Source organism: Triticum aestivum, chromosome 5A (genome assembly GCF_018294505.1).
Source record: "Triticum aestivum cultivar Chinese Spring chromosome 5A, IWGSC CS RefSeq v2.1, whole genome shotgun sequence".
NCBI lineage: Eukaryota > Viridiplantae > Streptophyta > Magnoliopsida > Poales > Poaceae > Triticum > Triticum aestivum.
In genome coordinates, this window is record NC_057806.1 from 651,793,121 (window position 1) to 651,936,449 (window position 143,329).

The following is a 143,329-nucleotide window of genomic DNA, read 5'->3' on the forward strand; positions in this document are numbered from 1 at the left end:
GGTACGAGTAAAGTGACTTGCCGGTAACGAGATTGAACGAGGTATTGGGATACCGACGATCGAGTCTCGGGCAAGTAACGTACCGATTGACAAAGGGAATTGTATACGGATTGATTGAATCCTCGACATCGTGGTTCATCCGATGAGATCGTCGTGGAGCATGTGGGAGCCAACATGGGTATCCAGATCCCGCTGTTGGTTATTGACCGGAGAGGCATCTCGGTCATGTCTGCATGTCTCCTGAACTCGTAGGGTCTACACACTTAAGGTTCGGTGACGCTAGGGTTGTAGAGATATTAGTATGCAGTAACCCGAAAGTTCTTCGGAGTCCCGGATGAGATCCCGGACATCACGAGGAGTTCCAGAATGGTCCGGAGGTAAAGATTTATATAAAGGAAGTCCGGTTTCGGCCATCGGGAAGGTTTCGGGGGTCGCCGGTATTGTACCGGGACCACCGGAAGGGTCCCGGGGGTCCACCGGGTGGGGCCACCCATCCCGGAGGGCCCCATGGGCTGAATTGGGAGGGGAACCAGCCCCTAGTGGGCTGGTGCGCCCTCCCTTGGGCCTCCCCTGCGCCTAGGGTTGGGAAACCCTAGGGGTGGGGGCGCCCCCCACTTGGCTTGGGGGGGGGGGGAGCCACCCCTTGGCCGCCGCCCCCTTGGAGATCCATCTCCTAGGGCCGGCGCCCCCCCAAGGCCCCTATATAAAGAGGGGGAGGGAGGGCAGCCGCACCCCTTGCTCTTGGCGCCTCCCTCTCCCTCCGTAACGCCTCTCCTCCCGCTTGCGCTTGGCGAAGCCCTGCCAGGATCCTGCTGCATCCACCACCACGCCGTCGTGCTGCTGGATCTTCATCGACCTCTCCTTCCCCGTTGCTGGATCAAGAAGGAGGAGAAGTCTTCCTAACCGTACGTGTGTTGTAAACGGAGGTGTCGTCCGTTCGGCACTAGGTCATCGGTGATTTGGATCACGTCGAGTACGACTCCATCAACCCCGTTCTCTTGAACGCTTCCGCGCGCGATCTACAAGGGTATGTAGATGCACTCCTCTATCCCTCGTTGCTAGATGACTCCATAGATTGATCTTGGTGATGCGTAGAAAATTTTAAAATTCTGCTACGCTCCCCAACAGTGGTATCAGATCTAGGTCTATGCGTAGTTTCTATGCACGAGTAGAACACAAAGCAGTTGTGGGTGTCGATATTGTCAATTATATTGCCACTACTAGTCTTATCTTGATTCGGCGGCATTGTTGGATGAAGCGGCCCGGACTGACCTTACACGTACGCTTATGTGAGACTGGTTCCACCGACTGACATGCACTAGTTGCATAAGGTGGCTGGCGGGTGTGTGTCTCTCCCACTTTAGTCGGATCGGATTCGATGAACAGGGTCCTTATGAAGGGTAAATAGAAATTGGCAATTCACGTTGTGGTTTTGGCGTAGGTAAGAAACGTTCTTGCTAGAAACCTATAGCAGCCACGTAAAAAACTTGCAACAACAATTAGAGGACGTCTAACTTGTTTTTGCAGCAAGTGTTTTGTGATGTGATATGGCCAAAGGATGTGATGAATGATATATGTGATGTATGAGATGATCATGTTCTTGTAATAGGAATCACGACTTGCATGTCGATGAGTATGACAACCGGCAGGAGCCATAGGAGTTGTCTTTATTTATTTATGACCTGCGTGTCAACATAAACGTCATGTAATTACTTTACTTTATTGCTAAAGCGTTAGCCATAGTAGTAGAAGTAATAGATGACGAGACAACTTCAAGAAGACACGATGATGGAGATCATGATGATGGAGATCATGGTGTCATGCCGGTGACAACGATGATCATGGAGCCCCGAAGATGGAGATCAAAAGGAGCAAATGATATTGGCCATATCATGTCACTATTTGATTGCATGTGATGTTTATCATGTTTTACATCTTATTTGCTTAGAACGACGGTAGCTTAAATAAGATGATCCCTCCTAATAATTTCAAGAAAGTGTTCCCCCTAACTGTGCACCGTTGTGAAGGTTCATTGTTTCGAAGCACCACGTGATGATCGGGTGTGATAGATTCTAACGTTCGAATACAACGGGTGTAAGCCAGATTTACACACGCAATACACTTAGGTTGACTTGACGAGCCTAGCATGTATAGACATGGCCTTGGAACACAGAAGACCGAAAGGTCAAGCATGAGTCGTATAGAAGAAACGATCAACATGAAGATGTTCACCAATGTTGACTAGTCCGTCTCACGTGATGATCGGACACGGCCTAGTTGACTCGGATCATATTTCACTTAGATGACTAGAGGGATGTCTATCTGAGTGGGAGTTCATTGAATAATTTGATTAGATGAACTTAATTATCATGAACTTAGTCTAAAATCTTTACAATATGTCTTGTAGATCAAATGGCCCACGTTGTCCTCAACTTCAACGCGTTCCTAGAGAAAACCAAGCTGAAAGACGATGGCAGCAACTATACGGTCTGGGTCCGGAACCTGAGGATCATCCTCATAGCTGCCAAGAAAGATTATGTCCTAGAAGCACCGCTAGGTGACGCACCTGTCCCAGAGAACCAAGACGTTATGAACGCTTGGCAGTCACGTGCTGATGATTACTCCCTCGTTCAGTGCGGCATGCTTTACAGCTTAGAACCGGGGCTCCAAAAGCGTTTTGAGAGACACGGAGCATATGAGATGTTCGAAGAGCTGAAAATGGTTTTTCAAGCTCATGCCCGGGTCGAGAGATATGAAGTCTCCGACAAGTTCTTCAGCTGTAAGATGGAGGAAAATAGTTCTGTCAGTGAGCACATACTCAAAATGTCTGGGTTGCATAACCGCTTGACTCAGCTGGGAGTTAATCTCCCGGATGACGCGGTCATTGACAGAATCCTTCAGTCGCTTCCACCGAGCTACAAGAGCTTTGTGATGAACTTCAATATGCAGGGGATGGAAAAGACCATTCCTGAGGTATATTCAATGCTGAAATCAGCAGAGGTGGAAATCAAAAAGGAACATCAAGTGTTGATGGTGAATAAAACCACTAAGTTCAAGAAAGGCAAGGGTAAAAAGAACTTCAAGAAGGACGGCAAGGGAGTTGCCGCGCCCGGTAAGCAAGCTACCGGAAAGAAGCCAAAGAATGGACCCAAGCCCGAGACTGAGTGTTTTTATTGCAAGGGAAGTGGTCACTGGAAGCGGAACTACCCCAAATACTTAGCGGACAAGAAGGCCGGCAACACTAAAGGTATATGTGATATACATGTAATTGATGTGTACCTTACCAGTACTCGTAGTAGCTCCTGGGTATTTGATACCGGTGCGGTTGCTCACATTTGTAACTCAAAGCAGGAGCTGCGGAATAAACGGAGACTGGCGAAGGACGAGGTGACGATGCGCGTCAGGAATGGTTCCAAGGTCGATGTGATCGCCGTCGGCACGCTGCCTCTACATTTACCTACGGGATTAGTTTTAAACCTCAATAATTGTTATTTAGTGCCAGCTTTGAGCATGAACATTGTATCAGGATCTCGTTTAATTCGAGATGGCTACTCATTTAAATCCGAGAATAATGGTTGTTCTATTTATATGAGAGATATGTTTTATGGTCATGCTCCGTTGGTGAATGGTTTATTCTTAATGAATCTCGAGCGTAATGTTACACATATTCATAGTGTGAATACCAAAAGATGTAAGGTTGATAATGATAGTCCCACATACTTGTGGCACTGCCGCCTTGGTCACATAGGTGTCAAATGCATGAAGAAGCTCCATGCAGATGGACTTTTGGAGTCTCTTGATTACGATTCATTTGACACGTGCGAACCGTGCCTCATGGGTAAAATGACCAAGACTCCATTCTCAGGAACAATGGAGCAAGCAACCAACTTATTGGAAATCATACATACTGATGTGTGTGGTCCAATGAGTGTTGAGGCTCGCGGTGGCTATCGTTATGTTCTCACCCTCACTGATGACTTGAGTAGATATGGGTATGTCTACTTAATGAAACACAAGTCTGAGACCTTTGAAAAGTTCAAGGAATTTCAGAGTGAGGTTGAGAATCAACGTGACAGGAAAATCAAGTTCTTGCGATCAGATCGTGGAGGAGAATACTTGAGTCACGAATTTGGCACACACATAAGAAAATGTGGAATAGTTTTACTACTCACGTCGCCTGGAACACCTCAGCATAATGGTGTGTCCGAACGTCGTAATCGCACTCTATTAGATATGGTGCGATCTATGATGTCTCTTACCGATTTACCGCTGTCATTTTGGGGCTATGCTTTAGAGACTGCTGCATTCACTTTAAACAGGGCTCCGTCGAAATCCGTTGAGACGACACCGTATGAATTATGGTTTGGAAAGAAACCTAAGTTGTCGTTTCTAAAAGTTTGGGGATGCGATGCTTATGTCAAGAAACTTCAACCTGAAAAGCTCGAACCCAAATCGGAAAAATGCGTCTTCATAGGATACCCTAAAGAAACTATTGGGTATACCTTCTACCTTAGATCCGAAGGCAAGATCTTTGTTGCCAAGAATGGGTCCTTTCTAGAGAAAGAGTTTCTCTCGAAAGAAATAAGTGGGAGGAAAGTAGAACTTGATGAATTATTACCTCTTGAACCGGTAAGTGGCGCAGCTCAAGAAAATGTTCCTGAGGTGCCTGCACCGACTAGAGAGGAAGTTGATGATGATGATCATGAAACTTCAGATCAAGTTGCTACTGAACTTCGTAGGTCCACGAGGACACGTTCCGCACCAGAGTGGTACGGCAACCCTGTCTTGGAAATCATGTTGTTAGACAATGGTGAACCTTCGAACTATGAAGAAGCGGTGGCGGGCCCGGATTCCGACAAATGGTTGGAAGCCATGAAATCTGAGATAGGATCCATGTATGAAAATGAAGTATGGACTTTGACTGACTTGCCCGATGATCAGCGATCCATAGAAAATAAATGGATCTTTAAGAAGAAGACAGACGCGGATGGTAATGTGACCATCTATAAAGCTCGGCTTGTCGCTAAGGGTTATCGACAAGTTCAAGGGGTTGACTACGATGAGACTTTCTCACCCATAGCGAAGCTGAAGTCCGTCCGAATCATGTTAGCAATTTCCGCATTCTATGATTATGAGATATGGCAAATGGACGTCAAAATGGCTTTCCTTAATGGTTTCCTTAAGGAAGAATTGTATATGATGCAGCCGGAAGGTTTTGTCGATCCTAAGAATGCTGACAAGGTGTGCAATCTCCAACGCTCGATTTATGGGCTGGTGCAAGCATCTCGGAGTTGGAACATTCATTTTGATGAGATGATCAAAGCGTTTGGGTTTATGCAGACTTATGGAGAAGCCTGCATTTACAAGAAAGTGAGTGGGAGCTCTGTAGCATTTCTCGTATTGTATGTGGATGACATTCTGTTGATGGGAAATGATATAGAATTCTTGGAAAGCATAAAGGCCTACTTGAACAAGTGTTTTTCAATGAAGGATCTTGGAGAAGCTGCTTATATATTAGGCATGAAGATCTACAGAGATAGATCGAGACGCCTCATTGGTCTTTCACAGAGTACGTACCTTGACAAGATATTGAAGAAGTTCAAAATGGATCAATCAAAGAAGGGGTTCTTGCATGTATTGCAAGGTACGAGATTGAGCACGGCTCAATGCCCGACCACGACAGAAGATAGAGAAAAGATGAGTGCCGTTCCCTATGCCTCGGCCATAGGGTCTATCATGTATGCCATGCTGTGTACCAGACCTGATGTAAACCTTGCCGTAAGTTTTGTAGGAAGGTACCAAAGTAATCCCGGCATGGAACACTGGACAGCGGTCAAGAATATCCTGAAGTACCTGAAAAGGACTAAGGATATGTTTCTCTTTTATGGAGGTGATGAAGAGCTCGTCGTAAAGGGTTACGTCGATGCTAGCTTCGACACAGATCTGGATGACTCTAAGTCACAAACCGGATACGTGTATATTTTGAATGGTGGGGCAGTAAGCTGGTGCAGTTACAAGCAGAGCGTTGTGGCGGGATCTACATGTGAAGCGGAGTACATGGCAGCCCGGAGGCAGCACAAGAAGCAGTCTGGGTGAAGGAGTTCATTGCCGACCTAGGAGTCATACCCAATGCGTCGAGCCCGATGACTCTCTTCTGTGACAACACTGGAGCTATTGCCCTTACCAAGGAGCCCAGGTTTCACAGGAAGACCAGGCATATCAAGCGTCGCTTCAACTCCATTCGTGAAAGTGTTCAAAATGGAGACATAGAGATTTGTAAAGTACATACGGACCTGAATGTGGCAGATCCGTTGACTAAACCTCTCCCTAGAGCAAAACATGATCAACACCAGAACTGCATGGGTGTTCGATTCATCACAATGTAACTAGAATATTGACTCTAGTGCAAGTGGGAGACTGTTGGAAATATGCCCTAGAGGCAATAATAAAATGGTTATTATTATATTTCTTTGTTCATGATAATTGTCTATTGTTCATGCTATAATTGTGTTATCCGGAAATCGTAATACACGTGTGAATACATAGACCACAACACGTCCCTAGTGAGCCTCTAGTTGACTAGCTCGTTGATCAAAAGATAGTCATGGTTTCCTGACTATGGACATTGGATGTCATTGATAACGGGATCACATCATTAGGAGAATGATGTGATGGACAAGACCCAATCCTAAGCATAGCTCAAAGATCATGTAGTTCGTTTGCTGTAGCTTTTTCGAATGTCAAGTATCATTTCCTTAGACCATGAGATTGTGCAACTCCCGGATACCGTAGGAGTGCTTTGGGTGTGCCAAACATCACAACGTAACTGGGTGACTATAAAGGTACACTACAGGTATCTCCGAAAGTGTCTGTTGGGTTGGCACGAATCGAGACTGGGATTTGTCACTCCGTATGACGGAGAGGTATCTCTGGGCCACTCGGTAATGCATCATCATAATGAGCTCAATGTGACCAAGTGGTTGATCACAGGATCATGCATTACGGTACGAGTAAAGTGACTTGCCAGTAACGAGATTGAACGAGGTATTGGGATACCGACGATCGAGTCTCGGGCAAGTAACGTACCGATTGACAAAGGGAATTGTATGCGGATTGATTGAATCCTCGACATCGTGGTTCATCCGATGAGATCATCGTGGAGCATGTGGGAGTCAACATGGGTATCCAGATCCCGCTGTTGGTTATTGACCGGAGAGGCGTCTCGGTCATGTCTGCATGTCTCCCGAACCCGTAGGGTCTACACACTTAAGGTTCGGTGACGCTAGGGTTGTAGAGATATTAGTATGCAGTAACCCAAAAGTTGTTCGGAGTCCCGGATGAGATCCCGGATGTCATGAGGAGTTCCGGAATGGTCCGGAGGTAAAGATTTATATATATGAAGTCCGGTTTCGGCCATCGGGAAGGTTTCGGGGGTCGCCGGTATTGTACCGAGACCACCGGAAGGGTCCCGGGGGTCCACCGGGTGGGGCCACCCATCCCGGAGGGCCCCATGGGCTGAATTGGGAGGGGAACCAGCCCCTAGTGGGCTGGTGCACCCCCCTTGGGCCTCCCCTGTGCCTAGGGTTGGGAAACCCTAGGGGTGGGGGCGCCCCCCACTTGGCTTGGGGGGGAAGCCACCCCTTGGCCGCCGCCCCCTTGGAGATCCATCTCCTAGGGCCGGCGCCCCCCAAGGCCCCTATATAAAGAGGGGGAGAGGGAGGGCAGTCGCACCCCTTGCTCTTGGCGCCTCCCTCCCCCTCCGTAACACCTCTCCTCCCGCTTGCGCTTGGCGAAGCCCTGCCGGGATCCTGCTGCATCCACCACCACGTCGTCGTGTTGCTGGATCTTCATCAACCTCTCCTTCCCCATTGTTGGATCAAGAAGGAGGAGACGTCTTCCTAACCGTATGTGTGTTGAACGCGGAGGTGTCGTCCGTTCGGCACTAGGTCATCGGTGATTTGGATCACGTCGAGTACGACTCCATCAACCCCGTTCTCTTGAACGCTTCCGCGCGCGATCTACAAGGGTATGTAGATGCACTCCTCTCTCCCTTGTTGCTAGATGACTCCATAGATTGATCTTGGTGATGTGTAGAAAATTTTAAAATTCTGCTACGTTCCCCAACAGTAACATCGTCTGTCAAAATGTAGACGGAAATAGTTAGTAACCTACTTTCGCAAAGCCGACATTTTGGTGCAAGAACTTGATCATAGTTATTACCACTCCATTCTAGATAAAAAGGGTGCAATGACCGTTGTCGAATGCATGGTCAAGACCGGTGTACTTACTGTCGATGTTCGGCGAAGGGGGGGCCCTCCTAAAACAATTGCAAACTTAGTTGTCAACAAGCATCATATCATAGCAAAGATTCATATTTATCAACAATAACATTCAATATGCATCATCAACATTCATATTTATCCATCATAGCAAAGATTATAAATAAATCTATAACACATATATAATCAAGCATTTTCAAACAATTGTTCCACGGTCATATTTATCCGTCATATCATATTATCATATTAAACCATTCAACCAACATCAATCATATTGTATTCAAAAATTGTAAATAAATCTATAATAAAAGATATAATCAACAATAATGGAATATGCAAATGAATCATTTACCAACATGCATCATATTCAACCATTCTACTATATGCATATGAATCAACATCCATCATATTCAACCACATCAATCATATTTAACCTACCTCAATCATATTCAACCACATCAATCATAATAACCCAACATCAATGAACCATTCAAAAATGAAACTATAAACATGAAATAGGGTTCATCTTCAAACTAGATAGAATTAATGAACTAATTACTACAAAATGAACTAGGGTTCATCTTCAACCACATACATCATATTGAATCAAACTAAAAAACCTAGGATCAACAAAAATTAATAAATACAAGATGAAACAAAGTTCATCTTGTGCCAAATAATGCATCAAAACCAAAACTTTTCGACTAAAACTACTTGGTGGGATTAAGAGAGTTACTTCTCTCGTCGTGGAGCCATCTTGATCCGCAAAAACGATGAAGGTCGGAGGGGGGAGTGGAGGTGATAAGAGAGGGCCAAGTGCTCTCAGTTCTTGCGGCCGCGACCGCGGTAGGGGAGAAGATGGGGGCTCGGTTAGAGCATCTCCAGCCGCGCCCCCAACAGGCCCTCCCCAGGCGTTTTTGCCGCGCCGGCGCCGAAAAAACGGCACAGTCACGCCCCCAGAAGCCCGTTTTTCGCCGGCTCGGGCTGAAACTGGTGTCGGCGGACCCAGGCCGAACCCGGCGCCCTGGGGGCGCCTGGGGTGCCGGCACAAGTGAAAGGGGTGCGTGGGTCTGCCCTGTCGGTGAGGCGAGCGCCTCTTCCCACCGTTTCTTCCCGCCTTTTCCCCACTTCCCTCCCATACTCTTCCTTCCTCCCGCCAATCTCCCTCCCGCTCGCCTGCCAGCCGGTGTTAACACCAGATTTTGGCATGGTCACGAATCCGAGTTCGTATGCAAAAGTTAGAGGCAACCCTTCACGGGCCGGCCCTGAGTGAGAAAGTATTCGGCCTTTGCCGGCTGAATGAAACCTTGACGGGGTAAAACCTTGCCGATGTGAGGGCTTGCCGGCATAGAAAACTTGCCGGCGGAGAAGCTTGCCGGTGTGGAAAGCTTGCCGGCAGAGAAGCTTGCCGGCGTGGAAAGCTTGCCAGCGGAGAAGCTTGCCGAGAAGGAACTCTTGCCGGGGTAGAAACCTTGCCGCGGAGGAACTCTTGCCGGGGTAGAAACCTTGCCGAGCTAGGGAGGAACCCTTGCCGGTGTAAAAACCTTGCCGGGGTGAAACCTTGTCGGTGCGGAAAGCTTACCTGGGTGGAAGGCCTCCCGGGGTGGAGGTTGTGATAGTCAAGCCGACGAGAAGTTGAAGATGGGCTCAGAAGCTAATTCAGATGATCTTGGATGGAGAAATGTCCTACACAGGTTGTCTTTGCCTCGTCGAAACGATCGATTTTGATATAAAAATCATTCAAATCCGAGTTCGTATGCAAAAGTTAGAGCAATCGGAGTGCAGCCCTGTCACGAGGCGAGATGTGGCGCGCCCAACCAGACACATGTCTGACGGGTAGCGCGAGGAAATAGCCTGTGTTGCAAGACCGATCTGACCCTCAAGATGATCTCTGATCAAAAAACATTCAACATGAAAGTTGTTCGTCTCGTCGAAACGGTCAAGATTGCTTTTGGGCTTGTTTTCATCCGAGATCGTTTACCACCGCAAAAAAGACCCGTAAGGTGCAGCCAGTTTAAACCGAACAGTTTTGGAAAGTTCGGATAAAACCAGTCCGAATTTGACTAGGGTTTTGGATATGAATTGATGTAATTTTCTTGTAAGGAAAGCCTAGATAAATCCTTTGCTTGTACGGGAAGTACAGCCGCCTCTTATATATGTTGGGGGTGACGGCCGATTGAAACAACACACAATCGAACAAATCAATATACTACTTTTTCATCTACGTTTTATCTCTCCACCGTTTTTCTCTCTCGTTCTTCGCTATTCTTCGTGTTTGAGAGCTGCGAATTCCGAGGCTCTAGGGGCGAGCGAATCGACCTAGGGCAGCCCATAGCCACCGCACTCCCTAACGGGGTCCCTCCCGGGGGTGTGGGGTTTTCGGGTCTGCAAAAGCGCCCGTCGACTGTCTTGCGTATCGCGCTGTCGGTCGGGTCTCCTTCGATGTGAGCTGCGGTGCATCACCCCCGGCGTCGAGGGTACACGTGACGTGTTCGTGTGTTAACACACTTTTTGGCGACTCCGCCGGGGAACAAAGATCAATCGTCATCATCCACCATGTCTGATATTCCCAAGCCATCTGAGGTAGACGCCGATAACATCATTAAGCCCAGTCTTGATGAGATATCGGCCGATCATCGCCAAGTTTATGAGGAGTACAAGAAGGCGCGCGAGGAGAAGGACTTGCAGGAGTTCCTTGCAAAGTTCAAGAAGGATCGCCAAGGCAACATCACTCCGATTGAAGAAATGAAGTTCCCTCCTCTTCAAGCCGAGCAGGTTAAACCCTCTATGAGTACTGCCTTTTCTCCTGAGCAGTGGGCTAAGATTGAAAGTCGTATTGCTGATGGTAACAATCTAGTCTACCAAACTTTCATAGAAAATACTAATGCTCAGAAGAATACATCTCAATCGTCTAGTGGTAATGATGGTGTAGATGCTAGTGTGCAAAACCCTAATCTGGCTTTACCTATTGCATCGGCGCCTCCCGTGCCGATGGCTTATTATCCTACCCAAACAAATCAGATTGTGACTGCACCCATCAACCCTATTATGAGCATGCCAAGTTCGGTGGCAACGCCGAACCAAACCCTACCTACAGCTACAACCACTCGACCACTACCAAATTATGGGTCGACATACATGCCACAATTCCCACCTGCAGCTAGTAACCCTACTCCTCTTATGCCACTGCCACAAGCTTCATCGTCCACTATGGATGATGGTCTAGCTAATATTAGAGAAGAGATGGCTAAGGTGCTTCGAGAGAATTTTGGAGTTGAGTTACCTCGGAATCGGATTTACCAAAAGCCGTACCCCGAGTACTTTGATGCCATCCAGTGCCCTCCAGGATATAAAATTCTAGATTTTGTTAAGTTTAATGGAGAAGGCACAAAAACCACATGGGAGCATGTTAGTCAATATTTAGCACAATTAGGTGAGGCAGGCTCATTGAATGAATTGAAAGTGCGTTTATTTCCTTTATCATTAACTAGTACCGCATTTTCATGGTTTTCTTCTTTACCGCATGGTTCCATTCGGGTTTGGTCGCAGCTAGAGCAAAAGTTTCATAATCACTTTTATAGCGGCGACAATGAACTCAAGTTGTCACATCTAACATCGGTTAAACAGAAGCATGATGAATCGGTCTCCATTACGTCAAGAGATTCAGAGAAACAAAAAACCGGTGTTTTAGTTTGGTGATAACCGAGAGGGACTTGGCGGACCTAGTGCTGAGTGGTTTGAGAACTCCCATTAGAGAAAAGCTAGAAGGCTATGAGTTCTTAAATATCAACCAAGTCTTACAAAGGGCTTTGGCTCAGGAAAGCCGAAGCAAAGACCTCAAAGAAGTGCATAGATATAAAGTCGGCCGTCCAAAGATGAATATGGTGGAATATGATAGTGATCACTCGGACGATGAGGGTGATGTTTTTTCTACTGAATTTGTTTGGCCATCTAAGGCCAAACCCTTTACTTGCAATGATCTGAAACCGATTCATAGGAATCGTGATGAGGAGATGAAGTTTACTTTTAACATTGCTAAGTGTGATAGAATATTTGACGCTTTGCCGCAGGCTAAGCTTATTAGAATATCTCATACATTACCGCCGTTTGAAGAGCTGAAACGGCACGCTTATTGCAAGTATCATAATTCTTTTTCTCATGCTACTAATGATTGCAATGTTTTTCGACGGCAGATACAATCGGCCATTAATGACGGACGATTGAACTTTTCTGAGATGCAAGTTGATAAACAGCCTTTTCCAATGAATACCATGGATTTGGAGGGAAAGAAGCTACTCATTCGGTCGGAGGTTGCCTAATCTGCTAATAAAGCTAATGTCATTGTTGGTGAGCCCAGGAAGGACAAGGAGGGCGACAAGGTCTTGGGGAGACAGGTTGTGCTTGACAAGCAACCCTGTGGCAAGGATACAATCAAAATCACCATCAAGAATCCTACACTTGGGGGGCAACCGCAAGTGCAAGAAAATACTCGAGTTAAATTTGTCAAACCCAAGAGTCCAGAAGTTGGCAAGTGGAAGAGGAATAAGGCAAAAGTGCAGCACAAGAAAATCAAGCCAACTTTTGACATGTTGTTGTCCAAGTATGCCAATCATGCGGCCGGTTCTAGCTCTAACCGGTCATCAAATTGGAAGCGCTCAAGGTCACCTCCTTGAGAAGAATTTCAGCATCATGCAAGGCCATATGGGTCGTGGGCGCCAGGACCATGGATGCCACCACCCCCCTATGTGCCATACTACGTGGGGGACTTTAATGGAGGATGGAGGCAGCCCCCAATGGCCCCTTATGATTTTCATCTGGGTTGAGCAAAACCAAGGAGGCCCGTTTGTGAGAGACTTTCTTATCCCACACAAGGCCGTTTGAACAATGGTGTCAATCGGCCAGTGCAAGATAATCAAAAAAGGGTCGGCAAGCAAGAGTGGCGTGTTAAATCGCCAAGGGCTGCAATGGTCGAGTCAAGCAAAGGCAAGGAAAAAACCGATACCGACTCACTCATCTTGGGCTCCGAAACATTTGCCATACAACAGCCGATTATGCATAACGATCTGACTGAGCCGATACTTGCTATCGCGCCAAAGTACTCGGCTAATGACCTTGAAGGAAACACCAGCCAAGTAAAGATGAGAGATCCTAAATACACTCAGCCAAAGTGGTGTCCTCCAGGGCTGGAAAAAACACAAAAGAGGAAAGTACAAAGGTTAAGGAGTCAAGAGATGACAAAACAAGAAGCCGAGAAGCAAAGGGATAAGTTGTTCAATGACACTCGGCCCATGGTGCCTACAAAACAAGTGTGGAGGCCTAAGCAAATACAAGATGCAGTTGGTTCTACACCTATCACAGCAGCACCTGCGCCACCAAAGGAGAATGATGCGACAGCTATTACATCGTCTGCAACACTTCTTACTTCTCCTTCACCTGGACAAATTTCAGAATCGGTAGATGCACTTGAAGAAGAGGATGATATGTTGGACTATGAGTCTACGCCGGTTCATGAAGGTATGGATATCAATATGGTATATTACTTACCTGCTGAGTTTCGTGCTGTCAATGAGGAAGGGGAGGTGGCTCAGCTGGATTTTGGCCCTAAAAATGCAATATTCGAGAAGCCAAAAGACCCAGTAACGCATCTAAAACCGTTGTATCTCAGAGGTCATATCAATGGATCACCGTTCACTCGGATGCTTGTTGATGGTGGTGCTGTGGTGAATCTTATGCCGTATTCGGTCTTCAAAAAATTGGGGCTGCATGATGAAGAGTTGATAAAGACCAACATGATGCTCAATGGATTTGAAGGCAAAGAGAAAACTGAAGCCAAAGGTGTGATGTATGTGGAGCTCACGGTGGTAAGTAAAACTTTGGCTACCGCATTCTTTGTCGCTGAGGTGCAAGGTAACTACAATGTCATACTAGGTCGTGATTGGGTTCATGCAAACCAGTGCGTGCCATCCACTATGCACCAGTTTTTGATCCAGTGGGTTGATGATGAAGTGGAAGTCATTCATGCGGATAACTCGGCCTGTGTTGCTTTGGCCGAGGCATCGGTGGATTGGCAACACCCAAATGCTACTTGCTTGACGGGACGTGACTTGTCGAAATTGGATTTTCTCAGCGCAACCAAGAATGGTTTCTTGCCCGTCTCTTTAAAGCCGACTGAATGCAATCGGCTCCAAGGTATGATATGTTTAAATGGATCCTAACTCAGATTGGTTACAAAAGCGACTTGTAGAATATCGGTCCAATGAGAACGATATGTATGAGTCCATAGAAGAGTTAGATGATATGGATAAATTAGGACAAGGTTTTACATCAGCCGATCCATGAGAAGAGATAGATATAGGAGATGGTTCAACTCCTAGACCGACATTTGTAAATGCAAATTTAAGAGCCGATCATAAAGCTAAGTTGATCGAGCTATTGAAAGAATATGTTTGTTGCTTTGCATGGGAATATCATGAGATGCCAGGTTTAAGCCGAGAGCTAGTGGAGCATCGGTTACCTATAAAGGCTGGTTTTAGACCATATAAACAATCCGCCAGAAAGTTTAATCCAAAAACATATGACCAGATCAAGGAAGAGATCGGTCGTTTGCTTAAAGCTAATTCTATTAGACCTTGCAGGTATGCCGAGTGGATTTCTAACATTGTCCCAGTGGAAAAGAAAGGATCCGGCAAGTTGAGGGTGTGCATTGACTTCAGATATCTGAATAGGGCTACACCCAAAGATGAGTATCCCATGCCAATAGCTGATATGCTTATTAATGATGCTTCTGGACATAAAGTTATTAGCTTTCTAGATGGTAATGCCGGATACAATCAAATTTTTATGGCCGGAGAGGACATGTCCAAGACAGCTTTTCGTTGCCCTAGTTTTCTTGGTTTATTCGAGTGGACAGTGATGACATTCGGATTAAAAAATGCTGGCGCCACATATCAAAGGGCTATGAATTTGATTTTTCATGATTTACTCGGTGTCATACTTGAAGTCTATATTGATGATATTGTTGTCAAATCGGACGCTTTTGAATCTCACTTGGCCGATTTGCGTTTAGCTTTTGAAAGAATGAAAAACTATGGACTAAAGATGAATCCTTTGAAGTGTGCATTCGGTGTGTCAGCTGGTAAGTTTTTGGGCTTCATTATCCATGAAGATGGCATAGAGATTGATCTCAAAAAGATAGAGGCCATACAGAAAGTGGAAGCTCCAACATGCAAGAGAGATATGCAAAAGTTACTTGGCAAGGTCAATTACTTGAGGAGATTCATAGCTAATCTGTCAGGGAAGGTTGATGCGTTTACTCCTATCCTTCGGTTAAAGAATGATGTTGATTTCACTTGGGGGGCAAAACAGCAAGAAGCATTTAATATGATCAAGAATTATTTGTGCACTCCTCCGGTGATGAAAGCACCCAAGCATAGGGAACCGTTCAGGCTTTACATTGCAGCAGAAGGAGTTATTGGTGCTGTTTTGACTCAAGAAACCGAAAGAAAAGAGCATGCTATTACATATTTGAGCAGGCGCTTATTGGACGCCGAGACAAGGTATACATTTATTGAAAAATTATGTCTATGCTTATATTATGCTTGCACAAAATTGAGAAATTATTTAGTGCTGAGTGCTTGCATAGTAGCTTGTCAGACCGATGTCATTAAATACATGTTGCATAGGCCAATTCTTAGTGGTAGAATTGGCAAGTGGGCTTATGATTTGATTGAATATGATTTGGCGTATGAATCTCTAAAATCTATGAAAGGCCAAATTGTTGCTAATTTCATTGTTGAACATCGGATTAATGACAAGCATGATATTGATATGAACCTTGTTTCATGGAGATTATACTTTGATGGTTCAGTTTATAGCAATGGCCAAGGTGTTGGTATTGTTTATATATCTCCTCATGGTGCTGTTTTTTAAGCCTCGTGCCGCCTAGAATATTTTTGCACAAACAATCAAGCCGAATATGAAGCATTGTTATTCGGCCTAGAGATGTTACTTGCTATAGGTGTTACACATATTGAGGCTTACGGTGATTCGTTACTAGTAGTGGAGCAAGTATCCAAAGTCTTTCAGTGTTTGGACGAATCACTTAATGTTTATCTTGATAAATGTCTGGATATAATTTCTCCATTGGATTGTTTTAGCATTACTCATATATCTAGGCATGACAATTGGAGAGCAAATGAGTTGGCGCAGCAAACATCCGGCTATCATGTTGATCATGGCATGTTTCATATTTCTCAAAGACCGATGTCTTGTCTTGCCAATTTAGGAGAGGCTGAACTAGAACCCACTGATTCGGCCCTTAACAAAAAATCTAGTGCAGGTGACAATACCGACTGGAGGAAGCCCATTGTTGATTACTTGTGCAATCCGAGTGAGAGGGTGGACAGGTCTGTTCGGCGTATGGCTTTCAAGTATACAGTGAGAGATGACGGTCTTTATCGCCGAACAGTCGATGATGTTCTTCTAAAGTGCTTGGACGAGGACCAAGCGAGAGTTGCTATGTGGGAGGTCCATGAAGGTATTTGTGGCACTCATCAATCGGCTCCCAAGATGAAATGGTTGCTACGATGTGCTGGATTTTATTGGCCGACTATGATTAATGATTGCTTCAGATATTACAAAGGGTGTGAAGCTTGTCAAAAATTTGGTGATATTCAGTTGGCTCCTGCTGCTATGTTACATCCCATTATCAAGCCGTGGCCTTTCAGAGGATGGGGTTTAGACTTTATTGGACAAATTCATCCGTCTTCCTCAAAGGGGCATCGGTTCGTATTAGTGGCAACTGATTATTTCACTAAATGGTCTGAAGCAGTACCTCTCAAGAACATGACACATACGGAGGTGATTAAATTCATAACCAAGCACATTATTCATAGATTCGGTATTCCTAAAGCGTTAACTACAGATCGAGGCTCCTCTTTCATGTCACACAAAGTTAGAGAATTTGCCGAATCTTATAACATAAAATTGCTCAATTCCTCTCCATATTATGCCCAAGCCAATGGACAAGCTGAGTCTAGCAATAAAATTTTAATCAAGCTCATCAAGAAGAAGATTGAGGATAATCCAAGGAGATGGCATGAGTTGTTGTCTGAAGCTTTGTGGGCACATAGGATCTCAAGACATGATGCTACAAAGGTGACTCCATATGAGCTAGTATACGGTCAAGAGGCTGTTTTACCGGTGGAAGTGAATTTGAATGCTTTGAGAATAGCCAAACAAAATGATTTATCGGCAGTGGACTTTTATAACTTGATGATGGACAATATTGATGAGGTTGCCGATAAACGTTTGGCTGCTTTGAAGGCCATAGAGAGGGACAAGTTGAGGGTAGCAAGGGCTTACAATAAGAAGGTTAAGTTGAAGAATTTTCAAGTTGGCGATCTCGTCTGGAAAGTAATTCTCCCGATTGGTTCAAGGGACAGAAAATTCGGAAAGTGGTCTCCAAGTTGGGAAGGTCCTTTTAGAATTGCAAGAATAGTTCCCGGAAACTCTTATTTGGTGGAATCCGTACAAGGAGCACTATTACCTCGAGCTCTCAATGGCAAGTACTTGAAGAAATACCACCCAAGTGTGTGGCAAGAAGCCTAAGTGGGCAATGGCCGATATATGACTATCGCCCTTAGCACAAACATGGCCGATACCTGATTATCGTCCTGAGGAAAATAAATGGTCGATGGAGTGTTGACATCGTCCTTAGAACAAACACAATACAAGTTATTTTTCGGCACACAAGCTTTGCCGAAAAACAGGGGGCATGTGTTGACACCAGATTTTGGCATGGTCACGAATCCGGGTTCGTATGCAAAAGTTAGAGGCAACACTTCACGGGCCGGCCCTGAGTGAGAAAGTATTCGGCCTTTGCCGGCTGAATGAAACCTTGCCGGGGTAAAACCTTGCCGATGTGAGGGCTTGCCGGCGTAGAAGCTTGCCGGCGTGGAAAGCTTGCCGGCGTGGAAAGCTTGCCGGTGGAGAAGCTTGCCGAGGAGGAACTCTTGACGGGGTAGAAACCTTGCCGAGGAGGAACTCTTGCCGGGGTAGAAATCTTGCCGAGCTAGGGAGGAACCCTTGCCGGTGTAAAAACCTTGCCGGGGTGAAACCTTGTCGGTGCGGAAAGCTTACCCGGGTGGAAGGCCTGCCGGGGTGGAGGTTGTGATAGTCAAGCCGATGAGAAGTTGAAGATGGGCTCAGAAGCTAATTCAGATGATCTTGGATGGAGAAATGTCCTACACGGGTTGTCTTTGCCTCGTCGAAACGATCGATTTTGATATAAAAATCGTTCAAATCCGAGTTCGTATGCAAAAGTTAGAGCAATCGAAGTGCAGCCCTGTCACGAGGCGAGATGTGGCGCGCCCCACCAGACACATGTCTGACGGGTAGCGCGAGGAAATAGCCTGTGTTGCGAGACCGATCTGACCCTCAAGATGATCTCTGATAAAAAAACCTTCAACATGAAAGTTGTTCGTCTCGTCGAAACGGTCAAGATTGCTTTTGGGCTTGTTTTCATCCGAGATCGTTTACCACCGCAAAAAAGACCCGTAAGGTGCAGCCAGTTTAAACCGAACAGTTTTGGAAAGTTTGGATAAAAGCAATCTGAATTTGACTAGGGTTTTGGATATGAATTGATGTAATTTTCTTGTAAGGAAAGCCTAGATAAATCCTTTGCTTGTACGGGAAGTCCAGCCGCCTCTTATATATGTTGGGGGTGACGGCCGATTGAAACAACACAATCGAACAAATCAATATACTACTTTTTCATCTACGTTTTATCTCCACCGTTTTTCTCTCTTGTTCTTCGCTATTCTTCGTGTTTGAGAGCTGCGAATTCCGAGGCTCTAGGGGCGAGCGAATCGACCTAGGGCAGCCCATAGCCGCCGCACTCCCTGACGGGGTCCCTCCCGGGGTGTGGGGTTTTCGGGTCTGCAAAAGCGCCCGTCGACTGTCTTGCGTATCGCGCTGTCGGTCGGGTCTCCTTCGACGTGAGCTGTGGTGCATCACCCCCGGCGTCGAGGGTACACGTGACGTGTTCGTGTGTCAACAGTCGGCCGCCATGCCACCGAAGAAGTACGTCGCCCCCCCCCCCCCCCCCCCCGCGCGGCGGCAACCGTGACCGCCTTCGTCGCCCAGCCGAAGCAGAGGAAGTCGAGGGCGCCGCCGACCAAGCCACCGGGCATGTCAAACGCCGAGTGGCGGGCGGAAGTTCAGCGACGGGAGGCTGTCACCGCCGACCGGCGGAACATGGCCATCGCCAAGAAGGTGTGGTACTTGGCGGAGCGCGGCCTCATCCTGAACCAGTTTCCCTCGACAAGGCCACCGACGCCGACGCACACGCCGCCGCTGCCGCCAAGCCCGCGTGATGACGCCTCCACAACGCCCAGCACCACCGAAGCCGCGCCGACACCGCCCAGCGCAGAAGCAGCTCCGACACCGCCAAGCCCGCGCACGCCAACTCCGCCGACGCCCTGGGCAGAGCCCGCCGAGTGATGCGTTGCGCACGCGAACTTCTGCCGCTCTATTTTTGTGTACGCCGAACTGTGGCTTGCGATCGCCCGACTTGTGGCGTCTTTTGTGAGCGGAAACGACCAAGTTTGAATTTTTCCCGTCCTGAGGGCGTGACTGGGAGCTAGATCACCCCCAGGGGCCGAACTAGCGCCGGTTCGCTCCCAGACCGCTCTTTTTTTAGCGCCCTGGGAGGCCGAACGGCTGAAGATGCTCTTATACCCTACCGCCATCAACCCTGACAGTAGGAAAAAGGGTCAGTTCTTGGGTTTTTTTAAAAGCAGGGTCAAAACAGGCTAAACTTTACCAAAACTATCGAAAACTAAGTTTGGGCAATGGATAGAGATGCACGGCGAGGAGTGAGCGGTGCACAGTGTACTAGCAGCTGTTTCGGGCAGAGCAACACGCAGCAGCAGCAGCATCATCATCTAGCCCCCGGACCATTCACCACAAGTTCAAAACCAACACCAACACCAACACCTAGAAATGAAAAAGTCGGGCACCAAGAAGTGCGAGCATTTGAGCCCGGTCCCGTGCAAGCGTGCGTGCGTGGGCGTGGCAGCCCACCGCCCAGTGGGGGCGTCGCAAGGAAACAAACAGGGAGGAAGCCCCAACGGACCAACCACCACGCAGCGGACGGAGTAGTAAAAAGAAAAAGAGGTCCGGTCAAACGCAGCAGGGGGTCCCCCGGGACTGCAGTTGGAACAGCGCCCCACGGAGCCACCCGGAAAGGGACAGCTGTGCCATGCCAACGCCATGGCCCCCAATGGGCTTCCCTTCCCAGCCGTCTATCTATCTACTCCAGCGCCGGCGCCACCTACGTCGCGCGCCGCAGAGGTAGCTGCAGTGCAGTTCGCGGCGACCGAGGCGCACGAATCGCCAAAACAGGGTGGGGATTCTGCAGCGGCGCCGCGGAGGGAGGGCGGGCGCGACGCATGCATGCTCTGGCGCTGCACACACGGCGCGGCGCCATTGGGCGCAGCGGACGAGAAGCCGCTCCGGCCGGGCCGCACTGTGCCGCTCCAGTGCCCGCTCTAGCGCACTCTGCACGGCCAGGCCAGCCAGAGCGAGAGCGAGAGCGAGCCCCACGCTCAGCTACAGGCTACAGCGTAGTACTACTGGCATGGCACAGTGGCGCTGGTATAGTACTACGGGTAGCTTTGCTATTGTGGATGGATGGATGGGTGTGTGGGTGGGGTGGCAAACATGGGTAGCTGGCTTATTAGCTATCGCTAGCGCCACAAGGCCGGGGCACCCACAAAGGCTTTCACTTCACTGTGCGGGATTGAATAGGAAGCGAGGAGAAAAAGGTGATGCCTGCTGCGGTTTACGGCCCATCAATCACAGCTTGCTCCCCTCCCAGAATGGAGGATGGCAACGAACAATCACTGACCCACCGCCTAGCCTACTCACCTCACCTCACCTCACCTAGTCGCCCACCAGTCGCGTCCGGGGAGGGCCCGCCTGTCAATCGCCGCTCGCCCTCGGCCAGAAGGCCCAACGGTTAACGCAACAATGGCGGACTGCTGTAAAACAACAGAGTGCTTCCCCGCGCTTGTGCAAGGGCGCACCGTGCGACCCATGCATGAATTTGCCATCACAAATTTCAAAGTTTTTTCAACCGTTTGGGAAACTTGAACATTGGATACATGAGAATCTAATGAACAGCCATGATCCGCGTGATCCCGATCATGGCGAGGCGGCGAGAGACCAGCCAGTAGTGTCACCACACATGGCCTGGCAATGTCATCTCTCTCCGATTATAGTTTCACAACAAGCGTTACCGACGACGAGGAGCGAACACCTCGACCGCGCGCACCCACCGCCGTCTGGTCACAACGGCCAGCTTCAGTTGTCCGGCGGGCGGGGGAAGTAGAACCGGTGGTGGTCCGGGTACGGCGGCGGCGGGGCGAGGTTCGCGCCGGCGGCGGCGGTAGAAAATCCTGATGATGCTGCAGCGTAAAGCAACGGCGAGTGGGAGGAGCCCGGCGGCATGGCTTGCGCTTGCCACCCCCAGCCGGGGAAGGACGACGGCTGCTCAGGGGGCCTTGCCTCCATGGGCCTCTCCTGCACCTGCACCTGCACCAGCACCAGCAGTGAGATAGAGCGTCAAGTCATGGCCGTGCATGCACCAAAGCTTTGCTTTCATGTGAATGCACAGTGGCTACCAAGAATAAAGCTGCGCCATGTGATCAGGGTACTACAACTAAGCAAGCTGCTGCTGCATCTAAAGCTGTGCCATGGGGGACGGATGGAACTGCAAGAACCGGAGGGCGCACTGCAGTTTTTTTCGAAAGGTGGTGCGAGCTCACAGGGCAAACAGTAGTGCCCACATCTAGTAAGTACTCTGGTACTACCACACAGCATGCTCTGTCTGTCCATGAGACGAGATGCTCAGTCAACAGACACATCACTACACCCAAAATTCTTGCACCTGTAGATGTTTTAGGAGAGCAGGCGTGATTAGTTTTAGGAAAGAAGCATGGAAACCTTAATTTCAGGAACGAACTTGTCGAAAACTGAAAATGTTATTAGCAGTTTCTTCAGAAACATTATTCAGTGGTAGCAACAGTTTCAGTAAGCTGGTGGAGCAGCGCACCAAGCAGAGGAGGAGGAGGAGGAGGAGGTGGTCGTTCTCGTAGTGATGATGATACCTGTACGTTCGGGTAGAAGCCATGACAAGCAGATGGGTACAAACGCTGGTGCTGCTGAGGTGCTACTGCCGTGCCATGTTGATGCACAGGCCACTGGGACGAAGATGAGCTCATTGGCTACAGCGATATCAAAAGGCACAAATATCGTAAGTTTAGGACAGAGTATATGCCATACGACCTGGATCAATAATATCTCATCCACCGACACAACTGGGCCAACAGCAAATTTTCTATTTGAGCAAATCTAACCACTGAATTAGCTAGTGCTAAACATAATTTTGTTTCTTTACCTGAGAAGAGATCATTGTGGTTGACGATTCAGGGGAATCAAAAGTTAACTGAAGGCCGGCGATGATGTTGTCCCTCTTGGGATCGTGCGCGGTGGGTTGCGACATCCGCAGATCCAAGTCAAGAGCATCAGCATCAACAATTGCTAAGAAAACAACAACGATATCGATGAGATAAGACTTGGGTGTGATTGGAGAAATTCGACAGGTGAGACCGATTGTAGTAGTACCCTCATTTTCGGCGTCGGGTGGAGCATCCCCATTGTAGGAGCTGCTCTCAAAGTTAGTCACAGCTTCCCTCCCATTGAAGCGAATCGCCGCCCTGTCGTACGCCCTACCAAATCCAACATGACACTAGAGTGAGTGAGCAAAGATTAAGGAAGTTTTGTGAGCCCAAATGTTAATGATCAGCGCAAATCAAAGTACCTTGCAGCTTCAACTTCGCTGTCAAAGAGGCCCAGATATATGTACCTGCGCGTGTGATGATAATGTGGGTATCAGGTATATGAGATGAGACCACAGCTCAACGGAGATAGGGGTGTGAAGGTGTAGGGTGACAATTCTGGGTCTGGACCATAATGTGCACGGATTGGATTAGACTAATTTTGTCTGGACGACTCGATCATATACTTATGTGGAGCCTAACAGTTGCTCCAAATAGATGTCTGCAATCGAGTGTCGTGTCGGGGGAAGTGGACGTCTCACCAGCACCAACACAGGACGCGCCAACAACTAACAACATGGATTAACTTGATGACCCTACCCTAAACCAGCTAAGATTATGTTTCAAAAGGGGTAATCTAAGATGATTACCTGCGACAGGCTAATTAAACGTCCACAGCATGAACAGCTGCCCTGTCACATCTACTACTAATTAGTGTCAAGTTCATGAGCAGTCTGTGAAATTTCATTTCAACTGAATCTTGTCAATGGCATTTGATAAAAGAAACTACTACTATGATAATGTGGGCGAAGTGAATTAATTTTAGTGCGTGAGCTGTGTGTGTGCCTGCTTACTTCTTGCCGAGCAGCTGGCCCATCCTTGCCTCCCAGCGGCCGCACTTGTGGAGCGTGACGCCGCGGTACTTGGAGCTCCCCCTGGCGAACCCCGTGCTCTGGCGGCGGAGGATGTGCACGAACTCCTCCTTGGTCCAGTTCCTCATCTGGCAAAAAACACCACCACCACCCACCAGATATCAACCATCGGACAAACCACCGATACATATGTATCCGGCGCACTACTTGGTAGTACAGCAATCAACTAGGCTTGGATAAGATTACCTGCTTCAAATCCTCCTCGTAGTCGCTCAGATTGAAGTTGATGTCGGCCTCCAGCCCCCGGAACTTGATCGCCGCGCGATCGTAGGCCCTGCGCCACGCCACACCGTCTCATCTCAGTACACAGTTCGTGGCCAAATCGGGGCAAAAGGAATTCAAACGAGGCCTGGTTAATTAATTAGTTCACCTTGCGGCCGCGTGCGCAGTGTCGAAACCACCTGAAGAAATTATCCAGTGTTAATCACGAGCCCATACAGCTAAGATAATCGAAATTAGACACCGAGGAGATCGGAGCTCGAGCTGGGATTTGTTTGAGCTCACCCAAGTAGACCTGCTTCCCGCAATCCCTGGTGGAATCAGACGGACAAAGGCCAGCGATTGATTAGTGATTTGGGTAATAACTATAGTCATGGAGGAGGAGTAGGGAGACGAGAGGAGGGCTGACCAGATGTGCGACTCCCACCGGCCGGTCCTGCGGTAGAAGGTGACGCCCCTGTACTGCGAGCTGCGCGACCTCGGGCCCCGCCGCGTCTTCTTCGCGGGCGCCATCCGCTGCGCCACGAGGAGCTCCTCGGCGCGCCGCGGCTGCCACACGGGCGCCATCGGCGCAGGCGCCGGGGCCTGCTGCCCCATCGTCACCCCGGGCGCGCCCGCGTGCCCGGGCGGCGACGCGGGGAAGAGCTGCCTCGTGACGAACCCGGGCCCGACCGGCGCCGGCTCGCCGGAGCAGTCGTCATCATCAGGGCTCCCGAGCAGGCCGAACCGGAAGCCGCCGCCACCGGCGTCCGCGGAGTTGAGCACGGAGGAGCTGGACGTGCCCGAGTCCGCCGGCGACTCCACATTGAGATCCAGCACCATCTCCGATCCGAGGCCCGCCGGGACCGAATAAAACGCACTCCTCGCCCGCCCGCCGCCGCTCGGCTCCGAGCGACCGACCTGGACCGATGAGTGGGGTCGCGTCTATGGCATGGGAGCGCGGTGGCCGCGGGCTGCGAGGGCGGGGCGGGGGGAGTAGAAGTAGTGGTGGGGGGAGGGGGGGGGGAGGCGGCCGTGGTGGTGGTGGCCATGGGGCGGGGGATGAGGACTGGAGGACGACGAGGAGAGGGGGCCAGGCCAGTGGGAGAAAGAGAAAGAGAGAAAGCGAGATGGGACGTCGGGGAGGCCAAGGGCATCAGAGGTAAACTATTTTTGTGCAGCGGAGCCTCGCTAATCGCTACGGCCACACACCCCGTGGACCGGGACGCCACGTGTCGTGCCCTCACGCGGATCAGCCGAGGGTTTTTTCGCCCAGCCGCTTCAACATTTTGCTCCACAAGCTAAATGCCTCCTCTCAGAAAGAAGAAAAAAAAACCTTTTTAGGCTGCTAGTTTGGTATAAGCCATGTGTTCTTCCTATTTATGAAATGATTGCAACTCATTTCTATGCCGACAACAAATTTGTATTATATGCTAGAGTTGAATATATAAAATGTTCACCTACTGAGTAATTTAATTGTTGCGAAGAGGAGTATTATAGCCCAATCATTTTATATACAACCAAGTAGCATCTTGTTTGAATCAGGAATGCGACTAGAAAGGTCTTACACCGGAGACGTTGGACGTTCCCGAAGCTAAATATAAACAAATGTCAACTTGCTAAGTAATTTAGTCCCGGAGGGACAGAGTATTATAGTATTACCGTTTTTTATATGCAACAACCAAGTAGCACCTTGTGCGAATCAGGCCTGCAGCTAGAAAGGTCTTACACCTAAGACTCTAGGCCTTTCTAAAGATACAAGTATATATATCACACGGAGCGTACATCACAAAATATGTTTGTAGTGCAACGAAGAGTAAAGTATGGATGTCGACGCACCTTTGTGGCAGATGTCATGACACTATTTTGTTATTACATCGCTAGCCAAACGCTAAGCAACAAAATGTTTTAAAACCCTCTCCAGTACATCGTATGGAGGGGCACCCACAAATGCCGAAATTATTTAATCCAGCTCCATCTAGGACAAACGGTACAACATATTCATGAGATTTGATTTGACCGACATGAACAAACACGGATTCAAAAGCCATTCGCTTAATTAACTCTAGCGAAAGAGGAAAAACCAGTGGCATGGACAAAGAACCACCCACGTGATCCATGGTATGATAGTGTCCACCATTGCGTGTGCACCAGACGATTAGCTTTTGGTTGGAATTGTTAACGGCCGGCACCATCAACTCATGCTGGTTATCTTAGGCACCTAGCGAGAGTAAGATAAGCCCCCGGCCGTACGCCCTGTGCTGCTAGGTTAGATGAGATCCCTCCTCGCAGGACCGCATTACATTGCCCAAGTGCACCGCACGCCCCCCTCCCTCCCTCTAATCAAATCGAACTCTAAATTAATCCGCGCCGGTATACGTACATACGTACCGGCGGCACATGCATGCCGCGCCCGATCTGGGAGGCCTCGTGTGTTGACCCGACCGCGGCCGGCCGGGCGCAAGCGCCAAGGGCCACAGGCGGAGCAGGTACGTGACGGCATGTCGCGCCGTGCCGACGAGAGCACGGGGGGAGCCGGCAGCTGGACCAATCTAGCCTGGCCTAGCCTAGCACGTACCGCGTCCGCCTGCCGGTGTGTACGTACTGCGTGCACCGCTCTCTTTCGTGTGTGTGTATGCGTGCATGTACCGCGTCGGGGGCTTGGGGGTTGCAGGCTAGGTCCGGGTACTGTTTTGCTCGCCGGGGCCCGGGTGTAATGGGATGGGTGCAATTATTCGACGTAGACCCACGCGAGGGCGGGTACGCAGCCACAGGCGTACCTGTCCGGGCCACTGTGCCGTTCCGGTCGACCGGTCACGCCCCCGCTCGCCCCATCGGAAACGTTGTTCCTTTCGACAAATGCATCCCCCACCACCCGAGAGACGCCCACCCGCGCCAAAGTCTGCCATGTATACTCGCTCTGTCTACGTAAGCCGTACGCGCATGTATGTAGCATCCTCGTAACCTTACGCTCGTGGTCACGGGCCGGCCGGGCGGGCGGGCTCGCGTACGGTCGCGGTCACGGCACCGCGTGGGGGCTCGGCACGGCCACGGGAGGACCCGATGGAATGGACGGACGGAGGGAGGACGGCGACACCGCGACAGCGCCGTAAATGGGCTGCACCGGTGCGGTACAGTACGTTGACCGGTTGAGAGCGAGCCCGTGAGGGTGAGGCGACCCGGTGATCGGGACGTGGGGCGGGGGTACGTGCCGGCCCGAACGCCCCCTCCGGCCTGTGTCTGTGTGCGCGCCTTGAGCTGAGCTGCGGGCGGGCGGGTCGGAGCCTCGGAGGGGGAGGTGGAGCGCACCGTTCTTTTTCTTCATTTTGTTTTTGTCGCGATGGCTTCGCTTGTTGCGTACTGGAGCACATGGTTCTGTTCTAGTATCGAAACTGCTGTAAAGACGATACTGCGTGCACGACAAGGAGACGACGGCCAAATCCAGCCGTCTGCTTCACTTTACTGTTGTGCATGGATGAGTTGATCTGCGTTATCGTTCAGGAATCGTCCACACACCATCGTGTGTATAGCAGCGCTGTTCTAGTATTGCTTTCGCTTGATTTGACGGGTTGAGAAAAGATGGAACGAGAAAAGGAGATGGTTTTTACTACGAAAACGGAGCCTTGCTACACCCGCGCGCGCTTCATCTTGGTCAAGACTTGCTCGTGTTTAGTAGTAGTATGAGCTTTTGAAGAAAGTACTATCAAGCTTTTGAAAGAAAAATAGTGTCTTATAGTTATGTGTCGGTCATGCTATGGCGTGATAGTTGTGCAAGATTTCATAAGAAATATGATTGTTCATAGAATATGACGAGATGTAACTACCATGATTTATTTTTCATATAAAGATAACATCTGTATTCAACTCAAACCATGTGTCTTGGATCATCTACAACCGGGTTTCTCAAATGCCCCTATACACCCGGGCGAATGGCACGGTCAGTGATCAATCACAAAATCGCGACCTAGCCAGACTCCTCGAACGCCTGGACTGACTGGCACCTCGTATGTACAACCCATATTTAGGGCGGATATAGGCAGGCTCGGGCGCGTCCGCCATGTCGGATCCGGCAGACAACACCCATCACAAATTTCATCAAATCCTCACCCCCCACCACCTTCAACCTAGCCGAACCAATCCGTTTCATCTCCTCTCTTCTCCCTCGTCTGCGTCGGCCCTCCCTAGCTGTGTCGTCACCCTAACTTTGTCGCCCTTCCAACGCTTGAGCGCCACCACAATCGCCATAAAACTCCTCCATGTCAGTCTTGCCGCCCGAGACGCTGCTGCGTACATCCAACTCTTCTCAGACTACACCTTGCCCTTTATGTGTTCAACAAACTGTCTAGTTTTTTATTCTTTTGTAGGCAAAACGATGGATTCAGAGGGTTTATCAAATGAGGAGTATCAACACAAGGAGCTTGAATTAATTCAAAATGGGCTCTTCGATTCATTGGATTTGGACGACAAAAATATTGAGATGATGATGATCATCACCATCCAGGAGAAAATGAAGAGGAAAGTGGAGCAAATTCTGAACTTCAAGGGTTCGGTCAAAGGGAGGAGAGCTGCAAACCGGATAGGGTTGTTGGCGCACCACTTCTCTATGAGGACTACTCCCAGCCCGGATCGGCATCCCATAATAGATTTTTTTTCGTCCACACTTCGGTATGTGCAAACCCTTGTCTTGCACATGGTGGAGGGAGTGAAGGCACATGATCCCTACTTCATATTTTTTAATAATTTTTCAACAAATCCCGAAAGTGTAACCCTAATTCAGAAATTGTAGGTCTATGCCCCCGTCATTCACGTGATGACAGTCAGCCCTGGCTCGCCTTCATAGCATTCACGTAATTCAGGCTCAAGAAGGATTGTTGTGGAAAACTCTCGTTCTTTCCTTTGCAGAAATGCTCGACTGCACCGAGCATGCATTAGGTACCGCCGCCGATGCTGTCGGTGAGGTGGTCCAGATGGGGGAAGAGCACAAGCCTTGATGCCACTGCGAGATTTTCTCGCGTCATGGTGAAGGTGTTTGGGGTGGGGTATTTGAGAGAACCAATTGTGCAAGATATATAAAGGTTTATGACTATTGAAGCGGCAAGAGGTTTTCAAGATATTTTCAGTTCAGTTGATTGCATGCATTGGCAATGAAAGAACTGCCTCAAAGATTTGTCCGGGATGTACCTAGGTCACATCAAAGAGGCTACCATCATACTAGAGGCAGTGACATCAAGAGACTTGTGGATTTCACATTCTTTCCTTGGCACGTTTAGTTCTCATGACGACATCAATGTGCTCGAGCAATCTCCACTTATTCAAGAGACTTTCTGATGGGCAAGCGTTGTCGTGCAACTACACCGTCAACATGCACAACTACAACATGGGATACTCCTTTGTCGATGATATCAATCGTTGGTGGGTGCGTTTGTGAAGACCATATCCGATCGCCATGACAACAAACAAAGCCACTTTCAACAATGCAGGAAGCAACTAGGAAGGATGTGGAGTGGATTTTTTGAGTGCTCCAAGCTCGTTGGTGTATTGTCCGTTGAACTGCAATGATGTGGCAATCAGAGACTTTCTGGCATCTGATGACATGTTGTGTCATTTTGCACAATAGGATTAGAGAGGACAAGTGTGAAAGGGCAGTCCGAACCCATGATTTCGAGAAGTCTGGAGTACAAGTTCTCATATCCTGATTTTTTTTGGAGATGCATTAGAATCTTCGAGGTCAACAGTTGCATGTGCAACTACTAAATGATCTTGTTGACCATATGTGGACCCACAGTGGAAAATGTTTAATGTTTGAATTGTGCACTTCAAATAAATTTATGTTCCAACAATATTTTTGCTACGAACAAATGTTATTTATATGTGATATTCATTTGTACGATCGACGTGCATATATTTGAGGTTTTGATACGAATAATGTGATTGTTCGGCAGGACTTTTGAGGGGCCGTTCCACGCTGCCAGAGGTCACGCCCGGGTGCGTCTGCGACATTTAGGAGGTCGGATTTGCCAAGTTCAGATGTAGATGCTCTTACAAGTATATACCAAAAGTAAAAGCGAGACAGGAAAAACAGAAACGAAATGATCTCACAATTCTCATGTTGGGCATTCACATGTCACAATGTTAACATAAGAAGCATCACCCTTGGAGCCAAAGCATGATGAGTTCAAACTAGATAAGACTTGGATACGGCAAGTACACAAATATATTATTGACGACACACTTGAACGATACGCAAAATATGAAATTTCGGAGAGGGGCTGGATTTTAGACATAATGAAGAGGAAGTTCATGTTTTCAGGCCGCCTTGATCCTCCCTACCCTCACTCGCCATCCATGCACGACACAGAAGACTTAATTTGCTATCAGCTCAAAAAAAAATATTTACCCCCATCCCAGAGCTTATGCGTTTTCATGTTTTCTCCGCAAAATAACCCAACCATTAAGCCATCATGCAATCATATTTACAGGAAGACAAGGATCATTGATCTTGTTGTTAACAAATACAACACTATTTTTCAATCTCCGGTTCGTTCACTCACAACACAGCTGGAACACCGATCATCATTAGATGTTTTTCGGTGTTCCCATAGAAAAATGAGCCACACATCAAGCATATCATGTATATTATCAGGCACATCCATTAAATTTAAAGCACATTTCAGTATATTCCATAGCATTTTAGAAAAATAGAACATTGAAGAAACAAGGGATTGACTGATTCATCTCTACCACAAAAAGGACAAGCTTTATTTTATATTCAGCCTCTTTTATATCAATTTTTTCTTATTCATAACACTATTTCGAAGAACCATCCACATAAAGAGCTTAATTCTTGAAGGCATTTGCCTCTTCCATAAAATCTATGAGGGGATTTAACCCCCTCCCCTCTCTAGCAACTTTGTATAATCATAGCAAATGCTATAAAGTCTGGGATAGTTGGATTACAAAGGTTTATCTCTAATCTGTCAATCCTCCAAGAACCTCACATTTTTAGCATTCCCCACACTAAACCTGCAGACAGAGAAAAAGTGATCTCTGTGTTTAAGCAAGCAACACACAAAACTGGGAATTACCCTGTTTAGGTTTGTACCAGCTATACATTGATTTTTATGTACTTATTTTCAGTATAATTTTTTTCACCACAATTTGCAGAACAGAGCATGGTTCATTAGCACAAGGTTCTGAATACGTGGTCCACCGAGATCTTTTGACATACAAACATCTGACAATTTGACTAAGTGTTATTACTTCTTATCAGCTTCTGTCTAATGGCATTCTCTTGTCAAACGTTGGCATGTCCTGTTGAAAACCAAGACTATCTTTGCTAAGCTGTGTTTATTTATTTTTATCAACCAAGCCGTGTTTGACCCGTTTTATTTGTCTTTGCATGTGAGCTGGTTCACCATTTTGCTGAAGGCGTGTGCAAGCAACGCCATAGTTGTCTGATTTTCCCCACAGTTTCCATGTACAACATGATATTGTAGTTCATTGACCTGTACTATGCCAAAACAAATATTCAGAAATACAACATGGTATCGTAGCAAGCTTCTTCAACCCATTGTTCCCTTGTTTTTTCAAAAGTTAGTCAGAGAAGAATGTACAACAGGCCTGCTTGTTTCAGTTTCGGTGCTTGCGGGTTTGTTGAGTTGAAAAGATCTTGGTGGCAGTAAAGGTAGTCCACTAAGCATATCTGTTACACAAAGACTTCTTGCCTATTTTTGTTTACTGAAAATGAACTGGTCTCTGTGAAACGCCTTGTTCCAAAAGTCCAATAAGAACACAAAACGTAGGACATCAGTAAATCAAAATTAAGGAAGCAGAAAAAGCAAAAATAGTTCCGTCGCCGGGACTTGAACCCGGGTCTCTCGGGTGAGAGCCGAGTATCCTAACCACCTAGACTACGACGGAGATGTGTTCCAAACTTTAAACAGTGTCTCTAATCAAATAAAGCTCTGACGGACTAAAGCACATTTAGTGAACATGTGCCATTTCCCGTTATTTTAACTAACCGATTAACGTGATGTAGAAAAAAGAAGACCGATTAATAACATGATCAAAGGAACAAGATGTAAAGTTGGACACCTTAGTCTTGGTGTCCCTCAACACTGCACCAATGGGAGATCGGTCCTTAGCTTTTGAGAGTTGAGGTTTATATAGGATTAAAATAGAAGAATTAAGCAAGCACAGCCTCACCAATGTCTTTCGTCAGAGGCAACCGCTGAGAGCACAACAAGTAGTCTCGACAACATGGACACCGCGTCACGTTGGACGGGGAAACATCAAGGTGTAGGGCATGTGGTTCTAGGGCCTTGCCATGTCATATTTTGCCACGTAATTCTTTGTTAAATTTGTCCAAGGTTAATTCAATAAAATGGAACCTACAAGTTAGGCCTTGGCAAAAAATACACCTCTTGGTCAAACCTGTCTAACCTTAGATGTGACAAACTAAGAGTAACTCCAACGAATCCCGTATCCGTAAAATAACTATCATTTCAAGCAAGTTTGAGCCAACAAATATCTCCAATAGATCCAGTAAACGTGGAATAAAAATATAGAATCCTATAAAATTGACCCAAGTTCCCTTTGGTTTAGGAGAAGTTTTGATTCATGTGAACTTTTGGCGTCAAGGTAACCATCTGAAACTTCCCGCCGCATCACCACCCTGCCAGAACTCCGCCACCACTCCTGCCGCTAGCTTGTGGCGCCACCAGCACCCATGTTGTCGTCGGCCGCCACGCCAGGGCGCCGCCCCGTGTCACCACACTGCCTCTCGCCGACGGCCACCACATTGCCTCACGCCGCCGTCGCTGGAGGCCGCCACACATGTCACTGGCTGGCAGGCCCTATGTCATTATCTAGTTTCCCTAATGAAAAAATAAACACAAATTTTGAGGGAGAAGTTTACGAGATCCAACAAACTAACTTTGATGAACTGTTGGAGTTCCTCTAAGGCAACTTAGTCATAAGCCAAATAACCTCGTAGTTTTTGGACGTCAAAGATGTGGACTGATCACCCATCTGGCGACGACCCATGCCACCCGCCATCTACCTTGACTCTGCCACCTTTGCCAAAGCCTCTACGCTCACCACCCTCTCCGCACCGCACATCAACAACCTCATCATTGGCCACCTAATTTATTATTTAATAAGTTTTAAATGTATTGTCAAAATAAATGGTTTAACAATTGAGACATTTTTTATATGAAAAATAAAAATGTTATGAAATAAATGTCCGTATATTAAAACTAATAATCATCTCATATTTATTTATTTAAACCACATATAGAAAAATATTGCTATTTTTATTAAGTCCATGCATTTGAAAATAGTTGTTCATGTGTGTTAGTATATATGTTTCTTTGAAGGATTTGCAGGCTCTCTTTGGTGTTTTCTTCTCCGAGACGGTGATTTGCTAGAGAGAGATCGGTCGCCAGCGTCTTCTGATCAACATTAATGACTTTCAACCACTGCTTTTACAACCTCTTGGGTTTAGACAAGCTTACCCCGACGAGAGGCGGTCCAGAGGCGGCAACGATAGTTGCTAATGATGCATGAGGATGAAGAATTCGACACTCTAAGAATTTAGATGTATTTTTTCTATAAGGTTGTGTATGAAAAGACATGTGAAACTTAATAGATGACCTTAGGCATTTTCTACAAAAAAATATAAAAGTGTTTACATATTTTCCGTATAAACAAAATAAAACAACGAAAAAGAACAAAACCAAAGAGAGAGAAAATAAACATAGGACAAAAAGTGTGAAAACGAATCAGAAAATGGTCCTTGTTGCCAGGCCACCCATTTGGGAGTTGGGAGAAAGGCATAGCTTTCATAATTGTCATTATCAGCGGCAAATAGGATTCCCATGGAAAATTGGATGATTCATATCTGACGTTGAACCCGTTAAAATGTCAACAATCCGGGTGGGGTGCACACATTTTGGGTTTTGGCTGGTTCTTTTTTTTGCTTGTTCTTGTATTTATTGTATTTTTTGTCAATTTCCTAAAATTTATTTTTTCACCCGTTTTTCTATCTACGTTTATAGTTTTTCCTTTTACACTTTGAACCCTTTATCCATGAGTGTACGAACATATATTCATATGTGTATTAATAATTTTTTTAAAATACATGATTGTCTAACACATGAATATAGTTTATGTGTACATAAAGGTTATTTAATTATTTCACATGTATGACCTATATGCGTACATACATGGACCTATTCTTTATTTTATTATTTTAAATTCATTTTATAAAACCTGTTAATCGAAATGTTTGTTTTTACCCTCACAAAATAATGCTTCTTTCATTTTTTAATAAAAGTCGAGCATGGGGCCATGGGATGGGATGATTAATAAATGTTTATTTTTTGCCATGGCCGGGCCATACAAGGTCCTTCAGTCGTTTCCTCGACTAAAATAAAAAACAGGAGGTCTCGAAAATGGGGAAGATGTAACACAAAAAATGTTGTGGATTGTTTGAGTTGGGCTGAAACCAGGGCTCGTCTGGGCTTTTTCGCTTAGCCCACACAACACTGTCGCGCAGCAGGCACACAGACGGCACAGCGGCGCGAACGCGGCGGCGGCGACCAGGTATCTCTCTCCACTTCGAAGCTAGACTATTATCACGAGGGAGCTGATGGATTATACTTCATGGTTGATGGTTGGTCTTAGTTCTCTTGATTTGTCTACTCCCCCCGCCATAAGCTGTTAGGTCTCGATCCAGCGACATCGATTGGTAGTTTCTCCCCAGTGATCCCGTGTCCGGGGGTTGTTGCCTGTTGAGTAGTGTTTATTTTGACCATAGTAGGCTAATGGAGTCTCAACATATTTGGAGATATTTCCTGGAGACCTAGACCTAACCCTAGCGGCGATGAACACAGTATGTTCTGCCATATTATTACTGACCGCGCAGCCTCATGAATCGTCGGTCATGTGTTCTAGGCATGCCGTGGCATATGTTCGTGGTCCCGACAGAATAATGATAATAATCTTTTAATATTTCAATTTTGGGTCAGGATCATGTTGGTGTTGGTTACAAACTACTCTCTCCGTTTCTAAATATAAGTTTTTTTAGACATTTCAAATGAAATACAACATACGGATGTATGTAAAAATATTTTAGAGTGTAGATTCACTCATTTTGCTTCGTATGTAGTCACTTGTTGGAATCTCTAAAAAGACTTATATTTGGGAACGGAGGGAGTATTTTCTAGTAAAAGAATATCTTACTATGTAATGTAATGCCGGCTCAATCAATTTGATATTTTCGGTCAGAATTATCCCTAATGCTGCTGAACTATGTGGGATTTGTTTTTCCTGTGTAGCTTCATGAATCGCCCATCACATTCGCACCTCTTAGGCTTTGTCGTGGTTCTACCAAAATAATCATAGCTTTGTCGAATATCTTCAAGTCTGCCTTACTATTATGCTGGATGATGGTTTAAATTAGAACTTGCAGTCTCTCAGTGGGGGTTGCTCTGAATGCATTGTTCTATATTTCTATCAGATCCTTTTATCAAGTCATCCTAAGAAAGTCTATGATTAAATTTCCTTGGGGCAATTGTTTAATTCATGGGATGAACGCACATGGTGCCTTGCTTCTCTTTTCAGGGAAAAGACCAACGGAGGATGACTATGCAGCACCGTATCTTCCTATGGACATCATGTACAAGATCCCTGCACACATATCTGATCCAGCCTCCCTTGCCCGCCTCGCTTTGTCCTGCAAGTTCTGGCGCGATTTCATCAAGGACCCGACTTTTCTTGATCACCTTAGGAGGCGGCACCGCGACCATGGCTTCACCCCATCTCTCCCTCTCGGCTTCTTCTACCAGGACAATGACAGGACTTCCCCAGACCTCTTGAAGTATCAAATCGACAAAAGCCGCTGTTTGGCACCGAGCTTCGTGCGGATATCTGAATTGTCACAATTTGTTGGCAGCAAATCTGCTCGCAATGCTATCAAGCCACTACCCCTTGAGACCTTCATCCCAGGTCTTGGTGCAAGCCTCAACTTCTATAAGCCCATTGCATCACAGGACAACTTCCTGGTCCTCCGCCGCCTGTCGAAAGACGCCAATGGTCACATGAATGATGAGTTATGTGTCTGCAATCCTCTCACTGGTGAAATCTTTGAGATTCCTAGCCACTTATATGTACCTCCTGACCATTATGTCTTGTTTGTCACCAAAGATGCCGACATTGATGGACGCATATCCCACTCCTTTCAACTGACTGGCATTTTGTGGATGAAAAAGGCAAAGCGTTTCATCAGTGTGTGCTGCAGCTCGAAGACTGGAAGATGGACGATGTCTTATGAATTTCCTGAGCTAATGCCTGGCCATTACTTGGTGTCATCCTCAGCCGCTGTTTCTGGCAGTGTCATCCATTGGCTCTGTGGTACTTTGGAACAAATGTCGCTCACCCACGTTGCCACACTGCATATTGAAAATATGGGGCTGTCATACCTGGAGCTCCCACCCGAAGCAAATCACATCAAGATACCAGTGCTCGCGAATTCAGCAGATAGGGGGATTCTATTGCTCTTCGTGCAAGGCCTTCAGATGTCACTCTGGAAACACAACAGTGTTCTTGGCAGTGGCAGCAGCAGCTGGGTGCTTTCTGAAAGGATTGACTTGAGAAGTTCCTTGCCTCAGCAGGTGGCCGGGATCAGGGCAAAGGTCAGGTTGGAGATGTTTCGAGGCAAGAGTGGGGCGGTGGTGCTCAGGGTTGTTGGAGAAGGCCTCTTTCTGTTCAGCCTCGGCGATAGGTCGATGAGGAAGATTGACAGTGCATGTGTGACCAAGAAGTACTTCCTCTGCCCATATGAAATTGATTGGTTGTCCTGCCTCGCGATCACAAACCTCGTCGTTGATGGCTCGTTGTTGCTGGATGTAGAAAGTAAAAAGGCTCAAGAGAGATGGAGGACATTAATGGCAATGGATTTGGGGACGAACGGAGCAACTTAATGGCTAGGAACAGCGTCAGTCCGGTTTGTTTGTGGCACAACAACCATGAATTCTACATATTGTTGGATGTGTTTTCTTTTCTATGATCATCAGCGGTGACTATCAGTTTGTTACTTCAGTCTAATGGCATTCCCAGTCAAACCTTTGGCATGTCCTGTTGAAATCCAAGGTTATCTTTCCTAAGCTGTTTTTTAAGGGAAGCTGTGTTTATCTATTTTTATCAGCTATAAGTTTTGTTTGACCCATGCGTTTGTCTTTGCATCCGAGCTGGTTGGCCTTTTTTGCTCATGAAGGGATGTGCAAGTGACGCCAGGGTAGCATGGTTGTCAGTTTTGCCCCCCACAGTTTTCCATGTACAATAGGACATTGCAATTCATTTACCTGTACCATGCCAAAACAAATATTCAGGATTTCAACATGGTATCATAAGAAGCTTCTTCAGCCCATTGTTTTTCTTCAAAAGTTTCAGGGTTAGTGTTGGGTAAGTCAGAGAAGCATTTTCAGTCAACAGGCCAGCTTGTTTCACATCAACTGAATGTCCCCTAGACTGTCTGATCTACTGCGTGCTTGCAGGTTTAGTTCAAAGGATCTGTGGGCAGGAAGGTTAGGGGTAGTCCACAAATCATGATCGGAACAACTTAAAGCTATGTGTTTGTAGCATATCTGTTACACGAAGACTACTTGTCTATTTTGTTTACTGAAAATGAACTGATCTCTGTGAAACGCCTTGTTCCCAAAAGGCAATAAGAACACTATACATAGGACATCATCATCATCATCATCAAAAGTTAAATTACAGAAGAATAAAAAACGTTCCGTCGCCGGGACTTGAACCCGGGTCTCTCGGGTGAGAGCCGAGTATCCTAACCACCTAGACTACAACGGATTTGTGAATTTTTGATGTAGATGCTGATAATTAATTAAATTCAGTTCTGACGTACTAAAGTACATTCAGTGTTCACTTGAGATAGCTTACCAGGTTGGCCACTTGGTGCCGTTGTCGGTTGCTTAATCACTCAAAACCCCACAAAAGTGTAGTACTCCCTCCTAAGTCCTAATATTCATCTTAAGCAAGTTGAGGCCATTTCCCCGTTCATCATCCTTTGTTTTAGGTAAATGTCAAAATGTTAAAAATATGATGCCTGTTTTTTAGCGTTTGCCAGCGGGCATCCAGATTTGCCACATGAAAACATATAAATTTGTCATGTTATTGTGTAAGATTTGCCATGTTCTAAAGTGATAATAGTCATATAGTGTAAAAAGTTGTCAGAAAAAATACCATGTTGCGGCGAGTAATTGCCATGTGCTCGATCGGGATCCAACGTATCTAAGGGCGTCAGAATTTTAAAGCTAAAAATCTGAAGTCAGATGTATATTGGAATTCTTGTTTTAAGAGTAGTACTGGTATTCAACATGTATCCTTTGTTAAAAAAATAGAAGTTCTGTTGTCAAGAAAGAACTTAGAATTTTTTATACCCTTCTCGTGAAAGAAAAAATTCTTATATCTGCAAGTTACACCGTGATGCCACCATTTATACCATTCTTTTAACAAGACTCCTCTGCAAGTTGCACCGCAACTCAAGTGGGACTGTGGTAGCGACCGAGGGTGCTTGCAAGAACCTTCTGATTTTGCACCAAAAGAACCAAACCCAACCCAACCCAATCGGAAAGGCCAAACCCTTCCCATTTTCTCTCCACCGCATGCAAAGTATGGTGTCGGTGGATCTACACTCCTATATCGTTGGCGGCCACGACGCTCACTTTCTACCTCGACTTCGCCGCCTCCGCCAAAGCCTATACACGGTCATCACCCTCTCCGCGTTGCACATTAGCGACCTTCTCCTTGGCCACCTAATTTTTTCATTTAATAAGTCTTAAATGTATTGTCAAAGAAACAATTCAACAACAGAGAAAAAATTGCATATGAAAATAAAACTATCTCTGTACCCAGAAATAATTTTTCATATATTAAAAGTAATATTCATCTCATATTTTAAAACTTTTACCCACACATGGAAAAAATATCCATATATTTTTTAAAAAGTGCATACATCTCAAAATAGTTGTTCATGTGTGTTAGAATATATGTGCATGGTCTTTAAAAAGTGTTTATGCATTTTCCCCATAAAAACAAAATAGACAATAAATAAAAAACAATAACAAAAAATTAAAAAAATGAGAAAAAGAATCAGAAAATCCCCTGATCTTATTTGGCTTGGCCACCCACTTGGGACTTGGGACATAGGACATAGCTCCCCTTGTCACATGAGGGGCAAATAGGATTCCCCGGGAAACTTGGGTGATTCCTATCTCAGGCTCAACCTGTCAAATGTCGACAAAGGCATAGCCACCCTCACTTGTCACTGCAAGCGGTAAATAGGGTTCCTGGGGAAATCTGGATGATCCCTATCTAACAGTCGACCCATCAAAAATATCGATGTGTGGGGCGCTCCCATCATGGACTTCCCATTTTGGGCTTCATAATTTTATTTAACTTTGTTTCTTCCATTATTATGAAATTTTCCTATTTCCCTTTTCAACCTTTTCTTGATTTATGTTTTTATTTTCCCCTTTTACACTTTAAACTTTCTCCATAAATGTATGAATATATATTGCTTTCACTGTTAATTGTTTTTGTCTATGAATCTTTTAAAAAATGCATGAACTTTTTAACACATGAATATAAATTTTGTATACATAAATATTTCTTGACAATTTTATTTCATACATATGGACTATATGTGTATGTACATGGACCTTTAATTTATTTTCCCCAACACTATTTCCTTTTCTAAATACATTTTCTAAAACCTATTAATCAAAATGCGTATTTCTACCCCCACAAAAATGATTCTTGCTGAAATATTTTTATAAAAATAGAGGAAGTAAATGTGGCATATCATGTCCGGTCCATCCAAAGGTCCTTCAGTCGTTTGCTCGACTGAAACAGGAGGTGTCGAAAATGAGAAGATGATCAAGTAAAAAAGGAAAGTAAATGGGAAGATAATTCCCATAAAAACGAATATGTTTTTTTAGACAAAGGAATATGTGTCACAATATATGGGTTCTTTGACTTGGGCCTTTTGTTGAAACCAAAGCTCACCTGGGCTTTTTCGCTCAGCCCACACAACACTGGGCTGTCAACCGAGCCGAACACGTCAGGCCTTCTGTATTAACAGCGTCACGTTGAGACTCCCCTGTTGATCGCCCCCTTTCTCTCGTCCTCTCCCCGGACACTGACGCACGCCGGCGCAAACGCGGCGGCGGCAGCGGCGGCGGCGACAGCGGCCAGGTACCTCTCTTACTCCTAGGTAGGTCCCTCCACTTCGAAGCTAGACTCTTAGTTCTCTGTCTGCTCCCCCGCCTCCGCCATAAGCTATCTGCTCCCGGCCCAGCGGAATCAATATTTAGCTTCTTAACTGAGATCCCGTGGTTGCGGGTTGTTTCGTAGTATGTTTATTTTGACCGTAGTAGATTGATGGAGTCTCAAACAGTTGGGGATATTTCCTGGAGACCTAACCCTAGTTGTGGCCGCGTAGGCTAACAAACCATGGATCATTTGTTCGTGTGCTAGATTAATATTTCATTCAAGTTTACCTTCAGCACTATGTTGGTTTCGAGTTGGTTAGGAACTCTTTTCTAGTAAAAAAATGTTACTCCCTTTTGTAAACTAATATAAAGTAGAGACCTAAAAGATCTTATATTAGTTTACTATGTAATGTAATGCCATCTCAGTTAGTTTAATATTTTTGTTAAAAGATTATCCCTAATGCCGCTGAACAATGTGGGATGTTGGTTTTTACCGTGTAGCTTCATGAACCATAGTCTGCCTTACTATTATGCTGGAGAATGGTCTAAATTGGACCTGCAGTCTTTTCGTGGGGTTGCTCTGAATGTATTGCTTCGATATTTCTGCCAGATCCTTCTGTTAAGTTTATCGTAAAAATGTTTATGACATAATTTTCCTGGGGCAATTGTCTAAGTCATGAGATAAACACACATGGTGCTTTGCTTTTCTTTGCAGGGAAAACCAATGGACGACGACTATGCAGCACCACATCTTCCAACGGACATCATGTACAAGATCCCAACACACATCTCTGATCCAGCCTCCCTTGCCCGCCTTGCTTCATCCTGCAAGTTCTGGCGTGATCTCATCAAGGAACCCGGCCTTCCTTGATGGCCTTAGGAGGCAGCACCGCGACCACGGCTTCACCCCATCCCTCCTTCTCGGCTTCTTCCTCCAGGACAAGAAAAGGTCTTCCCCAGACCTCTGGAAGCATCACATTGACAAAACCCGCTGTTTGGCACCAAGCTTCGTGCCGATTTCTGAATTGTCACAATTTGTTGGCAGCAAATCTGCTCGCAATGCTATCGAGCCACTATCCCTTGAGACCTTCATTCCAGGTCTTGGAGCAAGCCTCAACTTCCATAGGCCCTTTGCATCCCATTCCCAGGACAATATCCTGGTTCTTTGCCGCCAATCAGAAGTCGACAATGGTCAGGACACGAAGGCTGTGCTATGTGTCTGCAATCCTCTCACTGGTGAAACCTTTGAGATTCCTCGCCACATATATTATGTACCTCCTAACCATTATGTCTTGTTTGTCACCAATGATGTCGACAGTTATGCCATTTTTTGGCTAAGAAAGGCAAAGTGTTTCGTCTCTGTGTGCTATAGCTCAAAGACTGGAACATGGACAAGGACCGAAGAAGAACCTGAGCTAATGCCTGGGCTTTACTTGGTGTCATCCTCAGCCGCTGCTTCTGGTGATGTCATCCATTGGCTCTGTGGTACTTTGGAACAAATGTCGCTCACCCACGTTGCCACATTGCATATTGAAAATATGGGGCTGTCATACCTGGAGCTCCCACCCGAAGCAAAGCACATCAAGATACCAGTGTTGGCGAATTCAGCAGATGGGGGAATTCTCCTGCTCTTCATGCAAGGCCTTGAGATGTCACTCTGGAAACACATCAATGTACTTGGCAGTGACAGCAACAGTTGGGTTCTTTCTGAAAGGATTGACATGAGAAGTTCCTTGCCTCAGCGGGTGGCTACGCTGGGTAGCCAGGCAAAGGTCAGGTTGGAGATGTTTGGAGGCAAGAGTGGGGTGGTGGTGCTCAGGGTTGTTGGAGAAGGCCTCTTTCTGTTCAGCTTATCAGTGATGAGTCGACGAGGGAGATTGACAGTGCGCGTGTGACCAAGGAGTACTTCCTCTGCCCATTTGAAATTGATTGGTTGTCCTGCCTCGCAATCACAAACCTCGTCGTCGATGGCTCGTTGTCGCTGGACGTCGAAAGGAAAAAGGCTCAAGACAGATGGAGGACATTAATGCGAATGAATTTGGCGACGGACGGAGCATCTTAATGGCTACAAATTAAAGAGCGTGAATCTGGTTTTTTGGTGGGTTGGCAACCATGATTTCTTATAACGTTGAACATGCTTCCTTTTGTATGATCATCCTAATGATTACCATCAATTTGTTACTTCAGTTTGATGGCATTGACTGTGAAAGCTTTTCGCTCTTGCGTCCTAGTGAAACCCAAGACTTTCTTATCTGTTCATTATTACGTATTTTATTACTAATCAAATAGGCGCTGTTTAACCCATGTTCTTTGCATCTGAGCTGGTTGACCGTTCTGCTGAAGGGATGTGCAACTGACGCCATCGTAGCATGGTTGTCTTGTCTTACCTTTTCCACATTTCTCCCAGATCAGGGAAGCTTTTGCTCAAGACACCAGTCCGTTGTACAATGCCAAAAATATATTCAGAATCACAACATGCATTTGTGGCGGTCTTCTTCAACCCGTTGTTCTTCTTCAAAAGGTTCAGGGTTCTGCTTCGTTAGTCAAAGAAACATGTACAGTTGGTCAGCTTGTTGCAGCTCCACTGAATGTTCCCAAAGAGGCACTGAAGAACACAGAACATTTAATCTCCTAGGACATTAGATAGAAGTCTTCATCATGCTTGCAACTAGTCAGAAATTTGTTAAGATAAAACTGAAACTGTTTTATAAAGATAAACAGGCAGAATGATGAATGTGAATGAATCATTAAAATCTGGGAAGAAGTGTTGAACATGTGAATGAATCATTAAAAATCTAAGGAACACGAAAAAGGAATTCCGTCGCCGGGACTTGAACCCGGGTCTCTCGGGTGAGAGCCGAGTATCCTAACCACCTAGACTACGACGGATTTTTGGTGGTTCAACTAATTTTCATTTGTAATATTTTGCTAATGGAGCGGAAAATTTATGGCCCCGTGCTTGCATAGTTACCGGGTTCAGAGAAACTTATGGCTTCGTCCCTCAGGCAGGATCAAATTTCTACCCGATATTTCTCAAGAGAAAACTCCGATCGAATCAAAAACTGATCCGTTGGGGTACATTCAGCGCTCCCACGTGACTAGGCTCATGATGCCATTGTGAAGGAAGAATAAATGATGTCTTACGGTGTGAGTGCGTCAGGGTCAGGCACTATCCACGCTGCCAAAACTTCATGTATGAAAGGGAGGAGAGATAAAAGCAAGAGAAAGTGACTACAATCACCGTGTACACAAATGGGTTTGACTCGTTCTTAAACAAAATATGATGCGCTCTATTCAACAAGAAACATCAGTGTAAGGAGTAGGTCCCAGATACAACCTGGAATGAGATAATGGAAAATCTAGATCATGGAGTGTTCGCTCGACCTGACAGGAGCGTGTATCGTTAACCGTTACATTAACCCAACAATTAACACGAGGTATGATGTAACCTTAGTCTTGATGTCACTCACTTTTGGCACTTGAGCTTTTGGATGACACTTGAGTAGTCGAAGCAAGCACAACCTCACCAAAGGCTTCGCCACGAGCAACATTGAGAGCACAACAAGTAGCCCTCGACAATATTGACACTGCACGCCTTGGAGAGGGAAATTCTAAGGTGTAGTTTTTCAGGCATGAAAGGATGTGTCATATGGTTGAGGCAATGCACACAGGAAATACCCTCCTGATTGCGCAGGAAAAACGGTCACACGACAAAAACCTTCGACACACACTGTCTTTTTCTTTTTATATCGTTGTTTGAGGCTCGTCAGGTTTGCCGCTTGGTGCCATTGTTTGTTGCTTAATTGCTCCAAAACCCACAAAAGTTACCTATCTTAAGCAAGTTGCGACCAAGTTCTTGGTTGCCATACTTTGTTTTAAGAATACTAGTGCTCGACATGTACCCATTGTTAAGCGAGTAAATAGCATAAAACTACTAGTTTACAGGCTAAGGTTTCAAAAAACTACCAGTTTTTAATTTTTCTCAGAAAGCTACCAAACGCGCAGTCCGCTGTTTCAAAAAACCCAAACCCGCGGTGACTAGCGATTCAACCGTTTTTCTGACGGCCTGGGCCCATCTGTCAGCCCACGTGGCCACGCGCGCTCACGGCGCGGCAGTTGACGACCGTTAGCCGACCGGCCCGGTCGGAACTGGGGTAAATATACCCGCTCGGTCGGTCGGGATCACACGCTCGCTCACTCTCTCATGCTCGCTCACTCCCCTGCTCCCAGTCCCCTGCTCCAGTACGAGCTCGCCGCCGCGCGCCGTCTTCGAGGCCGGTGGCCGTCGATCTCCTTGCCGCAATGCCTTCTTGGAACGACGAGGAAACCAGCTCGGAGGAGGAGTGCGAGGTTGTCAGCATGGACACTGGACTTATGGTAAGTTCTTTGCCACCTAGGGTTAGGGTTAGGGTTAGGTGCTAGTAGCTTAGGCTTCAGCCATGGATGTTGCTTAGTGTAGTGTTGTTGTTGTGTGTGTGATACTGTTCTTGATTAGTGAGGGTGGGGTTTGATTGTAGGATTGAGGTAACCTAGGGTTCATTTCTGTACAGTGTTAGGGTTCATGCTGATTTGGGGATTTAATGAACAGTGCAAGTTGATTCTGGTATTGAGTGCAGATTGAAACCAGTGTTTGTTGGTTATTATGGTTGTAGGAGGAACCAGCCACCACTGTGGAGCCCCTTTTCTGTGGCCAACTTGAGCTTGCTCATCCCAAGTGCATTCTGCACCAACTGAGGCCTATTAAGCGTGTTGCTTTTGAAGGGCCTGTAACAGGGAGGCGTTTCTATGGCTGCCCAGTCCAGGTTAGATGCCAATTAAGTTTTCTGCTATGGATGTTCAGTGATGTTTGATATGATGCAGCAGTTTGTTTGATATGACAGACACATATGTATTTTTGTCACTTTGGAAACTTAATCATGGCATTGTAATAACTTATCATATCTCATTTATGTTATTAATAGTTAGAAAATCTTAAGTTTATCAAGTTAATCATGGAATTGAAATAAGGTACTAGTCCTTTTGTAATAACTTATCACATTTACAAATGTAGGAAAATGGTGTGAATTGTGGTGTTGTAGAGTGGGTTGATGGGCCTTGGCCAACTATTCTTCAGAGATGTTTGTGCAAGCTATAGGAGATGTTCCATGAGCAGAACTTTGGAAGGGTACATGACAAGGAAAAGTTTGAGAAGGAGTTGGCCAGGCTTAAGAGTGAGCATGAAAGGGAGTTGGCCAAGCTTAGGACTGAAAATGACAAGCTTTGCATTGAGTACACCAAGCTTGTTGATGATGTATCCAAAATGTTTGATTGGCAGGATGGTAGGGTGGACAAGCAGGTGTACCAGAAACAAGTGGAGGAGGAAGAGCTTGAGAAGAAGAAGAAGGAGCTAGAGGAGAAAGCCATGTTGGAGGTGCAGATGGAAAATCTCAAACTTGCAAAAGAGCAGAGGTGCATTTTGCAGAGCCAAGCTGATATCATCAGGAACACCAGGAAGGCTATGAAGGATGTTGAAGTTGACAGAGATGTTCTTAAGAAGGAGAAGGCAAAGCTTGAGCTTGTTGTTGCTGAGCTGCTGAAAGAAGGGTATGGCAGCAAGAAGAAGTTAGAGCAAATCAAGGCCATCCTTGAGTCTTGAACTTGCTGTGATATGTTGGTGAAGTAAGTACATCCAAAGGCCTTTATATAAGGATGTGGCTTGGCATGACTTCAAGTGATTATGGGTGTACATTTTGGGGGAATGTGAAGTTTAACCTAGTGTAAGAACCTTATTTGCTATGTTGTTAAGTTGTAATGGATCACCTATGGTATTAAGTGTTGTAATGGATCACCTATGCTATTAATTAGTGGAAATGGATCTCTTATGCTACTAATTAAGTTGTGGATCTTTTATGCTATTAAGTGTTTAACTTGATCTTATATCTTTTATATGTTATTTGTTAGCGTACATATATTATTTCTGTGGGTAATTGGGCTTAGTGGCCACCTACTCTCTGACCAAATGCAACCCTAGGCCTACTAAACCCAACCCCCATCCATCTCTCAATATAAACCCCTCCCCACCCCCACCCTTTCCCAGTGACTCCACCAGCCGCCACCCAAAAGAAACCCTACAGATGGATCCTGACATGGGAGATGCCACAGAGGAAGAGGGGGAGGCTGTGGAGGTTAGGACAATAGCAACTGCACAGAGGAGGAGGAGGAGGCGCAGGCAGAGGGCCCTAGAGGCGGCCCAGGATGAGCAGCAAGAGGAGTTCAACCGCCGACTCTCCAACAAGGTACTGGAGAAGTGCAATGATGAAGAACTAGAGCTGGTTTTCACTGGAGGCAGGGGAAGATCATTCATGGAGATCATTAGGTGGGCAAGGATTAGGGCAGTCATGGCTCCTCATCCAGCAACTAGGGCCAAGTGGGTCCGTTTCTTTGAGCGCTATGACTGATCTAGCTATCTACCTTTCTATCTGTAAGTCAATTTAAGAGAGAGTTTTGGTAGTTTTTGTGAGATTTGGATGTAATCTATGAGACTATCTATCTATGTAATCTATGAGACTATCTATCTATCTAGAGATCTATCTATGTAACATGTGGATGTTTCTGAATAAATGTATGCATTTGGTCAGTGCTCTCAGTACCATATAATGCACTTGGTCAGATAGATATCTTTCTATCTATGAGACTATCTTTCTATCTATGTTTCTATCTGTAAGGTGTATATCAAGTGTTGAATCCACATATAGATAAAAGTTGCAGATGAAATGAAGTTGCAAACAAGTGCAGAATCCACATACAGTACCATATTACAAACCAAATCAAACAGTGCAGTATCAAGTACTTAGTGAGGCAATGTTATTACAAACCAAATCAAACAGTATTAAGCACTTGGAGTTCAACAACTTCAGCTAGTTACCACTTGCATAAAACTAATCTTTCAGCCTATTAGATGGATTCCTGACCCTCTTTGACCCATTCTGCACAACACTTGTACCAGATTGTCTAGGAGCAATGAAAGATCCAGTGCCAGCTCTATTGGCAGCAGCTGACCTGGTGTTCTTTGCTGGAGAAGACCTTGATGACCTAGTGTTCTTTGCTGGAGAAGACCTTGATCCATTGCCAGAAATAGTTGTGTTCTTCTTCTTGGGAGGTGGTACTACTGTTGCAGAAGAGGTGTTGGTCCTACTCTTCTTGAGAGGTGGTGGTGCTGCTGTTGTAGCTGGTGCTGCCCTCTTCCTTGACCTAGAAGCTGTCTGTGTTGACTCAGTTGTTGTTGGAGGAGGAGTTGGTGCAGGTGCAGAGGCAGCAGGTACCCTTGGTGGCCTTTGTGCAGTTGCAGCCATTGAAGAACCAGCCTCAGAGTAGTTTGCTCTATTTTCCTACACAACAATATTAGTTAGAACTATTTTTCTACAAATGAAATGAATGTAACAATGCAATGAATGTAACAATGGAATGAATGGACATACCTGGTGCTTGTTCAGCCTCATCTGGAACTTAGGTTTCAAAGGGACACCACAATTGTTGATCCTGTGCCCTTGCTTCTTGCAGTTGCTGCATGTCACTGTACCAATCCTAGAAGTATCCTTTTTAGCTGGCACCTCAAACAGGCCTTTCCTCCTGGTAGTTAGTTTTTTACCTTTCTTTTCTCTAAACACAAGGGGAGAAATATTATCACCAGGTGTATGAGGCCAATGGTCAGGACCTGGCACAGGGAATATTATGTGCTTATATGTTTCACAATACATGGGTTTCTTGAAAAAAGCAGAAACATAGTCTTCATGGTGTATCTTCACTTTCTGCATTGCAGCAATGGCATGACTGTAGGGGATAGCTGTCATGTCCCACCTCCTACAGTCACAGGTCTCATTGTTCAAATTAACACAATATGTGTTTTCAGAGCTACCTGTGACCTGCCATATCCCTAGCCCTGCCATGTATGCTTCACAATATTTAGCCCACTTCTTCCCCTCTTCTAAAATCTCTGAATAAGTAGGTGTGATTTCCCATCTGCATGTCTCTATCTTCTCTCTGATCTTCTGAAACTTAATCATCAGCTTTGTTCTTATGCCCTCTAACATAGTCCTGATTGGCTTGTTCCTAACATCCAATATCATTCTATTGAAAACCTCACTAAGGTTGTTTACTACCAGGTCTGTTTTGCATACAGTGTCCATTTTATACCTAGCCCAGGTATGCTGTGGTATCTGTGACAACCACTGCCAAGCTTCTAAACTTTCTTTTTTCAAATTCTCCATGCCTAAATCATGTCCATGTTTGGTAAAGGAATAGGCAGCCTAATCTAAATGTTTCTTAAGTTCCTCTCCTCTGAAACCAGCAGATTGGAAATTGGCATAAATATGTCTAAGACAAAACCTTTGTGGAGAGTCAGGGAATACATCATCTATTGCATTCAACAATCCCTGTTCAATGTAAGGTAATCTTAAGTGTTACTCATCTACTGAATAACATTTTACTCATGGCAAATGTAAAGGCAAATGTAAAGACTAGGTTCAGAACAATACCTTCTGCCTGTCAGACATAATTGTGTATTTGCCAAACTTATTGTCAGTTCCAATGACTGTTCTCAACTGTGTGAGAAACCATGTCCAACTGTCTGTCTCTTCCTTATCAACAACACCAAAAGCTATTGGGAAGATGTTATTGTTGCCATCCCTCCCTATAGCTGCCAATATCCGCTGACCAGTGCTTAGCTTGATGACGCAACCATCCAGACCTGCTAACATGATAACATGAGTGCCTAAGTACATCAATGTTTAAAAAGCATATAAATTTCTGAATACTTACCTATAAATGGCCTGCATCCATTCAGAAAACCCTCCTTGCATGCAAACAAGCAGTAAAACATATAGTGAAACCTTGGGGTAGGAGTTGGGTTAAGTGGGTCCTCATGTGTTGTTACTATGCACCTACTGCCAGGGTTAGTATCTAGCACACACTGCAGGTAGTCCCTTATTCTGTGACACTGGAGTTTGTGATCTCCTTGCACAACCTCAACTGCTTGCTTCCTTGCCCTATATGCCAAGCTTTTAGGCACATGCACACCAAACTTCTTCTTTGTGTATGACATAATTGTGTCAACACCAGCTCCAGGGTTGGATCTGACTGTATCCTCACAAACCTTAGCAACCCAATTGACTGTCACCTTTGTGTTCTCTCCACTTGCTCCACAAGTGTGATCCAGGTTCATCTTCTTGATACTGAAAGTTGCCTCATGAGCTATCTTGGAGGCAACTATGTAAAACTCACAACCATGTTTTCTGTCAGAGCACCAAGCAATAACCCTAGTTAGTTCATTTCTGTGATACTCAAAATTCCTAAGAGTCCTCACATGAAAATTTCTAAGTGCTTCTCTGAACTCAACTACATTTTCAAAGCACAAATGCATTGCAAACTGCTCATGTGCATCAGGCCTTGATGGATCATACCATATCCTCTCCTTCTTCTGCTTCTTCCTACTCTTCCTTCCAGATGGCAGCCTTGGTGCATCATCTTCATCACTTATGCCAAAATCACCTGGAAAACAGTACTCATCAGTTTCAGGGACATAATCTTCAAACTTGATGTGCTCAGGCTCACTGTGAGACTTGCTAGTTGGGCCAGGTTTTCTAACCGGCTTAAGCTTTTTGGCTGCTTTTGTAGTTACAGCAGGATCCTCTACTACTTCATCTTCAAAAACAACTGGTTCTTCCTCCCAAAACTCAGAAGGTTCTGAGTTAGCTGCACAAAAGTGCTCTGCAGTATCAGTGCCAGCCTCATCTTCACCCCTACACCAAGCTTTGTAAGAAATTTTCTCCCCTCTGTAATCATCCCTAAAGAACTCAAAATCTGAAGATGATTTGTCATCTTCAACTTCATCTTCTTCCTCTGGTACATCTTCTTCTTCTTCATCTGCTTCTTCTTCTACATCTTCTTCTTCCACAACTGTTTTCCCTTTGTTAAAATTGCTGCTTTGTTGTGTGTTCATGTAGGGCTCATCAGAGGTTAAAGCTGGCAAACTAGCATTAGAGGCAGGGTACAGAACACCTTCTTGTGAAACTCTGTAAACAACAGGATCACCAACATGATCAATGGGGATCTGTTCCTCATCTGCTGGGCTTGGATCAGTAGCTTTTCTGACACTGATGTTCAATACCTTATTATCAACAAATAAGTCAAGCATTTCTTCTAATGCCTCCTCACTATCCAGGGCCTCCACACCCTCCAGCCCCTTTCCCTCTTCCTTTACATATGTCAGAAATGCATCCATGCCATAGCCCTCCAACTCAACCAATGCTAATATGGTCAGATAACTGATATATGAGGAAACTGAATACTTTTTCTCCATATTATCTATTTCTTGGAAATGTAACCTCAAGTCTCAAATCTCCTCATCTAAGCTGTAGGATTAAATTGACAAACAACCGTTTTTTAAGTCACTGAACATTACTGAACTTTCTTCTAATTACAGTGAATGCACTGACCAAATGAACTAACCAAATGCACTTTCTTCTACACTGGCTTAACCAATAAAATATAGTAGCATGCCAAGAACAAACAATTACTACTCCCTCCGTCACGGTTTAGAAGGCACAGTTAGATTTACGTGTGTTTCCAAAATAGACAAGATTTAAGGCGCCAATACAATTACTCCTACTAGTACTGTATGCATGCGAGATGCGACCGTGTGAATCTTACGCTGCTCACGTCGGGGTGTAATTGATGCATGCATGGTATGAACGAGTGTGTAAAAGCTAGTTCTGCATGCAAGGGAAAAATACCCGCTGGAATCGGTCTCCACCAATGCATGCGTGAGGGCTGCTCATTTAGTGGCCATGGGTTACTGCGCATTGACTTTTCAAGCAATTAGGCGCTGTGCTATTAACTACGCTAATATTTTTCAGTCGCATGCAAAGGAAACTAGAGTCAATCGTGAAACGCCTTGATCCCAGAGATTTCTGATGTATGCCTTCTAAATCGTGACGGAGGGAGTATCTCTAGTTCTAATTTGAACTAAAGCACCCAAAAATTTTAACTAAAGGACCCAGACCAGAAACATTGACCAGTGTTTACCTCACTCCACCAAAGGACGACGCCCAATGGTGGCCGCCTGCTGGATCAGCGTGGATGCGCTTCGCCACTGCCCTGGCCGCGCGGACTTCCGGATCTGAGCTCGCCGGATCCACAGGAGCCGCGGGCGGTGATGGCTGCTGCGACCGCTGCGTCGGGAAGCTCGAGCTGCCTAGCCATTTGTCCACCTCTGACTGTCCACCGCCCTCCTGGCCGGTGCCGCCTTGGCTCAATAGCTCGCCGACGACGACATTTGGCTGCGCCGCCGCCATCGCCCACCTAGGTCACTGCGGGGGAGAGGAGGGGGAGTGAGAGAGTGTGTGGCCCGACCGCCTACTTTGGTTCCGACCGGACCGCGTCGGCTAACGACCGTTAACTGCCGCGCCGTGAGCGCGCATGGCCACGTGGGCTGACAGATGGGCCCAATCCGTCAGAAAAACGGTTAAATCGCTAGTCACCGTGGGTTTGGGTTTTTTAAAACAGCGGACCGCGCGTTTGGTAGTTTTTTAAGAAAAATTAAAAACTGGTAGTTTTTAAAAATCCTAACCTGTAAACTAGTAGTTTTATGCTATTTACTCTTGTTAAGCAACTTACAGTTTCTCACCCGCAAGTTGCACCATCATGATATCATTAACTATTCCATTCTTAGTTTTGACAAGCTCCTCTGCAAGTTGCGCCGCATCTCTCAAATGTGATCGTGGGAGTGACTGAGGAGTTTTTTATCGGAAGCGAGGGAAAAAGCCTTCCGATTTCGCTGCAAAAGCACCAAGGATTTCGCTGCGTTGACCAGGAAAGGCCAAACCCTCCCTATTTCTCTCCATCGCAAAAACCTTCTGATTTCATGTTGGTGGATCCGCACTCCTATACCGACGACACCCACCTAGTGATCATACATGCCATGACCGTATTCGACCTCCACTTCGCCACCTTCACCAACATCTTCATGCTCATCCTCTCTACGCCGCACACCAGCGACCGCCTCCTCGACCACCCATTTTTGTTATTTAATAAGACATATTGTGAAAAGAAAATTTTAAAATGGAGAAACTTTGCATATGAAAAATAAAATTGTTTATTTTCTTGGAAATAAATATTCATCTCATATGAAAAAATGTTCATGCATGAGAAAAACATTTACATTCATTCATTTGAGAATAGTTGTTCATACATGAACATTTTTTATTACAGACATATGATTTCTATTGTACATACGTGAATTTTTCTTTATCTTCTATACATGATATGTTTTTTGAGAATACGTGAATTATTTTGTACAGCACAGTTTTTTATAATCTGCTAATCAATATACCTTTTTGTTAATAAAAAATCGAGGACATAAATGGGCCGTGGCGTGGCCGTAAATGGGAGCATGAATCACACAATATGGCCTGTTTGAGTTGGGCAAAGCCTTTCTTGGCTTTTTGCTCAGCCCATACAACACTCTCAGCGGCCTTTTGTATTGACCGAGCGGTACACGTGGACGTGGTGCCTGTTCACGGCGGAGTCACCTTTCTCTCGTCCTCTCCCCGCACACGACGGCACACCAGTAGACAGGCAGCTCAGCTCGTGGCGAGAAGGCGGCGGCGGCGGCGGCGGCGGCGGCCAGGTATCTCTCTTACTCCTGGGTAGGTCTCTCCACTTCGAAGCTTGACGGCTGTTCTTAGAGTCTAGTTCGTCTTAGTTCCATCTGTCTGCTCCCCCCGCCTCCGCCATACACTGTCAGCTCCCGACCCAGCAAAATCGATCGATTGCTAGTCCCACCCCAGGGATCCCGTGCGCGGGGGTTGCTGCGTAGAGTTCTATTTTGACCGTGGTAGGCTAATGGAGGCTCAAACAGTTGGGGATATTTTCTGGAGGCCTAACCCTAACGTCGATGAACAGAACAGTGTGTGCTAATTCAAACAGTTGTATATTTTTATTTTTCGTCAGAAACTATCCCTAATGCTGCTGAAAAAAGTGGGGTATGTGTTTCTACCTTGTAGCTTCACGAATCGCCCGCCGTCGCATCTTTTATCATGGTTCTACCAAAATAACCTTAGCTCTGTTGGATATTTTCAAGTTTAAACTGAACTTGCAGTCTTCTTGTGGGGGTTTGTTGAAATGCATCGTTTCGATATTGCAATCAGATTCTTCTGTTAAGTCGTCCTAAGAAAAATTGTGATATTTTCCCCGGGGCATTTTTTTTAAGTCTTGACATGAACACGCACATGGGGCATCACTTTTCTTTGCAGGGAAAGACCAATGGAGGACGACGATGCAGCACCGCATCTTCCTATGGACATCTTATACAAGATCCCGACACACATCTCTGATCCAGCCTCCCTTGCCCGCCTCGCTTCGTCCTGCAAGTTCTGGCGCAATCTCATCAAGGACCCGGCCTTCCTTGAGCGCCTTAGGAGGCGGCACCGCGACCACGGTTTCACCCCGTCCCTCCTTCTTGGCTTCTTTTACCAGGACAAGAAAAGGTCTTCCTCTGACCTCTGGAAGTATTACATTGACAAAACCCGCTGTTTGGCACCAAGCTTCATGCGGATGTCTGAATTGTCGCACTTTGTTGGCAACAAATCTGCTCGCAATGCTATTAAGCCACTATCCCTTGAGACCTTTATTCCAGGTCTTGGTGCAAGCCTTAACTTCTATAAGCCCATTGCATCCCAGGACAACTTCCTGGTCCTCCGCCGCCAATCAGAAGTTGCCACGCCCAACGGTCAGGCCCTGAATGATTTATTATGTGTCTGCAATCCTCTCACTGGCGAAACCTTTGAGATTCCTAGCCACAGATATGTACCTCCTGACCATTATGCCTTGTTTGTCACCAATGATGTCAACATTTATGGATGCATGTCCCAGTCCTTCCAACTGACCGGCATTTGGATAAAAAAGGGAGATCGTTTCATCTGTGAGTGCTACAGCTCGAAGACTGGAACATGGACGAGATCTCAAGGAGTTCCTCATCTAATGCATGGCCTTTACTTGGTATCATCCTCAGCCACTGCTTCTGGTGGTGTCATCCATTGGCTCTGTGGTAGCTGGAAACAAATGTCGCTCACTCACATTGCCACGCTGCACATTGGCAATATGGAATTGTCATACCTGGAGCTCCCACCCGAAGCAAAGCGCAACAAGGCTCCAGTGTTGGGGAGTTCAGCAGATGGGGGGATTCTGTTGCTCATCGTGCAAGGGCTTCAGATGTTACTTTGGAAGCACAGCAATGCACTTGGCACTGACTCGAGCAGCTGGGTGCTTTCTGAAAGAATTGACATGCGAAGTTCCTTGCCGCAGCGGGTGGCCACATTGGGGATCAGGGCAAAGGTCAGGTTGGAGATGTTCCGAGGCAAAAGTGGGACGGTGGTGCTCTGGATCGATGAGGAAGGCCTCTTTGTGTTCAGCCTCAGCGATAGGTCGATGAGGAGGATCGACAGTGCGCATGTGACCAAGAAGTACTTCCTCTGCCCATATGAGATAGATTGGCTGTCCTGCCTCGCGATCACGAACCTTGTCGTCGATGGCTCGCTGTCTTTGGATGCAGAAAGGCAGAAGACCCAAGGCAGATGGAGGACATTAATGGGTAGGAATTTGGCGACAAACGGAGCATCTTAATTGCCATTAACCTGGTTTGTTGATGGTATGACAACCATTAATTATAATATCATTGAACGTGTTTCCTTATGTATGATCATCATAATGATGGCTATTAGTTTGTTACATCAGTCTTTTTTTTTGCGAGGAAAGAGTGAATATATTAGCTAGCAATAGAGATACAATCGGTGTTCATAGCTATGGCAATTTCCTGAGGGAAATTTCTTAGCCAAACTGCAGTTTTCACCTGCTCTCTACCTAGCTGTGCTAAGCCATGGCTCACAGAGTTGGCTTTGCGACTGATTTTGACGATCGAGACATCTCTTTCCTGAAGAAGTTCACGAATATTCTGGACACGCGACACACAGCGCGACAGTTTGTTACATCAATCTAATGGCATTCACCGTGAAAACTTTTGCTCTTGTGTCCTAGTGAAACGCAAGACTTCATACACTGTTTTTTTAATTGAGCTAAGCGCTGTTTTTCTAGTGAACTAAGCTGTGGTTAGCCCATGTTCTGTCTTTGCATTTGAGCTGGTTGGCCATTTTGTTGAAGGGGTGTGCAGGTAACGCCATGGCAGCATTGCTCAATGGCTGTCTGATTTTGCTGGTACCATGAATTACTATATTCAGAATCGCACCATATGGTATCGTGACAATCTTCTTCAACCTGTTGCTTTTCTTCAAAAATTTCAGTGTGCTGCTGGAGTGGGTTAGTCAAAGGAACATGTACAATAGGCCACCTCGTATCAGGTCAACTGAGTTTTCCCTTGAGTGTCTAATCTCCGGACTGTCTTATTTTACCGAATGCTTGTGGATGTTTTAAAGAACCGACTTGGTTGTAGAGTTTAGGGTTAGTCCACTAATCAAGCCTGGAACAACTTAAAGCTAACACTCGTTCTTTATTGTGGTATTGCCTATTCTGTTACCTACTTGTGTACTGAATTTTGTGAAACGTTAGACAGAAGTAATCTGTCCTTCATACTGTTAGGTTTTGTAGAAGCGTCTCAACCCCCGTAATATGGGAGCCCGCATATATATATTGATATGGCGAGGCCAGCTCTCGCAGGAGGCATACATCGAGGTAGTTGAAACCACCAGAGAGATACATGGAGATAGAGAGGATTACATCAAGAGATAAACATGAAAATAAAACAAAGAGATCTCCTCTAACTATCCCAACCGACGGTGGCCCATATCCATACGTGACAATGTTTAACACGCCCCCTTAATCACAACTGTCTCAAGTTGAGATTACGCCTGAATTCTTCAAAGCTTCTGGTTGGTAAGGCCTTTGTGAAACCATCTGCAAGCTGGTCTTTGGAAGGAATAAACCGAACATCAAGTTGTTTATTGGCAACTCGTTCTCTCACAAAATGAAAGTCTATCTCAATGTGCTTGGTTCTGGCATGAAAAACTGGGTTAGCAGACAAATAAGTGGCACCAAGATTGTCACACCACAAACAGGGAGGTTGAACTTGAGGTACTCCAAGTTCTTTAAGCATAGATTGAATCCAAATGACCTCTGCTGTGGCATTTGCTAATGCTTTATATTCTGCTTCTGTACTTGACCTGGACACAGTTTCTGGCACACCATGAAATTAGGTTAGGACCATAAAATATAGCAAAACCTCCTGTAGACCTCCTGTCATCCAAACAACCAACCCAGTCTGCATCTGAGAAGGCACTCACAAGTGTGGAAGATGACTGCTGAAACGTAAGACTTGTGGCTAAAGTATTCTTTATGTACCTCAAAATTCTTTTGGCTGCTGTCCAGTGAGCTGTGGTAGGTGCATGGAGAAACTGACACACCTTGTTAACTGCAAAAGAGATATTTGGTCTGGTAAGAGTTAAGTACTGAAGACCACCCACCAAGCTTTTGTACCCAGTAATGTCCTCTTGAGTCAAAGGTTCTCCTTCTGTTAAAGACAAAGTTTCTGAACTAGACAAGGGTGTCGGTGAGGATTTGCAATTTGCCATGCCAATTCTGCTCAACAACTCTGTTGCATATTTTGCTTGTGACAAGTGAATGCCATTATTAATTTTGTTTACCTCAATACCCAGAAAGAAATGCAAGTCTCCCAAATCCTTGAGGGCAAATTCTGACCCTAGGTCTCTGAGTAAAGCTGACACTGCTCCATTTGAAGAACGGGTGACAATAATATCATCAACATATATGAGGACAAATATGAAGGTTTGATGCTTATGGTAGATGAACAAGGAGGTGTCAGACTTTGATGGAATAAAACCAAGTGCTTGCAGTTTCATACTTAACCGTGAGTACCATGCTCTAGGTGCTTGTTTTAATCCATATATAGCCTTATCAAGCTTACACACATGAAAAGGTGCATCTTTATCTTCAAACCCAGGAGGTTGTTTCATGTACACTTCCTCTTCCAGAACACCATGGAGAAACGCGTTCTGTACGTCTAGCCGTCGAAGACTCCATCCCCTAGACACAACAATTGACAGTACAAGACGTATCGTTGCAGCTTTAACGACTGGACTAAACGTGTCCTCGTAGTCTATGCCATACCTTTGCTTGAAGCCCTTTGCCACAAGTCTTGCTTTATAACGATCTACTGTGCCATCAGATTTCTTCTTGATTCGATACACCCATTTACAGTCAATCACGTTCCTGCCTTGCCGAGGGGGAACAAGATGCCATGTCTTGTTTTTCATCAAGGCCTTGAACTCTTCTTCCATTGCTTGTTCCCACCTGGGATCATCAAGAGCTGCTTTCAAACTATTAGGTTCACCAGCAGTACATAACATGCCAAATTTGGAGAAGTTTTTGTAATTCATACGAGTAGTAACTCCCCTTTGTAATCTGGTGCGCTGTGCCACAGGAGAGACCACAAGTTGTTGCTGCACAGGCGATCCAGGAGGTGGAGATCCTCCTGCGTCAGCGTCAGATGCTGGTGATCCCAATCCCGAGGGAGATCCTGTCGCTGGCACAGGCGACCGCGGGCTGGGAGACCGATCCGCCCTGGCGCTGGGGCCGGGCGAGTCTGCGGTTGGTCCCCTCCACGTGCCCTCCTCCGGTTGGCGCTGGATGGTGGGTTGCATGCACCCACCCGTGACGCTGCCGCTGTCCACTACGGGGTGCACGGGCACCGAGGCAGAATCAGGCGCTGCAGCGTCGGATCCCGAAGCGGATCTGTCTGCCGCCTGCAGGGGCGATCCCGAGGCGGATCCACCTCGTTTTTCGGTGTCTCCTGCTGGGGGGCACATAAAATGATGCCCGCTTGGATCCAAATTTTCTCCTGATGACGAATCTGCGGCAATAAACTCAGGCAAAACATGATGAGTAGTCAAAGGTTGATCAGTACTATTGTGTTCACCCCCGTGATCAACGCCGGAGAGGGAAGGTGGAAGTAGAAGTATTTCTTGTTTAAGAAGGGCACCAGCATTTGGATGAAGGGATGCAAAGGGGAATTTTGTTTCATCGAAAACAACATCGCGGGAGATGTAAACACGTTCCGTGGCCACATCTAGACATTTGACTCCCTTGTGTTGGGCACTATAGCCAAGAAAAACACACTGTTTTGATCTAAAGCTAAGTTTGTGAGTGTTATAAGGACGAAGATTAGGCCAACACGCACACCCAAAAACACGGAGAGAAGTATAATCTGGCTTGGTGTGAAAGAGGCGCTCAGTTGGGGTTTCATTGTTGATAACTCGACTAGGGAGTAGATTTATAAGGTGAACTGCAGTGAGGAAGGCCTCATCCCAAAACTTCAAGGGCATGGAGGCACACTACACCACAACACTACATCCCCAAGAGACAAGTTGGTCGGGAAAACAACGGCCATCGACAGACAGTCGGTCGGGAAAGACTATTGCCGACCGACCTTGTCTGTTGGGGAAAGTCGAGACGGGAAAGCCTTTTCCCAACCAACATATCTTTCCCGACCGACTGTTTGACGGCTATCAGAAGCATTACCGACCGACTTTCTGTTGGCCCTGCCATGAACCTTTCCCAACCGACTGTCTGATGGTAAACTTTCCCGACCGATTGTTTGATGGTAATTTCTTTGCCGACCGACTTTATGTTGACATTGCCATGAACCTTTCCCGACCGATAGTCCGACGGTAGTATATTTGCCAACCGACTTTCTGTCAGCCCTACCAAAAATCTTTCCCGACCAACAATAGGACGTTGTTTTCTTTTGCCGCCAACTGATCGATAGCATTTTTTTAGCCAAGCAAGATATATTTAATACCCACCCATTATTTGGCTTGCGCCTTGCCAAAAAATATCAGTCAAGTTGCACATCTCATTACAACACAATATCAATCATGTTAAAGTAACTTGCATGTACTCCGAAAATATTAAACCAGAACAAAAGAAGAATATTCTTATAGATAAAGGTAACTAACAGAAAGGAGGAAACATTTATGTTTCTGTCACTGAGGCACCTGATAGGTTTACAAAATGATATATGCATGTCCAGGTGATTCATCGTTTGCTCCATTACACAAAATACCCAGTTGACAAGACACCATATAGGTTTACAAAATTATACCTAAAAGACACATTATTTTTACTCCATTACACAAAATGTCTAGCTGATGCAAACTGCCATATTCATGGTTCCCTCCTCGTAATCTTGTATGTCATTCCTACAAAGGATAAAAAAGTCACCGGTGAATTCATGCGTTCATAGAGATAATGGCAAAAATAATAATTGTATAAAGCATCAATGGCAAAAACAAACTGTGGGATTTTAGTATTATAAAAACACGGCATGTTCAGAATAATGCCACAACATGTTCTAATTTGAATCTGTGATGTGTTAGGCATAATAAAACATCAATGCCACACTGACCCACCATGTAGCCTGTATCAATCTCCACAAGCCGCAGACCAGGAAGTATATTACATGGTGTATCATCTGGACACAAGGCAACAATTTAGAATGTCCAGACGCCCAATTATTGGGAGCAACACATCCACGGACGGACACACGAAAGCCATTCTTGTAGAAAAGACTGCATAGTTTTCTTTCTTTTTCTTCTCTGGGGTGGAAAAGACCACACTTTGCTTCACTTGATGGCAATAAATTAGGCAAAATGATTACTACCTAATACACAGCTAGGAGTTTCAATGATGAGTGCAGCATGGCCTAGGAAAAGTATTGTGAAAAACCCACGTACATCAGAAGGTTATACATACTTCCCCTATGTTAGAAATGAATTTCAAGGACTCCATTTGGTGTACACAATTACACATACATATAGAAGAATCTACTCGCAATCATTTCTAAATGCAGTACTAAGCACATGAGGACCTGCAAATTACTAATCAAAAAGCATATGAACTTAGACTGAACCTGACTATTATATTCATAACAGTGTCAGAGAAAAGCATCTGTACTTCAGTGCCACAAATTAGATTAGATTTAGCCATTACTTTCAGAGAAGCATATGTAATCTACATACAAATCTTCAGAAGGTATAAGAGCCAGAACCTAGGAAACCATCAGATTACGCATAAGAGAAATAAACTATCTCGTGTGCTGTTTAAGATTTGGTTATTACATTTCTGCTGGCGTGTGTTAACTATTGATGACCATCCTCTGATCCCACTGCACTAAGCACTAGCAATTCAAGCTGCGATTGGGTGCCCGTGGTGCCACATCCAAGCCCGCAAAAATTGTTGTCGTGGACACCCACAGGTAAGGTGCCAAAATGATGTGGAAGACCATGTGCTTCTGATAGTTCAACTTCTTATGATCCAAACTGACAGAGGAACATGTGGACAGTGTTAGAGAAGATATATTCACTTCTCTGGTTAATTTTGATGTTTTCATATTATGCGAGAAAAGGCAATATGGTTGTGCACAAACTACTGTGTTATCTGTATGAAGTTCATTCACGGTCAAATCTTTGTACCAACTTATAGGAACACTTATGCAAGATGAGTTGTGGCAATAGCGGGACGGACGCGGGCGAATTAACAATTACCTTTTTAGAACTAACTTGCTTATGCAATATGCACGGTAGGATCACCATTAAGCACCTGACTTGCTACTGCTCAGGATTCCTATACAGTACACAAATACTGTTGGGATCAAGGAGGTATGCACATACATTAATTTTCAAATAGATACCAGCGCTTTAAATGGAATATCTTGAAGCTTTCCTTCCCCACTAAAAAACAAAGAGAAAATTATCACAAAAATGTTCACTTATGATAACCAAGAGAAACCATCTGTGCGTAAGTGTTTTATAAGAAGCAACAATATAGTAGTGGCAAGCCAGGATATAGGTTCCATTCATTTCAACCATCATTATTAAAATTCAGAACTTGCGGTCAAAAACTATTTATTGTTGCTGGATTAAGATTCAGAAAACTAGCATACCATTTTGACATTGTAAATAGCATAGAAGACAATGCTCTTATTTAAAACATCCTCTGTTCTTTTGGTAAGTTTAACTTCTATTATAATAGAAGAAATCTCCATATATAATTTGTTCAGATATCCAAAGTCGAAACCTAAACAGTCAAAAACCAGCATGTAACCTGTTAGTAGTAACTTTTGCATGCTGTAAAATTGATAATGCAGGTTCCAACAGAAGCAACAAAATTCTATAATGACATATCAACATGTTTTTTATGACATTCAGACAAAATTCTTTTGCAGAAACAATGCAAACCAACTTCAAACTGAATGAAAAAGAGTGTCATCGGCATCCAGGTCAAGGACAACAAACATGTATGTTGGATAATATTAGATTAGTCATCCTCTCCCAGATATTACAAAGTTTAGAGGTGTACCAGCTTTTTTCCCAGACATTGTACTAGAATCCACGTCTGTCTGTGTTGCTGAATCAATCTGCGGATGCAAAAGGGATAGGTAAAGAATGATTGTTTGCCAATAATCAAACAATTATGATCTAGTAAGAGAAACTAATTTAATGAGGGTCTAGGAAAGACGAGTAGTTCTACTGCAAACTGACAAATAGGGATCTGAGGGAATTAAGATAAACCTACAGTTGCACATCAAAATTCGAAGCAAATGGGAAGGACTCACTGGTTAGAGGTAGGGGCCGAACGGCAGCCTCTGGGAGAAAGGCGAAGCAGTGTGCAGAGCGCCACCACCGGGAGGAACGCGTAGTCGCCAAGAGTGAACAACCACCAGGAAGAACGAGCCTCTGCCCGGTGCGCGAGGGCAGGGGCGGCGGTCTGGCTGCAGCAAAACAACATGGCAGTGTGGGCCGTCGCGTGCGGCGGGCGGGGGATGAACAGAACAGTGCGGTAGCCACCGGTGGCCGGCGCGTGGGACTGACGAGATGGCGGATCTACGCCATGTGGGCTGCTAGCGCTCTGTGCGGAGGAGATGCGCGAGAGGGGCGAGCCCTCCATCTCCATGGCTAGATGCGCACAGATAGAAGTCCGCGTACCATGTCCTCTACTTCGGGGTGGAGCTCGCATGCAAATCGACGGGGCGGCGAGGCCTTCCTCCACATCTGGGCGGCGAGGCCTTCTTCCACATCGGGGCGGAGCTCGATCTGAGGGAGAGGATGGGAGCCGCCGCTGCTCAGATCAGAAGAGAAAGAGATAAGGGAGAGAGGGCCGAGAGATAGGGGATAGATTAGGGCTTCTTTGGATCACAGGATTAGAAAACAAATGAATTCAAAAAACACAGGAATTTAACGGGATTGTAGGTGCAAAACAGAGGATTACAAAATAGAGGAAAACTACAAAAATGGTCATTTGGATGGAACACAGGAAAAACACAGGAAAAGTGCCTCGATCCTACGCGAATCAGTGTAAAAAAGAGGTTATAGTGGATGTTGAAATTCCTATAGGATTGAGGTGTAGGAATGCATCCATAGGAATTTTGGAGGTGTGGTTCCTTTGATCCAAAGGGCTTCTTTAGGAAAAAATCCAATGGATTGGAATCCTTCAATATTCTTATGAAAATCCTTCAATCCAAAGAGGCCCTTAGGTTTTTCTTTTTTAGGTGTGGGGGAGATGGGTTGTGGCCTGTGGCCTGTGGGGGCGAGGGGTCGAAAAATTTGGATTGCTTCGCGCGCTAAGTGTTTCCCAGGCGCGCGCACGCACAAATGTTTTGGCGGCCCAGTTGGCGACCCACGGTCGGATAGTAGTGTAACTTTTACCGACCAACAGTTTGATGCTATATGTTTCAGCATTCCCGACCGATAGTTGATTGGGACACGTGAGTATTACCGACCAACAGTTTGATAGAAGTTTTTCCAACCAACAGTCGGTCGGCGAAATTGACTTTTGCCAACACATGTCAGTAGGGAATGCAGTGTCGTGGTGTAGTGGCAGCAGCAAGGAGTGAAAACCCCACATCAACAATGTGTCTGTGTTTACATTCTGCGGAGCCATTTTGCTGGTGAGCATGAGGACAGGAAACATGATGAGAAATTCCTATTTTCTGAAAAAAGGAGTTGAGTTTTTCATACTCACCACCCCAGTCTGATTGCATGGCAATAATTTTGCTATCAAATTTTCTCTCAACCAGGGATTGGAAGTTGTGAAAAACTTGGAAAACATCGGAGCGTTTCTTAAGCAAATAGATCCACGTGTACTTGCTATAATCATCAATGAAGCTCACGTAATATGTGTGTCTACCAACAGAGGAGGGGGCTGGGCCCCATACATCAGAGAAAATAAGTTGCAAGGGTTTTTGTGGACACACTGGTAGAAATAGAATAGGGCAATTGATGACTTTTTGCCCTCTGACAAGCATCACAAATAGTTTCACGATCATGCTCACCAACAAAAGGTAGCTTATATTTACTAAGAATTTGATAAACAATAGAAAAAGATGGGTGGCCTAAACGATTGTGCCATCGTTTTGAAGAGACTTTGAAGGCTCCATGAGCTTGCTTATTGAACTTGGAAAACTTGGGAATCAACGGATAGAGGCCGTGCACACATCTACCGCGATAGAGGACCCTCCTCGTGACCTGGTCCTTGATCAAAAAGAAAAATGGGTGAAATTCAATAAAAACTCCATTATCAAGTGTGATACGATGAACGGAAAGGAGATTTTTTGATGCACTTGGAACATGTAAGACATCTTTGAGATGAATATCACAATGTGGGGTTTTAACAATAGACTGACCAACATGACTTATCATCATACCTGCAGCGTTTTCTGCTGTGTTGATTTGCTCCTTGCCGTGATATCTTTCATGCATGGTCAGCTTCTCAAGATCAGAGGTAATGTTCTCGTTGGCGCCGGAGTCAAGGTACCAGTTGGAGTCAACTCCGTAGGAGGTATCTGCTGCCGTCGCAACTCGTTTCCTCTGGGAGTTATCCTCTGCATAACGCCATTTGCACTCTTTTGCGATGTGGTTAGTTTTTTTTTGCAAATCTGACACTTGTTCATACCCGGCAAAGTGGCGACCTTGGTTGTTGTTGTAGTAGTGACGCGGCTGGCCGTTGTTGTTGTAGAAGCCGCCGCCGCCACCATGGTTGTTGTTGCAGTTGTTGTAGTTGCCGCCACCGCCGCCGCGGTAGCCATTGCCACCGCTGTTTCCATGGTCGCCGCCGCCGCAGTAGCCACCATTGTTGCCGCCGTTGTTGAAGCCGCCGTTGCTGCTGCCATTGTTGCCACCACTCTTGGGGAAACCACGGTTTCCCTTGGGAGGGCCACCGCGTCCGCGAGCGGCGGCGTTTGCGGAGGACTTGAAGGCGCCCCATCCAGATCCGTGGAACATCTCCACTCTCTGATCGAAGTTCGACACCATGCCGAACAGATCGTCGGCGGAGAGAGGCTCAGTGCGAACATCAAGAGCGGATATGAGGGGTTGATAGTCCATGTCAAGGCCAGCAATGAGAAAGGAAATTAGCTCTCCTTCGAGAAGAGGCTTTCCAGCCATGGCAAGTTCATCTGCGAGTGCACGCATCTGACCAAAGTACGCAACAGCGGATTGAGAACCCTTCTGGGCATTGGAGAGGGCGGCGCGGCAGTTGTTGGCTCGCGACCTGGACTGGGCAGCAAACATGTTTGCGACAGCAGTCCAGATGGCGTGGGATTTTTCTAAGGAGGCGACTTGCACCAGAACTTCTTTCGAGAGATTGCGAAGGAGATAGGCTACAAGCTGTTGATCCTGGATCAACCAGGCGGAGTAGGCTGGGTTTGGAACGATCTGATCTTTGCCTTCAGCGTTCTTTGAGGTGATGGTGGCTGGTGGTTCTGGGATTGTTTGATCTAGGTATCCTAGGAGGCCCGCTCCTATAATCTGAGATCGGGTTTGAGCTCGCCACAGAACATAGTTCGTGCGAGTCAGGGGTTCTGAGATAGTGTTGTTTAGGCCAACGGAGGAGAGAGTTGAGCTGGAGGAAGACATGGCGAGACGAGGTTTGATGCGTTGGTGGAGATCGATGATGGAGGCTAGACGAGAGGGAAGAGGGAGGCTCTGATTACCATGTTAGGTTTTGTAGAAGCGTCTCAACCCTCGTAATATGGGAGCCCGCGTATATATATTGATATGGCGAGGCCAGCTCTCGCAGGAGGCATACATCGAGGTAGTTGAAACCACCAGAGAGATACATGGAGATAGAGAGGATTACATCAAGAGATAAACATGAAAATAAAACAAAGAGATCTCCTCTAACTACCCCAACCGATGGTGGCCCATATCCATACGTGACAATGTTTAACACATACCTGCAACGAGATTTGAGTTGTGATCCTAGACAAACCCTGGAAAGGACTTGGAAGACTCAGAACTGTCCTTGGGTAAAATGTATGCTGCGGAATTGTATTTTGTGTGTGTTTCTGATCCTGAAAGGGAATGAAATTAATGCTTTTTTTTTGCCGGGAAACTAATACATTGTTTCCACAGTTCCTTTTGAAGAACCTATAGAGAATGTAGGAGAGCTTCAACTGTCAAAATCAGGCCAAAGGTTTAAAACAAAGCCACGGTTTTGGAAGAGAACTGGCGAAAGCTACCATACTTTCTGACAAAGGAGTGTATGGATCAATGAAATGCTAAAAAATAAGTAGTAAAAGAATGCAAAACATTTCCGTCGCCGGGACTTGAACCCGGGTCTCTCGGGTGAGAGCCGAGTATCCTAACCACCTAGACTACGACGGATTGTGATTGTCTAAGACAAATGCTTCTTATAATGTATTGTTGTATTCCGTCGCAAGGACCAAACTAGACGCACGTAGCCGAGGAGATGCACGTTTAACTTACCCTGGTTGGTTTCTTGTACTAACAAGAATGTACCCCTCCATTTGCACGAGATAGTTCAACATGAAAAAAGTTAATTATCCTACTGAGATCCACTAGGCTAGCTCTGCAGGAAATCAAACATGTTCAGGTGGGGCGTCGCGTTTAATATGTGCAATGGGAGGAGGGTTATATTTTGGCATGACCCTTGGGTCACACTCATCTCAAGATTCATTTCCTTGGACTTTTTATTTCCTTGGACCTTACTCATCCTTAAGGGTAATGATTTGAATTCGCAATGTTGGATGTCTAGTTAAGAGATCATCTGGTAGCGAGGATACAAATTATTTGGGAAATTTATACAGATACTCTGTGATATCTCTCTGATAAGCCAGATGATGATTGTGCGCGTGCAATAAGAATGGGGAGTACTCCACAAGTTCCATGTATAGTGCCTTAACCCTTCATTTGGCTAAACTCTGAAAAAAAAGTCCACTTTTGAAGTTAAGTGTTTTTGTGTGGCAAGCATTGCATGATTGCTACGGGCCCACAAAATTTGACCAGCCAGGGCCCCTCATATAGCTTGTGCCCTTTATGTACTGCGATGGAATCCTAGCAAGTTCCTAGAGTGGATTAGATGCAATGAGAGAGAGGGTTACTTATTATATTTGGAAAAGGATGACGGCGACTTGGTAGGCACTTTGGAATACACTAGTAAGCGTGCACGTGCAACGCACGTAAGTTTAGAAATTTATTCGACATCTTGATTGTCTAAATCAAATTTTTGTTCATAATAGTCACAATAGCATGTTATGTTTAACAAGAATTGGTCTAAATGAAACTTCATTACAATCCAAAGTCCAAACAGGCTCATCGCAAGCAATGTGTCCGCACCATCCAATCCCATCTTGCAATTGTCGTCCTGGTGGTTCGGATTTTTGGACATCTTTGTCTCTTTCCTGCGTCAGATGGTTTTATCTACCTAAATATAATCACACACCATGAAGGCAAGCTCGAATTGATGGTGGGTTGAGTCGTCTCAACAACACTCATCCAATCGACCAGGCTCGATCCTCTACAAGGAGGGCATACCAAATCATCTCCTTTTTATCAACATGGATAGAATGTTCAAAACAATGCTATCATAATCAATATGAGCAAATTATAAGGACATGCTATTGTTCTACGCGAGGCAACTTCAGCAGCCAGTGTCTTATCATCTACCATGAAGATTGGGAACTTCGTCGTTCCAAGGTATCCTTCAATATTTCAAAAAACTTCAGGAAATTACAAGTGATTTTCCAAAACCCTGAATCTCCTCCAGATTCCTCGGATTTTCCTGCTAAAATCAATGTGGTAGGAAAGATATGATCCATGTAAGCGTTGCTGCAAAATCAGACAGAGTTATTCAACACACGAACAAACACGACCATTCAGGAAAACATGTGCCATTTGATACATACAAGGAACACATGATAAGAGAAGAGACCCACCAGTTTACATAACTGTAACTGGGGTACGTCTTTAGTATCTCCAGCATTGACTTTGTGCTTAACGGAATTTGGTGCACAAATATCTCTCTCAGATGATTCTGGTCTCTCGTATGCCAGAAGCAAAGCAGTGGACATCTGTTAGTCAATAATTAAAACATGCGAGTAGTTTGCTGCTGGTATGGACAACACATGTTGCAACTGTGGGCCCAAAAGAATAGAATGAAATATTTTAACAATATTTAGCTAGTTCTTCTCTGCATATACCCAATCTGTCTCTCCCTGAACAGTCTTAAAACCACTATATTAGAGTTGCCAACATAAATTGTAAAGGTTGCAAGAGGGATGCAACAGTGTGTTCACTGTTCAATACTCACCGCGTGTAAAAAAATTCTTGCTTGTTAGCATAAACATTGACACTGTCACCCCACAACAGAGAACATTAAGGTTTCAAAACAGCAGAGAACATTTGAACAAAAGAAAGTTACCGTATAGCAAATCTCAACCCATCTTACATGGCATCTTGTTAACCCCAACATTTCATGATCCAAAGGGGAGAATTAAGGTGGGATTTTGTCTCTGATGAACCAGATTTCTAGACATTGTCAAGATCAAGATTCCGTCGCATGGTTTCATAACAATCAACATGTACATGGATCACTGATTAAATTCTAGCCACTGCAAATCAACACTAACAAATCTACAACATCCATGCACCATATAAGAGATCCAAATCTTGATGATAGCGGAATGCATAAAGCAAGCGAATACAAAAAAGATACCGGAACCTTATTAAGTGATCCTAATTCCATGTGAAGTTGCCTAGGAAAAATAGCAGTGAAGGATCAAGGTGGACAAAAAATAGCAGTAATATAATACTCCTTCAAGTCAGTGGCAATTCTACATGTAATCTGTGGGGTCAATTGACCCCACAGCTTATTCCGGCTGGCTTCGCCACTGAAGGTAAATAAAAAAATGAAATCCTAGTGAGTACAAGTATTTTGAATAACAAAGAATATTAAGATCTAACCATATACGTGGAATGCACGTTTCTAATATTCAAAGTATATATGAATATATGTAAATAAAAGTTTTGCTAAGGTCATAATTTGCCATACTTCACAAACATTTTACCAAGTAAATCATTTGTGACCATCCCCCTTGTGCTTCAATTTTTTTTGGACCTTCCTATCTCTACTTACATCATGGATAACATACAGCAAAAGTTAATTGAAATTCAATAGACTTCTATCAGATGACATGAGTGAAGATCAGTGCAGGTTTATGGCATTGAGCATCATCTACTAACCCTTCGACAAGCTGCAAGCGCGACAACATCGCTATCTCCTTGGAGCCCACCATCTCTCCACGTTCCTGCATGTGAAGAATTAATTAGTACCACTGGGTACATTACTTATTTAGCAATTACTAAAAATTCAGAAAATATGCAGAATATACATTTTTGTTAACCTAGCTATCTGCAGTCCAAGACAGAGCGTGACCATAATCCACACTACAACACATGAATTACTATATAGCTACCTTATGGGGCGTATATGCCTAATCCTCATATCTTCTTGTTTGCCAAAGAGTTCACCATTTGTACATAGTATTGAATGGAGAAGATTGAACATGCTCTCATGCAACTGGGCAATGGTGTGGAGCTCCATAACCGGCGGCGATGGCGGCTACAGTTGTTCTTATGGCATGTGCATCCCGACAGAGAAGTTCCAGGAACTAATTTGCTTACTCCCGTTCAGGATCTGTAATGAACATATTATTACACAAATTAATACCAACATAGTGAACAAAACAGAGAATCAAATTCTAAATGTCGTCTCACATGCTAATAATTCTACATACATGGAGTGAAGCGTGTATATGGAATTAAACAAGCTAGCATACAGACATGCTAATAGCATCAGTTTTGGGTTAACCACATAGTACTACACTGCCATATACAAAATCTGAAGAGGAAGGTACCTTCCATACGCTACCTGCACGGGAGAATCTTGTGGCGAACTGTCCGCTACCTGAACGGGAGAATCTTGTGGCGGGGGAGTTCCCGACAACGGCATGGAGGTCGGTGTGGTGAGAGCCGGACGACGGCGTGCAGTGGGTGGGGGAAAACTCCAGCAAGATATTCGATGTGTTTTCCTCGCAAACATTTCCAAGGTACCTCTTCTCTCCCGATAGAAAATAGATAAAGCAACTACCGGATAGAACTTAAATAAAGAATCTGATTTGTAGTCCATATTTCATCCACTCACCGCAATATTGTGGTGTGAAAGATTCTTGAGGAACTTCTCTTCTTCTCTTATATGCGCCCAATCGTAGAAACAAGAGCAATAAATCACCTCAGATGAAGGAAAATCTCAACAACTAAATTAGTTGGGGAAGTGCTACTCACTTGGGCTTTTTCCCAGGTGGCGTTGGTGCTCCCGACCAAAGCTGCAACCAAAAACAAACAAAGGGGAGAGTTAGTGTAACAAATGAATCGAAATCTCCAAACAGTACAAGCCAGATAAACAAATCGCAACCACCCAGCACCTGATTTACTGTGAGGAGCTTGCTGGTGTCCAGATTCATCCCGATCGAGGTAGACCTGGCCGAAGGCACTGGAGCCTCTCGTCTTGCCCTTCCGCCATCGGATCGACGGGATCTCCCCTGCTCGTCCGTTCCCATCGGCAGCGTCGACGGCTGCATGCCCCTTGGAGATGAGATCGAGCAGCCCCATACCACTTGACTTGCAGAGGCAGGAGCTGATCCGGACGCTGATCCTGGTGGAATGCTGATGCGGAGTTGATGAATCGGCGCACCGAGTCGAGTGGATCGTGGAGCCCGGCGCCGCCTGCGGCGCCAACGGGTCCCATTGCATGGGCCCTGGTATACTTTTCGTCCCTCAACTCCTGGCAGAGTCTAGATTTGGTTCCTCAACTTCAAAACCGGACAACTTGCATTCTGAATTACTAAAACCGGAGAGATACATGGAGATAGAGAGGATTACATCAAGAGATAAACATGAAAATAAAACAAAGAGATCTCCTCTAACTATCCCAACCGACGGTGGCCCATATCCATACGTGACAATGTTTAACACATACCTGCAACGAGATTTGAGTTGTGATCCTAGACAAACCCTGGAAAGGACTTGGAAGACTCAGAACTGTCCTTGGGTAAAATGTATGCTGCGGAATTGTATTTTGTGTGTGTTTCTGATCCTGAAAGGGAATGAAATTAATGCTTTTTTTTTGCCGGGAAACTAATACATTGTTTCCACAGTTCCTTTTGAAGAACCTATAGAGAATGTAGGAGAGCTTCAACTGTCAAAATCAGGCCAAAGGTTTAAAACAAAGCCACGGTTTTGGAAGAGAACTGGCGAAAGCTACCATACTTTCTGACAAAGGAGTGTATGGATCAATGAAATGCTAAAAAATAAGTAGTAAAAGAATGCAAAACATTTCCGTCGCCGGGACTTGAACCCGGGTCTCTCGGGTGAGAGCCGAGTATCCTAACCACCTAGACTACGACGGATTGTGATTGTCTAAGACAAATGCTTCTTATAATGTATTGTTGTATTCCGTCGCAAGGACCAAACTAGACGCACGTAGCCGAGGAGATGCACGTTTAACTTACCCTGGTTGGTTTCTTGTACTAACAAGAATGTACCCCTCCATTTGCACGAGATAGTTCAACATGAAAAAAGTTAATTATCCTACTGAGATCCACTAGGCTAGCTCTGCAGGAAATCAAACATGTTCAGGTGGGGCGTCGCGTTTAATATGTGCAATGGGAGGAGGGTTATATTTTGGCATGACCCTTGGGTCACACTCATCTCAAGATTCATTTCCTTGGACTTTTTATTTCCTTGGACCTTACTCATCCTTAAGGGTAATGATTTGAATTCGCAATGTTGGATGTCTAGTTAAGAGATCATCTGGTAGCGAGGATACAAATTATTTGGGAAATTTATACAGATACTCTGTGATATCTCTCTGATAAGCCAGATGATGATTGTGCGCGTGCAATAAGAATGGGGAGTACTCCACAAGTTCCATGTATAGTGCCTTAACCCTTCATTTGGCTAAACTCTGAAAAAAAGTCCACTTTTGAAGTTAAGTGTTTTTGTGTGGCAAGCATTGCATGATTGCTACGGGCCCACAAAATTTGACCAGCCAGGGCCCCTCATATAGCTTGTGCCCTTTATGTACTGCGATGGAATCCTAGCAAGTTCCTAGAGTGGATTAGATGCAATGAGAGAGAGGGTTACTTATTATATTTGGAAAAGGATGACGACGACTTGGTAGGCACTTTGGAATACACTAGTAAGCGTGCACGTGCAACGCACGTAAGTTTAGAAATTTATTTGACATCTTGATTGTCTAAATCAAATTTTTGTTCATAATAGTCACAATAGCATGTTATGTTTAACAATAATTGGTCTAAATGAAACTTCATAACAATCCAAAGTCCAAACAGGCTCATCGCAAGCAATGTGTCCGCACCATCCAATCCCATCTTGCAATTGTCGTCCTGGTGGTTCGGATTTTTGGACATGTTTGTCTCTTTCCTGCGTCGGATGGTTTTATCTACCTAAATATAATCACACACCATGAAGGCAAGCTCGAATTGATGGTGGGTTGAGTCGTCTCAACAACACTCATCCAATCGACCAGGCTCGATCCTCTACAAGGAGGGCATACCAAATCATCTCCTTTTTATCAACATGGATAGAATGTTCAAAACAATGCTATCATAATCAATATGAGCAAATTATAAGGACATGCTATTGTTCTACGCGAGGCAACTTCAGCAGCCAGTGTCTTATAATCTACCATGAAGATTGGGAACTTCGTCGTTCCAAGGTATCCTTCAATATTTCAAAAAACTTCAGGAAATTACAAGTGATTTTCCAAAACCCCGAATCTCCTCCAGATTCCTCGGATTTTCCTGCTAAAATCAATGTGGTAGGAAAGATATGATCCATGTAAGCGTTGCTGCAAAATCAGACAGAGTTATTCAACACACGAACAAACACGACCATTCAGGAAAACATGTGCCATTTGATACATACAAGGAACACATGATAAGAGAAGAGACCCACCAGTTTACATAACTATAACTGGGGTACGTCTTTAGTATCTCCAGCATTGACTTTGTGCTTAACGGAATTTGGTGCACAAATATCTCTCTCAGATGATTCTGGTCTCTCGTATGCCAGAAGCAAAGCAGTGGACATCTGTTAGTCAATAATTAAAACTTGCGAGTAGTTTGCTGCTGGTATGGACAACACATGTTGCAACTGTGGGCCCAAAAGAATAGAATGAAATATTTTAACAATATTTAGCTAGTTCTTCTCTGCATATACCCAATCTGTCTCTCCCTGAACAGTCTTAAAACCACTATATTAGAGTTGCCAACATAAATTGTAAAGGTTGCAAGAGGGATGCAACAGTGTGTTCACTGTTCAATACTCACCGCGTGTAAAAAAATTCTTGCTTGTTAGCATAAACATTGACACTGTCACCCCACAACAGAGAACATTAAGGTTTCAAAACAACATAGAACATTTGAACAAAAGAAAGTTACCGTATAGCAAATCTCAACCCATCTTACATGGCATCTTGTTAACCCCAACATTTCATGATCCAAAGGGGAGAATTAAGGTGGGATTTTGTCTCTGATGAACCAGATTTCTAGACATTGTCAAGATCAAGATTCCGTCGCATGGTTTCATAACAATCAACATGTACATGGATCACTGATTAAATTCTAGCCACTGCAAATCAACACTAACAAATCTACAACATCCATGCACCATATAAGAGATCCAAATCTTGATGATAGCGGAATGCATAAAGCAAGCGAATACAAAAAAGATACCGGAACCTTATTAAGTGATCCTAATTCCATGTGAAGTTGCCTAGGAAAAATAGCAGTGAAGGATCAAGGTGGACAAAAAATAGCAGTAATATAATACTCCTTCAAGTCAGTGGCAATTCTACATGTAATCTGTGGGGTTAATTGACCCCACAGCTTATTCCGGCTGGCTTCGCCACTGAAGGTAAATAAAAAAATGAAATCCTAGTGAGTACAAGTATTTTGAATAATAAAGAATATTAAGATCTAACCATATACGTGGAATGCACGTTTCTAATATTCAAAGTATATATGAATATATGTAAATAAAAGTTTTGCTAAGGTCATAATTTGCCATACTTCACAAACATTTTACCAAGTAAATCATTTGTGACCATCCCCCTTGTGCTTCAATTTTTTTTGGACCTTCCTATCTCTACTTACATCATGGATAACATACAGCAAAAGTTAATTGAAATTCAATAGACTTCTATCAGATGACATGAGTGAAGATCAGTGCAGGTTTATGGCATTGAGCATCATCTACTAACCCTTCGACAAGCTGCAAGCGCGACAACATCGCTATCTCCTTGGAGCCCACCATCTCTCCACGTTCCTGCATGTGAAGAATTAATTAGTACCACTGGGTACATTACTTATTTAGCAATTACTAAAAATTCAGAAAATATGCAGAATATACATTTTTGTTAACCTAGCTATCTGCAGTCCAAGACAGAGCGTGACCATAATCCACACTACAACACATGAATTACTATATAGCTACCTTATGGGGCGTATATGCCTAATCCTCATATCTTCTTGTTTGCCAAAGAGTTCACCATTTGTACATAGTATTGAATGGAGAAGATTGAACATGCTCTCATGCAACTGGGCAATGGTGTGGAGCTCCATAACCGGCGGCGATGGCGGCTACAGTTGTTCTTATGGCATGTGCATCCCGACAGAGAAGTTCCAGGAACTAATTTGCTTACTCCCGTTCAGGATCTGTAATGAACATATTATTACACAAATTAATACCAACATAGTGAACAAAACAGAGAATCAAATTCTAAATGTCGTCTCACATGCTAATAATTCTACATACATGGAGTGAAGCGTGTATATGGTATTAAACAAGCTAGCATACAGACATGCTAATAGCATCAGTTTTGGGTTAACCACATAGTACTACACTGCCATATACAAAATCTGAAGAGGAAGGTACCTTCCATACGCTACCTGCACGGGAGAATCTTGTGGCGAACTGTCCGCTACCTGAACGGGAGAATCTTGTGGCGGGGGAGTTCCCGACAACGGCATGGAGGTCGGTGTGGTGAGAGCCGGACGACGGCGTGCAGTGGGTGGGGGAAAAACTCCAGCAAGATATTCGATGTGTTTTCCTCGCAAACATTTCCAAGGTACCTCTTCTCTCCCGATAGAAAATAGATAAAGCAACTACCGGATAGAACTTAAATAAAGAATCTGATTTGTAGTCCATATTTCATCCACTCACCGCAATATTGTGGTGTGAAAGATTCTTGAGGAACTTCTCTTCTTCTCTTATATGCGCCCAATCGTAGAAACAAGAGCAATAAATCACCTCAGATGAAGGAAAATCTCAACAACTAAATTAGTTGGGGAAGTGCTACTCACTTGGGCTTTTTCCCAGGTGGCGTTGGTGCTCCCGACCAAAGCTGCAACCAAAAACAAACAAAGGGGAGAGTTAGTGTAACAAATGAATCGAAATCTCCAAACAGTACAAGCCAGATAAACAAATCGCAACCACCCAGCACCTGATTTACTGTGAGGAGCTTGCTGGTGTCCAGATTCATCCCGATCGAGGTAGACCTGGCCGAAGGCACTGGAGCCTCTCGTCTTGCCCTTCCGCCATCGGATCGACGGGATCTCCCCTGCTCGTCCGTTCCCATCGGCAGCGTCGACGGCTGCATGCCCCTTGGAGATGAGATCGAGCAGCCCCATACCACTTGACTTGCAGAGGCAGGAGCTGATCCGGACGCTGATCCTGGTGGAATGCTGATGCGGAGTTGATGAATCGGCGCACCGAGTCGAGTGGATCGTGGAGCCCGGCGCCGCCTGCGGCGCCAACGGGTCCCATTGCATGGGCCCTGGTATACTTTTCGTCTCTCAACTCCTGGCAGAGTCTAGATTTGGTTCCTCAACTTCAAAACCGGACAACTTGCATTCTGAATTACTAAAACCGGACAAGATTCGTCCCTGGACACGGTTTTGACCGGTTTTGGTGCTGACTTTTGCCGGTTTTGACTCAAATTCACGTACTTTCTTCAAATCCGTTTATTTTATTCAGGTATGCATACCATTTTCAAGTTCAAGTGCTTTTTTTTAAATCCGCGTAATTTCTATAAAAGTTCAAGAATTTGAAAAAGTACATGGATTTAAAGCAGTACACGAACATGAAAAAAGTACGTGGATTTGAGAAAAATACGCAAACATTTTTTTTTTTGCAAATTTGGAAAATTATGTGAAGTTGAAAAAGTACGTGGATTTGAAAATAGTGCGGATTTAAAAAAGGTATGTGAATTTGTAATTTTTACGTGAATGTGGAAAAGTACAGATATTTGAAAAAAGTACATGAATTTTAAAAGATTCACAGATTTGAAAGATATACACGTATTTAAGTAGCCCCGTTCAAAACCTTGATGAGCCAGCACCAAAACCGCTCAAAACCGAGACCAGGGACGAATTTTGTCCGGTTTCAGCAGTTGGGGGTGCAAGTTGTCTGGTTTTAAAGATGAGGGACCTAATCTAGACTCCGTCAAAAATTGAGGGACGAAAAGTATACTTTTCTCATGTTTTTAAAAATCTATTTACTCCAGAAGTTGATTTTTTATCAAATTGATTTTTATTTAGTTCCCCCACCCAAATAGAGTATCATTGGCCTAACGGTTTAAGCATGAGAGTGCAATGTACGATTCACACACACAACAATTTTTTAAATCGACAAACCATGAAAATATGTGACTGAATATATTTTTTTGGGGGATTTTATGACATTCCAAAAATAATTTTTCATGCGCGGAGCACGTGCTCCTGGGAGCCCAAATGGATTTCCTATATTTTCTATAGCTTCATACTCATCAGACATATACTGTATTACTCAATAAAGAATATCCAAAATCTTAATAATTTGAATTAAAATTTAACTTCCAATGGGTTCTTTATATTATTCACAACCTAAAGCACTCCTTGACTGACTTGATAAAAAAATGACACCCGTCGGACACACACACGCACACGCCGTGGCCACACACACCACTGAGGCACTGACACACTCTCTCATCTTGCTCCCGGACAAGCAGCGCCTCCGCCCTCCCCACTGCATCCCGCCGCCGGCACAGGGACCCTCCCTTGCAGCGCGCTGCTTCGGCAGGGACTGCCCCTCTGCCTCCCCAGTCCCCATCGCTGCTGAGACGGCCGCCCTTCTCTTGCCTCTCCACCTCCGTCGGCGGAGGCGCAGACTTCCTCTCCACCAGATCCTCGGTCGTGGACTCGACATGAGAGCTGGAGGGCTCCCCTACGCCTACCTCCTCCTGCCGCGGGACAAGACGCAGAATCGGAGCGAGCGCCGAGGAGCGCCGGCTAGGACGCCTTGCTCCGATGGGTTGGGCGTGTCGCGAGCCTCACCGTGGCCAAGTACCACATGCTCCAGAGTTTGATGGTCGATGCCCTCCCCACCTGGCCACCTCACGCGTGACTGGTATTTCGTCATCCCGCCTCTGCTCGATTCGGCTCCGTCCGATGGCGCTGCTTGCGCCTTGACGCCGCCGCCGTAGCCACAGCCCCACGCCTCGCACGATGGCCGCCAGAAGCCTATGCCTTGGCCGCTTTAGCTATTGTGCGTAAGCGTGATCTAATAATCAGAAATGTTTTTATGTAATCCATTGCTCATGCAATTCTATAGTCTGTGAAAACTGCTCTTTTACACTGGTACAATTGCAGTCTTAAGTTGGAACTTATTTGTAGTTTATTCAGTAACTACATAATATCTCTATATAATGCCATACCAATAAGGCATATTTGATTAGTCTTGCTTGGTCTGAACATTCTTAAATGTAATTCAGGATGCTCTAGCTAATCTTTTTTCTCATTTCTGACAAGATGCATTGTTGTTTATCTGAACAGCAGTTTCGTGGCATGAAAAAGAACATATATATAACAATGCATTCCATGGGGCTGCAGTACTGGAAAATTTCCTGATCGTTGAGGCAATCAACATGCATTTGCATAGCTTCTGTAACTCAAATGAATGCTATGTAAATAATATTTTTTTCGTCTAACTATTATCAAAATGCATGCAGGTTTAGCTCTGACAGAATCAAGTCAATCAACTATGGGACAGGTACAGTATGCAGTTAGGTTCAAGTGTTTTAGCTACAGTGCAGATACATCTTCCTTGCTTAGTCTAATTGTGATTGTCAAATGTTCCTTGATTGCTAGATTTTTGTGTACACTTCTTGTGCATATGTGAAGGGAAGCAAGCTTGGATTCACTGGATGATGTATACACACCAAGTGCACCTCGCTTTCATAATAGCAAGCAACCTCATATTGAGGTATGTTCTCTTCGCTTGCAGCCTTTTTAAGAGTTTGGTTTTTCCAGTTAGTCTCTTCTGATGGTGATGCTTGATAAGTGGTCTTTATCAGCGTGTTATCTCAGAAAATCGCTTTCTCCGGTGGTTGATAATTTTAGCTCTATATGCTTGTGTTGCAAACAGCACAAGCAACTGGACAACCATTTGTTTCATAAACTCAAACCATTGAACTTAAAAACATCACCTTCCGCAGCTGGTGTGTATCGTAGTTGAGTGACAGCAGATTGCCCAGTGGGCTTCTCCGCAGTGTGAAAATCTGTCAGAAAGAATTGATCATAGATATGATTATACTTGTGACTGCTACATCATAAAGAACAGAAAAAATGGACATACCAGGTGATATGGCCACGGGTGTCTTAGATGGAGTGCGCTTTCAATTTAGAAAGGAGATGTAGCTTTGTTATTATCCCTTGCCTCGTGTCTTCTTTTTAATATCTCATCCCTGTTTAGTGCATACCTCTCCTTTCCCTTTGTTTCTTTAATTCTTTTGGATCTGCTGTTTGACCTGTCTCCAAGAAAATCTTCAGGATCTATAAGGTCCAAGTAGGTAAGAGTTGGTGATATATTTATTTACCCTGGGTAAATAGCAAATCAAGTAAATAAGAAAGTCTTGTACATCTCATTTTGGAAATTTCAGAAATGATCAAGAGGTGAAGTCCACTTTGATTTTTACCTTGTGCAGACTTAGGTTTGTTGTAGGTCCTTGTAGTCATGGTTTTCTTTAAAAAAAATCATACATCATCGAACCATGCTGAACTCACGTGTACAGAGTATGCTGTCAACATCTTACATAGCATCTTCTATAAATCGTACACAAAATTTCGGAATCTGAACTACACAACTTTGAAACAAACTGAAAAGTTATCAGCATCTGCACTAAACATTGGTAAGTTAGCTTTAGGAGAAACATACTCAAAGAATATCTGAGTCGGCCGTTATTCATCTTGACAGTAAGGCACGATAGTCATTAAATTCGTATTACGATTCTTCGTGCCAACACTACAACCTACAACAGTAAATCATATATATAACTATGTCCGAAACTTGACATCATACAATGTGGAAGAAGGAATTAAATTGCCACAAATATATACATACCTTACTGTTTAACTGCGTTTACTCGATTGCTGAGTCTGATGAATTGCTGCATAAATAGCCCAAATGATTGCCTGGCCATATGTAATGTTGGTAAACATACAATGTAAGTACCAGAATTCGATCAGAATAAAACTTCGGCAAACCAACATTTAGTTATTTAAACAAAAGTTCACCTTATTGAGTACAGAAGTGGCACTTGGATTAAGCATTTGAAAAACATTAATGCATGGTACCCAATACCAATTGGCAGGCCAACATATAAGAAGAAATTTTGCTTAATTGTATTTCAGATATATAGAGAAGCATGTACTGATTTTTATTTGCACAAAATGATTAGTCGTAGATTGTCATAGAGATTTTGTAGTCATTTCATTCAAATGGCTTAAAACTAACATAAAAATGTGGCAATCCATTGGCACAAATAGACTTCATACAGTACTCTCAAGTCTACAATACAATACCAATTGGCAAGCCAACATTCAGAGAAGCATCTAATGAACTTAGGTTGTAGAAATTCAGAGAAGCATGTTCTGGATTTAGCAAGTAGAAATTCAGAGAAGCATGAGTGGAGGAGCCGATTCTACCGTTTCGTGTATGCTGTCTACCTTTTCCTATTATCAGTTGGGATGTCACTTTTTCTGTCTTCCATGCTCAGGGTCTTTTGATATAGAACTTGTTGACTATCTGACTTCCATGCTACAAAAGATAGGCATCTCCTAAATTATGTTTGCTAATTCTTTCATTTAGGCAAGTTGGATGTCAGTCCTTCCAATTATGTGCTTATATAATAACAGAACATATTAGAGAATAGAGATATGTTCAGTGACATGCATTCTGTTTCATGCAAAGCACATAAACTCTATATTATAGGCCATTGCATTTTGTTTACTCGGTATATTAAGAAATAGGAGTACAATTGTAGTCATGTTTTTTTATGTTACTCTTTGTATTTATGAATTTTGACCCAAATCTGCCACGAGGTGAAATTTGACTGATGTCCATCATTTTGGTCAATATTATTTTGTTCTCTCAAGCGCAGATTCTTCTAATTACTGTACTCCTAATAATTGAATATGTGGGGAGAGTCAGTGTTCCATGAAACCAGATTGCTACAGAGTTGAGCCACCTAGGTTTGTTTCCCGTCAGCTAACTTCCTACACCAAGCCGGCGGCTTGATGTTGAGGTAAAGTCTTGAAGAAAATTCTGATCGAAGTTTGTACCTGATCAAAGTTTGCTGGCTTGGTGGCGAGGGCGTCAACATGGCGACGGCGGCAGCCCGCGCTCGCATCCGTTGGTCAGCAGAGGAGAGCAGCAGGCGGCCACGGCGCCCTGCGCTCACGTCCGTGGGCCAGCAGAGGTGAAGCCGACGGTGGCGCCGGAGACTCTCGCTCGCATCCATGGGGCAGCGTAGGAGAGGCAAGTGGCGACGGCGGTCTGTGCTCGCGTCATTGGGGCAGTAGAGGAGCGGACGGCGGCGACTGAGTCCCGTGTTTGCGTCTGTGGGGTAGCAGAAGAGGAGCGGACAAGGGACAACGGCAGCGTCGATCCGCGCTCACGTCCATAGGGCAGCAGACAACAGAGGAGGAGCGGCGGGCGGTGGCGGCGATCTGCGCACGCGTCTGTGGGATAGCAGAGAGACGACGTGTTGTGAGGGCAGAGAGAAAATTACGGGATAGAAACCCCCTATCCCTGTTAATTGAGGACCAACCGGTGCGCCGGGCAGTCTGCTTGGCAGAACATTTAATCTGGGACGTTCATGTGCGTAGCAGACCCTTGATGTAATATGGACTGTTAGATGCTATTTAGTTGGATTGATCTAACGCCTCTGATAATCCTGTGTACACTTTGTGGTGTGTCTTTAGGGGAATTCATGTTTGCTCTTTTAATAGTAGTATAGATATAGATACACGTAACACTTAGACATCTGGATGATTTTTTTCTTTTGGCTTGTTCACATCATATGATCTTCATTCTTCAACGGTGGAGGCTTCTATGGCCGCAGAGGACACATGGGCTATTTGATCTCGCAATTTGAGATTGTCATGCCGTCTTCAAACATCTACCCATGAATGCTTAGTTATCGAGTTGCTCACTTAGCGCCTCTGTTTCATTGTTCTTCTTGTTTCGTAAAAAAAATCTTTTGGGGAGTTATGAGGTTTTTAGCCGCCTATGGTCGTGACTGAGGGATGGTTGGTTTGTGTTAGCCTTTTAAGTTGATTAGATAGATAATTGCTTGTGCATTGCAACTGATATAAACTAGTAGAACGCCCGTGTGTTGCTACAGGATACAATGCATACAAATGAATCAAACAATTTGTTTCTCGTACACCCGAACGTGTTCGGATCAAATGGAGCCTAGCAGGCTCTCCAAAATCCAATCGTCTGAACGGTACGGGCTCTCCCATATCCAGACCATATATGGAGGAAAAATGAGGTTGTCCGAACTATTCATCATGTTATCTCCAACATGTGGGATCAACAAAAAAACCTCACTCCACGACGCACCCTTTCCTTTTCTTTGCCAAACCCTCCTCTCCCCGCTTGGTTTCCCATCATAGAGGGACATTTTTTGCCGGAGCCCTCTCCTTTAAAACTGGATGACGTCCGCCTCACCTTCGTCATGACGTCCTCTCTCCTTCACACCGTATTTCTCCTTGGACCGCTAAGGAGGAGTCTCCCATCGATTGCCCTCCTCTCCGCCCTGATCCCCTCCCCCATGTTTGTGCCGATCCACCACCTCTAGCAAGGGGTAAGAGCTGTGCGCCGCCCGTGACACCCCCCCCCCCCCAATCCGAGCCAAAAGGGTAGATCCAATGTCCCCCGAGCCATTGCCACATTGTAACATACAGTTGAATGCCGTGTATTCCACAAAAATATTATGTTCGTTGTTGGGCACACCTCATCTTGGTCATGTCGCTCTCTCTCTCCTTCACACCATACTTATCCTCGGATCGCCAAGGAGGAGTCCCCCACCAACCGCCTCGCTCCCCCTGATCCCCTCCTCTAGTGTTCGCGCTGATCCGCCACCCTCCCCGCTCTCCACTTTGATCCCCTTCCCTCGCGGGAAATGTTGTTGTCCAGACAATTCGTCATGTTATCTCCAACATGTGGTCCCAACACAAAACCCCGCCCCATGACACACCCTTTCCTTTTCCTACCGGACCCTCCCTGAGGGAGTCCTGGATTAGGGGGTGTCCGGATAGCCAGACTATAACCTTTGGTCGGACTCTCAGACTATGAAGATACAAGATTGAAGACTTCGTCCCGTGTCCGGATGGGACTTTCCTTGGCGTGGAAGGCAAGCTTGGCAATACGGACATGTAGATCTCCTCTCATTGTAACCGAGTCTGTGTAACCCTAGCCCTCTTTGGTGTCTATATAAACCGGAGGGTTTTAGTCCATAGGACGAACAACAATCATACCATAGGCTAGCTTCTAGGGTTTAGCCTCTTTGATCTTGTGGTAGATCTACTCTTGTACTACCCATATCATCAATATTAATCAAGAAGGAGTAGGGTTTTACCTCCATCGAGAGGGCCCGAACCTGGGTAAAAACATTGTGTCCCTTGTCTCCTGTTACCATCCGCCTAGACACACAGTTCGGGACCCCCTACCCGAGATCCGCCGGTTTTGACACCGACATTGGTGCTTTCATTGAGAGTTCCTCTGTGTCATCACCTTTAGGCCCGATGGCTCCTCCGATCATCAACAACGATGCGGTCCAGGGTGAGACCTTTCTCCCCGGACAGATCTTCGTGTTCGGCGACTTTGCACTGCGGGCTAATTCGCTTGGCCATCTGGAGCAGATTGAAAGCTACATCCCTAGGCATCAGGTCAGATTTGGAAGTTTGAACTACACGGCCGACATCCGCGGAGACTTGATCTTCGACGGATTCGAGCCACAGCCGGGCACGCCACACTGTCACGATGGGTATGACCTAGCTCTGCTGCCGAACAGTACCCTAGAGGCCGCGCCCGCATCAGCTTCGACCCTTAGCTCGGAGCCAACTGCGCCGATCGAGGACGGGTGGCTAGACACCGCCTCGGGGGCTGCAGTCTCAACGGCGATCGAGCCGAACACCAGCCTCATCCTCTGCGAAACCCGTGACTCCAAGGTGCCGGACTCTTTCCCGGACTCCGAACCTTCCGCGCCCCTGCCAATCGAATCCGATTGGGCGCCGATCATGGAATTCACCGCCGCGGATATCTTTCAGCACTCGCCCTTCATCGACATTCTGAATTCACTAAGGTCTCTCTCTTTGTCAGGAGAGCCCTGGCCGGACTATGGCCAACAGGATTGGGATGCGGACGACGAAGAAATTCGACGCCCACCCACCACCCACTTCGTAGCCACTGTCGACGATTTAACCGACATGCTTGACTTCGACTCCGAAGACATCGACGGCATGGACAACGATGTAGGAGGCAAACAGGAACCAGCGTCCACAGGGCACTGGACAGCCACCCCATCCTACGATGTATACATGGTGGACACACCCAAAGGAAACGACGAGGACGAACAGGAGATGCAACGAAGGGTCGTTCCTCCGAAAAGCAGTCAAAGCGGCGGTGTAATCGCCGCTCCAAGCCCCGCCTCGACAGAGACAGCGGTCATACAGACCCAGCCACAGAGCAGTGTGAGCCGGCGAACGATGAACATGGCATCGAGCAACCGTCCGAACAAGGCAACTTGGATAAACAAACCGCACAACCCGTCCCCGGCGAAGATAACAGTCCGGACGACCTCACGCCGGACAAGTTCCTGGAGCAGAAGAACCTCCACAAAAGGCTCGTCGCCACTGCGCGTAGCCTGAAAAAGCAGAAGCGGAAGCTCAAAACTGCGGAAGATGCACTCAGAATCAGGTGGAGCAAAGTACTCAACACCACAGACAAATACGGCGACAGTCGCCACACAAAAAGCTACCCGAAGCGAAAGCTCCTGCCTGAATTTGATGAGGAGGCCTTAGAACCTCCGCAGTCAACAAATAAGGAAGCCACCCGGTCGGATAAACGACCCCATGGTCAATATAGAGCGGCAAGAGGCGCCGCACACAAGCCAGCACGCGACCCACTCAAGGATTCGCATCAAAAAGATGGCCCAGCCAGATCTATCTATGGGCCAAGAAAGCAAGCTTTAGTAAGCAATGCAACACAACAAACATCCGAACACTACGACACACCCAAATACAGGGGTGCCACACACCCCCTATGTTTCACCGATGAGGTGCTGGACCATGAATTTCCAGCGGGATTCAAGCCCGTAAACATAGAGGCGTATGATGGAACGACAGACCCTGGAGTCTGGATTGAGGACTATATCCTCCATATCCATATGGCCAGAGGAGATGACCTCCACGCCATAAAATACTTACCCCTCAAGCTCAAAGGGCCAGCCCGGCATTGGCTTAAAGGCCTTCCCGAAAACACCATTGGAAGTTGGGAAGAGCTCGAGGATGCTTTTCGGGCAAATTTTTGAAGGGACCTATGTCCGGCCTCCGGATGCAGACGATTTAAGTCATATAACTCAACAACCCGGAGAGTCAGCCCGGAAACTCTGGAACAGATTTCTTACTAAAAAGAACCAGATAGTCGACTGTCCGGACGCTGAAGCCTTAGTAGCTTTCAAACACAGCGTTCGAGACGAATGGCTTGCCAGACACCTCGGCCAAGAAAAGCCAAGAACAATGGCCGCATTAACAAGCCTCATGACCCGCTTTTGCGCGGGAGAGGACAGCTGGTTGGCAAGATGCAGCACCAACGACCCAAGTACATCCGAAGTCAAGGACGGAAACGGGAAACCGCGTTGCAGCAAGGACCAGTGCTGGAATAAGGGAAACAGCCCGAAGAGCATGACAGTCAACACCGGATTCAAAAGCTCTCGGCAGGGTCAGAAAAAGCTGCCCCTCAAGGATAAGAGGGACAAGCTATCTAGCCTAAACAAAATCTTGGATAAAATATGTCAAATCCACAGCACTCCCGGGAAGCCTGCAAACCATACCCACAAAGAATGTTGGGTCTTCAAGCAATCCGACAAACTCAACGCCGAACACAAGGGGCTCGATACACCAAGTGAGGACGATGACGAACCCCACAAGCAGAGCACCGGGAAACAAAAGAATTTCCCATAAGAAGTCAAAACAGTAAACTTACTTCACGTGGCAAAAGGGAAAAACAAAGTGGCGCCTATAGAGATACGCGCCATGCGGCCTATCACAAAGGAGTCTCGCCACTGGTTGTTAAAACCGATCACCTTCGACCATCAGGATTACTCCGGAAGTATCCGGAACGCAGGTTGGACCGCCTTGGTATTAGATCCGATAATCGATAGATTCCACTTTACACAAGTCCTGATGGACAGCGGCAGTGGTCTAAACCTTCTATATCAGGACACAGTCCGCAAAATGGGGATGGACCCAACAAAAATTCGCCATAGCAACACTTCCTTTAAAGGAGTAACGCCAGGCCCGGATGCCCATTGCACGGGTTCTCTCCTGCTAGAAGTAATGTTCGGTCCCCCCGATAACTTGCGCCTCGAAAAGCTAACCTTCCACATCGCCCCATTTTCAAGTGGCTATCAAGCACTACTGGGACGCGAAGCTTTCGCCGGCTTTAACGCAATACCGCATTATGCATCTCTCACGCTCAAGATGCCCGGCCCACGAGACATCATCTCACTAAAGGGAAACAATGAATGTTCCTCGCGCGTAGAAGACTATACGGCTGCCTTGACAGCCACACATTAAAACAACTTCACCAACAAAAGCATCTAACAGGTCATTAAGACCACGGACACGGCTAGGCGAGTCCGGAGCAAACTTATAATTGCTAAAGGTTTTTGTAGCCGTACACCCCTATACAAGGGGCTCTACATATGTAAAATAAGAGACAATAAGGCTCAATTTTCCCCATCTTGAATTATACTTTGTTTACTTAGTAGAACATATATTTCGCACGGCTATTCTTCTTTCAACTAAGTTCCTCTCTTTTACAGATGAACACCGTGCTACACCCATCCAGGACACAGTGCAACGGAGACACAGGTGCAGACATGCAGCAGGGACCCGTCCCAAGGATTCTCTTTAGATTAAGACCCTGCGTAAACCTTTTTCACTGTCTCTCGTTGGTGCACATCCCCCGGATTCACAGTATAACCGAGGAGGAGGCTGGCGTCTTGGCATGTGGCCACGTCAGAATTTCGCACGTACCTAGACACCAAGGGCTTATTATCATGGGCACTGCTCAGCCCGTTTTTATAAAGACCGAATACCTTAGGGAGTGTTCGGCGTCGCGATTTTGGCCTTATATGCATCAGCTCCGAACCATGTCTTTGGTCAAATGTTGGGTTTGCCCGGCTCTTGTGTTTTGCTGCCTTACGTTTCACTCTATCGGCTAAGGCGGCACCAGGAGAACTACTGCGATTGTGCCCCGGTTCAGCCAGGCGAGCACCTTAGTAGAGAAAGCTGAAAACTGACTGTCATGATATAGCGTGAGATTGGTCAACCACTCGATGACCTATCGGAGTCTTCGGGATTCCTCCGCATTAACGAAGGGCTGTTTCCCGGCCAGGCACACACGCGCCCCGAGTTTGGGCGAGCGCGGCGCCACCAGGGGCTATATAGTAGCCCCCCTGTCAAACTCCTATGGCTAAGTGAAAGTGATAAAGCATTATAGTCCGATTGCCTAGTTCGCTGCGCGATCACCTCCTTCATGGACCAAGACGTTGGATCAAGTGTGAGAATGCGCCTTCTGCGAACACCCCCGCATTATATGCGTGGGGGTTGAAGCCGACGACTGCCATCTTTCAGATTATATACACATATACCTCAACGGCCGCACATGAGGCATTATAATATTTGTAGGCACAAGTATAAAAAGCTTCTACAATTCATCAAAATATTGTTTTACAATAATACACGTTATTCGAACATAATATCCTTCGAGCACTGCGTCTCTATCAAACGAGCGCCTTGCAGAACTTCCTGAAAATAGTGCTCAGCAGGTATTCGGCCTCCGTCCGAATCTTGGGATGCAACAGCGGCGGCCTCCATCTCCGCCCAGTATGTCTTGACACGGGCAAGGGCCATCCACGCACCCTCTATGCATGCTGACCTCTTCATCGCATTGATATGCGGCACTGCACCAAGGATTTGCTGCACCAAGCTAAAATAACTGTTTGGCTTTGGCCTTTCCGGCCACAGATGATTAACGACATCCTTCATGGCGAGTCCGGACAACCTATTCAGTTCGGCCCATTCGGCCAAACGATCGGTCAACGGAAGCGGACGCTCCGGATTGTTGAAGTATGACCAGAAGAGCTTCTCCATTTCGCTATCTTTCTGATCTCAGAAATGTTCGGCCGCATCAGCGGCACTCGCAGCTAAATCCAGATATGCGTCCGTCGAACTCCACATCCGGTCCAACGGAGCGTATTTCGAATCTCTGAACTTCATCCGCAGCATAAAGGGCTTTCCAGCCGCGATATCTCCGGCCTGACGCAGCTCCTCCTTCATCGCTCTCATCGCAGAACGAGCATCCTTGGCCACCGTAGTGGCCTTCTCCAGGCCTGTCCGCTCCGCTCGATCTTCTTTTTCAAGAAGCTTGCAGCGGTCAGCAGTGTTCTTTAACTTCACAGCCATTTCGGCCATTTCCTTCTTGCTTCGGCAGTGAGCAGCCTGTTCGGCTTTCAGCTCTTCAATTGCCTTTACGGCAGCCGCATCACTTCTCCTGGCTTGCTCCTTGGCTGGGCAAGTTCCGCTCGAAGGTTCTCCATGGCAGCGGCCCCATCTGTAAGATATTGGCATCAAGCTCCTCTTACCAGGTGTCTCCGGAGAAATTACATACCTTGTGCCTCGTCAAGCCGCTTGTTGACAAGCGCGATGTCGTCATCTGCCACGTCAAGTTGCCGCGTTAGCTCGGCAAATTCATCAGTCCGGCTGGCCACCGGACACTTCGCCACCTACATAGGAAGGCGACAAAATTACACCTGGGACTATGATCCTCTGTGTCCTGTCGTCTTCGACAACACACAGAGTCTCAGGGGCTACTATCTACACAGGGCACATCTTATATGCGGAACTGTCAAAAGGTACATCACCTCGCGTACCTCAAAACCTGTCAGTAAACTCCTGACGGCCTCGTGCAACCCGCTTTCAGTGGATGAGATCCTTTCAATTACCGTACCCATCAACATACGGTGTTCCTCTGAGATAGACGCTCGCCCTAACAGATCCTTCAGTTCATTCGACCGAGCACCAGGCGGTGTCGGACTCGTTCGATGGCCTTTTTCAAAGACCGGACACGGATGGCCTTGGGGGGCCATATGACTACCTTCCGGCCCTGGCGGATTCAGAGAAACCCTCCGCGACGATACCTCAGGATCGCCCGCCTCGTAAGGCGGTATGGCAGGGGGAGGCGTTCCGCTCTCCATCATCTCCGGAAGAAGATCCCCCGAAGATGAGCTCTGCTGAAAAGGGCTGAGATCCGAACTACAAGGTAAAATTTCGGTTATTTTCCTCAGAAATAAAACAAGGATTTCTCTCATTTTAAACCTCCCCTCTCTACTTACGGCTCGATGGAGGGCTGATCCCCTTGAGGGCATAGTACGGCCGAGGTATCCCCCGGTACAGGACCCTCTGGCGAAGATTTCTTCCCCCGCTTTGAGACCATGGACTCCGGGTCTTCAGAGGCAGTCCTCTTCCTCCCCTCAGTAGAGGAATTTTCGATTCCTCCTTTCCAGACAGCCTCCTTCGGGGAGGCAGTAGCTTCTTTGTCCCCCCCTTCGCTTTCTTCCGAAGCCACGATCTCCAGCATCCTGGTTAACATAGGATCCCGCAAGGTCTCGGGAAGGGGGGGCGGACACCTGATTAACTTCGCCTTCGCTACGCACTCCTGTTTCAAAGACAACTCTTTTAAGGGTGATGTTGTGATAAATGAACGGATGGTGTGTCCGGGCACAGGGCTACTTACTTGAGTATCCGGACGATTGCAGCTCAGACCTGCGTCCTCCATAGAATCCGGACACACTACTTGTGGTCCAAAGAACAATTTGTACATCTCCACGGGCGTCATGCCAAGAAAATGTTGGAGAACTCGTGGTCCCTCCGGGTTGAACTCCCACAGGCGGAGGGGGCGACGTTTGCAGGGCAGAACTCGGCGAATTAACATAACCCGCGTCACCACGACCAGACTGATGTCTCTTTCTAGGAGATCTCGGATGCGGCCATGCAACAGGGGCACGTCCTTTGCCGACCCCCAGTCCAGCCCCTTATTGACCCACGACGCCAGTCGTGGCAGGGGACCCGAGCGGAAAGCAGGCGGCGCCACCCACTTGGCGCTCCTGGGAGCTGTGATATAAAACCACTTTTGTTGCCATAAGCTGAACTCCTATTGAAGAGAGCCCTCGGGCCATGGAGCGTCAGCATTCTTGCTTATAACAGCACCTCCGCACTCCGCTTGCCGTCCCTCGATCATCTTCGGCTCTACTTTAAAGGTCTTAAGCCACAGTCCGAAGTGAGGAGTAATACGGAGGAAGGCTTCGCACACGACAATGAACGATGAGATGTGGAGGATGGACTCCAGAGCTAAGTCGTGAAATTCCAGCCCATAATAAAACATGAGCCCCCTCACGAAGGGATCCGTCGCGAAGCCTAGCCCTCGGAGGAAGTGAGACACGAACACCACACTCTCACCAGGCTTGGGAGTAGGAATAACCTGCCCGTGAGCAGGCAGCCTATGCGAGATTTCGCCGGTCAAAAACCTAGCCTCTCTCAGCTTTAGCACGTCTTCCTCCGTGACGGAGGAAGGCGTCCATCGGCCTCGAAGGTCGGAGCCGGACATCATCAAAGGTCCGAAGCGCCTGAAATCTGGGGCCTTGGGTGTTGGAACTCGAGGCGAAGGGCGAATTCGATTGAGATCAAAAGAAAGGAGTAAGGCCTTGGTCTCTTTATAAGAGGTTGAATACCAAGAGCCCTCCCCATGACCGTTTGGGACTCGCCTTGGATCGAGGAGACACACCAACGGGCACGATTGGGTTACCCACGTTCGTATTGATGAGAATCCCATAAATAAAGGGGACACGATCTCTGCTTCGACAAGACGTGCCAAGGAAACCGCCTCGCAAAACGCGCTGAGGTGGGACAGTAAAAACGGTTCAAATAAAGGCTTGGCTATGGTGTGATGACATGCTACGGAATACGTCAGCAGATTATATTTGTGTAAATATTATTCTCTCTACGACAGTATGTGGAACTTATTTTGCAGAGTCGGACACTATCCTTGTGTTCAAAATCTTCTATGAAGTATTCGGAGGAGGAACCCGCCTTGCAATGCCGAAGACAATCTACGCGCCGGACTCGTCGTCATTGAAGCCTGGTTCAGGGGCTACTGAGGGAGTCCTGGATTAGGGGGTGTCCGGATAGCCGGACTATAACCTTTGGTCGGACTCTCGGACTATGAAGATACAAGATTGAAGACTTCGTCCCGTGTCCGGATGAGACTTTCCTTGGCGTGGAAGGCAAGCTTGGCAATACGGATATGTAGATCTCCTCCCGTTGTAACCGACTCTGTGTAACCCTAGCCCTCTCCGGTGTCTATATAAACCGGAGGGTTTTAGTCCATAGGACGAACAACAATCATACCATAGGCTAGCTTCTAGGGTTTAGCCTCTTTGATCTCATGGTAGATCTACTCTTGTACTACCCATATCATCAATATTAATCAAGCAGGAGTAGGGTTTTACCTCCATCGAGAGGGCCCAAACCTGGGTAAAAACATTGTGTCCCTTGTCTCCTGTTACCATCTGCCTAGACGCACAGTTCGGGACCCCCTACCCGAGATCCGCCGGTTTTGACACCGACACTCCCCTTCCCGCTCAGTTTCCCGCCGTAGAGGGACATTTCTCGCTGGAGCCCTCTCCTTTATAACCGGATGATGCCCACCACACCTTCGCTATGGCACCCTCTCTCCTTCACACCGTACTTCTCCACGGACCACCAAGGAGGAGTCCTCCACCAACCGCCCCGCTCTCCGCCCTGATCCCCTACCCCGTGTTCATGCTTATCTGCCACCCCCATCAGGGGGTAAGAGGCGTGCACCGCCCGTGACGCCGCCCCCTCGAGTCAAGAAGGCAGACCCAATGTTTGTTGAGCCATTTCCACATTGTAACATAGAGTTGAATGTCGTGCATTCCAAAAAATATGATGTCCATTGTTGGGAACACCTCGTCTTTGCAATGGCGCCCTCTCTCCTTCACACCATACTTCTCCACGGACCGCCGAGGAGGGGTCCCCCACCAACCACCCCACTCTCTGCCCTGATCCCCTCCCCCCGTGTTTGTGTCGGTCACCACCGCCCCACTCTCCACTTTGATCCCCTCCCATTGCAGGAAATGTGGTTGTCCAGACTATCCATCATGTTATCTCCAACACGTGGGCCCAACCCAAAAACCTCATCCCATGATGCACCCTTTCCTTTTCCCGCTCGGTTTCCCGCCATAGCTGGACATTTCTCGCTAGAGCCATCTCCTTTAAAGCCGGATGATGCCCACCTCACCCTCACCATGGTGCCCTCTCTCCTTCACACCGTACTTCTCCACGGACCGCCAAGGAGGAGTCCCCCGCCAACCCCCCCACTCTCCGCCTTGATCTGTCCCCCCGTGTTCGTGCCGGTCTGCCACCCCCCATCAAGGGGTAGAAAGCGTGCGTCGCCCGTGATACACCCTAGTAAAGAAGGCAGATCCAATGTCTCCTGAGCCATTGCCATGTTGTAACATACTGTTGGATGTCGTACATTCCACAAAAATATGATGTCCATTGTTGGGCACGCATGGCACTGTGTCCAAGCAATGCATTTAGCCTTCGATCACAACTAAAAAATTGTCTAACTTGATGAAAAAAATATGAATTGCTCGCTCATGCAATTTGCTGCAAATCCATCTATAATGAAATGCAATTTGTCGCATTTTCTAAAGTAGGAAAACTATTCAGCTCAGATAGCCATAATTGAGAAGAACAACACCAACCCCCATCCAGATCCAGATCCACATCTGTCGCATAATATAAGTAGGAGGCCCACATATTTCCACATAATTTAACGGGACAAGTGGGCATCCCACATAATCTCACATCAATGATAGATTCAGTTAAAACCGTTGTACCAAAACATAATAATGACACTTCAAGTATCCTACCACTGATGCTAGTTAATTTCTCATGCATTGCAACGAGGGCATATATATTTTAATAATTCAACATTAACTGTATCTTGCATACATATTCAAAATCTTCTTGTACACCAGACTACCTTGGCGACTTCTTTTTTACCGGTAGATCACTCTCCTTTTATTACTTTTTTTTCTCCCAACAAAATATGTTTCTCAGAGTGATATGTGAATGGATATATCGACAACCATAATAAAATATAAAGAGCTAAAAACTCTTTAATCAAATAATTTAAGAATGTATCCATGATGCATTTGACATTGATTCCTTTCCATAAATGTGCCTTGTGTTATGAAACATTGATTTTTCTCCATAGAGTTGGTCTTTAAAGATTGATTAAGGATCACCGTGGATGAAAACTGTCCACAACAACATTACTAAATTTGGTAGATAAAAATCGGATTAGATAGATCATTGGGCTAAAACCAGTTTAAATAAATTGGTGGGGTAGAAAAAATCGGTGAGGGAGGTTTAACTATAAGTGCATCTAGTGCCCCTTAGTGATTTTGGTGTATTGAAGACATATAGGTTAAGGGACTAATGTGTTTGTGAGTGTACACATGTTCTATAAGTCTATGAGGAGTTTGATATCTACGATGAAAGTCGACTCCTAAGAATGAATGTCTTTCGTTGAAGACTTTGGTTTTCTTGAAGACTTTGAAAGTGAGGAAATTGGTGTGACCTTGAGGACTTCAATAATGATGCGAGGATTATGAAGCGTGAAGACTTTTGTTTTTGTAGTTTCATTTTCTCTTTCTTGAGTCATAGGAAACACCGTACTGTTAAAGGGGGTTGAGGTAAAACTAAGGAAAAGTTCTCAAGTGATGCTCATCTCAAAATCCTACACATACCCAATCCTTTCGAGTGAAGCCATTGAAAATCTCATACAGTTCAGTCAATTTCTTCAGTGACAGAGATGAAGATCTTATGTTCTTTGAGGAATTTGTTCTGACCGAGGAGTTAGGAATTCACTAGCGCGGATTTCCTACAAGTGATGAACATGATAGCCCTGAGGAATTTGAGAGCTCAAATTTCCGCCCGTTGCTGTGCTATGCGCCAGCTGTCCAAAATATCCTACCCACCTAACGGTCATATTATTGAAGGGCATTTATGTCTTATCATGTCGGGCCGCTCCCTAGGCTATAAATAGCCGCCCCCTACAACCACTAGCTGGTTGGCTGCTCCGAAAGAAACTGACACTTGTCATTGAGAGCATCCCATCCTCCGAGGACATTGAGTGAAAATCATTAGTGAGGAAAACCCAAACCCAAACACCTACAGACCCAAAGTGACCGAGCATCACTGAAGAGATTGTTCCTGTGTGGAACTGACGCTTGTTACCTTTGAGGACTATGTATCCTCCAGACGGTTAGGCGTCGTGGTCTAGAGCATCCAAGAAGAATTGTGGATCGTCGAGTGACCGAGTCTGTGAAGGTTTCGAAGTCACCTGAAGACTTACTGATACGTCTCCAATGTATCTATAATTTTTCATTGCTCCATGCTATATTATCTACTGTTTTAGACGTTATTGGGCTTTATTTTCCACTTTTATATTATTTTTGGGACTAACCTATTAACCGGAGGCCCAGCCCAGAATTGCTGTTTTTTGCCTGTTTTAGGGTTTCGAAGAAAAGGAATATCAAACGGAGTCCAAACGGAATGAAACCTTCGGACACATGATTTTCTCATCAGATAAGATCCAGGAGACTTGGACCCTCCGTCAAGAAAGCCACGAGGCGGCCACGAGGGTGGAGGGCGTGCTCCCCTTCCTCGTGGGCCCCTCAAACTCCACCGACGTACTCCTTCCTCCTATATATATCCACGTACCCCCAAACGATCGGGGACGGAGCCAAAAACCAAATTCCACCGCCGCAACTTTCTGTATCCACGAGATCCCATCTTGGGGCCTGTTCCGGAGCTCCGCCGGAGGGGGCATCGATCACGGAGGGCTTCTACATCATCATCCAAGCCCCTCCGATGAATTGTGAGTAGTTTAGTTCAGACCTACGGATCCATAGCTAGTAGCTAGATGGCTTCTTCTTTCTTTTTGGATCTCAATACAATGTTCTCCCCCTCTCTCGTGGAGATCTATTCGATGTAATCTTCTTTTTGCGGTGTGTTTGTTGAGACCGATGAATTGTGGGTTTATGATCAAGTCTATCTATGAATAATATTTGAATCTTCTCTGAATTCTTTTATGTATGATTGGTTATCTTTGCAAGTCTCTTCGAATTATCAGTTTGGTTTGGCCTACTAGATTGGTTGTTCTTGCCATGGGAGAAGTGCTTATCTTTGGGTTCGATCTTGCGGTGTCCTTTCCCAGTGACAGAAGGGGCAGCAAGGCACGTATTGTATCGTTGCCATCGAGGATAACAATATGGGGTTTTTATCATATTGCATGAAACTATCCCTCTACATCATGTCATCTTGCTTAAGGCGTTACTCTGTTTTTAACTTAATACTCTAGATGCATGCTGGATAGCGGTCGATGAGTGGAGTAATAGTAGTAGATGCAGAATCGTTTCGGTCTACTTGTCTCGGACGTGATGCCTATATACATGATCATACCAAGATATTCTCATAACTATGCTCAATTCTGTCAATTGCTCAACAGTAATTTGTTCACCCACCGTAGAATACTTGTGCTTTTGAGAGAAGCCACTAGTGAAATCTATGGCCCCCGGGTCTCTTTCTCATTATATCAATCTCCATCACTTTATTAGTGCTTTCCTTTTACTTTTTACTTTGCATCTCTATACCAAAAATACCAAAAATAATATCTATCATCTCTATCAGATCTCACTTTCGTAAGTGACCGTGAAGGGATTGATAACCGGTTCATAATGTAACAGTCATAACATAGGGTGACACAGAACTAGCTCCAGTTCGTCAATGTAATGTAGGCATGTATTCCGAATATAGTCATACGTGCTTATGGAAAAGAACTTGCATGGCATCTTTTGTCCTACCCTCCCGTGGCAGCGGGGTCCTAATGGAAACTAAGGGATATTAAGGCCTCCTTTTAATAGAGAACCGAAACAAAGCATTAGCACATAGTGAATACATGAACTCCTCAAACTATGGTCATCACCGGTAAGTATCCCGATTATTGTCACTTCGGGGTTAACGGATCATAACACATAATAGGTGACTATAGACTTGCAAGATAGGATCTAGAACTCTCATATATTGATGAAAACATAATAAGTTTAGATCTGAAATCATGGCACTTGGGCCCTAGTGACAAGCATTAAGCATAGCAAAGTCATAGAAACATCAATCTCAGAACATAGTGGATACTAGGGATCAAACCCTAACAAAACTAACTCGATTACATGGTGAATCTCATCCAACCCATCACCGTCCAGCAAGACTATGATGGAATTACTCACGCACGGCGGTGAGCATCATGAAATTGGTGATGGAGGATGGTTGATGATGACGACGACGATGAATCCCCCTCTCCGGAGCCCCGAACGGACTCCAGATCAGCCCCCCGAGAGGTTTTAGGGCTTGGCGGCGGCTCCATATCATAAAATGCGATGATTTCTTCTCTCCTCTTTTTTTTCTCCCCGAAAGCAGTTATATAGAATTGGAGTTGGAGTCGGGAGGTCTCCAGGGGGCCCACGAGGTAGGGGGCGCGCCCTAGGGGGGGCGCCCCCACCCTCGTGGCAAGGGTGTGGTCCCCCTGGTCTTCATCTTTGGCGAGGATTTTTTATTATTTATTGTAAGATATTCCGTGGAGTTTCAGGTCATTCCGAGGACTTTTGTTTTCTGCACATAAAACAACATCATGGCAATTCTGCTGAAAATAGTGTTAGTCCGGGTTAGTTCCATTCAAATCATACAAGTTAGAGTACAAAACAAGGGCAAAAGTGTTTGGAAAAGTACATACGACGGAGACATATCAACTCCCCCAAGCTTAAACCCTTGCTTGTCCTCAAGCAATTCAGTTGACAAACTGAAAGAAATAAAGAAAAACTTTTACAAACTCTGTTTGCTCTTGTTGTTGTAAATATGTCAAGCTAGCATTCAAGTTTTCAGCAAAGATTATAACTAACCATATTTGCAATAATTCTCAGGTCTCATGTTTACTCATATCAATAGCATAATCAACTAGCAAGCCATAATAATAAATCTCGGATGACAACACTTTCTCAAAACAATCATAATATGATATAACAAGATGGTATCTCGCTAGCCCTTTGTGAGACCGCAAAACATAAATGCAGAGCACCTTTAAAGATCAAGGACTGACTAGACATTGTAATTCATGGTAAAAGGGATCCAATCATCGTCACACCCAATATAAATTAACAGTAATGAATGCAAATGACAGCGGTGCTCTCCAACTGGTGCTTTTTAATAAGAGGGTGATGACTCAACATAAAAGTAAATAGATAGGCCCTTCGCAGAGGGAAGGAGGGATTTGTAGAGGTGCCAGAGCTCGGTTTTGAAATAGAGGTGAATAACATTTTGAGCGGTATACTTTCATTGTCAACATAACAACCAAGAGATGGCGATATCTTCCATGCTACACACATTATGGGCGGTTCCCAAACAGAATGGTAAAGTTTATACTCCCCCTCCACCAACAAACATCAATCTATGGCTTGCTCGAAACAACGAGTGCCTCCAACATACATCAGGTCCCAGGGGGAGTTTTGTTTGCAATTATTTTGATTTAGTTTGCATGAAGCATGGGACTGGGAATCCCGGTGACCAGCCATTTATCTCGTGAGTGAGGAGCGGAATCCACTCCTCATGAGAATAACCCGCCTAGCATGGAAGATACAGACATCCCTAGTTGATACATGAGCTATTCGAGCATACAAAACAGGATGATTATTTGAAGGTTACAGTTTGGCACATACAAATTTACTTGGAACGACAGGTAGATACCGATATAGGAAGGTATAGTGGACTCATGTGGAATAACTTTGGGGTTTAAGGAGTTTGGATACACAAGCAGTATTCCCGCTTAGTATAGGTGAAGGCTAGCAAAAGACTGGGAAGCGACCAACTAGAGAGCGACAACAGCCATGTACATGCATTAAAATTAATAAACATTGGATGCAAGCATGAGTAGGATATAATCCACCATGAACATAAATGTCGTGAAGGCTATGTTGATTTGTTTCAACTACATGCATGAACATGTGCCAAGTCAAGTCACTTAAATCATTCAGAGAAGGATACCACCCTATCATACCACATCATAACCATTTTAATAGCATGTTGGCACGCAAGGTAAACCATTATAACTCATAGCTAATCAAGCATGGCACAAGCAACTATGATCTCTAATTGTCATTGCAAACATGTTTATTCATAACAAGCTGAATCAAGAACAATGAACTCATCATATTTACAAAAACAAAAGAGATCGAGTTCGTACCAGCTTTTCTCATCTGAGTCAGTCCATCATATATCATCATAGTTGCCTTTCACTTGCACGACCGAACGATGTGAATAATAATAAGAGTGCACGTGTATTGGACTAAGCTAGAATCTGCGAGCATTCAATAAACAGGAGAAGACAAAGCAATATGGGCTGTTTTGTCAGATAAACAATAATGCATATAAGAGCCACTTCAATAATTTAATCATGGTCTTCTCTTACTGACCGCCAAAGAAAAGAAAAGAAATAAAACTATTTACACGGGAAAGCTCCCAACAAGCAAAAGAAGAACAGGAAATATTTTTGGGTTTTCTTTTTAATTACTACTACAAGCATGGAAAGTAAATTAATTAAAAGCTACAACTATTTTTTTTTGGTTTTTTCTTAAGGTTTATTAAACACACAAGAAGAAAGCATAAAAGGAAATAAACTAGCATGGATGATACAATGAAAAAGTATGAGCACCGACATCTAGCAATGAGTGTGCGTGAACATAAATGTAATGTCGGTGAGAAATACGTACTCCCCCAAGCTTAGGCTTTTGGCCTAAGTTGGTTTATGGTCACGGCTGGCCTGGCTGATATCCATAATAATAGTTGTTGGGGTCGTACTGTGATGAAGAAGAAGAAGGCTCTGATTGCCACTGGCTGGCAATCATCCGGATCCCACTGATAGTTAGACTGTCGTGAAGGATCAAATTGGGGTTTCAGTTCTAGCTCCTCGGCTGGTGCAGGGTTCCGGTAGGCGTGGATAGCCGTCAACAGAACAAGGTACTTGCCTACAGTCAAATCAAATAAAGAAGGAGCAGGCAAGGTGATAGTCTCAGGATGATGTTTATTAAAGAACAATTGATATTTAAGCTCTCCTGCCCTATTCTTAACAATAAAATCATGTGCCACCATACTTTTATAATCTAAATAAACACGAGGCGACACTTTTTCTTCCTTCTCAGCATGCCTAATAGGTATGTTAAAATGTGCAGCTAGGTGTGTAGCATAGATGCCTCCAAAGATGGGGCCCTTTGTACAGTTCAGACTTAACCGTTTAGCAATAATACTGCCCATACTAAAAGTGTTATCACTATATAAACTGTGGAGCAGAATAATTATATCAGGGATACTGAGGTTTCCACAGTTTCTGCGTCCAATTAAGCAACGGCTAGCAAATAATGCAAAGTAACGTAAAACAGGAAAATGTATGCTAGTGATTCGTGCATCGGAAACCTTCATAGTTTCTCCTACAGTGATAGTATCAATAAACCCCTCCACATCATCATGATGTGGTTCTTTTGTCTTGCCCCAAAAGGGACTAAACAAATCCAACAGAAATCATAAAGTGGCATCTCCTTATGCTCATCATATAAATGAAACTCCATCGTAGGTGGTGAGTTCCTAGAATGAAAATGAAAGTTTTGCACAAAGGTATTTGTGAGTAAGAGATATTGATCGCATTGGTCGTGGAGGAAAGCGGTGAGTCCTGCATTATGAGCCAATTCATGATAATCTTCATAAATCCCAGCTGCTCTCATGAAATCCTCGGAAGGCCATTCACACGTCCGAACCTCCGCGGTGCGCAACAAATTATACTTAGGCTTCGGTGCCTTTTCCTTCGAGCTTTGGATCGATGAGCCCCTCAATAATCTCCTCATCATTTTCTGAAAAAATCTGAAATTTTTAGTAACTTCAAAATAAAAGTAAACCAAACTCAGTAATATTGATAGCAACCACTCCTACAAGTGCCTAGGGCCTATATCATGCATCAAAACTACTTTTGACCATATAAATTTGACATGCAAGCTCAAGAACAGGGTCACCTAAGCAACAAAAATTTGCAATGAATAAAGCACTAGAACAAAAACTAATTGGACCAATGGAGGAGTTACATACCAAGGAACAATCTCCCCAAGCAGTTTTGTGAGAGGTGCTTTGAGCAAGGAGATCGAAAATGGCAGCAAAACAAGCTTGGACTCGGGTTTGAGCTGGTTTTTCGCATTTGGGGGAGGAAGATGAAGTGTGTGGCTGAAAGGATAAGTGGAGGAGGGCCACCGTGGGCCCACGAGGCAGGGGGGCGCGCCCTAGGACGGTGGGCGCGCCCTCCACCCTCGTGGCAAGGTGGTTGGCCCCTGGCGTGTTCTTTGTTCCATAAATCCTCAAATATTCTATAAAAAATCATATTTAATTTTCAGGGCATTTGGAGAACTTTTATTTTCGAGGTATTTTTATATTGCACGGATAATCAGATAACAGACATAAAATTATTTATTTTTACTTTATTTCAACTAAATAACAGAAAGTATAGAGAGGATACAGAAGGTTGTGCTTCTAGTTTCATCCATCTCATGCTCATCAAAAGGAATCCACTAACAAGGTTGATCAAGTCTTGTTAACAAACTCATTCCGATTATCATGAAACTGGAGAAATTTTGAATAACACTAGGTTACCTCAACGGGGATATGCACATCCCCAATAATTAGTATATAATATTTCTTCTTGACGGTAGGAAGAGGAAATTCAAAGCCTCCAAATATAATCGATGGAGTTTTTCCGATAGAATTGATACTATGAACTTGAGGTTGTTTCCTCAGAAAGTGTACCGTATGCTCATTACCGTTAACATTAAAAGTGACATTGCCTTTGTTGCAATCAATAACAGCCCCTGCAGTATTAAGAAAAGGTCTTCCAAGAATAATAGACATACTATCGTCCTCGAGAATATCAAGAATAACAAAGTCCGTTAAAATAGTAACGTTTGCAACCACAACAGGCACATCCTGACAAATACCGACAGGTATAGCAGTTGATTTATCAGCCATTTTCAAAGATATTTCAGTAGGTGTCAACTTATTCAAATCAAATCTACGATATAAAGAGAGAGGCATAACACTAACACCGGCTCCAAGATCACATAAAGCAGTTTTAACATAGTTTCCTTTAATGGAGCATGGTATAGTAGGTACTCCTGGATTTCCAAGTTTCTTTGGTATTACACCCTTAAAAGTATACTTAGCAAGCATGGTGGAAATTTCAGCCTCCGGTATCTTTCTTTTATTTGTAATAATATCTTTCATGTACTTAGCATAAGGATTTGTTTTGAGTATATCAGTTAATCGCATACGTAAAAAGATAGGTCTAATCATTTCAGCAAAGCGCTCAAAATCCTCATCATCCTTTTTCTTGGATGGTTTGGGAGGAAAAGGCATGGGTTTCTGAACCCAAGGTTCTCTTTCTTTACCATGTTTCCTAGCAACAAAATCTTTCTTATCATAACGTTGATTCTTTGATTGTGGGTTATCAAGATCAACAACAGGTTCAATTTCTACATCATTATCATTACTAGGTTGAGCATTATTATGAACATCATCATTAACATTTTCATTAGGTTCATGTTCATTGCCAGATTGTGTTTCAACATCAGACATAGAGATATCATTTGGATTATCAGGTGGTACAACAATAGGTTCTCTAGAACTTTGCACAGTTCTATCATTTTTTCTTTTCTTCTTTTTAGAAGAACTAGGTGCATCAATATTATTTCTCTGAGAATCTTGCTCAATTCTCTTAGGGTGTCCTTCAGGATACAAAGGTTCCTGAGTCATTCTACCAGTTGTAGTAGCCACTTTAACAGCATAATTATTTTTCTTACTATTCATCTCATTGAGCAATTCCTTTTGAGCTTTAAGTACTTGTTCTACTTGAGTGGTAACCATAGAAGCATATTTGCTAACAATTTTAAGTTCACCTCTAATATTAGCCATATAATCACCCAAGTATTTAATCATATCAGCATTTTGTTTTAATTGTCTACCAAAATAAGCATTGAAGTCTTCTTGTTTAAACATAAAATTATCAAACTCATCCAAGCATTGACTAGCAATCTTAGCAGGAGGGATTTCAGCTTTATCATATCTATAGAGAGAATTTACCTTTACTACCTGTGTCGGGTTATCGGGGTCTGGAGGTTCTTCAATAAATAAAGGATTAAGATCATATGTTTCTTCGACATGTGGTAAATTAAGACCATGTATTTCTTTAATAGGAGGTAAATTCTTGACATCTTTAGCTTTAATACCTTTTTTCTTTCATAGATTTCTTTGCCTCTTGCATATCTTTGGGACTGAGAAATAGAATACCTCTCTTCTTCGGAGTTGGTTTAGGAATAGGATCATTAATTGGAGCAGGAGCTGGCTCAGGAGGTGCCCAATTATTTTCATTTGTCAACATATTATTCAATAAGATTTCAGCTTCATCCGGTGTTCTTTCTCTGAAAAGAGAACCAGCACAACTATCTAGGTAATCTCTAGAAGCATCGGTTAGTCCATTGTAAAAGATATCAAGTATTTCATTTTTCTTAAGAGGATGATCAGGCAAAGCATTAAGTAACTTGAGAAACCTCCCCCAAGCTTGTGGGAGACTCTCTTCTTTAATTTGCACAAAGTTGTATATTTCCTTTAAAGCAGCTTGTTTCTTATGAGCAGGGAAATATTTAGCAGAGAGGTAGTAAATCATATCCTGGGGACTACGCACAGAACCAGGATAAAGAGAATTAAACCATATCTTAGCCTCACCCTTTAATGAGAACGAAACTATTTTAAGGATATAAAAGTAGCGAGATCTCTCATCATTAGTGAACAGGGTGGCTATATCATTTAATTTAGTAAGATGTGCTACAATAGTTTCAGATTCATAGCCATGAAAAGGATCAGATTCAACCAAAGTAATTATATCAGGATCAACAGAGAATTCATAATCCTTATCAGTAACACATATAGGTGAAGTAGCAAAAGCAGGGTCAGGTCTCATCCTAGCATTTAGAGATTGCTTATTCCATTTAGCTAATAACCTTTTGAGTTCATATCTATCTTCGCAAGCTAAAATAGCTAAAGAAGCATCTTGACCAAATAAATAACCCTCAGGAATAACACGTGATTCTTCATCATCACTTTCATCTTCATAATCAGATTCAATATTTTCAATCTCTCTAGCCCTAGCAAGTAGTTCCTCGAGAAAATCACTAAGTGGAATAGTAGTATCAGGCATAGAAGTAGTTTCATCATAAGTATCATGTATAGCAGAAGTAGCATCATTAATAACATTCCACATATCAGAACGAATAGCACAAGCAGGTTTAGGTGTCGCAAGCTTACTCATAACAGAAGGTGAATCAAGTGCAGAGCTAGATGGCAGTTCCTTACCTCCCCTTGTAGTTGAGGGATAAATTGTTGTGTTAGTGTTTCAAATTCTTCATAATGTCCAGCAGATATAAATCCCAAGTGACTCAAAGAATAGAGCTATGCTCCCCGGCAACAGCGCCAGAAATTAGTCTTGATAACCCACAAGTATAGGGGATCGCAACAACTTTCAAGGGTAGAGTATTCAACCCAAATTTATTGATTCGACACAAGGGGAACCAAAGAATATTCTCAAGTATTAGCAGCTGAGTTGTCAATTCAACCACACCTGGAAACTTAGTATCTGCAGCAAAGTGTTTAGTAGCAAAGTAATATGATAGTGATAGTAACGGTAACAAAAGAGTAACGGAAGCAAAGTAATGTTTTTGGTATTTTGTAGTAATTGTAACAGTAGCAACGGGAAAGTAAATAAGCGTAAACCAGTATATGGAAAGCTCGTAGGCATCGGATCAATGATGGATAATTATGCCGGATGCGGTTCATCATGTAACATTCATAACATACGGTGACACAGAACTAGCTCCAGTTCGCCAATGTAATGTAGGCATGTATTCCGAATATAGTCATATGTGCTTATGGAAAAGAACTTGCATGGCATCTTCTGTCCTACCCTCCCATGGCAGCGGGGTCCTAATGGAAACTAAGGGATATTAAGGCCTCCTTTTAATACAGAACCAGAACAAAGCATTAGCACATAGTGAATACATGAACTCCTCAAACTACGGTCATCACCGGTAAGTATCCCGATTATTGTCACTTCGGGGTTAACGGATCATAACACATAATAGGTGACTATAGACTTGCAATATAGGATCTAGAACTCTCATATATTGATGACAACATAATAAGTTCAGATCTGAAATCATGGCACTCGGGCCCTAGTGACAAGCATTAAGCATAGCAAAGTCATAGCAACATCAATCTCAGAACATAGTGGATACTAGGGATCAAACCCTAACAAAACTAACTCGATTACATGGTGAATCTCATCCAACCCATCACCGTCCAGCAAGCCTACGATGGAATTACTCACGCACGGCGGTGAGCATCATGAAATAGGTGATGGAGGATGGTTGATGATGACGATGACGACGAATCGCCCTCTCCGGAGCCCCGAACGAACTCCAGATCAGCCCTCCCGAGAGGTTTTAGGGCTTGGCGGCGGCTCCGTATCGTAAAACGTGATGATTTCTTCTCTCCTCTTTTTTTCTCCCCGAAAGCAGTTATATAGAGTTGGAGTTGGAGTCGGGAGGTCTCCAGGGGACCACGAGGTAGGGGGCGCGCCCTAGGGGGGCGGCCCCCACCCTCATGGCAAGGGTGTGGGCCCCCTGGTCTTCATCTTTGGAAAGGATTTTTTATTATTTATTGTAAGATATTTCGTGGAGTTTCAGGTCATTCCGAGAACTTTTGTTTTCTGCACATAAAACAACATCATGACAATTTTGCTGAAAACAACGTCAGTCCGGGTTAGTTCCATTCAAATCATACAAGTTAGAGTCCAAAACAAGGGCAAAAGTGTTTGGAAATGTAGATACGACGGAGACGTATCAACTTGAAATTAGTCTTGATAACCCACAAGTATAGGGGATCGCAACAGCTTCCGAGGGTAGAGTATTCAACCCAAATTTATTGATTCGACACAAGGGGAGCCAAAGAATATTCTCAAGTGTTAGCAGCTAAGTTGTCAATTCAACCACACCTGGAAACTTAGTATCTGCAACAAAGTGTTTAGTAGCAAAGTAATATGATAGTGATAGTAACGGTAACAAAAGAGTAACGAAAGCAAAGCAATGTTTTTGGTATTTTGTAGTGATTGTAACAATAGCAACGGGAAAGTAAATAGGCGTAAACCAGTATATGGAAAGCTCATAGGCATCGGATCAATGATGGATAATTATGCCGGATGCGGTTCATCATGTAACAGTCATAACATAGGGTGACACAGAACTAGCTCCAGCTCGTCAATGTAATGTAGGCATGTATTCCGAATATAGTCATACGTGCTTATGGAAAAGAACTTGCATGACATCTTTTGTCCTACCCTCCCGTGGCAGCGGGGTCCTAATGGAAACTAAGGGATATTAAGGCCTCCTTTTAATAGAGAACCAGAACAAAGCATTAGCATATAGTGAATACATGAACTCCTCAAACTATGGTCATCACCGTTTAGTATCCCGATTATTGTCACTTCGGGGTTAACGGATCATAACACATAAATGGTGACTATAGACTTGCAAGATAGGATCTAGAACTCTCATATATTGATGAAAACATAATAGGTTCATATCTGAAATCATGGCACTGACAAGCATTAAGCATAGCAAAGTCATAGCAACATCAATCTCAGAACATAGTGGATACTAGGGATCAAACCCCAACAAAACTAACTCAATTACATGATGAATATCATCCAACCCATCACCGTCCAGCAAGCCTACGATGGAATTACTCACGCACGGCGGTGAGCATCATGAAATTGGTCATGGAGGATGGTTGATGATGACGACGGCGACGAATCCCCCTCTCTGGAGCCCCGAACGGACTCCAGATCAGCCCTCCCGAGAGGTTTTAGGGATTGGCGGCGGCTTCGTATCGTAAAACGCGATGATTTCTTATCCCTTATTTTTTTCTCCCCGAAAGCAGTTATATAGAGTTGGAGTTGGAGTCGGGAGGTCTCCAGGGGGCCCACAAGGTAGGGGGCGTGCCCTGGGGGGGGCGCCCCCCACCCTCGTGAGAAGGGTGTGGGCCCCCCTGGTCTTCATCTTTGGTGAGGATTTTTTATTATTTATTGTAAGATATTCCGTGGAGTTTTAGGTCATTCCGAGAACTTTTGTTTTCAGCACATAAAACAACATCATGGCAATTCTGCTGAAAACAGCGTCAGTCCGGGTTAGTTCCATTCAAAACATACAAGTTAGAGTCCAAAACAAGGGCAAAAGTGTTTGGAAAAGTACATACGACAGAGACGTATCAACTCCCCCAAGCTTAAACCCTTGCTTGTCCTCAAGCAATTCAGTTGACAAATTGAAAGAAATAAAGAAAAACTTTTACAAACTCTGTTTGCTCTTATTGTTGTAAATATGTCAAGCTAGCATTCATGTTTTCAGCAAAGATTATAACTTACCATATTTGCAATAATTCTCAGGTCTCATGTTTACTCATATCAATAGCATAATCAACTAGCAAGCCATAATAATAAATCTCGGATGACAACACTTTCTCAAAAAAATCATAATATGATATAACAAGATGGTATCTCGCTAGCCCTTTCTGAGACCGCAAAACATAAATGCAGAGCACCTTTAAAGATCAAGGACTGACTAGACATTGTAATTCATGGTAAAAGAGATCCAATCATAGTCACACCCATTATAAATTAACAGTAATGAATGCAAATGACAGCGGTGCTCTCCAACTCGTGCTTTTTAATAAGAGGGTGATGATTCAACATAAAAGTAAATAGATAGGCCCTTCGCAGAGGGAAGCAGGGATTTGTAGAGGTGCCAGAGCTCGGTTTTGAAATAGAGGTGAATAACATTTTGAGCGGTATACTTTCATTGTCAACATAACAACCAAGAGATGGCGATATCTTCCATGCTACACACATTATAGGCGGTTCCCAAACAGAATGGTAAAGTTTATACTCCCCCTCCACCAACAAACATCAATCCATGGCTTACTCGAAACAACAAGTGCCTCCAACATACATCAGGTCCCAGGGGGAATTTTGTTTGCAATTCTTTTGATTTAGTTTGCATGAAGCATGGGACTGGGCATCCCGGTGACCAGCCATTTATCTCGTGAGTGAGGAGCGGAGTCCACTCCTCTTGAGAATAACCCGCCTAGCATGGAAGATACAGACATCCCTAGCTGATACATGATCTATTCGAGCATACAAAACATTATGATTATTTGAAGGTTTAGAGTTTGGCACATAAAAATTTACTTGGAACGGCAGGTAGATACCGCATATAGGAAGGTATAGTGGACTCATGTGGAATAACTTCGGGGTTTAAGGAGTTTGGATGCACAAGCAATATTCCCGCTTAGTACAGGTGAAGGCTAGCAAAAGACTGGGAAGCGGCCAACTAGAGAGCGACAACAGCCATGTACATGCATTAAAATTAATAAACATTGGATGCAAGCATGAGTAGGATATAATCCACCATGAACATAAATATTGTGAAGGCTATGTTGATTTGTTTCAGCTACATGCGTGAACATGTGCCAAGTCAAGTCACTTAAATCATTCAGAGGAGGATACCACCCTATCATACCACATCATAACCATTTTAATAGCATGTTGGCACGCAAGGTAAACCATTATAACTCATAGCTAATCAAGCATGACACAAGCAACTATGATCTCTAATTGTCATTGCAAACATGTTTATTCATAACAAGCTGAATCAAGAACGATGAACTCATCATATTTACAAAAACAAAAGAGGTCGAGTTCATACCAGCTTTTCTCATCTCAGTCAGTCCATCATATATCATCATAATTGCCTTTCACTTGCACGACCGAACGATGTGAACAATAATAAGAGTGCACGTGCATTGGACTAAGCTGGAATCTGCGAGCATTCAATAAACAGGAGAAGACAAAGCAATATGGGCTCTTTTGTCAGATAAACAATAATGCATATAAGAGCCACTTCAACAATTTAATCATGGTATTCTCCTACTGACCCCAAAGAAAAGAAAAGAAATAAAACTATTTACACGGGAAAGCTCCCAACAAGCAAAAGAAGAACATGAAATATTTTTGGGTTTTCTTTTTAATTACTACTACAAGCATGGAAAGTAAATTAATTAAAAGCTAGAACTATTTTTTTAGTTTTTCTTAAGGTTTATTAGACACACAAGAAGAAAGCATAAAAGGAAATAACTAGCATGGATGATACAATGAAAAAGTATGAGCACCGACATCTAGCAATGAGTGTGTGTGAACATAAATGTAATGTCGGTGAGAAATACGTACTCCCCCAAGCTTAGGCTTTTGGCCTAAGTTGGTCTATGGCCACGGCTGGCCTGGCTGATATCCATAATAATAGTTGTTGGGGTCGTACTGTGATGAAGAAGAAGAAGAAGGCTCTGGTAGTTAGACTGTCATGAAGGATCAAATTGGGGTTTCGGTTCTGGCTCCTCGGCTGGTGCAGGGTTCTGGTAGGCGTGGATAGCCGTCAACGGAACAAGGTACTTGCCTACAGTCAAATCAAACAAAGAAGGAGCAGGCAAGGTGATAGTCTCAGGATGATGTTTATTAAAGAATAATTGATATTTAAGCTCTCCTGCCCTATTCTTAACAATAAAATCATGTGCCACCATACTTTTATAATCTAAATAAACACGAGGCAACACTTTTTCTTCCTTCTCACCATGCCTAATAGGTATGTCAAAATGTGCAGCTAGGCGTGTAGCATAGATGCCTCCAAAGATGGGGCCCTTTGTACAGTTCAGACTTAACCGTTTAGCAATAATACTGCCCATACTAAAAGTGTTATCACTGTATAAACCGTGGAGCAGAATAATTATATCAGGGATACTAAGGTTTCCACAGTTTTCCGCGTACAATTAAGCAACGGCTAGCAAATAATGCAAAGTAACATAAAACAGGAAAATGTATGCTAGTGATTCGTGCATCTGAAACCTTCCTAGTTTCTCCTACAGTGATAGTATCAATAAACCCCTCCACATCATCATGATGTGGTTCTTCTGTCTTGCCCCCAAAAGGGACTAAACAAATCCGACAGAAATCATAAAGTGACATCTCCTTATGCTCATCATATAAATGAAACTCCACCGTAGGTGGTGAGTTCCTGGAATGAAAATGAAAGTTTTGCACAAAGGTATTTGTGAGTAAGAGATATTGATCGCATTGGTCGTGGAGGAAAGCGGTGAGTCCTGTATTATGAGCCAATTCATGAAAATCTTCATAAATCCCGGCTGCTCTCAAGAAATCCTCGGAAGGCCATTCACACGCCCGAACCTCCGTGGTGCGAGGCAAATTATACTTAGGCTTCGGTGCCTTTTCCTTCGAGCTTTGGCTCGATGAGCCCCTCAATAATCTCCTCATCATTTTCTGAAAAATTCTGAAATTTTTAGTAACTTCAAAATAAAAGTAAACCAAACTCAATAATATTGATAGCAACCACTCCTACAAGTGCCTAGGGCCTATATCATGCATCAAAACTACTTTTGACCATATAAATTTGACATGCAAGCTCAAGAACAGGGTCACCTAAGCAGCAAAAATTTGCAATGAATAAATCACTAGAACAAAAACTAATTGGACCAATGGAGGAGTTACATACCAAGGAACAATCTCCCCAAGCAGTTTTGTGAGAGGTGCTTTGAGCAAGGAGATCGAAAATGGCAGCAAAGAGAGCTGGAACTCGTGCTTTGAGTTGGTTTTTCATGTTTGGGGGAGGAAGAAGAAGAGGTGGGTGCAGGAATAAGTGGAGGAGGGCTACCATGGGCCCATGAGGCAGGGGGCGCCCTAGGGATGGCGCCCTCCACCCTCATGGCAAGGTGGTTGGCCCCCATGGTGTGTTCTTTGTTCCACAAATCCTCAAATGTTCTAGAAAAAATCATATTTAATTTTCAGGGCGTTGTGGAGAACTTTTATTTTCGAGGTATTTTTATATTGCATGGATAAGTAGATAATAGACAGAGAAATATTTATTTTTCACTTTATTTCAACTAAATAACAGAAAGTATAGAGAGGGTACAGAAGGTTGTGCTTCTTAGTTTCATCCATCTCATGCTCGTCAAAAGGAATCCACTAACAAGGTTGATCAAGTCTTGTTAACAAACTCATTCCGATTATCATGAAACCGGAGAAATTTTGAATAACACTAGGTTACCTCAACGAGGATATGCACATCCCCAATAATAAGTATATAATATTTCTTCTTGGCAGTAGGAAGAGGAAATTCAAAGCCTCCAAATATAATTGATGGAATTTTTCCGATAGAATTGATACTATGAACTTGAGGTTATTTCCTCGGAAAGTATACCGTATGCTCATTACCATTAACATGAAAAGTGACATTGCCTTTGTTGCAATCAATAACAGCCCCTACAGTATTAACAAAAGGTCTTCCAAGAATAATAGACATACTATCGTCCTCGAGAATATCAAGAATAACAAAGTCCGTTAAAATAGTAACATTTGCAACCACAACAGGCACATCCTGACAAATACCGAAAGGTATAGCAGTTGATTTATCAGCCATTTGCAAAGATATTTCAGTAGGTGTCAACTTATTCAAATGAAGTCTACGATATAAACAGAGAGGCATAACACTAACACCGGCTCCAAGATCACATAAAGCAGTTTTAACATAGTTTCCTTTAATGGAGCATGGTATAGTAGGTACTCCTGGATCTCCAAGTTTCTTTGGTATTCCACCCTTAAAAGTATAATTAGAAAGCATGATGGAAATTTCAGCTTCTGCTATCTTTCTTTTATTTGTAATAATATCTTTCATGTACTTAGCATAAGTATTTGTTTTGAGTATATCAGTTAATCGCATATGTAAAAAGATAGGTCTAATCATTTCAGCAAAGCGCTTAAAATCCTCATCATCCTTTTTCTTGGATGGTTTGGGAGGAAAAGGCATGGGTTTCTGAACCCAAGGTTCTCTTTCTTTACCATGTTTCCTAGCAACAAAATCTTTCTTATCATAACGTTGATTCTTTGATTGTGGGTTATCAAGATCAACAACAGGTTCAATTTCTACATCATTATCATTACTAGGTTGAGCATTATTATGAACATCATCATTAACATTTTCATTAGGTTCATGTTCATTGCCAGATTGTGTTTCAGCATCAGACATAGAGATATCATTTGGATTATCAGGTGGTAAAGCAATATGTTCTCTAGAACTTTGCACAGTTCTATCATTTTTCCTTTTCTTCTTTTTAGAAGAACTAGGTGCATCAATATTATTTCTCTGAGAATCTTGCTCAATTCTCTTAGGGTGGCCTTCAGGATACAAAGGTTCTTGAGTCATTCTACCAGTTCTAGTAGCCACTTTAACAGCATAATTATTTTTCTTACTATTCATCTCATTGAGCAATTCCTTTTGAGCTTTAAGTACTTGTTCTACTTGAGTGGTAACCATAGAAGCATGTTTGCTAACAAGTTTAAGTTCACCTCTAATATTAGCCATATAATCACCCAAGTATTTAATCATATCAGCATCTTGTTTTAATTGTCTACCAAAATAAGCATTGAAGTCTTCTTATTTAAACATAAAATTATCAAACTCATCCAAGCATTGACTAGCAATCTTAGCAGGAGGGATTGAAGGAAATATGCCCTAGAGGCAATAATAAAGTTATTATTTATTTCCTTATAATCATGATAAATGTTTATTATTCATGCTAGAATTGTATTAACCGGAAACATAATACATGCGTGAATACATAGACAAACAAAGTGTCACTAGTATGCCTCTACTTGACTAGCTCGTTAATCAAAGATGGTTATGTTTCCTAACCATGAACAATGAGTTGTTATTTGATTAACGGGATCACATCATTGAGAGAATGATCTAATTGACATGACTCATTCCATTAGCTTAGCACCCGATCATTTAGTATGTTGCTATTGCTTTCTTCATGACTTATACATGTTCCTATAACTATGAGATTATGCAACTCCCGTTTACCGGAGGAATACTTTGGGTACTACCAAACGTCACAACGTAACTGGGTGATTATAAAGGTGCTCTATAGGTGTCTCCAAAGGTACATGTTGGGTTGGCGTATTTCGAGATTAGGATTTGTCACTCCGATTGTCGGAGAGGTATCTCTGGGCCCTCTCGGTAATGCACATCACTTAAGCCTTGCAAGCATTGCAACTAATGAGTTAGTTGCGAGATGATGTATTATTGGTTATTGACCGGAGACGTGTCTCGGTCATGTCCCGCTATTGCAAAATTAAGTAGAATATGTAGGGGCCAATATGGGCATCCAGGTCCCGCTATTGGTTATTGACCGGAGACGTGTCTCGGTCATGTCTACATTGTTCTCGAACCGTAGGGTCCGCATGCTTAAGGTTTCGATGACAGTTATATTATGAGTTTATGAGTTTTGATGTACCGAAGGAGTTCGGAGTCCCGGATGAGATCGGGGACATGACGAGGAGTCTCAAAATGGTCGAGACGTAAAGATCGATATATTGGACGACTATATTTGGATACCGGAAGTGTTCCGGGTGAAATCGAGATTTTACCGGAGTACCGGGAGGTTACCGGAACCCCCCGGGAGCTATATGGGCCATGATGGGCCTTAGTGGAAAAGAGAAGAGGCAGCCCTACATGGGCTGCGCGCCCCTCCCCTCCCTTGGTCCGAATAGGACAAGGAGAGGGGGCCGGCCCCTCTCTCTCTTTCCCCCCTCCGCGAATCCTATTCCAACTAGGATTGGGGAGGGGGAATCCTACTCCCAGAGGGAGTAGGACTCTCCTGGCGCGCCCTCCTTGGCCGGCCAGCCTCCCCCCTCTAGTCCTTTATATACGGAGGCAGGAGCACCCCAGAGACACACAAGTTGATCCACGTGATCTATTCCTTAGCCGTGTGCGGCGCCCCCAGCCACCATAGTCCTCGATAATATTGTAGCGGTGCTTAGGCGAAGCCCTGCAGCAGTAGTACGTCAAGATCGTCACCACGCCGTCGTGCTGACGAAACTCTTCCCCGACACTTTGTTGGATCGGAGTCCGGGGATCGTCATCGAGCTGTACGTGTGCTAGAACTCGGAGGTGCCGTAGTTTCGGTGCTTGATCGGTCGGATCGTGAAGACGTACGACTACATCAACCAAACGCTTTCGTTGTCGATCTACTAGGTATGTAGATCATACTCCCCCTCTCGTTGCTATGCATCACCATGATCTTGCATGTGCGTGGGAATTTTTTTGAAATTACTACGAAACCCAACAGGGATTTCAACTTTATCATATCTATAGAGAGAATTTACCTTTACTACCTGTGTCGGGTTATCGGGGTCTGGAGGTTCTTCAATAAATAAAGGATTAAGATCATATGTTTCTTCGACAGGCGGTAAATTAAGACCATGTATTTCTTCAATAGGAGGTAAATTCTTGACATCTTCAGCTTTAATACCTTTTTCTTTCATAGATTTCTTTGCCTCTTGCATATCTTCGGGGCTGAGAAATAGAATACCTCTCTTCTTCGGAGTTGGTTTAGGAATAGGATCATTAATTGGAGCAGGAGCTGGCTCAGGAGGTGCCCAATTATTTTCATTTGTCAACATATTATTCAATAAGATTTTAGCTTCATCCAGTGTTCTTTCCCTGAAAAGAGAACCAACACAACTATCCAGGTAATCTCTGGAAGCATTAGTTAGTCCATTGTAAAAGATATCAAGTATTTCATTTTTCTTAAAAGGTTGATCAGGCAAAGCATTAATCTCTTCTTTAATTTGCACAAAGTTGTATATTTCCTTTAAAGCAGCTTGTTTCTTATGAGCAGGGAAATATTTAGCAGAGAAGTAGTAAATCATATCCTGGGGACTAGACACACAGCGAGGATCAAGAGAATTAAACCATATCTTAGCCTCACCCTTTAATGAGAACGGAAATATTTTAAGGATATAAAAGTAGAGAGATCTCTCATCATTAGTGAACAGGATGGCTATATCATTTAATTTAGTAAGATGTGCTACAACAGTTTCAGATTCATAGCCATGAAAAGGATCAGATTCAACCAAAGTAATTATATCAGGATCAACAAAGAATTTATAATCCTTATCAGCAACACAGATAGGTGAAGTAGCAAAAGCAGGGTCAGGTCTCATCCTAGCATTTAGAGATTTCTTATTCCATTTAGCTAATAACCTTTTGAGTTCATTTCTATCTTTGCAAGCTAAAATAGCTAAAGAAGCATCTTGATCAAATAAATAACCCTCAGGAACAACAAGTGATTCTTCATCATCACTTTCATCTTCATAATCAGATTCAATATTTTCAATCTCTCTAGCCCTAGCAAGTCGTTCCTCGAGAAAATCACTAAGTGGAATAGTACTATCAGGCATAGAAGTAGTTTCATCATAAGTATCATGTATAGCAGAAGTAGCATCATCAATAACATGCGACATATCAGAACGAATAGTAGAAGCAGGTTTAGGTGTCGCAAGCTTACTCTTAACAAAAGGTGAATCAAGTGCAGAGCTAGATGGCAGTTCCTTACCTCCCCTCGTAGTTGAGGGATAAATTGTTGTCTTAGCATCCTTCAAGTTCTTCATAATGTCCAGCAGATATAAATCCCAAGTGACTCAAAGAATAGAGCTATGCTCCCCGGCAACGGCGCCAGAAATTAGTCTTGATAACCCACAAGTATAGGGGATCACAACAGCTTTCGAGGGTAGAGTATTCAATCCAAATTTATTGATTCGACACAAGGGGAGCCAAAGAATATTCTCAGGTATTAGCAGCTGAGTTGTCAATTCAACCACACCTGGAAACTTAGTATCTGCAGCAAAGTGTTTAGTAGCAAAGTAATATGATAGTGATAGTAACGGTAACAAAAGAGTAACGAAAGCAAAGTAATGTTTTTGGTATTTTGTAGTGATTGTAACAATAGCAACGGGAAAGTAAATAAGCGTAAACCAGTATATGGAAAGCTCATAGGCATCGGATCAATCCTGGATAATTATGCGAGATGCGGTTCATCATGTAACAATCATAACATAGGGTGACACAGAACTAGCTCCAGTTCATCAATGTAATGTAGGCATGTTCTCCTAATATAGTCATACATGCTTATGGAAAAGAACTTGCATGACATCTTTTGTCCTACCCTCCCGTGGCAGCGGGGTCCTAATGGAAACTAAGGGATATTAAGGCCTCCTTTTAATAGAGGGCCGGAACAAAGCATTAGCACATAGTGACTACATGAACTCCTCAAACTACGGTCATCACCGGTAAGTATCCTGATTATTGTCACTTCGGGGTTAACGGATCATAACACATAATAGGTGACTATAGACTTGCAAGATAGGATCTAGAACTCTCATATATTGATGAAAACATAATAGGTTCAGATCTGAAATCATGGCACTCGGGCCCTAGTGACAAGCATTAAGCATAACAAAGTCATAGCAACATCAATCTCAGAACATAGTGGATACTAGGGATCAAACCCTAACAAAACTAACTCAATTACATGATGAATCTCATCCAACCCATCACCGTCCAGCAAGCCTACGATGGAATTACTCACGCACGGCAGTGAGCATCATGAAATTGGTGATGAAGGATGGTTGATGATGACGACGACGACCCCTCTCCGGAGCCCCGAACGGACTCCAGATCAGCCCTCCCGAGAGGTTTTAGGGCTTGGCGGCGGCTCCGTATCGTAAAACGCGATGATTTCTTCTCCCTTATTTTTTTCTCCCCGAAAGCAGTTATATAGAGTTGGAGTTGGAGTCGGGAGGTCTCCAAGGGGCCCATGAGGGAGGGGGGTGCACCCTAGGTGGGGGGGGGGGCGCCCCCCACCCTCATGAGAAGGGTGTGGGCCCCCTGGTCTTCATCTTTGGCGAGGATTTTTTATTATTTATTGTAAGATATTCCATGGAGTTTCTGGTCATTCCGAGAACTTTTGTTTTCTGCAGATAAAACAACATCATGGCAATTCTGCTGAAAACAGCGTCAGTCCGGGTTAGTTCCATTCAAATCATACAAGTTAGAGTCCAAAACAAGGGCAAAAGTGTTTGGAAAAGTAGATACAACGGAGACGTATCAGTTACCACGAGTGATTGGGCGAGGTCTGTGTGACCTTAGCTCAATAAGAATACGGTGAGGACTATGTGTCCTCAGGTTTAAATACCTAGCCGCTCCAACCAGACATACGACTGTCACAATAGTTGGAACTAGTCTACCAAATCATCGTCTTCACCAAGATATTAGTTGTATTTCCCCAACCCTTTCATTTCCTCATTCATGTGTTGATGAACTTGATCGTTACTGTTTGAAGACTTTGGCTGAAGACTTTCTCAATTTTCTCAATCCTGATTCTTCAGTCACTTTGTCTTCAGCCTGCTTATCCTATTTACATGCTACTTGTGCTCTGTGTATGTTTCATTTCATCATGATGACTATGCTACTGCTTTGTTATGCATGCATATGAGTACTTATTCCGCTGCTTGTAGTTCGTTACTTAGGAAATTTCTCATGTGAATTTCCTCAGTGATGAATTTGTAAAAACCGCCTATTCACCTCCCTAGTCGATATAACGCACTTTCAATTGGTATCAGAGCAAGGTACTCCCTTGTTCTGTGTGATTTTGGTTTAACCACCTGGAGTTTTAGTTATGTCGACTACAGGCATGATCAAGGTCTCGACTGGGTGTCCTACCTTCGATGGGACGGACTACCCCTACGGGAAGAATAAGATGCGCATGCATCTTGAGACAATTGACAACAATCTCTGGTAAGTTGTGGAAAATGGCGTTCCCTCCATCACTCCTTCCGCGAACACTGCTGATGTGAGGAGATTTAAGTAACTCGACTCTCAAGCGAAGAATATCGTATGTGGCCATCTGAGCAAATGACAGTATGGTAGAGTGAGTGCTTTGGAGACAACAAAGCTTACCTGGGATCGACTGTCCAAGGTCAAGGAAGGAGTCTCAACTCAACGTGGCTCCTGAATTAACGTTCTTCGCAATCTCTTCAACCGCTTCAAAAGACTTGACAATGATAATGGTCAGCAAACCTTCGATCGTCTCACTGACATCTCAAATGAGCTTCAAGCACTTGGTACCACTGACATCACCAACCATGAGGTGGTGAAGAAATTGCTGAGATCGCTTGATTCCTCATTCGACACACTTGCACTGATGATTCAAGAACGTGGAGAGTACAAGTCACCTGATCCTGCTGATATCCTCGAGAGGCTAAATACTCATGAGTTCCAACTTGCTGAGAAGAGAGATCTCTACGGACCTAGCTATGGAAGATCACGCACACTAAAGGCCAAGGTAGTCTCCAAATCTGAAGAAGAGGATTCTGGTAGCAACCTTGGTGATCCTGAAGAACTGAGCCAGGAGCTAGCAATGTCCATGAGGAAATTCTAGAAGTTCTCAAGACATGGTCGCTTTACAAAATCTTTAAGAGGTGATGACATGAGATCAGATTCCTCATCCCGCGATTACAAGAAGAGGACTTGCCACAAATGCAAGAAACCTGGCCACTACATTACTGATTGTCTTTAGTGGGCGAAGGAATCAAAGAAGAAGAAGTACAAGGATAATAGTTCTGATGACTCGAAGAATAAATCTTCAAAGTCCTCATCGTCCAAATCTTCAAAGTCTTCATTTCAGAAGAAGAGCAGTTCTAAAAAGGCTCGGACATTTATTGGCAAGGAAATGGACCCTGAAGTTGAATCTGAGGAAAGTGAGGAAGTGGAGGAATCCGAGGAGTCAGACTCTGGTGTGGCGAGCCTAGCCCTTGCTACTGCTTTCGTCAGCAAGTCCATCTTCAACTCTAAGGAAACTGACTTCCCCAACACTGCTGACACTGGCAACGATGACTACGCTCCCACCTATTGCTTCATGGCAAAAGGTGCCAAGGTACTCAAATATCCCTCCTCTGAATTAAGTGAGGATGAATCTGATGAAAATCTCAAACCTAGCTATTACAAACTTGCTAAGATTGTCGTAAAACAGCAAAAGGCTTTTGAAAAGGTTCAAATTTGCTAGACAAAAGCAATGACCTGTTGGGTGAAGAAATGGATCGAACTCGAACTTTGACTGAAAATCTTCAGAGACTTCAGTCTAAGTTTGATAACCTTCAGAGTCATCATAACACTCTCTTGGCTGATCATGAGAAGCTTTCTTATGAATTTCTTCAAAGAAAGCAAGATCTTGAAAAAGCTAAGGGTGAGCTATGAAGATCTTTAGAAGGAAAATGATTCATTGCTTGCTCAACAGATCAGTTCCGCTCAGGATGAATTCATTCCACCATGTTTGAAATGCATTGAACGTGAATATGCTAATTTTCATCTGAAAGTTCAAATGCTTCTATTGCTGCAAATTCTTCAACTGTTCTTGTGTTCACAAATTCCTCATCTGAGGATACCACAAGTATCACTGAAATGCACGGTTGAAGGAATTGTATGTCACATGCATGTACAAAAGCCTCAAAGGGCATCAGGTTCTTTGTGATGTGCTTAAAAAGAAGATCCTGAACAGAAACCCTAGGAAAGAGGGTATTGCCTTTGAGAGGAGACTCAATGCTGATGGGACCTACTTGAAACCTAAGAAGTATCCCAAAACCTCATGGGTTGCTACGAAAGGACCTCCCGTAGATCCATCCACTTTATCCGGCTTTACATGTGAATCTTCATATTCTTCTGATGAGTCATTTGACTCCAACTATAAACTGTTCAAAAATCAGAATGGTGAAGTATTTGCTAGATATGTTGGAACTAACTGTAGGAACAGTCCTCCTATGAAGAAAATCTAGGTTCCCAAAAGGTGCCTTGAAAGTCTTCAGGTGAATGTCAACATGACACCACCTGTGAAGAATAGGAACCCCAGATCAAATTCTTCATACGGACCAAAGTCTTCATATGGATCCAAGTCCTTATATGGACCAAATTCCTCACGTGGATCAAATTCCTCAAATGGGTCAAAATCCTCATATGAACATCATCGTGCTAACACTTCTGTTTCATAGTGAAAATCTAAGAGCTATGAATATGTGCATTATTCTTCAAATCATTATGTTCATAAGTCCTCGAAGAATTTTTCTGCTTATTCATATGCTTACTCTAACCCCTCTTCTGCGAAACAAAGTGGACTGGCTTCTATGCCACCTTTATCTTATGGAGCTCGCAGAATGATGAACTCTTTGCCAACCCTTCAGATGTGGGTGGTGAAGAAAAAGAACTAATCTCTTATGCAGGGTCAAGTATCCAGACGAACTTGAACGTCTGAAGAATTTGCTGGAGACCTAAATATGCTTGATAGGATGCAGGCTAATCATGAAGAAATGAATACTCATTTCTCACGTCCTTATGCTGCTATATCTGTTGTGCTGCTTGATGAAATTCAATCTGATGAATTTTCTGTCATATTCTTCACGAATGAAGTATATGAGTTCGTAAGATGCACTAATTCTGTCGGATTTCGGGCTCTGTAGACCCTCGATAGATTTGAACTCTGGGGTGCGTGCGAAGAATTCAACCTCCCTAGTCTGCCCATTCACCAATCTCACTTGTGTTTGTATGGTGGAGGGGGAGTAAACTTTACCTTTTCGCTTGGGAACCGCCACTAATCTATTTAGCACGGAAGCTATTGAAAACTCTTGGTTGTGATATTGACAGGAAATACATACCTCTCAAAATTATATTATCCCCGATTTAAGCTTAGAGCTCTGGCACCTAAGCAAATCTCTACTTCCCTCTACGAAGGGCCTATCTATTTACTTTTATGTTATTTACTTTTATTATTGAGTCATCACCTTCTCACTTAAAGCACCAATCCAAAAAGTACTATTTTCATTCTTATGCATTGAGTATAGTTAATGTTGTGTGCATCATGACTGGATTTCTTCTACCCTTAATTACAATGTTTAGTTGCTGCTTGAACTTTGGAGGTGCTATACATTTATGTTTTGCGGTCTCAGAAAGGGCTAGCAAGATAGCATGTTATCATATTATATCATGATTGTTTTGACAAACTGTTGGCATTTGGGATATGTTATTATTACTAGATACTTGATTATGCCATTGATATGAGAGAATATAATTTCTAAGTGTTATCATTTACATGGTTAGTTCATGATCTTTGCTGAAAACTTGGGTACTATTTAAGCTTATATATGGATACAAGAATAAAAGAGTTTGTAAATGTTTTTCTTTATCACTTTTAGTTTGTCAACTGAATTGCTTGAGGACAAGCAATGAGTTAATCTTGGGGGAGTTGGTATGTCTCCATCATATCTACTTTTCCAAATACTTTTGCTCTTGTTTTGAACTCTAATTTGCATGATTTGAATGAAACTAACATGGACTAACGTTGTTTTCAGCAGAACTACCATGCTGTTGTTTTTGTGCAGAAATAAAATTCTCGAAATTGGACAATTTTTTTGGAGATTTTTGATGGAAAATATAAAAAATACTGGAGCGAAGACCCACCAGAGGGCGCCCACCTATTGCCCACAAGGCACCAGGGCGAGGCCACCCCCTGGCCGCGCCCTGGTACCTTTTGCAGCCCATGAGGCTCCACTGACCCTAATCTCAATCCTATAAATTCCTTTTCCGCAAGAAAAAATTGAAGAAGTTTCATCACATTTTACGATACGGAGCCTCCGCCACCTCTTGTTCTTCACCGAGAGGGTTGATCTGGAGTCCATTGGGGGCTCCAGAGAGGGGGATTCATCACCAACTCATCTTCATCGCTAATTCCATGATGCTCACTGCCAGGAGTGAGTAATTCCTTCGTAGGCTTGCTGGATGGTGATGGGATTGGATGAGATTTATCATGTAATCGAGTCAATTTGTTAGGGCTTGATCCCTAGTATCCACTATGTTCTGAGATTGATATTGATATGCCTTTGCTATGCTTAATGCTTGTCACTAGGACCCGAGTGCCATGATTTCAGATCTGAACCCTCTATGTTTTCATGAATATAATTGAGTTCTTGATCGCACCTGCTAGTCATATGCACTTATATTGTTCTGATCTGTAGACTCCATAGTGAAAATTAAGTAGGATACTCTCCGGGGATGACTGTAATTTGAGGAGTTCATGTATTCACCATGTGTTAATGCTTTGTTCCAGTTCTCTATTAAAAGGATGCCTTAATATCCCTTATTTTCCTTATGGACCCCGTTGCCACGGGAGGGTAGGACAAAAGATGCCATGCAAGTTCTTATTATAAGCACATATGACTATATACGGAATACATGCCTACACTATATTGATGAATTGGAGCTATGTGTATCGCTCTAGGCTGTGACTGTTACATGATGAATGTTATCCAACATAATTATCCATCACTGATCCAATGCCTATGCTTTTCGCATATTGATCTTTGCTAAGTTACTGCTGTTGTTGTTACAATCACTATAAAACTGCTACTTTTACTGTTACCGTTACTATTGCTACTATTACCACTGCTATCAAACTATCATACTACCGCGCTACTGATCACTCTGCTGCAGATATTTAGTTCTTTAGGTGTGGTTGAATTGACAACTCAACTGCTAATACTTGCAAATATTCTTTGGCTCCCCTTATGTCGAATCCATAAAATTGGGTTGAATACTCTACCCTCAAAAACTGTTGCAATCCCCTATACTTGTGGGTTATCACAAGGCCATGTGATGATGCTCTTGGCCAGGCGGGTGGTAGTGAGTGTAGGAACACACGATACACTGCGCTAGCGCTAAATAAAAATTTTCTACTGCGCACCCAAGATCATGATCCTAGAAATAGATCAGAAGATTGGGTTTACCACTAGATGCGCAGACACCGCAGCGGAAGTAGAGTTGGTGATGCATATAGTCGATCTCCTGGGCCGTCTCCTCCTCGCGTTGCTGAAATCCCACGAACAGCAAAGACGTATGAACGGTGATCTCCCACGAACGACGCCTCACGGTTCCCTCGAACGGTTCGTCCAAGCACCGCATATGCGATGCCTCCAAGGTATACACACGTACGGGGAGCAGCGCCGAGCGACAGACTACTAGGTCTGGGGTCACAAGGCATGGGGGTGGGCAGTGGCGGCAGTGTCTCTTGCGGGGTGGGAAAAGATCAACCCTAAGTGGTGTGCCCACTTCCCTTTATATAGACCACCGAGGTGGGGTCAACCCTTGAGCCCACTAGGAGTATGCTTCCATTTTCCATTTGGATCCTATCCGAATGGGCTGCAGCCCCTTAAGTGTGCGACCCTATAGGTTCACATACACATGGACATGACCAGAGTCGATAGTGGGTAGCAGCTCCTAGCAGAATGTACCAACTCCCAAGTGTGCGTAAAGTCGTTTGACGAACCTCGACAATGTGTCGTATGCAACATTCCTTTTGCCTCATGATATTTGTTGTCGAGCTCAAGGCGAGTACTTGTCACCCTTGTGGTAGCTCAACCTCTCTTCTCGAAACCGTGATACAGATTCTTGAATTGGGTTAACACTTAACCCAAGTCGCAGGGCCATGCTTTTTGAATCTAATCACTCCAGAGGGCCCAGAGATTATCTCTCCATATAGGAGGGGCAAATCCCATCTTGGTCAGCCATGTCTCGCGGCATGTCTCACGACTCACCCAAAAGCTACCTTTATAACTACCCAATTATGGAGTAGCGTTTGATAGACCCTAAGTGAGTCAATCCTCATCCCGAGAACATGCGAGGACCTCAGGTCTACGGCATGGCATAGACATTGTACTTGAGACTAACAGATGACAATATCTTGCTGCGTCTCAAAGTGGGTCTGTCCGACTCGGTGATCTCCATCACTGAGTCCATACTATCGGTTTAGCATCTCCATGCACATGTCTTGTGAAACATAGTCATCAACCGAGTCGTATACTAGTCAAGGTATGTGTCCGCATAACCTTATGAACTAGGGACCATTAGAACGATCATCATACAATACATAGTTCCACAAACAAGTCACATACTTATTGATACATATCATTGATGATGTTCAAGGACAATACAAAAGACTCATGAATACATGGGGAAATATCATCATCACATGATTGCCTCTAGGGCATATCTCCAACAGCGAGGTCTCCATCGGTCTCATTCCCCTCCCTCCTCCATTATGGTAGAATACGCTCGGTGCCCATGACCATATCGGTAGTGGAGGTGGTATTGGTGATGGTGACATGGTTTTCATCTCAGATCTAAATTTACAACCACAACCACACGGTAGTGTCAGATATTCCCAGATGCTTAGAAAATGTACCATTTAGGGTTTAGGATTTTTATAGTTTAAATTTATATTCGGATTTTAGGGTTTCCACATACAGATGTACTTGAAATTATACTAAAAGAGTGATGCATCTACAATTATATTTCATTCAACTAATAATCTTGCAATCTACATTACTTGTATAACCCTAATTTTAGTGTGTCGATGCAAGTATAGTTTTACACCAATCTACACATATGATTTATTTTTTAACCTATACTTCTATTTTATGAACAAGCCGATAGAATATTACCTTTCTTTAGGATGATCTTAATATGATTCCTCTTAATTTATGTTTTAACTATAATATTCATTTTTAATTTAATTATTTATTCAAACCACATACATACAAAATAACCTCAAGCTTTTGTGCTAACACAATGTACATTTTTCAATTTAACAAAGTTGAGCACATTACATAACCAGTTCAAATAAGTAATAAATTGCTTGAAATGTCTGATAGTTAACATATGACCACAATTTATAATTTACTTCATATATAACTCTGGCGCCCTACACATCTACCTCCAGCATTAGGAAGTACATGATTAACCTGTATTCCCTTTCACCACATTCACTTCAATGATAGATCTAATTGGAATTCGAAATCTTTGAAGAAACTCCTTCCAGCCAGATGTCAAACCAAGACAACCATCATCAGTAGAAATGGAGTATCCACCTTCCACTTTAACATCACCTCTGCGATTGATAAGTGTAACTTCACCTTCTCTTGGCAAGCATAGTTCTTCAGTAATAGAATTGTTAAGTGTCTGCAAATGAAAATTTAAGAATGATACATGGTGCATAGTTGGGGACACGTTATATGAACTAGCTATGTACTTAGTTAATATACTTGGTACTATTCCAGAAGAATGTGTCACTTACAAGCATGCAATTGATGTCAGTGCTACTCATCTCCATTTTGAAAGAACGGACAAGCCCTTTCATGTAAGTTGGTTGAACTTCATTTGTTACTACAAATTGCAACAAAAACTCACTAAATAAAGAACAACTAGCAGTACACATGCATAATTGATATAAGCTAAAAATATTACCAAGAACCTTCTTTCCGTCACGCCATACAAGCTTATCTTGGTAAACAAATGCAACCATAGTCATCAACTCTTCTTTGAAGTGGAAACAAAGTCGATCACCGTCATCAATATCATGAGTAATCAAAAATTCTTGCCACCCACTTCCACACAGAAACGTCATTGCAGAAGCTTTTACAAGTTTAACTTTGTAATTTCTTTGATACATATCTTCAATATTTATCTTATCTTCACCCATCTTGTTAACCTTTTCACAGAGATTGCAAGGTATTGTCTAGGACACATTTGTAAAAAATAATTCAGAAAAATAAAGACATGTCGCATTCAAAATACATGGAAGTGTTGTTATCTATCTTACATACCAGAAATTCTCTATGTGAAGATACTATTGGAAGGCTGAAAAATTGTTTGTCTCTCTTCATTGGCATGCATGGACCTCGTGGTTTCCCATAAGCATAACACGCATCAGAAAGAAAGTGCCCAATTTGATGGGCAGTAACATGGTACTGCTTTCCAAACAAAAATTAATGAGCTTAAATATTTTATCAATTAAAACCTAAAGCAAATGAGAAAGTGTACAACCTCATATTTTGGCGTCACATTTTTGAATCCCGGTGGATTGTTTAAAGGAGGAACATCTGTATTGTCCTTCATGGATTATGAACACAAAATGATATTGTAATTGGCAGGATACTTTTACATGTAAATTGCATTCAAAAACATCGATTGAGAATATTGGCTAGATTTTGTAGTACTAGTAGTCTTATATTACAAAGCACACAACTTACCCGACTTCCAAAATTTAGCGTTGCTTCCGTCCTCTTCTTATTTTTGTGCCCATGAGTTATATTATACTACAAAATATGGATTTTTTAGGTTAAGCGTCACCAATTTTCCAATCAAAGGTCCTAGTATAAATAACACTTCCATCATGCATGCCCATGCTATTTGAATGTGATATCCAACAATCAGGAATATCTAATTTAAATTGATTACAATTCATTCATAATATACATTCATATCATATGTAAAATACTTAGAGCCTAAGTAACATATTGAACCATTATTTCTTAGAATTCTTCATATAATTGGGCACAATATTCCCAAAGCTCAATTTAATTGCAATCACTTGAGAAGAAAAATAATAATAAATTCATCTCCTTATCTTAAATATGTTACTTAACTTTGTGAAATTATTTTTAATGTTAACATATAGTATAAAAATATATTTTATTTACACAACTTATATATAATGCTTCCAAATAGAAGTGTACCTTGCTCTTGGTAATCCATTTTTGCTGAATGGAACTACTTTGGATGGTTGGACTCCTCACTACATTGTTTCTGTTCATGTGCTCATCTTTCCTTCCATCATGTCGATTCAGCTGACACAAAAAGTTTATGACTATCCACAAAATGAACATGAAAAATAAAATATACAATTAAACTTGTAATTGGTGAACACATATTTAGTACAATATAAAAAACATTAAATATAATATCGTTTTTGTATGTAATAAGCACATAATAAGTATTGAAGAAAATTAGATTTAAAATTGAACATTCTTATATATAAATTTGAAGGATGGATTTCAATATATTCACTAGATTCAAACCTAGAAAAACACTTCACAAATATTCTTTCTAAGTTTTCTAATTACATGTGAACTATGAGTTAATCTTTGTTTCTTTATCTTTATATCTCCCGTGACTTCGATTGAATCTCATGTGTAGTGATGAACCAAGCATTGCGGGGCAAAAAAATTCAGCCTATTATCATCTTCATTAAACATGTTCGAAGAAAAACTAGTAAATGAGTCACGTTACAACATAGCAACAACTGACTATAGCTAGCAATAATTCCTTTGACGATAGATATAAGTGTCAATTTTATTAGAATCTTTAGGGTAATAGATTAGACAAGAGAAGAATTCTTCTAAATTTTAATGTTACTTGATTGCTTATATTTATCACAAATACTAGTGCACATAACATGGAAGGTTATACAGATAGATAATTTGCAATTTATAAATAGAAATAAACAATTGTTTCATATTCAAAATCAAGCAATATACATAAATAGTTCTTACAATTATACATGTACCTTTCTTTTGCACGAACTACTAGGTACATCAGAAGTACTCTTAAATCTTGCACTCCTCAAGTCATACCTCCAATGAACATTCTCATGTCTCATTCTATCAATATGATCAACCGCCTAAATAATTGAACAAACAATAACATATATTAAGAAACACAATCTAGAGGACTTAATCAATTTCATCTTTAGTATAGAAAAAAACAATAGCACAATACATCATAGGACAATGTGTTGCATTGTACAACATATATGCAATTGATACTCATACATTAATGATATTTCATTGTTTGTGCATGTAATAAGGCAACGGGTACACAACACAACTAATATTCAGATGTTTACCTTCATATTGTCCGAGTTGGTCACTACATCACAACCATTTTTCAGATTTGAAGATCTCACATCATGTCGTCCATCCATGTGCTGCAAGTATAAATATTAAATAAGCAAGACAACAAAATTAACAAGATTATATGCAAATTAGATTTTGTATAGAAATGAAAGCCATTAATAGAACAGATAGTTCCACGCAACTTCCTTCATACAGGCAAACAATTTCGTGAACATTAATTCTAAATGCAAATACCAATGAAACTAATGACAAGTATTACTTATGACTCATTTGTATATTGGACATAGTAGACCAAAGTCAGCTTCAGACACTAACCATGTTACTTAATTTCCAAAAGTTATCAGAAATGCTACCATATCTTAGAAAAGATTCAATGTAAGAATGAATTTGAACTGGTCAAATTTAATAAAAGTGGGGTTCATGTTTAGAACATAGTAACAAATTTGTAGAGCTTTGAACTAGATATGTACCTCACTTCTGCTAGAACTGCTTCGCAAATAACCACAGATCTTGATGCTTGAACTCCTCAAGTCATAGCGTCGATTCAACTTCTCATTATTACTTGCATCCTTGCAATCCATCTCCTAGAAGTATCATCACCCAAGAAAAAATATTTAGAACAAAAATGTAGCACCTTCAGTCAGATATGCTACTTGTAGAGAAAACCAGAAAAGACAATAAAACAGAGAGTTAAACATTCTATGTAAAAGGAATGCTAGCATAATAACTAATCAAATCCAGTGCGAAGATGAATATATGAAAAAGAAATTTCAACATTTCAATACTTATCGTCCGTAATTTGAAAAATCAAATACAAATCCAAGATTTGGTAGGAAGAAAACCAAGCGGCAAGACGAACGAGGAAGAAGAAGTGGTGGTTGAGTGAGAGGTAGTGGCTATGCTCACAGAAGCGACACCATCCTCTTGGGTCCCATAAAACTATTGCTGTAAAAAAAACCTTCCCCAATCGTCCCATTTTTCTTCTCATTTTGCCACCACGTCATCATCTAGAAATGAGTAGTATCTACACTTTTCATCCACTACCTACCACCGAAGGTTGCATATTCGTGCGCATAATATAATGCAAAACTACTTCCAAGATCAAGAGCAGCCGCAACGATTCATCCATAGTTTAAGATTTTAGTTGTTTTCACCGCTCGATGACACCAGTTAAGTTTTCTATCTTTGATTAGTATCTTATTCTATACTTACGCATGTTCACATTTCACAGTTTCAGCTTGATCCATGATAAAGTATAGATCCATTTGCTACTATGGTCATAACCTATTGAAAATCCTCATGTTCTGCATATTCAACCACCACATATATAGATCCACTGTAGAGAAATTAGTACTTGATACTCAAACTATTGTGCATGTTATTTTGTGTTATAGTCAGCCCTTACCTTTATCACAAATTTTTAACTAACATTACAATCTTCAAATAAAGACATTTATCACAATTTTTATTTATACAGAGCTAATTAAATAGTAGGAGTGAGAATCTATCAATTTTAATAGATGTTCTCAAGTTTTTAGCTACATTTGATGATTTTCAAATAAACAATATTTGCAAACTTTATATAATAATTATCTATAAAATACAAAATATAAATCCTATGTTTATCACTTGCAAACGATTCTGACAATTTCAAATCCATTCTAATTTAGCATAAACATGTCAATGCCATGTCATGAAAGTAGTAGTAGCTTCAATGAAGACCATATACTTATGAAGGTCATAACAAGGAAACTAAAGAAGACAATGTGTCTGACCTAAAGCAAGACATTGAAGATAGCAGATTCAAATGCAAAAAGGTGATTAAAATCGATTTAAGAAATTACATTTTGAATTTAAATAGTCGTACTGATATGCACAAACTAATATTGTTGCACAGTTGAACTTGTATGACATGTGTTTTTTCTAATGAGAGGCGCAACAAAAAACTGCAATCAACTGAGCACACACCAAAATAATTAATGTTAGGTCTTGTTGACAAAACAAATAGGTTTGTGCGATAAAACAACTACCAAGGAGAGTTTCATTGGTAATGTTACTAAATTATAAACATATCTTCAATTTTATGTGATTTCATCTCATCGGAAACTTGACATGGTTATGTATACATGTCCTGGGCCTTGATTATGATGCTTCAAAGTTCAATCTTGTGTTATGAAAGGAACTTTGGCAATAGCATAATACTAATTAAGTTTTATATTATTCATGGATATGGTCTTGCTGAGGATATCCTATAAGAAGTCTAAGTTGTCCTATCTATGGAATTAGAGGAGGTCACGTATAGAAGTATTATGAGGGCATATCTTGTTGCCTATCAGCTCCTTGCCGGAAATACCACACCCAAAGGGTCAAAACTATGTTGTTAAGATGCAACATGTTGAGGCATGCTACACAACTGCATTGCTTGTTAAACAACCTCATATAACTTCGTTGGACAATGTATCAAAACTCAACATATGAAGAACATTTGAGTGCAGGTGTGAAACCATTCCATCTTGAGTGGGTTACCATTGAGGTACTGACTTGGGCAGCCTGCATCACTAGTAGGCAGTTAACAGTGGTGTACGATGGTCACACCACTAGTAACCACTTACTAGTCGCATGATACTAGTGGTGTGCTGTTTACATGCCACTAATGACAATTTTGGCATACTACTAGTAGGCTTTTCTCTACTAGTGGTTGTGTTGCGAGAATAATCATATTTACGCACGGGTCCATGTGACCTTTTTCTATAATTAGAAAGAAAATCATGTTTTCATCATTTAAATTTGTGAAAAACATGGAAAAAAGCATGCCAACGTGAATTTTGATATATAAATAGGATTGTCTAAGAGTTGTAAAAATTAGAAGATGAAATATGGAAGATAAGTTGCATAACATGTAATGTATCTTATTTTTTGGTACTTTAATCACATCTAAAAAAATCTTTGTATTACCAATTTTCACAAGAACAAGTTTCTACCCATTATATTGTTGTTTTTAATAATTTTGTAAGTTGTAAATGTGATCATTAATTACCATGTACAAACTAAGAAATTGTATGAACCTAATTTCACATAATAAAAGGAAAGAACATGGAAGATCAACTCTCAAAATAGAGAAATAAGCTAATGAACAAAGAATATCACCTACATCCTTCACTAGTCAAGGCGAGACAAGGAAAATGTTTAGTGAAACGAAATTGCATTGATTAGTACAATGCACAAGTGCATTATGACAGTGACAATAGAAGATAAGAGTTTTGAACATGTGTGATAGCTTCTCTACCATTTTGGTATTTTGGGAAATCCCGTCCATCATAGGAAACTCCTTAATAAAGAATGGAAGAGGATGGAGGATCGCTTCGAAAATAAACTTAACAATTGGAAAGGAAAACTTTTGTTCCATGGGGACATGATAATCCTTGTCAATGTGATACTCACTATCCTACCGATGTGTATGCTTTTATTATTTGAGATACCAAAAGAGGTACGAAAAATAATGGAGTATTACCTATCCATATTTTTCTAGAAATGTGATGAATAGAAAATAAAGTATCAGTTAGTCATGTGGACTGTTATATGCAAGTAAAAGATACCAAGTTGGACTAGTCATCGAGGATCCCATTATAATGCTTACCTCCCCACATGTGGTTGTAAAAATTACTTAACAAGGATGATGGTTGGCAAGATCTCCTACGGAATAAGTACCTCCACTCAAAACCACTACATGAGTGACATCAAAGAATTAGGATTCTCCTTGTTGGAAAGGTATATGTGAGTCACTATTTTCCACAAGAATTATTTTGGATGTTCAATGTGTCTCTGAAGATCAAGATCTTCAACTGGTACTTCCATTAGGGGGTATCTTAACTAAGGAGAATCTAGTCAAAATACGACGAAAGGGAAACAAGAAACATCACCTTTGTATTGGAGACAAATTAAATCATGTCCTACTATGTGCCTGGTGCTGCTTGTGCCACGCCGCCGTGCGGCCAAAGACGTGGGGCGCTGTGAGAGAGAAAGAGAGGGGGAGTGGGTGGTGGTGGTGAGGTTATGGGCGGCCGGGAGAAGAGAAGGGGCGAGCGGGGGAAGGTTAGAGATTGGGAGAGGGAAAGAAGATCTAGTGAGGGGAATGGTGGCGGCTGAGGTTGGGAGATGTTTGGGGAGAGAAAATGTTTAGGTTAGGGTTAGGTTAGGTCGTGTGGTTTTGTTTTGTTATTTTTTGGGCCATTTCAACCCCCCCTAATTTGCGCGCATTCTCATCTTTACCCCTAAAAACAGATCATGTGCTCAACTTTGCCCCTCTTTCGTCAACTTCGCTTATGGAAATACCCCTTTGAGTCGTTTCTGTCTGGTAAAAGGCCTTTGACCATCTAAGGGATGTTTCCTGGGCATTTTTGCCCCTCTGTGGATATGTTCCTTATGGGTGGGACTATACCTGGTCATATCTCAGGCCGGGTCGGGCCAAAAAAAGCCCGGTGCAAAAAACCAAGGCCCGAGCCCGGCCCGGCCTGACCACCGGGCCTACTAAATCGGGCCCGAGCCCGACCCGAACCTGGAAAAGCCCGACACAGCCTGCTCGGCCCGGCCCAACCACGACTAAAAACCCATTTTCACAGGCCCGAGCCCGACCCGATCTTTCTGTCGGGCTTGATTTTCAGGCCCGAGCCCGGCCCGATGGCATGTTCCCGGCCTGAGATTTTCGAGCCGGGTCAGGTCGGGCCGTCCGGGCTGGGAAACCCATGGCTAGGTCTAGGTGGGACCCACCTCCATGAAAAAACTCTCTTTCTTTCACTTACATGCGGGCCTAACAATGAAAAAGAAATAAAGAAATAGAAGGAAAAATTCTCTCTCTCTATCTATCTCTCCCTACCACACAACACTAGTTCAACTCCGGCGAACCCTACGCCCCAACCCTGCACCGCTACCACCGCGAGCTCCACATACATCTCTGCACTCTCCTTCTCCTCCCCTCTTCATCTCTCTCTATTTCACCCTCATTTTCTCTCTCATCCTCTATCTCTCTCCCGCAGGAACACCCGATAGCGTTCGGTCGCCGTCGTCACACATGCACGCGTCCAACGATAACCCCAAGTGCCACAACCTCGCTAGGAAGCTCTGCCGAGACGCCGTCAACCTTTGAGACGACGAATTTGAGCATAGAAAGCCATGACAGGGTGTCACAGTGTCATCTTCCCCACCTTCACCCTTGGACCACCGCCGTTAATTTTGATGTCGTTGAAGCACACTAGCCAATACCCGTCGCGCTTTGAGGATCCCGAGGTGCCACGTCGACATCCTCCACGACAAGCCCATGAACTAGGGTCGTCTTCCTCGCGAGCTCCAAGCCCTGCCATGTACATCGCCATCGATTTCCTCACTTCGGTATTCCCAGAGCCCCAATGGTGTTTCCATTGTGCTCCAGTTGAGCTCCTTAAGCTATCGCACCATTTTACCCCTCTTCATCTCGCATGATAGTCGGCTCTCCAGTTGAGCTCGTGGGATTGGTCGCTGCCATTCACGCTGGTGACCATTTGGTCCAAAGCCACCATCGATCGCTAGATGCGGGACAACCAAGGCTATCGCCTGATGCCCTCGGTCGGCCTCCCCGCGGCTTCCCGACGTGCCTTCGCCAAAGGATTTGGCCGCTGTCGGCAAAACTCGGCCTTAGGAGGAGGCACCGCGATCACGGTTTCACCCCATCCCTTCCTCTTGGTTTCTTCTACCAGGACAAGCCTTCCTCAAACCTCTGGAAGTATCACATTGACAAAACCCGCTGTTTGGTGCCAAGCTTCATGCGGATGTCTGAATTGTCACGCTTTGTTGGTAGCAAATCCACTCACAATGCTATCAAGCCACTATACCTTGAGACCTTCATTCCAGGTCTTGGTGTAAGCCTTAACTTCTATAAGCCCATTGCATCCCAGGACAACTTCCTGGTCCTCTGCCGCCAATCAGAAGTTGCCACTCCCAACGGTCAGTTCCTAAATGATTTGTTATATGTCTGCAATCCTCTCACTTCCGAAACCTTTGAGATTCCTAGCCACAGACACTGGCGGAGGCCCCCGGTGGGCAAGATATGGCAGTCGCCATACCTTGATTTTGGGCAAAAAAATTATACATACGCATCTATCGTCGCTATCAATCGTCTCGTTCCTTCATTCGAGTGCAGCCACAAAACAGGTAAAGAGGCCACTGGCCTGATGGGCCGACACATACACGCACGAGTTGGCCCAGGAAGCGGTCGAGCTCGATTCCATCGAGCGCTCAGGCACATGACGCACATGCAAGCGGCGAACCCTAAGAAGCTAGCGCAGCGACAGCGGCCGTTCAGGTCGCGAGGACCAGGCGGGCGACTAGCGACGGGGTAGGCTACGCCGGCGGTGAGCTGGGGGCTTAGAGCATTTCCAGCTGCGCCCCCAACAGGCCCCCCAAGGCCGTTTTTTAGCGCTGGCACCAAAAAATCGGCCCAGTCGTGCCCCCATGAGCCTATTTTTCATCGGATTGGGCCGAAATTGTCGCTGGCGCACTCAACCCGAACCCGGCACGCTGGGGGGCGCCCGAGGGCGCCAGCTCGAACGTTTTGGCGTGGCGCGACCGGCGCGTCAGCGAGACGAAGGCTGGTCGTCCTCATCGTCTTAGTTTTCCCGCGGGGAATCAATGCCAAGGCTGCCACCGGTCAGCCTGCCATTGATTCACGGGCAGCGAAGTGCGGCGACGCCACCCCGCCTTCCGCCACGCGTTCACACGCGGCCGCCCCTGGCCGCGCCGGTGAGGCACCAATCCTCCCCCTCCTCGCCGCCGCACTTTCTTCCTTCTCTCTACCATTCGAGCCCCTCTCTCTCCCCCCGGCAACCATGAGTGCGAGGTACCCCGGCGACGCGGCGGCGGCCAACGGTTTCGGCCGCCGCTCGCTGCATGAGTGGGAGGCCCACCTCCTCCATGAGGCCAACTACCCCGTGCCGCCCGACGTACGCGCTCCGTCGCGGTGGAGGCTCAGTGCCAGCGGGGTCCCTGTCCCCCCTCTGCACGTCCCCGAGGCGCCCACATATTTCCACGTCGAGATCGAGCGTGCGCGGGCGTCCCTGACGGCTGCGGAGTGGGCGCTCCCGGAGTACGCCGCCGACAACCATGCGGCGTGGGCGGCGTACTTTGAACGCCGGCAGGAGGTGCAGCTCGCCTCCACCAACAATGCGCCGGCGCCGCGCGGCCGCAACAACAATGAGGGCCGCCGCCTGTGGTGGGGCGTCCCGTGCCGCACACTCAGCGGCGTCCTCGCGCACCTCGAGGGCGGCAATGACCCGCCGTTTGAGTACCCGACCACTCGGAGCGGCGGCGCGTGGCTGCCAAGGAGGATGATGGGATGGTCATCCTCCTCTTCCTCCTCCTCCTCCCGATCCTCCTCTCACTCCTCCGGCGCGCCGACGTTTGTCAGTGTCAAGCCAGAGCCGTCTGAGACGCCGCTCGATAGGCGCACCCGCGGCGCCGGCCTCGTCATCAACGACGGCGGCCGTGGCTCCTCCTCCTCGGCCACTCCTCGCCTGGTCAAGCCGAAGAGGGAGCCAGGGCTGGCGACGGTGAAGCCGAAGCCGGGGCTCGCCGCTGTGAAGCCGGAGCCTGCTCTCGCCGAGGAGGCCGACCAAGAAGAGGCCACCTTGCAGTGGGAGCGCGAGGACTACGCGCGCATGGAGCTGGACCGCCAGCGCCGCACCCTGGAGGAGATCGCAGAACGCTGCTGCCGTGAAGTAGCGCGCCGGGGCGAGGGGTCGAGCAGCGGCGCCGGCCGTGTCCAGGAGGAGAAGCAGGAGGATGACGCCGGCGACAACTACGCCCTGCTCAGCGCCTACTTCGGCCCGTAGTTTAGGGTTTTTCCCGTGCATTTTATTCATGTAAAAACATCTAAATTTAGTCGAAATATGTCGTGTTTGTTGAAATTTGGCCTAAATATGTCGTGTTTGCTGAAATTTGGCCGAACTGTGAGGACGTCTGGGGCCCGACGGCTGGGGACGTACTCGCCACCACGCCGAAAAACCCGCCGGCTCGCCCCCAAGAGGCGATTTTCGGCACGTCTTGGGGGCGCAACGGCTGGAGATGCTCTTAGAGGGCGGCGGCAGCAAGCTCCAGCGACTGCAGCAAGCGTTAGTGGCGGCGGCAGCAAGCACCAGCAGCGACTCTAGGGCTCCAGCGGCGGCGGCAGAAAGCTCCAGTAGTTTGGGCCGTAAGATGGAAAAGGAGGGGACGGGGTCAGCAACTCCAAAGGAAAGGGAAGAAGAGGTGCATTTCTCATGTCTCTGAAATTTTATAGTAATTGTTAACAGCAATTTGAATCCAATCAGATTTTAGTGACAGATTGACGCTGTGGATTGCATATTTGACAAAGTATTTTAAAGTAATTGGTAGTGGAAGCAGCTCAAAAACAAATCCAAGCACCCATGAAAGTGTTAATGTTCCGGGACATGTCACTCATCAAGATCAAGTGACTTCCATCGAAACATGTCTACATTATGGGCATGTTTTAGGTTAATGTTTCAGGACATGTCATTAACAGCTTCATTATGGGTATGTTTTAGGTTGTTTTTCTATTGAAACATGTCCACATTTTCATTGCATTTGATATTTCGTTTGTAGTGTGTATTCACTCTCTCAATTTGCATCCAAAAAATTCTTTCCTTAAGACTTCGCCACACCTTTTTTTTGGTCCTCCGTCTCTGGCCACAGATATGTACCTCCTGACCATTATGCCTTGTTTGTCACCAATGATGTCGACCTTTATGTACGCATGTCCCAGTCCTTCCAACTGATAGGCATTTGGATAAGAAAAGGAGATTGTTTCATCTGTGTGTGTTATAGCTCAAAGAGTGGAGCATGGATGAGGTCTTAAGGAGTTCCTCGGTTAATGCTTGGCCTTTACTTGGTGTTATCCTCGGCCGCTGCTTCTGGCGGTGTCATCCATTGGCTATGTGGTAGCTGGAAACAAATGTCGCTCACTCACGTTGCCACGCTGCACATTAGCAATATGGAACTGTCATATCTGGAGCTCCCGCCCAAAGGAAAGCGTAACAGGTGGCCATTGCTGGGGAATTCAGCAGACGGGGGGATTCTGTTGGTCATCGTGCAAGGGTTTTAGATGACACTTTGGAAACACAATAGTGCGCTTGGCGATGTCTCCAGCAACTCGGTGCTTTCTGAAAGGATTGACATGAGAATTTCCTTGCCGCAACGAGTGGCCACGTTGGAGATCTAGGCAAAGGTCAGGTTGGAGATGTCCCGAGGCAAAAGTGGGACGTCGGTGATCTGGGTTGATGGGGAAGGCCTCTTTATGTTCAGCCTCGATAGGTCGATGAGGAGGATTGATAGTGCGAATGTGACCAAGAAGTACTTCCTCTGCTGTAAGAATAAATCCGAGGCGCTCCAGTGATCTACCGAGGACCAAGCAATCACACAAGCACGACACCGAGATTTGTTAACAAGGTTCACCATCATGGATACATCCCCGGAGCCTGACTACGAGTGCTCCTCCCCATGACACCACTACAATACCGCACCCTGACCGCCTAGGCGCCGGGACACACCCCGGGCTCCCTCGCGTGCCTGTGCTATTATGTTGGCATATGTTACATCGTGTGTCTACCTCCGATATATATGAGAGGCCTAGGATACAAGTGTCCTAGTAGGACATAACTCCTACCCTATCTACACACAGTCCAAGCTGGGGCCTATTGTACATGTTTATTTGATTAATCCAGCAGACCACTGAAATTTTTGAAGAAAAACAACGGGTAGAAGAAGCTTGTCACGATACCATGGCGCTATTATGTTGGCATTTGGTAGATAAGACAGTCCAGAGATTAAATACACAAAAAATTCAGTTGACCTGATATAAGCTGGGGTCTATTGTACATGTTTATTTGATTAATCCAGCAGACCACTGAAATTTTTGAAGAAAAACAACGGGTAGAAGAAGCTCGTCACGATACCATGGCGCTATTATGTTGGCATATGTTACATCGTGTGTCTATTTCCGATATATATGAGAGGCCTAGGATACAAGTGTTCTAGTAGGACACAACTCCTACCCTATCTACACACAGTCCAAAAAAAAGTTCGACTGTAATCTACCTTGTACAGTAATATTCGGCACAACTCTAACATCTGCCCATATGAGATAGATTGGCTGTCTTGGCTTGCGATCACGAACCTTGTCATCGATGGCTCGCTGTCTCTGGACGTAGAAAGGGAGAAGGCCCAAGGCAGATGGAGAACATTAATGGGAATGAATTTGGCGACAAATGGAGCATCTTAATTGCCAGGAACATCATCAACCTGGTTTGTTGGTGGTACGGCAACCATTCATTCTAATATTGTCGAATGTGTTTACTTTTGTATGAGCATCATAATGATGACTATCATTAGTTTGTTACTTCATTCTAATGACATTCACCGTGAAACCTTTTCGCTCTTGTGTCCTAATGAAATGCAAGACTTCCTAAGCTGTGTTTTTAATTGAACTAAGCTGTGTTTTTCTAATGAACCAAGCTGTGTTTAACCCATGTTCTGTCTTTGCATCTGAGCTGGTTGGCCATTTTGCTGAAGGGGTGTGCAGGTAACGCCATGGTAGCATGGTTGTCTGATTTTTCTTGTACCATGAATTATGATATTCAGAATCGCGCCATGGTATCGTGACAAGCTTCTTCTACCCGTTGTTTTTCTTCAAAAATTTCAGTGGTCTGCTGGATTAATCAAATAAACATGTACAATAGGCCCCAGCTTATATCAGGTCAACTGAATTTTTTGTGTATTTAATCTCTGGACTGTCTTATCTACGAAATGCTTGTGGGTGCTTTAAAGAAACAAGAAATCCGTCGTAGTCTAGGTAGAAAGGGAGAAGGCCCAAGGCAGATGGAGAACATTAATGGGAATGAATTTGGCGACAAATGGAGCATCTTAATTGCCAGGAACATCATCAACCTGGTTTGTTGGTGGTACGGCAACCATTCATTCTAATATTGTCGAATGTGTTTACTTTTGTATGAGCATCATAATGATGACTATCATTAGTTTGTTACTTCATTCTAATGACATTCACCGTGAAACCTTTTCGCTCTTGTGTCCTAATGAAATGCAAGACTTCCTAAGCTGTGTTTTTAATTGAACTAAGCTGTGTTTTTCTAATGAACCAAGCTGTGTTTAACCCATGTTCTGTCTTTGCATCTGAGCTGGTTGGCCATTTTGCTGAAGGGGTGTGCAGGTAACGCCATGGTAGCATGGTTGTCTGATTTTTCTTGTACCATGAATTATGATATTCAGAATCGCGCCATGGTATCGTGACAAGCTTCTTCTACCCGTTGTTTTTCTTCAAAAATTTCAGTGGTCTGCTGGATTAATCAAATAAACATGTACAATAGGCCCCAGCTTATATCAGGTCAACTGAATTTTTTGTGTATTTAATCTCTGGACTGTCTTATCTACGAAATGCTTGTGGGTGCTTTAAAGAAACAAGAAATCCGTCGTAGTCTAGGTAGAAAGGGAGAAGGCCCAAGGCAGATGGAGAACATTAATGGGAATGAATTTGGCGACAAATGGAGCATCTTAATTGCCAGGAACATCATCAACCTGGTTTGTTGGTGGTACGGCAACCATTCATTCTAATATTGTCGAATGTGTTTACTTTTGTATGAGCATCATAATGATGACTATCATTAGTTTGTTACTTCATTCTAATGACATTCACCGTGAAACCTTTTCGCTCTTGTGTCCTAATGAAATGCAAGACTTCCTAAGCTGTGTTTTTAATTGAACTAAGCTGTGTTTTTCTAATGAACCAAGCTGTGTTTAACCCATGTTCTGTCTTTGCATCTGAGCTGGTTGGCCATTTTGCTGAAGGGGTGTGCAGGTAACGCCATGGTAGCATGGTTGTCTGATTTTTCTTGTACCATGAATTATGATATTCAGAATCGCGCCATGGTATCGTGACAAGCTTCTTCTACCCGTTGTTTTTCTTCAAAAATTTCAGTGGTCTGCTGGATTAATCAAATAAACATGTACAATAGGCCCCAGCTTATATCAGGTCAACTGAATTTTTTGTGTATTTAATCTCTGGACTGTCTTATCTACGAAATGCTTGTGGGTGCTTTAAAGAAACAAGAAATCCGTCGTAGTCTAGGTAGAAAGGGAGAAGGCCCAAGGCAGATGGAGAACATTAATGGGAATGAATTTGGCGACAAATGGAGCATCTTAATTGCCAGGAACATCATCAACCTGGTTTGTTGGTGGTACGGCAACCATTCATTCTAATATTGTCGAATGTGTTTACTTTTGTATGAGCATCATAATGATGACTATCATTAGTTTGTTACTTCATTCTAATGACATTCACCGTGAAACCTTTTCGCTCTTGTGTCCTAATGAAATGCAAGACTTCCTAAGCTGTGTTTTTAATTGAACTAAGCTGTGTTTTTCTAATGAACCAAGCTGTGTTTAACCCATGTTCTGTCTTTGCATCTGAGCTGGTTGGCCATTTTGCTGAAGGGGTGTGCAGGTAACGCCATGGTAGCATGGTTGTCTGATTTTTCTTGTACCATGAATTATGATATTCAGAATCGCGCCATGGTATCGTGACAAGCTTCTTCTACCCGTTGTTTTTCTTCAAAAATTTCAGTGGTCTGCTGGATTAATCAAATAAACATGTACAATAGGCCCCAGCTTATATCAGGTCAACTGAATTTTTTGTGTATTTAATCTCTGGACTGTCTTATCTACGAAATGCTTGTGGGTGCTTTAAAGAAACGAGTTGGTTTTAGAGTTTAGGGGTAGTCCACTAGTCATGCCCGGAACAACATAAAGCTAGTTGTTTTATTGCCTATCTGTTACCTACTTGTGCACCGGACATGGTGGCACACACGTAACAAGACTTCTTTACACAAAGACGTGGTTTTGGAAGGGAACTGGCGAAATCTACATTTACTTCTCTCAAAAGAGTATCGAATCACTGAAATACTAAAAAAAAGCTAGAAAAACAAAAAAAAAGTTCCGTCGCCGGGACTTGAACCCGGGTCTCTCGGGTGAGAGCCGAGTATCCTAACCACCTAGACTACGACGGATTTCTTGTTGCGAAGGTAAACTTTGTTTATAGCACCTTGATCTATTCCGTCCCAACTCCCGAGAATCAAACTCGTCGCACATTATTGAGGAAAAATATCCTGGTCGTTTTCGTGTACTCAAAACAATCAAGAATTTGCCCCTCCATATGCAAAGGATCAACTCGAAAACCGCAATTGTCCTACTGAAATCCGCTAGGTTCTGTAGGAAGTCAAATTCAAACATGTTCAGGTGGCCAGATGGGGCATAGTGTTTAATATGGGCAATGTGAGGATGGTTTGATTTTCGCGTTGACTTCCTGATATGGGCAATCATAACATGTTCATTACACTTCGGTCACACTCATCTCAGGATTCAATTCCTTGAACATTTTATTTATTGTTACTAATCCTGATGCGATCTTAAGTGCTATGATTTGGATCGTGGGCGTGCAGTAAGAATGGGGAGTACTCTACAAGTTCCATATATAGTGCTTCAACCTTTCATTTGGCTAAAACTCTGGAGAGAGAAAAAAATCAAAGTCCATTTTTGAAGATAAGAGTTTTTGTGTGGCAAGCATTGCATGATCGCTAAGGGGTCATACAATTTGATTAGCCAAGACCCCTCAAATAGCTTGTGACCTTCACGTATTGTGATAGAATCAATTGATCTTCTGTTATTTCAGTGTCCAATGTTCATCCTTTTTGGGGTCTGTCGCTAGGGAGTCTTTTGGTTGGCTTGGAGTCCTAGCAATTTCTGTTATTGCAATACTTATTATATTTGGAAAGGGGTGACGTCGACTTGGTGGGCAGTTTGAAATACATACATGTAACAGGCAGATCTTTGAATTTTTTTTATTGCTCGTCCACATCATATGATCTTTTTTTAAACAGTGGAGGGTGCTATGACCGCAGAGGACACATGAGCTATTTGATGTCGCAATTCGAGATTATCGTGTTGTCTTCAACATGAATGCTTAGCTGTCGAACTTTTGGGAAATTCTGATGTTTTTAGCCACCTATGGTCCTGATCGAGGGTCGGTTGGTTGTGTTAGCTTTTCAAGTTGACTAGGTAATTGCTTGTGCGTTGCAGTGAGTATAAATATTATAGCATGTTAGCATGTGATTTACCTGTTCATATTAATGTGATTGTGTAAATAAATGTTTACCAAATCGCCTGTGATTTATCTACCTGAATAAGTTTTACGATTTTGTTTGGTTTGGTAAAAACTTACTAGTTTTATTAAACAAATCATAATTTATTTTGTAAGTTAATAAAACGCGTGGAGTTAAGGTAGTTTTCAAGGAAAAACAACGGAAAAGACAGATATATGAGGAAGAAAATCATAACATAGATAGGGGGAAGTAGGTATGGTTTGAAGGACGAAGTGGACTATAGAATCTTACACTATTTTCGGTATTGTTATCTAGCGAACGTCAGCTGGGAGGGCGATGACAAGCGAACGCTTTTTCCTAACAGTTTTAGTTGCTTCGCGAGATCAAATGATGTCCGTTTTTAGAAGAAAAATGCCCTTCTCTGAAGAAACCGCCTACCCATATAACTAAACTTGTCATCTAAAACGTTCGCAAATGTCACCTCTCCCAACAAAAGTTTGCCAGCAGAGAGATGAAAAAACATAAATATCAGTCTTTTTAATTTGTGAAAACATTGATGAAGGTAAAACCACATGAAAGACATTAGGCTTTTCACATGAAAACACGTCAATGGTGCTCAATTAGATTTGATAATATATCACATGTATATAGGCACTGATAAAGATATTTTTTTAGAAACATAGTAGACGCACACGCATGCACACACAAGACTGAATGATTGTACTTGTATTATCTACACTGAACATCAAAGCAGAAGCATGTTTGCTAGATTTTGGTGATGCAATAGAGCTTTGTCATTGTTGCGGTACAATTTGGTGGTGCAGTGGAGCTCAAGCATGACTGGCGTCCAATCAGAGATCAAGAAAATGCATCAGACCGATACCCTCTTAACTTGTCTGCATTGTACACAACATATTTCAGTGAACAAGATTTTGTGCACTAAAATGTATATGTAGTAGGTACATAGGAGGGATAAGTGATGACCCCATGTAACAATCATGTTTTTCTTTCTAGTCGCATAAACATCGAGTTCTTATCACTGCTGGTTGAGCATCTCATGGAACATTTGGCACTCATAAGAACCCTGAATATCATTTGAGTTGACAGTTCCCATGGGCATCTGCTAAGGAGTCTCCAATTGAAGCTTCGCATCCTAATATCTCTTAACTACCTCTGGCCTGGATGGATATTGTGTAGCTTGTGGCCTCACACACCGAATAGCTAGATCAACAATCTTTCGCACCGACTCTGGCTTCTACCCGACACCTAATGATCCATCGACGATGGCCTCCATGTTTCCGTGCTCGATTTGTGGTTAGACTGTACATTACATCAGAAAAAAGGACTTTTTGAAGTTTGAGTGAGGATAATTGTCTTAAACTTTGGAGAATCGGCTGAAAAAACGCGGGCGCAGCAGCTACATGGACCCCTTTCTTTATGTTGTTGCCAGCGCTTTCCCGGGCCGAGCCGGGTATAAATTTCATTCATTTGTTAATGCCAAATGCACAGAGCTAGGATACACTAATATCAGACTTAGGAAAAACATATATCCGCAAGACCGAGTTACCCATGTGAGTATGCTAGGGGTGAGCCTATCGTCGATTACCTCACGGCATGAGATCAACTAAAGTAGAGTAACACCAAAGCTGTAGATGTCACTCTTCTCAATTAGCTGCCCAGACATATGGTAACTACTCAAACAACATGTCGCTTCATAAGTTTGGTTAAACATGCGGTACAACATTGGGGGGGGGGGCATTTGCCCCCTCCCCGCGTCTTGCTTTTACATTGTAGCTTCATACATCTTGCTTTAAAAATTCAACTTATCAACCAACCAAACAAAGCTACAACATATGCCACATATCTGAATGTCCCACAAGCTTCCCTTGACACTTGAGCTCTCATGTTGTTGTTAAGAAAGATGTTACTGGTCTTCAGATCTTCATGAACAATGGCTAGGGTGCAGGGGATACTCTACATCTGAAATTCAAAGCGTACAAGGAAAACAAACAACTTTGTAAGACCCTTGATTACATCTAGTAGAATAATTGAACGAACAAAGTGTGTGTGTGAGAGAGAAAACAACAAGTAAGTTTCTAAGTACACTTGCAACATTATTTGCAACAACAACACCTCGTCTTGTGAACAACAAGTAAGTTTCTAAGTACACTCGCAACATTATTTGGAAGTAATTAATTTAATAGTTCACTTCCTACAACAATTTAATAAATATAATAATGCATGATCTTAAGGCTTAAAACATAATAAACATTAACCGAGAGATAATTAACAACTGAACCAGTTGTGTAGTGCTCGAAAATTTTCAGGTGTGGAGGTTTTATCTAATGGTGCAAATCATCTTTGTAATTAATCACAAAAAATTGATATATCCTATTAAAAATACTAATATATCATGCATCCAGGTACAAAACTGATCCCAACCTACCTACGGGGTACTATCCCTACAAGTATAGATATCCTAAAGCACAACTGCACAAATAAGTAGCTTAAAACAAGCTGCACAAAATAAGAGTTAATTAACGTGTCATAGTTTTTTTCGTCATAGTACATACGCAAACACTTATATACACACATATACACTCACTCCTATGAACGCACGCACACACATCCTATCCCTATAAGCACCCCTGAGAGCGACTGAGCCGACATATCA

The 143,329-nt window shown here is 44.1% G+C and overlaps 7 protein-coding genes, 2 long non-coding RNA genes and 6 other non-coding genes across 31 annotated transcripts; 3 read left to right on the forward strand and 12 right to left on the reverse strand.

Moving 5' to 3' along the window:
* Positions 1-21,386: 21,386 nt before the first annotated feature.
* Positions 21,387-25,063, reverse strand: LOC543360 (APETALA2-like protein 2). Of its 3 annotated transcripts, none has more exons than XM_044527740.1 (10): positions 24,461-25,060; positions 24,337-24,362; positions 24,203-24,233; positions 24,019-24,106; positions 23,755-23,900; positions 23,164-23,208; positions 22,968-23,071; positions 22,741-22,883; positions 22,451-22,567; positions 21,387-21,875 (listed from the first exon to the last, which is right to left on the reverse strand). In XM_044527740.1, the coding sequence occupies exons 1-10, from the start codon at positions 24,871-24,873 to the stop codon at positions 21,645-21,647; spliced, it is 1,344 nt and encodes a 447-aa protein (XP_044383675.1). In that variant the 5' UTR covers positions 24,874-25,060; the 3' UTR covers positions 21,387-21,644. The 3 variants fall into 3 exon arrangements, with proteins under 3 accessions (XP_044383675.1, XP_044383677.1, XP_044383678.1); XM_044527743.1 differs by lacking the exon at positions 21,387-21,875 and adding an exon at positions 21,965-22,230 and having other exon boundaries at positions 24,461-25,061; XM_044527742.1 differs by lacking the exon at positions 22,451-22,567 and having other exon boundaries at positions 24,461-25,063.
* Positions 25,064-31,877: 6,814 nt separating this feature from the next.
* TRNAE-CUC (transfer RNA glutamic acid (anticodon CUC)) lies at positions 31,878-31,950 on the reverse strand. Its single transcript has one exon. It is a non-coding gene; the product is annotated as a tRNA-Glu (tRNA).
* Positions 31,951-37,826: 5,876 nt separating this feature from the next.
* TRNAE-CUC (transfer RNA glutamic acid (anticodon CUC)) lies at positions 37,827-37,899 on the reverse strand. Its single transcript has one exon. It is a non-coding gene; the product is annotated as a tRNA-Glu (tRNA).
* Positions 37,900-40,229: 2,330 nt separating this feature from the next.
* On the forward strand, positions 40,230-42,575 carry LOC123108194 (uncharacterized). Its single transcript, XM_044530028.1, has 2 exons — positions 40,230-40,305; positions 41,038-42,575. The coding sequence occupies exon 2, from the start codon at positions 41,060-41,062 to the stop codon at positions 42,215-42,217; it is 1,158 nt and encodes a 385-aa protein (XP_044385963.1). The 5' UTR covers positions 40,230-40,305; positions 41,038-41,059; the 3' UTR covers positions 42,218-42,575.
* A 563-nt stretch (positions 42,576-43,138) lies between these two features.
* Positions 43,139-43,211, reverse strand: TRNAE-CUC (transfer RNA glutamic acid (anticodon CUC)). The gene has a single exon. It is a non-coding gene; the product is annotated as a tRNA-Glu (tRNA).
* A 9,645-nt stretch (positions 43,212-52,856) lies between these two features.
* Positions 52,857-55,834, forward strand: LOC123108195 (uncharacterized). Its single transcript, XM_044530029.1, has 2 exons — positions 52,857-52,986; positions 53,612-55,834. The coding sequence occupies exon 2, from the start codon at positions 53,622-53,624 to the stop codon at positions 54,978-54,980; it is 1,359 nt and encodes a 452-aa protein (XP_044385964.1). The 5' UTR covers positions 52,857-52,986; positions 53,612-53,621; the 3' UTR covers positions 54,981-55,834.
* A 3,459-nt stretch (positions 55,835-59,293) lies between these two features.
* On the reverse strand, positions 59,294-62,590 carry LOC123105644 (uncharacterized). Of its 10 annotated transcripts, none has more exons than XR_006450952.1 (4): positions 61,999-62,584; positions 61,743-61,800; positions 60,503-61,114; positions 59,294-59,584 (listed from the first exon to the last, which is right to left on the reverse strand). XR_006450952.1 is itself a non-coding variant. In XM_044527744.1 (3 exons), the coding sequence occupies exons 1-3, from the start codon at positions 62,397-62,399 to the stop codon at positions 61,082-61,084; spliced, it is 492 nt and encodes a 163-aa protein (XP_044383679.1). In that variant the 5' UTR covers positions 62,400-62,584; the 3' UTR covers positions 59,294-61,081. The 10 variants fall into 10 exon arrangements, 3 of the variants coding, with proteins under 3 accessions (XP_044383679.1, XP_044383680.1, XP_044383681.1); XR_006450955.1 differs by lacking the exon at positions 60,503-61,114 and adding an exon at positions 61,327-61,460; XR_006450954.1 differs by having other exon boundaries at positions 60,929-61,460.
* Positions 62,591-65,973: 3,383 nt separating this feature from the next.
* Positions 65,974-66,046, reverse strand: TRNAE-CUC (transfer RNA glutamic acid (anticodon CUC)). Its single transcript has one exon. It is a non-coding gene; the product is annotated as a tRNA-Glu (tRNA).
* Positions 66,047-68,664: 2,618 nt separating this feature from the next.
* LOC123108196 (uncharacterized) lies at positions 68,665-69,728 on the reverse strand. The gene is made up of 3 exons (XR_006451855.1): positions 69,612-69,728; positions 69,157-69,377; positions 68,665-68,988 (listed from the first exon to the last, which is right to left on the reverse strand). It is a non-coding gene; the product is annotated as an uncharacterized lncRNA (long non-coding RNA).
* Positions 69,729-69,930: 202 nt separating this feature from the next.
* LOC123108197 (uncharacterized) lies at positions 69,931-70,500 on the reverse strand. The gene is made up of 2 exons (XM_044530030.1): positions 70,165-70,500; positions 69,931-70,065 (listed from the first exon to the last, which is right to left on the reverse strand). The coding sequence occupies exons 1-2, from the start codon at positions 70,490-70,492 to the stop codon at positions 69,968-69,970; spliced, it is 426 nt and encodes a 141-aa protein (XP_044385965.1). The 5' UTR covers positions 70,493-70,500; the 3' UTR covers positions 69,931-69,967.
* Positions 70,501-71,075: 575 nt separating this feature from the next.
* Positions 71,076-71,148, reverse strand: TRNAE-CUC (transfer RNA glutamic acid (anticodon CUC)). The gene has a single exon. It is a non-coding gene; the product is annotated as a tRNA-Glu (tRNA).
* Positions 71,149-75,032: 3,884 nt separating this feature from the next.
* Positions 75,033-75,594, reverse strand: LOC123105645 (uncharacterized). Its single transcript, XM_044527747.1, has 2 exons — positions 75,267-75,594; positions 75,033-75,167 (listed from the first exon to the last, which is right to left on the reverse strand). Exons 1-2 carry the CDS (start codon positions 75,592-75,594, stop codon positions 75,070-75,072), a joined length of 426 nt encoding a protein of 141 aa, XP_044383682.1. The 3' UTR covers positions 75,033-75,069.
* Positions 75,595-76,725: 1,131 nt separating this feature from the next.
* LOC123105646 (uncharacterized) lies at positions 76,726-81,179 on the forward strand. 6 transcript variants are annotated; one of them, XR_006450964.1, is made up of 5 exons: positions 76,995-77,347; positions 77,811-77,851; positions 77,950-78,064; positions 80,241-80,331; positions 80,432-81,179. XR_006450964.1 is itself a non-coding variant. In XM_044527748.1 (4 exons), exons 1-4 carry the CDS (start codon positions 77,175-77,177, stop codon positions 80,610-80,612), a joined length of 372 nt encoding a protein of 123 aa, XP_044383683.1. In that variant the 5' UTR covers positions 76,731-77,174; the 3' UTR covers positions 80,613-81,179. The 6 variants fall into 6 exon arrangements, 1 of the variants encoding a protein (XP_044383683.1); XM_044527748.1 differs by lacking the exon at positions 80,241-80,331 and having other exon boundaries at positions 76,731-77,209; XR_006450962.1 differs by having other exon boundaries at positions 76,747-77,347; positions 77,950-80,331.
* A 43,545-nt stretch (positions 81,180-124,724) lies between these two features.
* LOC123108198 (uncharacterized) lies at positions 124,725-126,222 on the reverse strand. The gene is made up of 3 exons (XR_006451857.1): positions 126,115-126,222; positions 125,285-125,395; positions 124,725-124,864 (listed from the first exon to the last, which is right to left on the reverse strand). It is a non-coding gene; the product is annotated as an uncharacterized lncRNA (long non-coding RNA).
* Positions 126,223-139,490: 13,268 nt separating this feature from the next.
* TRNAE-CUC (transfer RNA glutamic acid (anticodon CUC)) lies at positions 139,491-139,563 on the reverse strand. The gene has a single exon. It is a non-coding gene; the product is annotated as a tRNA-Glu (tRNA).
* Between the last annotated feature and the right edge of the window lie 3,766 nt (positions 139,564-143,329).

What these genes read in the sequence shown, in the direction of transcription:
- LOC543360 (XM_044527740.1), bottom strand. Translation starts at nt 24,873, where the DNA reads ATGGTGCTGGATCTCAATGTGGAGTCGCCGGCGGACTCGGGCACGTCC. An exon ending in GGCCAGCTGCTCGGCAAGAA is followed by an intron (nt 23,209 to 23,754) that starts GTAAGCAGGCAC and finishes TCACACGCGCAG; the next exon opens with GTACATATATCTGGGCCTCT. An exon ending in CCACAATGATCTCTTCTCAG is followed by an intron (nt 22,568 to 22,740) that starts GTAAAGAAACAA and finishes ATATCGCTGTAG; the next exon opens with CCAATGAGCTCATCTTCGTC.
- LOC123108194 (XM_044530028.1), top strand. Translation starts at nt 41,060, where the DNA reads ATGCAGCACCACATCTTCCAACGGACATCATGTACAAGATCCCAACAC.
- LOC123108195 (XM_044530029.1), top strand. Translation starts at nt 53,622, where the DNA reads ATGGAGGACGACGATGCAGCACCGCATCTTCCTATGGACATCTTATAC.
- LOC123105644 (XM_044527744.1), bottom strand. Translation starts at nt 62,399, where the DNA reads ATGCGAGCTCCACCCCGAAGTAGAGGACATGGTACGCGGACTTCTATC. An exon ending in TCGGCCCCTACCTCTAACCA is followed by an intron (nt 61,801 to 61,998) that starts GTGAGTCCTTCC and finishes TTGCATCCGCAG; the next exon opens with ATTGATTCAGCAACACAGAC. An exon ending in AATGTCTGGGAAAAAAGCTG is followed by an intron (nt 61,115 to 61,742) that starts GTACACCTCTAA and finishes TTTGTTTTTTAG; the next exon opens with TGGGGAAGGAAAGCTTCAAG.
- LOC123108197 (XM_044530030.1), bottom strand. Translation starts at nt 70,492, where the DNA reads ATGCAATGGGACCCGTTGGCGCCGCAGGCGGCGCCGGGCTCCACGATC. An exon ending in AGCTCCTCACAGTAAATCAG is followed by an intron (nt 70,066 to 70,164) that starts GTGCTGGGTGGT and finishes TTTTGGTTGCAG; the next exon opens with CTTTGGTCGGGAGCACCAAC.
- LOC123105645 (XM_044527747.1), bottom strand. Translation starts at nt 75,594, where the DNA reads ATGCAATGGGACCCGTTGGCGCCGCAGGCGGCGCCGGGCTCCACGATC. An exon ending in AGCTCCTCACAGTAAATCAG is followed by an intron (nt 75,168 to 75,266) that starts GTGCTGGGTGGT and finishes TTTTGGTTGCAG; the next exon opens with CTTTGGTCGGGAGCACCAAC.
- LOC123105646 (XM_044527748.1), top strand. Translation starts at nt 77,175, where the DNA reads ATGCCCTCCCCACCTGGCCACCTCACGCGTGACTG. An exon ending in GTCAATCAACTATGGGACAG is followed by an intron (nt 77,852 to 77,949) that starts GTACAGTATGCA and finishes CTTGATTGCTAG; the next exon opens with ATTTTTGTGTACACTTCTTG. An exon ending in GCAAGCAACCTCATATTGAG is followed by an intron (nt 78,065 to 80,431) that starts GTATGTTCTCTT and finishes ACCTGATCAAAG; the next exon opens with TTTGCTGGCTTGGTGGCGAG.